We start from the raw sequence: 144179 nt of genomic DNA on the forward strand, positions 1-144179 counted from the left end.
AATTGTAAGGTTAGTTTTGAGTTTGCCAAAAGACATGTGGGAGACTCTCCAAATGTATGGAGGAAGGTGATGTGGTCAGAAGAGACCATCATTGAAATTTTTGGCCACCGAGGTAAACACTATGTCTGGCGCCAAACTAACACAGCTCATCATCCCAAGAACACCATCCCCACAGTGAAACATGGGGGTGGCAGCATCATCCCGCGGGGATGTTTTTCAGCAGCAGAGACAGGGAAAATGGTCCTAGTCGAGGTGAAGGTGGATGGTGCGAAACAGAGGGATATTCTTGAGCAACACCTGTTTGAGTTTGTCAGTTATTGTAGACTGGGACAGAGGTTCACCTTCCAATAAGACAATGACCAAAAGCATACTGCTAAAGCAACACTCGAGTGGCCTAAGGGGAAACATGTAAATGGTTTGGCGTGGCCTAGTCAAAGCCCGAACCTTAATACAATTGAGTGTCTGTGTCAGACTTGAAGATTGATGTTCACCAGAGGAAACCATCTAACTTGAAGGAACTGAAGCAGTTTGGCCTTGAGGAATGGGCAAAAATCCCAGTGGCAAGATGTGGAAAGCTCATAGAAACTTATCCAAAGCGACGCTGCTGTAATTGCCACACAAGGAGGCTCTACAAAGTACTGACTTTAGGGGTGTGAACAGTTATGCACACGAAGCTTTACAGTTTTGTCCTATTTGTAGTTTGCTTCACAATAAAAAATGTTCACAGTTCTAGGCATGTTCTTTACATGAACTGATGCAAAACCTACCCCCCCCTCCCGAAAACCTTGAAATTCCAGGTTGTGCGACAGCAAGGCATGATAAATGCCAAGAGGGAATTGGGGGGGGGGGGGGGGGGGGAGGTTGTGTGTGTGTATGAATGATTTTGCAAGCCTTTGTATAGATGCTGTTCTGTTTCCCTCAGGATAGGATAACAATTGAACACACTCAGACCTGGCTGAGCCCAATAATGTGAACGCCTTTCAATTTCTCTAGTCCACAGCTAAGTTTCTTACGACAGCTTGTCAGGGAAATTTCAGAACTATGAATGGACAGTGAGGTAATAAGGGGGCAAATACAATGATTACTAAATAGTTCATTTACTTACTTTACCCAATTGAGAATGTCCAGTTTGACTAACATAGTGGGGGAAATAAGTATTTGATCCCTTGCTGATTTTGTAAGGTTGCCCACTGATAAAGACATGAGCAGTCTATAGTTTTAAGGGTAGTTTAATTTTAACATTGAGAGATAGCATATCAAAAATAAAATCCAGAAAATCACATTGTATAAATTATATAAATTTATTTGCACTTTGCAGTGAGAAGTAATTATTTTAGGATAGATAAACTAAAAAGGGAGTGTTCCAAACAGCGCTCAAACAGTTAAAAGTATATATGTTCTAGCCTAATATATATACACATATAGAAGGTTCAAGGAAAAACATACAAGTAATGTTGCTCTTAGGACCCCAATATTAGGAGTACCTGTTAATGTTACTGGAGACACAAAAGTGGTTAATAAAGCGTGCCTCCTACAAACCGATTAAAATAGTGGCACTGATATTGCATATCAAAACAGGAGTCCGGAGTTTTGGAGTTAATATTTAGACCTGAATGGGAGCAGCGAAAAACAAAGACCCCAATTAGTTAAGGGCCCTCAAAGGGTATCAGCAGTAGTCAGAAGTAGTGATGAGCGAGTATACTTGTTGATCGGGTTTTCTCCGAGCACGCTCGGGTGGTCTCAGAGTATTTGTGACTGCTCGGAGATTTCGTTTTTGTTGACTCAGCTGCATGATTTACAGCTGCCAGCCAGCCTGAGTACATGTGGGGGTTGCCTGGTTGCTAGGGAATCCTCACATGTAATCAAGCTGTGTAGTAGCCGCAAATCATGCAGCTGCAAGGAAAACAATCTCAGAGCAGTCACAAATGCTCGGAGATCACCTGAGCGTGCTCGGGAAAACCCGAGCAACGAGTATACTCGCTCATCACTAGTCAGAAGTAGTTGAACATAGTAAACATATGGTACATAGACAAAGTTACCATTGTTGCTGAGGGGTCCGGGCTGCGGACCTGTTTGAGAAAAGTTGGGTAGTTCGATGATTCCCCCTAGTTCTTACAGCCCCGTAAGATCATCACCTCCTGTACAAGTACATGTCCATTCATTCTTACTATGAGGCACAGATAAGCATGCCGACTTATTTGTTAGAAAAATATTTAGAATTGAGAGTCCTCAGTGGTTGATACCTTTTATTGGTTAACTGAAAAGATGGTAACAAATTGCAAGCTTTCTAAAGTACTCAGGTCCCTTCATCAGGCATAGACTTATTTGTTTTAACACTATCCAGCAGCCGGAGCTCAGCAGAGAGCTCAGTCAGCCACGCTGTCCAGGCTGTCAGCCCCGTAAGATCATTACCTCCTGACACATCTCTTCCTGCAGCTGCATTTAACTCAACGCCTCGGAATCATCGGAACTGCCCAGCTTTTCTCAAACATGTCCGATTCATCACCGATACTATATCATGCAAAAAAGGTATTGTGATATATAGAAAAATTACAGTAAACTCTTGAGCCACAGACTTAACTTCATGGTATTAAAAAGATGGTAATGATGAGGACCTTCCTTAAGCCCCAGCGTGTCATGACAACCCATCAGCACTCTGTGATAGCATCAGTAAAGTCAATGGGCGCCCAACTAGGTCTACACATCGAAGACAAAGATTTACAGCATTTTAGATGATTAAACAGCAGCGATCAGAGGTAGCTCTTGCAATTGTTAGATGCAGATGAAGCATGTATCACACAGTATGCAACCGCTATGGATAGAGTGGGCTCAGTTTCTGTGTATGAAGGGTGTAACCGTTGTTCCATGAGAACTTGCAGAAGAATGTATGTGTCTACCTCTAGCGCCTTCACTCTCCTTAGTCTCCACTCTCCAACTCTTGTCTCAGCAATCTCATTCACTGAATACAGGTTTTTACCCTAAAGTATGCGATTTTACATTCGAAAGATCTGTCTAGAAGTAGATTTCTCTGTTGAGGCACATTACAAAAGTTGCTTTTTTTCCCAAGTATACCTCAATACCAACTATAATGCTTGTGTCCCCATTGGGCCGTTCTGGAATGACCTGATTTTGATACAGGTCTTCCCTGCCTGTGTGTTGGTGGCGAGATCAGTCATTTAACCCCTTAAGCCCCGAGGGTGGTTTGCACGTTAATGACCGGGCCAATTTTTACAATTCTGACCACTGTCCCTTTATGAGGCTATAACTCTGGAACGCTTTGACAGATCTTGGTGATTCTGACATTGTTTTCTCATGACATATTGTACTTCATGTTAGTGGTAAAATTTATTCGATATAACTTGCGTTTATTTGTGAAAAAAATGGAAATTTGGCGAAAATTTTGAAAATTTCGCAATTTTCCAACTTTGAATTTTTATGCCCTTAAATCACAGACATATGTCACGCAAAATACTTAATAAGTAACATTTCCCACATGTCTACTTTAGGCTACGTTCACATTTGCGGTCAGCGCCGCAGCGTCGGGCGCCGCAGCGGCGCCGCATGCGTCATGCGCCCCTATACTTAACATGGGGGCGCATGGACATGCGTTGTGCTGCGTTTTGCGCCGCATGGCCGCAAGCGTTGGACACAAGAAACGCTTCAAGTTGCATTTTTTTTGCGTCCAACTTGCGGGCAAAAACGACGCATGCGGCGCAAAACGCAGCGTTTTAGCGTGCGTTTTGCCGCGTTATTGTTTGCGTTGTGCGCTGCGGCGCCGACGCTGCGGCGCACAACGCAAATGTGAACGTAGCCTAAGGCTACGTTCACATTTGCGGCCAGCGCCGCAGCGTCGGGCGCCGCAGCGGCGCCGCATGCGTCATGCGCCCCTATATTTAACATGGGGGCGCATGGACATGCGGCGCACTTGCGTTTTGCGCCGCATGCGTCGCTGCGGCGCCCGCGTCGGGGCGCAGAGGACGCAGCAAGTTGCATTTTTGCTGCGTCCAAATTCAATGAAAAAAACGACGCATGCGGCGCAAAACGCAGCGTTGTGCATGCGTTTTGCTGCGTTTTTGTTTGCGTTGTGCGCTGCGGCGCCGACGCTGCGGCGCACAACGCAAATGTGAACGTAGCCTTACATCAGCACAATTTTGGAACCAAAATTTTTTTTTGTGACGGAGTTATAAGGGTTAAAAGTTGACCAGCAATTTCTCATTTTTACAACACCATTTTTTTTAGGGACCACATCTCATTTGAAGTCATTTTGAGGGGTCTATATGATAGAAAATACCGAAGTGTGACACCATTCTAAAAACTGCACCCCTCAAGGTGCTCAAAACCACATTCAAGAAGTTTATTAACCCTTCAGGTGTTTTACAGGATTTTTTTGGAATGTTTACATAAAAATGAACATTTAACTTTTTTTCACACAAAATTTATTTCAGCTCCAATTTGTTTTATTTTACCAAGGGTAACAGGAGAAAATGGACCCCAAAGTTGTTGTACAATTTGTCCTGAGTACGCTGATACCCCATATGTGGGGGTAAACCACTGTTTGGGCGCATGGCAGAGCTCGGAAGGAAAGGAGCGCCATTTGACTTTTCAATGCAAAATTGACTGGAATTGAGATGGGACGCCATGTTGCGTTTGGAGAGCCCCTGATGTGCCTAAACATTGAAACCCCCTACAAGTGACACCATTTTGGAAAGTAGACCCCCTAAGGAACTTATCTAGATGTGTGGTGAGCACTTTGACCCACCAAGTGCTTCACAGAAGTTTATAATGCAGAGTCGTAAAAATAAAAAATCATTTTTTCACAAAAATTATCTTTTCGCCCCCAATTTTTTATTTTCCCAAGGGTAAGAGAAGAAATTGGACCCCAAAAAATGTTGTGCAATTTGTCCTGAGTACGCTGATACCCCATATGTGGGTGTAAACCATTGTTTGGGCGCATAGCAGAGCTTGGAAGGGAAGGAGCGCCATTTGACTTTTCAATGCAATATTGACTGGAATTGAGATGAGACGCCATGTTGCGTTTGGAGAGCCCCTGATGTGCCTAAACATTGAAACCCCCCACAAGTGACACCATTTTGGAAAGTAGACCCCCTAAGGAACTTATCTAGATGTGTTTTGAGAGCTTTGAACCCCCAAGTGTTTCACTACACTTTATAACGCAAAGCCGTGAAAATAAAAATTCTTTTTTTGTTTTCACAAAAATGATTTTTTAGCCCCCAGTTTTGTATTTTCACAAGGGTAACAGGATAAATTAGACCCCAAAGGTTGTTGTCCAATTTGTCCTGAGTATGCTGATACCCCATATGTGGGGGGGAACCACTGTTTGGGCGCATGACAGAGCTCGGAAGGGAAGGAGCGCCATTTGGAATGCAGACTTAAATGGATTGGTCTGCAGGCGTCATGTTGCATTTGCAGAGCCCCTGATGTACCCAAACAGTACAAACCCCCCACAGGTGACCCCATATTGGAAACTAGACCTCCCAAGGAACTTATCTAGATGTGTTGTGAGAACTTTGAACCCCCAAGTGTTTCACTACACTTTATAACGCAAAGCCGTGAAAATAAAAATTCTTTTTTTTTTTTTTTCACAAAAATGATTTTTTAGCCCCCAGTTTTGTATTTTCACAAGGGTAACAGGATAAATTAGACCCCAAAAGTTGTTGTCCAATTTGTCCTGAGTACGCTGATACCCCAATATGTGGGGGGGGAACCACTGTTTGGGCGCATGACAGAGCTCAGAAGGGAAGGAGCGCCATTTGGAATGCAGACTTAAATGGATTGGTCAGCAGCCGTCACGTTGCATTTGCAGAGCCCCTGATGTACCCAAACAGTACAAACCCCCCACAAGTGACCCCATATTGGAAACTAGACCCCCCAAGGAACTTATCTAGATGTGTTGTGAGAACTTTGAACCCCCAAGTGTTTCACTACAGTTTATAACGCAGAGCCGTGAAAATAAAACATCTTTTTTTTTTCTCACAAAAACGATTTTTAGCCCCCCAAATTTTTAATTTTTTTTTCAAGGATAGCAAGAGAACTTGGACCCCAGAAGTTGTTGTTCAATTTGTCCCGAGTACGCCGATAACCCATATGTTGGGGTAAACCCCTTTTTGGGCGCACGGGAGAGCTCGGAAGGGAAGGAGCACTGTTTTACTTTTTCAACGCAGAATTGGCTGGAATTGAGATTGGACGCCATGTCGCGTTTGGAGAGCCCCTGATGTGCCTGGACAGTGGAAACTCCCCAATTCTACCTGAAACCCTAACCCAAACACACCCCTAACCCTAATCCCAACGGTAACCCTAACCACACCCCTAGCCCTGACACACCCATAATTCTAATCCCAACCCTAATCCAAACCGTAAATATGTAATTCAAACCCTAACTTTAGCCCCAACCCTAACCCTAACTTTAGCCCCAACCCTAACCCTAACTTTACCTCCAACCCTAGCCCTAACCCTAACCCTAGCCCTAACCCTAACTTTAGCCCCAACCCGAACCCTCGCCCTAACTCTAGACCTAATGGGAAAATGGAAATAAATACATTTTTTGAATTTTATTATTTTTCCCTAACTAAGGGGGTGATGAAGGAGGGTTTGATTTACTTTTATAGCGTTTTTTATATCGGATTTTTATGATTGGCAGCTGTCACACACTAAAAGACGCTTTTTATAGCAAAAAAGTTTTTGCGTCTCCACATTTTGAGACCTATAATTTTTCCACATTTTGCTCCACAGAGTCATGTTAGGTTTTGTTTTTTGCGGGACGAGTTGACGTTTTTATTGGTAACATTTTCGGACACGTGACTGTTTTTGATCACTTTTTATTCCGATTTTTGTGAGGCAGAATGACCAAAAACCTGCTAATCATGAATTTCTTTTGGGAGAGGCGTTTATACCGTTCCGTGTTTGGTAAAATTGATAAAGCAGTTTTATTCGACGGGTCAGTACGATTACAGCGATATCTCATTTATATCATTTTTTTATGTTTTGGCGCTTTTATACGATAAAAACTATTTTATAGAAAAAATAATTATTTTAGTATCGCTTTATTCTCAGGAATATAACTTTTTTATTTTTTTGCTGATGATGCTGTATGGCGGCTTGTTTTTTGCGGGACAAGATGACGTTTTCAGCGGTACCATGATTATTTATATCAGTCTTTTTGATCGCGTGTTATTCCACTTTTTGTTCGGCGTTATGGTAATAAAGCGTTGTTTTTTGCCTCGTTTTTTTTTTTTTTTCTTACGGTGTTCACTGAAGGGGTTAACTAGTGGGGCAGTTTTATAGGTTGGGTCGTTACGGACGCGGCGATACTAAATATGTGCACTTTTATTGTTTTGTTTTTTTTATTTAGATAAAGAAATGTATTTATGGGAATAATATATATTTTTTTTATTATTTATTTAGGAATTTTTTTTTATTTTTTTTTTACACATGTGGAAAAAATTTTTTTTAACTTTTTTACTTTGTCCCAGGGGGGGGACATCACAGATCGATGATCTGATAGTGTGCACAGCACTCTGTCAGATCACCGATCTCACTTACATCGGTGCAGGCTTACCAGCGTCTGCTCTGAGCAGGCGCTCGGTAAGCCACCTTTCTCCCTGCAGGACCCGGATGCCGCGGCCATCTTGGATCCGGGACCTGCAGGGAGGAAGGAGGTAGGAGACCCTCGGAGCAACGCGATCACATCGCGTTGCTCCGGGGGTCTCAGGGAAGCCCGCAGGGAGCCCCCTCCCTGCGCGATGCTTCCCTATACCGCCGGTACACTGCGATCATGTTTGATCGCGGTGTGCCGGGGGTTAATGTGCCGGGGGCGGTCCGTGACCGCTCCTGGCACATAGTGCCGGATGTCAGCTGCGATAGGCAGCTGACACGCGGCCGATAGCATATGACGTACTATCCCGTCACCCGGAATTAAGTCCCAGGTCACCTTGACGGGATAGTACGTCATACGGGATTAAGGGGTTAATACTCTAGTAGCACCACTTATTCGAAAAAATGAAAAATGGCAGTGGGTCATTCGATGCCAGCTTTAACATTTGTCCATCCAGTTCAGCCTATATTATTCCGTCAGAATAAATCTCCAGTTCCACATACTTCCAAAGAACCTAATAACTGTAAGATACAATATTGTTACGCTCCAGGAAGACATCCAGGCCTTTCTTGAACCCCTTGACTGAGTTCGCCATCACCACCTCCTCAGGCAAGGAATTCCAGATTCTCACTGCCCTAACAGTAAAGAATCCTCTTCTATGTTGGTGGAAAAACCTTCTCTCCTCCAGATGCAGACAATGCCCCCTTGTGACTGTCACATTCCTTGGTATAAACAGATCCTCGGAGAGATTTGTACTGTCTCCTTATATACTTATACATGGTTACTAGATCGCCCCTCAGTCGTCTTTTTTTCTAGGTTAAATAATCCTAATTTTGTTACTCTCTCTGGGTATTGTAGTTCCCCCATCCCCTTTATTAATTTTGTTGCCCTCCTTTGAACTCGCTCTAGTTCCATTATATCCTTCCTGAGCACTGGTGCCCAAAACTGTACACAGTACTCCATGTGCAGTCTAACCAGGGATTTCTACAGAGGCAGTATAATGTTCTCATCATGTGTATCCTGACCTCTTTTAATGCACCCCATGATCCTGTTTGCCTTGGCAGCCGCTGCCTGGCACTGGCTGCTCCAGGTAAGTTTATCATTAACTAGGATCTTCAAGTCCTTCTCCATGTCAGATTTACCCAGTGGTTTCCCGTTCAGTATGTAATGGTGATATTGATTCCTTCTTCCCATGTGTATAAACTTACATTTACCATTGTTAAACCGCATCTGCCACCTTTCAGCCCAAGTTTCCAACTTATCCAGAGCCATCTGTAGCAGAGTACTATCTTCTCTTGTATTGGCTGCATTACATAGTTTTGTATCATCTGCAAATATTGATGATATTTTACTGTGTAAACCTTCTGCCAGATCATTAATATGTTGAAAAGTGGTTGTTTCATCGGTATTTTTTGCACCTGTGTTGTTGCCATCATTAATCAGGTCCGATGCGCCCTGCTGGTGCATTTGTTTGGAGGCTTCAGCAGGTAACAATCTCTGCTTTTTTCTCTGTGATTTTTTTTGTCAATTTTCTGGAGGATTTTTAAGTCCTCTTTGTGCGTCTGTGAGCTTTTACTCAATGTTTAGCGTTAGGACCAGCAAAAATGTAAGGACCCTTGACGTGGGTTGCCGGCTTACGTATTGAGGCCCCAATATAAACTAATACCTTACATACATTGATATGTGGTTTTTTTTTGCACTTTATCTTGCAGGGTGCAGTCGGACCAAGATGGCTCTGTAAACTGGAATATGAGCCATGCATACAGGAGGGGGGTCATTATACAGTATGGAGCATCATGTGTGGCCATTATACAGTATTGAGCATCATGTGGGATCATTTTACAGTATGGAGAACTGTGTGTGGCCATTATACAGTATTGAGCATCATGTGGGATCATTATACAGTATTGAGCATCATGTGTGACCATTACACAGTATTCAGCATCATGTGTGGCCATTATTCAGTATTGAGCATCATGTGTGGCCATTATACGGTATGGAGCATCATGTGGGGCCATTATACAGTATGGAGCACTGTGTGGCCATATTTTTTTTTGTTTATAATTATTGTATATGAAACAGCGTGATCAGCAGTGCTAAATGGCTGTGGTTGGGACGTGGATATGGGTGTGACTAGTTGTGAAATGGGTGTGGTCAGAGGCGTGGCCTAAAATTTTATACCTCCTTCCCTTCATCAAAAGTTGGGGGGTATGGTACCGCATTTGCCAGATCACGGCAAGTGCCGCAAATCCCATAGGGAATAAATGAGGCCGAATGCAGTGTTGCCGTAAGTGATCCGTTACGTGGCAGATGCAGAAAAACTGCCCGATCTGCTGCAAAAGGCTACTTTCACATCAGCGATTCTTGCCAAAGTCACTGCCGATACGGTCATACTCACCAAAGGGGGAGGCAGCACTAAAAGTGCCTAGGGCAGCAGAATCTCTAAATACGGCCCTGCTCGTGGGTGTATACCATCTGGACCAGGAGATTTATCTATTGTAATCTTATTTAGCCGGTTTCGCACCTCTTCTTAGGTTAGATTGGTGACCTTTAATATAAGGTTTTCATTGTCTCCTGGCATTTCACCTAGCATTTCATTTTCCACCGTGAATACCGTGGAGAAGAAGGTGTTTAATATATTAGCTTTTTCCTCGTCATCTACAACCATTCTTTCCTCACAACTTTTTAAGGGGCCTACAATTTCACTTATGATTCTTTTACTATTGATATAGCTGAAGAACAGTTTGGGATTAGTTTTAGGGTATGTGCACACGATGCAGATTTGGTGCAGAATTTTCTGCACAAAATCTGCATCTTCTGGCAGAAAACGCAGCTGACAATTCCTGCGTTTTTTTGTGTGCGTTTTTTGCAGTGCAGTTTTGGTGCAGTTTTTTAGTGCGTTTTTAGTGCTTTTTTTATACTGATTTGTCAGCTTTTTTTTTTAAAGCTAAAGAAAGAGATAAAGTTTAAATAAATATATATATATTTACGTGATTAAGGGGACGTCACCTTGACATTGTATGGCTACGTTCACATTTGCGTTGTTGGGCACAGTGTCGGCAACGCAACGCAACCAACAACACATGTACACAACGCAGCGTTTTGCGACGCAGGCGTTGTCATAAGATCCTACAGATCGGGAATTTTGGCGCAGGGAAAACGCTACAAGTAGCGTCCCCTGCGCCCTGTCCTGTGCGTCTATATGACGCATGCGTCGTAAAACGTAGTACAACGCATACCGATGCATGTCCATGCGCCCCCAATGTTAAAGATAGGGGCGCATGACGCATGCGTCGGTATGCGTCACCGACGCTGCGCCCAACAACGCAAATGTGAACGTAGCCTAAGGTGACGTTAACCCCAGTTAATAATGGAGAGGCTATAACAACCTCAAAATGAAGTATAATAACTCACAAGCTCATAAAAATGAAATAATTTCTTAAACACTTAAAACATACAAACAAAATCCATATACGAATAATATTATTATACTGCAGAGTTCTTTAAATATTGGGTAAAGGTGCACCAAAGAAACACACTAAATGTCGCATAATGAAGAAGTAGGAGGGCATAGTCACATACAAACTGAATCCCAGTAGTCACTAATTTTAGCTCATCTGACTACCCATATTGTTGCAGGGATCCACTACTGCACTATACTACCAAACAAACAATTCAACGGTCCAGTGACCCAAAGTTTCGCACGTGCAGTAAGGACTATTGGTCCCATGGTAAAATCTTACCTCTCTCCTTCTCCATAGTGCCAACACACGCCCCCATAATAGGAAGTATCTCAGGGTACTATCCCAATTGGTTCTGGGTAATCCTGGCAGGACCAATTTGTGATTATGGTTTCTGGACCTGAGTTGTTGTTTCTAATAATGGAGAGGCGTCTATAAAGACGCCTCTCCATTATTAACCCCTCAAAGAAAATTGGCGTAGGCTCCCGCCCAATTTTCATGTCCAGAAAGGGAAAGCCAGCGACTGCAGGCTGCTAATTTGTAGCCAGGGAAGGGGTTAATCTTCCCAGGCTATGAATATCGGCCCACAGCTGTCTGCGCGGCCTTACTGGCTATTAAAATAGGAGGACCCCAGAAAAAAAATGACATGGGGTCCCCCTATATTTTATAGCCAGAAAAGGCTACGCAGCTGCGGGCTGATATTCATAGCCTAGAGAGGGGCCATGGATATTGGCCCCCCTGGCTACAACTACCAGCCCACTGTAAGATGCGCCAAATCTGGCGCTTAGCCTCTCTCTTCCCACTCCCGTGTAGCGGTGGGATATGGGGTAATAAGGGGTTAACGTCACCTTGACATTGTAAGGTGACGTTAACCCCAGTTAATAATGGAGAGGCGTCTATAAGACGCCTCTCCATTATTAACCCCAAATTACTGAACACAAAAAAAAAAGACACAGGAAAAAGTATTTTAATATTCTAAATTTTACCATACTTACAAATCCCTTGGTGATCTGTAGTCTTTTCCGACGTAGTCCATTAATATCGAGTGTCCCACGACGATCTGCCATGGAGATCAGCCACACCAGGAGATGTGACTGCTCTCCACGGCTGCCAAAACACACTGACAGGAGCAAAAGCTCCTGCAGTGTGTCTGCGCATGCGCGCGAGTTTACCGGCGTTCAATGAACTCCGGGACTCTCGCTTTACGACACTGCTGCGTGAGAGATTTCACGGCAGGTCAATTGCCGTAAAGTGAGCTCCCGGAGTTCATTTAGCTCCAGGAAACGAACGGGCAGCTCCGATACACTGCAGGAGCGATTAACTCCTGCAGCGTATCACCGGAGGACGTCGTGGGACAACCTATACTATGGATTACGACGGAAAAGATTTTTTTTTTTTTATTTTGGGACAAGGATGATCGTGGATGGTGGCCTTCGGGGACGTATGTGGTGAGTATGTACTACATGTTATATGTGTGTTTGTGTTTTTAACCCATTGTAGTCAGTCGCCTGACGATGGGACAGCTCTCCCATCATCACATTTCGATGGGAGAAGTAGTCCCACCCGACGAATGACTACAATGAGTCACTACTGACAGACACACACACACACTATACATACCATTTCTACCATACGCCTCACATCGATCCCCATCCGACGGTACGACTCCATTTTTGCTACACTCCGCCCACACACTTCCTCCACATCACTGACGTCACTTCCTTCTGCTGCGGTTTTGACACCCAAATCCGCATAAAATCTGCAGATGGTTTTTACATCTGCAGTTTTTATGCGGATTTGACCCACAAAATGGGAGTCAATGGGTGCAGAAACGCTGCAGTTCTGCACTAAAGTGACATGCGCTTCTTTGAAATCTGCAGCGTTTCTGCACAGCTTTTTTTTCACATTGATTTACATTGTTATGTAAATCACAGTGCAGTTCTGCAGCAGAAAAAACCGCTGCAGAACTGCACTAAATCTGCATCGTGTGCACATAGCCTTACTCTCCTTAGCAATGTGCTTCTCGGTTTCCTTTTTGGCAGCTTTAATTAGTTTTTAGATAAAGCATTTTTCTCCCTATAGTTTGTTAGAGTTTCAATGGTGCCATCCTGCTTTAGTGGTTGAAGCATCAACCACTAAAACTGTGTAAAACTGAAGCTTTTGTAATGAAAGTTATGTTATTATCCTTACTTCTATGATAGGAGTTAAATATTCAATAAAACTCATTCTTGTCAAAGTGATGGATGCTCAGTGAGATAAAATCTTACCTTACATGTGGGTGTACTCATTTACGCAGAGCACTGACATATATATATATATATATATATATATATATATATATATATACCACCATTAGCTCAGCGATATTCTATTATATTTTTATTGTGATACTTTGCTTGTTACTAACTTGTAAAAATCCCAATAAAATATTGTAGATAAGAAAAGCCCCTCCAGCGCCGCCAGTATACGGTGTCTCCGGCCTCCCACGTCTGGGAGCCGAGGTGAGCGGCCTGCGACCCCGGCACTGCGCTTACCGCACGGTCTAGGGCCTACAGCTCTCTGAGATCACGACCACCTTCCTCTAGCGCGGTGCATTCTGGTTCTCCAGCTGTCCACTGTCAGACTGGAGGAGATCTAAAAGCTAGTATGTAAAGAACGCCGTTTGTCAATAAAGCTGATGCAATGTCCTTGCCGATGCATGCTGGGAAGTGTAGTCCTGGATGATTCTGGTGTTATGTGCTGGGACTAGGCATGCACTACAATGCCCGGCATGCTTTGCAGGGAAACCTCTAGGTTTCCGCTTCGAAGCCGGCAACGTGTGTGAGTGAGAGAAGGGTTGCAGCCTGCAAGTGTGAGCGGCCTGGGCTGTGCACAGCTGCCACCATGACGGTCAGTACCGGGGGACCCCCGCATAGCAGGCTTATTAGGAGGTATATGGGTGTCCATTGTATACAGCTGTGTTGTGGAGGAGGAAGTCACAGGACAGAAGGCAGAACAGTGCACTGCATGTTTGGCAGTGAGAACAGTTCATTATAATGTATAATTATATAATGTAATGTATATATAAATGTAATGTATTATAATGTAACTGAACCCCTAATGATACTTTTTGAGAATCCCCTAAATGACAGCTGTCACTGGTGTCAGATTAGTAATACCCACTGGTGACAGGCAGGTGCGCAGGGTATGGAAGCCCAATATGAGAGCTGTCAGTGGTGTCAGATCAGTAATACCCACTGGTGACAGGCAGGTGCGCAGGGTATGGACGCCCAATATGAGAGCTGTCAGTGGTGGCAGATCAGTAATACCTACTGGTGACAGGCAGGTGGCAGGGTATGGACCCCCAATACGACAGCTGTCACTGGTGGCAGATCAGTAATACCCACTGGTGACAGGCAGGTGGCAGGGTATGGACCCCCAATACGACAGCTGTCACTGGTGGCAGATCAGTAATACCTACTGGTGACAGGCAGGTGGCAGGGTATGGACCCCCAATACGACAGCTGTCAGTGGTGTCAGATCAGTAATACCTACTGGTGACAGGCAGGTGGCAGGGTATGGACCCCCAATATGAGAGCTGTCAGTGGTGGCAGATCAGTAATACCCACTGGTGACAGGCAGGTGCGCAGGGTATGGAAGCCCAATATGAGAGCTGTCACTGGTGGCAGATCAGTAATACCCACTGGTGACAGGCAGGTGCGCAGGGTATGGAAGCCCAATATGAGAGCTGTCACTGGTGGCAGATCAGTAATACCCACTGGTGACAGGCAGGAGCGCAGGGTATGGACCCCCAATATGAGAGCTGTCAGTGGTATCAGATCAGTAATACCCACTGGTGACAGGCAGGTGCGCAGGGTATGGAAGCCCAATATGAGAGCTGTCACTGGTGGCAGATCAGTAATACCCACTGGTGACAGGCAGGTGCGCAGGGTATGGACCCCCAATATGAGAGCTGTCACTGGTGGCAGATCAGTAATACCCACTGGTGACAGGCAGGTGCGCAGGGTATGGACCCCCAATATGACAGCTGTCACTGGTGGCAGATCAGTAATACCCACTGGTGACAGGCAGGTGTGCAAGGTATGGACCCCCAATACGACAGCTGTCAGTGGTGTCAGATCAGTAATACCCACTGGTGACAGGCAGGTGGCAGGGTATGGACCCCCAATATGAGAGCTGTCAGTGGTGTCAGATCAGTAATACCCACTGGTGACAGGCAGGTGGCAGGGTATGGACGCCCAATATGAGAGCTGTCACTGGTGGCAGATCAGTAATACCCACTGGTGACAGGCAGGTGGCAGGGTATGGACCCCCAATACGACAGCTGTCACTGGTGGCAGATCAGTAATACCTACTGGTGACAGGCAGGTGGCATGGTATGGACCCCCAATATGAGAGCTGTCAGTGGTGGCAGATCAGTAATACCCACTGGTGACAGGCAGGTGGCAGGGTATGGACCCCCAATATGACAGCTGTCACTGGTGTCAGATCAGTAATACCCACTGGTGACAGGCAGGTGGCAGGATATGGACGCCCAATATGAGAGCTGTCACTGGTGGCAGATCAGTAATACCCACTGGTGACAGGCAGGTGCGCAGGGTATGGACCCCCAATATGACAGCTGTCACTGGTGGCAGATCAATAATACCCACTGGTGACAGGCAGGTGGCAGGGTATGGACCCCCAATACGACAGCTGTCACTGGTGGCAGATCAGTAATACCTACTGGTGACAGGCAGGAGGCAGGGTATGGACCCCCAATATGAGAGCTGTCAGTGGTGGCAGATCAGTAATACCCACTGGTGACAGGCAGGTGGCAGGGTATGGACCCCCAATATGACTGCTGTCACTTGTGTCAGATCAGTAATACCCACTGGTGACAGGCAGGTGGCAGGATATGGACGCCCAATATGAGAGCTGTCACTGGTGGCAGATCAGTAATACCCACTGGTGACAGGCAGGTGCGCAGGGTGTGGACCCCCAATATGACAGCTGTCACTGGTGGCAGATCAATAATACCCACTGGTGACAGGCAGGTGGCAGGGTATGGACGCCCAATATGAGAGCTGTCACTGGTGGCAGATCAGTAATACCCACTGGTGACAGGCAGGTGGCAGGGTATGGACCCCCAATACGACAGCTGTCACTGGTGGCAGATCAGTAATACCTACTGGTGACAGGCAGGTGGCAGGGTATGGACCCCCAATATGAGAGCTGTCAGTGGTGGCAGATCAGTAATACCCACTGGTGACAGGCAGGTGGCAGGGTATGGACCCCCAATATGACAGCTGTCACTGGTGTCAGATCAGTAATACCCACTGGTGACAGGCAGGTGCGCAGGGTATGGACCCCCAATATGACAGCTGTCACTGGTGGCAGATCAATAATACCCACTGGTGACAGGCAGGTGGCAGGGTATGGACCCCCAATACGACAGCTGTCACTGGTGGCAGATCAGTAATACCTACTGGTGACAGGCAGGTGGCAGGGTATGGACCCCCAATATGAGAGCTGTCAGTGGTGGCAGATCAGTAATACCCACTGGTGACAGGCAGGTGGCAGGGTATGGACCCCCAATATGACAGCTGTCAGTGGTGTCAGATCAGTAATACCCACTGGTGACAGGCAGGTGGCAGGGTATGGACGCCCAATATGAGAGCTGTCACTGGTGGCAGATCAGTAATACCCACTGGTGACAGGCAGGTGCGCAGGGTATGGACCCCCAATATGACAGCTGTCACTGGTGGCAGATCAATAATACCCACTGGTGACAGGCAGGTGGCAGGGTATGGACCCCCAATACGACAGCTGTCACTGGTGGCAGATCAGTAATACCCACTGGTGGCAGTGACAGGCAGCAGCAGTTTCTTGTCAGCGCTGCACTGACCCTGGCCAGAATTATGAGATCACAGTGCTCTGCAGCGATCCTGGTCAGATTCCAGGCAGCTTTTACATGCTCAATAGATAAGAGCTTGTAAGCACTCCATATGTTCTGCCACTGCTATAAGACAGCAGTGTTGGTCGATCTCCTAGACAACATGCTGTAAAGCAAAGAAACCAATGAAAAGTGTTCTCCTCTCTAGAACGGCTGTAAATGTTAATAAAGAGTACAGTATATTGCAGTTGTATTAAGCGATTTCTGACAATGTCCATCTATTCATCCTGAAAATAAACCTTTAGTGGAGGTGGAAAAAAAATTATACTCACCTCTCAGCTGCCATGGCAACCCATCCACCACACTCAAATTTGTCTCTAGAATTGTGGGGGCTGGTGGCCGGTGTGGATTGTCATAATGGGAGGGGGCCACTTGATCATTCACACTCTACTTTTTTGCCTTGCATTTTTGGAGCCACTGAGTGCTTGTTTTTTGTTTTTTAAATCTGCAGCATTTTAATTCTTTCAGCATTTTAGCAGTATTTTTTACCTATGAAAATGAGTGACAAAAATGCACAAAAAAACACATCAAAACGTGCGTAATTTACGTAGCCTTTTTCCTGGCAACATTCTGGGTTTTGGTGCAGAAAATTCTGCAGTAAAAATGCTGCATGTGAAAATTCTCCTGGAGCAGGGGTGGGAAATTAATTTTCCTAGGGTGCCACATGATAGACCGTGACTGTTATGGAGTGCCGAACAATAGTTTGAAATTAATTCTGTTCGTTATTATTGACACTAGATGGTGGCCCGATTCTAATGCATCGGGTATTCTAGAATATGTATGTATGTATATAGCAGCCACGTAGTATATAGGAACTATGTAGTATATAGCAGACAAATACTATGTGGCCTGTGCTATATACTATGTGGCCTGTGCTATATACTATGTGGCTGCTATATACATACATACATAATGTAGTATTGTAGAATACCTGCTGCATTAATACAGGCCACGCAGTATATAACACAGCCCATGCAGTATATAGCAGCCAACGCAGTATATAACACGGCCCACGCAGTATACAGTTCTATGAAAAAGTTTGGGCACCCCTATTAATCTTAAGCTTAATGTTTTATAAAAATTGTTTTTTTTGCAACAGCTATTTCAGTTTCATATATCTAATAACTGTTGGACACAGTAATGTTTCTGCCTTGAAATGAGGTTTATTGTACTAACAGAAAATGTGCAATCTGCATTCAAACAAAATTTGACAGGTGCATAAGTATGGGCACTCTTATCATTTTCTGGTTTTAAATACTCCTACCTGCTAGACAGACAGAAAGACAGACAGAAGGACAGACAGACGGAAGTGACCCTTAGACAATTATATAGTAGATATTAATTACAACTGTATTATTTTATATTTTATTTTATCAGTTAATATTGAACAGAATTAAGTATGCAGACATCCCCCCTATATACAGCATGAGCCTCACACAACCTCGTTATATACAGCATGAGCCCCACACAGCCTCCCTATATACAGAATGTGCCCCACACAGCCTCCCTATATACAGCATGAGCCCCACACAGCCTCCCTATATACAGAATGTGCCCCACACAGCCTCCCTATATACAGCATGAGCCCCACACAGCCTCCCTATATACAGCATAAGCCCCACACAGCCTCCCTATATACAACATGAGCCCCGCACAGCCTCCCTATATACAGCATGAGCCCCACACAGCCTCCCTATATACAACATGAGCCCCGCACAGCCTCCCTATGTAGAGCATGAGCCTCACACAGCCTCCCTATATACAGCATGAGCCCCACACAGCCTTCCTATATAAAGCACAAGCCCCCACACAGCCTCCGTATATATAGCATGAGCCCCGACACAGCCTCCATATATACACTGAGCCTCACACAGCCTCCATATATACAGCATGTGCCCCACACAGCCTCCATATATACACTGAGTCTCACACAGCCTCCATATATACAGCATGTGCCCCACACAGGCTCCATATATACACTGAGCCTCACACAGCCTCCATATATACAGCATGTGCCCCACACAGCCTCCATATATACACTGAGCCTCACACAGCCTCCATATATACAGCATGAGCCCCACACAGCCTCCCTATATACACTGAGCCCCACACAGCCTCCATATATACTGCACTAGATGGTAGCCCGATTGTAACTTATCGGGTATTCTAGAATATGTATGTAGTTTATTTATGAAGATTTCAGAATAATGCAATTTATACACAGGATTCGGCCGGCCGCGACCAATTAGCGAAGCGTGGTTCAAAGCCGGACTGCGCCTGTCACTGATTGTTCACGGCCGGCCACGTAGTGTATATAACAGCCCACGTAGTATATAGCACAGCCCACGTAGTATATAGCACAGCCCACGTAGTATATAGCACAGCCCACGTAGTATATAGCACAGCCCACGGAGTATATAGCACAGCCCATGGAGTATATAGCACAGCCCACGTAGTATATAACAGCCCACGCAGTATATAGCACAGCCATGTAGTATATAACACAGCCCACGTAGTATATAGCACAGCCCACGGAGTGTATAACAGCCCACATAGCATATAACACAGCCACTTAGTTTATAACAGCCCATGTAGCATATAACACAGCTCACGTAGTATATAACAGCCCACGCACACAGTATATAACACAGCCCATGTAGTGTATAACACAGCCCACGTAGCCCCACACAGCCTCCCTATATACAGCATAAGCCCCACACAGCCTCCCTATATACAGCATAAGCCCCACACAGCCTCCCTATATACAGCATGAGCCCCACACAGCCTCCCTATATACAGCATGAGCCCCACACAGCCTCCCTATATACAGCATGAGCCCCACACAGCCTCCCTATATACAGCATAAGCCCCACACAGCCTCCCTATATACAGCATGAGCCCCACACAGCCTCCCTATATACAGCATGAGCCCCACACAGCCTCCCTATATACAGCATAAGCCCCACACAGCCTCCCTATATACAGCATGAGCCCCACACAGCCTTCCTATATACAGCATGAGCCCCACACAGCCTCCCTATATACAGCATGAGCCCCACACAGCCTCCCTATATACAGCATGAGCCCCACACAGCCTCCCTATATACAGCATGAGCCCCACACAGCCTCCCTATATACAGCATAAGCCCCACACAGCCTCCCTATATACAGCATGAGCCCCACACAGCCTCCCTATATACAGCATGAGCCCCACACAGCCTCCCTATATACAGCATAAGCCCCACACAGCCTCCCTATATACAGCATGAGCCCCACACAGCCTTCCTATATACAGCATGAGCCCCACACAGCCTCCCTATATACAGCATGAGCCCCACACAGCCTCCCTATATACAGCATGAGCCCCACACAGCCTCCCTATATACAGCAAGAGCCCCACACAGCCTCCATATACACAGCATGTGCCCCACACAGCCTCCTTATATACACTGAGCCTCACACAGCCTCCATATATACAGCATGAGCCCCACACAGCCTCCCTATATACAGCATGAGCCCCCACACAGCCTCCATATATACATCATAAGCCCCACACAGCCTCCTTATATAGAGCATGAGCCTCACACAGCCTCCCTATATACACTGCATGAGCCCCACACAGCCTCCCCATATACTGATGAGACCCGACACAGCCTCCCTATATATACAGCATGAGCCCCGACACAGCCTCCATATATATACAGCATAAGCCCTGACACAGCTTCCCCATATATACAGCATGAGCCCCGACACAGCCTCCCTATATACAGCATGAGCCCCACACAGCCTCCCTATATACAGCATGAGCCCCACACAGCCTCCCTATATACAGCATGAGCCCCACACATCCTCCCTATATACACTGCATGAGCCCCACACAGCCTCCCTATATACAGCATGAGCCCCACACAGCCTCCCTATATACATCATGAGCCCCACACAGCCTCCCTATATACAGCATAAGCCCCACACAGCCTCCCTATATACAGCATGAGCCCCACACAGCCTCCCTATATACAGCATGAGCCCCCACACAGCCTCCCTATATACAGCATGAGCCCCACACAGCCTCCCTATATACAGCATGAGCCCCACACAGCCTCCCTATATACAGCAAGAGCCCCACACAGCCTCCATATACACAGCATGTGCCCCACACAGCCTCCTTATATACACTGAGCCTCACACAGCCTCCATATATACAGCATGAGCCCCACACAGCCTCCCTATATACAGCATGAGCCCCCACACAGCCTCCCTATATAGAGCATGAGCCTCACACAGCCTCCCTATATACACTGCATGAGCCCCACACAGCCTCCCCATATACTGATGAGCCCCACACAGCCTCCCTGTATACAGCATGAGACCCGACACAGCCTCCCTATATATACAGCATGAGCCCCGACACAGCCTCTATATATATACAGCATAAGCCCTGACACAGCTTCCCCATATATACAGCATGAGCCCCGACACAGCCTCCTTATATACTACATGATGCCCCACATCCTCCCCTGAGATAATTACTTTTGGGTTTTCATTGGCTGTAAGCCATAATCATCAACATTAACATAAATAAACACCTGAAATGGATCACTCTGTAATTACTCTATATAATGATTTTCACTTTTTGTATTGAAGAACTGAAATAAATTAACTTTTTGATGATATAATGTTGTGAGAAGCATTTGTACAGCATGATCCCCACATACCCTGTATACACTGTGTTCCAAATAATTATGCACAAAGAGTTTAGGAGTGATAAGGTTCGAATTTTTTTAAAACTCATTGATGGTGATGTGTGTCAGGGCTCTTTATATCACTGAAAGCAATTGCAGATACCTGTGCACATTAGTTTGGCAGGTGTGTCCAAATAAAGGCAAGACTACAGGCTGTTCCACATTATTAAGCAGCCTACATTTTTGGCCAAAATGGGAAAGAAAAAAGATGTGTCGGCTGCTGAGAAGCAACAAATTGTGGAGTATTTAGGTCAAGGCATGACTACAATCAACATTGCCAAGACACTTCATCGTGATCATCGCACAATCAAGAAGTATGTAGCTGATTCCCAGCACACACGTGTGCGTGCTGATAAGGAAAAATTAAGGACTCTTTCCAACAGGCAATTGCGTAAGGTTAAAAGAGCAGCTGCAAAAATGCCTTGTCATAGCTGCAGACAAGTTTTTGAAGCTGCTGGTGCCTCCAACGTCCCCAGAACAACAAGATGCAGGGTCCTTCAGAGGTTTGCAGCTGTGTGTAAGCCATCCTGTCGACCACCTCTATCCACTGCACACAAGCAGAAAGGCTCCGGTGGGCCAAACGATACATGAAGACTGACTTCCAAACTATTTTGTTCACCGACGAGTGCCGTGCAACGCTCGATGGTCCAGATGGATGGAGTGGAGGATGGCTGGTTGATGGACACCCCATGAAAACACGGCTAAGGCTACGTTCACATTTGCGTTGTGCGCCGCAGCGTCGGCGCCGCAACGCACAACGCAAACAAAAACGCAGCAAAACGCATGCACAACGCTGCGTTTTGCGCCGCATGCGTCCTTTTTTTCATTGATTTTGGACGCAGCAAAAATGCAACTTGCTGCGTCCTCTGCGCCTGGACGCGTGCGCCGCAGGGACGCATGCGGCGCAAAACGCAAGTGTGACGCATGTCCATGCGCCCCCATGTTAAATATAGGGGCGCATGACGCATGCGGCGATGCTGCGGCGCCCGACGCTGCGGCGCCGACCGCAAATGTGAACGTAGCCTTAGGCGCCAACAAGGAGGAGGTGGAGTAATGTTTTGGGCTGGAATCATGGGGAGAGAGATTGTCGGCCCCTTTATGTTCCCTGAAGGGGTAAAGATGAACTCCATAATCTATGTGGAGTTTCTAAAACAACACTTCCTGCCATGGTTCAAGAGGAAAAACCGTGCTTTCCGCAGCAACATCATTTTCAGGCATGATAATGCACCGTCTCATGCTGCAAAAAACACATCTGCATCTCTGGCTGCTATGGGCATAAAAGAGGACAAACTTATGGTGTGGCCACCATCTTCCCCTGACCTCAACCCCATTGAGAACCTCTGGAGCATCATCAAAAGGAGTGTCTATGATGGCGGGAGGCAGTTCCCATCTAAGCAACAGCTCTGGGAGGGTATTCTGTCCACATGCAAAACAATTGAAGCAGAAACCATCCAAAAACTGACAAATTCAATGGGCGAGAGAGTTCAGAAGCTTCTTTCGAACAAGGGGTCCTAGGTGCAAATGTAACATCACCTAGAATAAAGTTTTCACTTGAAAACTGTTTGATTTCATTTTGTAATAAGCTGATAATGCTTATAACTTCACAATTGACCATTTTTTTGTTCAAAATAAAAAAAAAAAAAGGTTGAAAACTCTGCTGTGCATAATAATTTGGAACATGCATTTTGAGTGTTTATTTTTTTTAAAAAGATACTGTTTTCATAGGCAGTTTGTTCCAAAACACTGCAATTATACTAGAATAGTAGATGACTGGAAAATAACAATGACTGCAATTCAGATAGGTAATTTAGAGAAAATATGAGGAAATATTATTTGCATAATAATTTGGAACAACGTGTATATATACAGCGTGATCCACCACAGTCTGTCATACAGTATGAGCCCCCAAGTAGCCTCCTGTATACAGTATGAGCCCCCAAGTAGTCTCCAATATGCAGAATGAGCCCCCACATAGCCCCTTATATTCAGTATGAGCCTCCTATATACAGTGTGAGCCTCCATTATATACAGCGTAAGCCCTCACATAGCCTCCTATGTACATGTGAACAAGAAAGAAGAGAAAAAATCACATACTCGCCTCACACCTGTTTCCCTGGCATTCTGCTCTTATCTCCTGTGCAATGAGTCTCAGCAGCGTGATGAAGTGATGTCATTGCCTCTGCTGTCTTCCAAGCTGATTAATAAAAGATGGAAGTAGCTGGTGGCTCCGTCCTCCACCAGTGTATTCACTGCTATGCGCATCTCGAAGATGTGGATAGCGGTGACAGCAGACGACGGTGTCCAGGCACAGAGGGCATGGTGTGTGGCCTGTGTACTACTGGTTTCAGCCTCTCGGCTGTCTTGGACCATGGGCTCGATTGGAAGGAGCTAGAGGGCCAGATGTGATGCACGTGCTGCACTTTGTCCAAGTCTGCCTTAGAGTCATTTTTGGCACTGTAACTCAACCAGCACTTGCTGTATATCATGCAGGCTCAGCTCTTGTGCCCGCTCATACACCAGCACTCTCCCTAGGATGTATTTACTATGACGTGGAGAAGTCATGGATTATTAGTAGTGATGAGCGAGCGTGCTTTGGTAAGGTGTTATCCTAGCATGCTCAGGTGCTAATAGAGCTTCTTCGGCGTGATCAACGTTCAGTTCAATAGTATTGGCCACTGCGGTCACGTCTCCTGCCGGGAACAGCTGCATCCACCATCACTAAAATGGCGCTGCTGCTTTTATTTTCTACGGGTCCCTCCATTGAGTGGACAACTCCATTAAGTTTCCTAACTTTTGGAAGGCTTTGATGTTGATCACACTTTATTAAGTTGTTATATTTACGTTATGATCATGCTTCTTAGATTTCTAGATTCTAGTACGCAGACTTCCTTAGAAGACCTTTCTCATGTTGCCCGTTGTATACACAGTGCCATTTGCAGATTTGCAGTGACCTTTACCGTTAATGCTCAGCATTAAGGTTTCTACATTGCGGCAATTAGGACTAGTGTATAAATGCAGTGTTATCGCAGTACTGTGTCCTGAATCTCATTCAGTGGGCTTGTACTCATCCAAGATCGCCCGGCACCACGTAATGGCGCCTATACTTGTCCCATCTCACTCCTCATGGGTGAGTGTAGCTTGTGCAGCATTTGGGTCATTGGTGCTATTGCTCTTTCATGTGAGATTCTGCTCTATTGTTGTAACGTTTTGTGATTTCTAATGCCCTCCCACTTTTATCTGTTGCTTTAAAAGGAACGAAAGGGAACGGCGAAGGTTGACTTCCTTAAGAAAATTGAAAAGGATATTCAGGTACAATGGGAGAGTCAGAAGGTTTTTGAAGTCAATGCTTCTGACAATCAGAACAGGTAAGTTCCATCTAGTGTATTAGTGGAAAGGGCACCTCTTGTATCTTCCTAATGACAACTCGTGCGGCACAAAGGATTGATTTTGTTAATAGAAAATACAGGTAGCTACAATGGTAACAGGTAACCATGGGTGTATGCTGCTGTTGGTAGGAAGCTGACACTGGGCAAAAAAAAGAGTTAGCTCCTCCTCAGCAGCGTACACCCACCGACCGGCACAAAATTAGTCAGTTTTAGCTTAGTGTCAGTCGGAGGCAGACATGGTCGGATTCCAGATCTCTTCTTTTTTTCCTTATGTCTCCTTGATGTGTTTTTGTTAATCCTATCCCTTTGTTTTTCAGATTCTTCTCTTCAGGGTAAGAGGGTGTAACGCCTCGCCCTCTTTTCCCAAAATAAGCGATTGAAAGAACAGTGTGGTGCTGTCCACATTGTACCCTCTCTGGTCGGCAGGGAAGAACCTTACTCCCTGACACTTCGCCGTGTCTTAGGTTGCCATTTCCCCAGCCCAGCCCTCTCTTCAGAGCTGTGCCGGTAGGTTGACAGTGGTCAATCCTCAGTGGTCTTCCCCCTCCTCAGGGTCGACACCGTCTTCTGCACCGCCTGGGACTACGACGGTATGAAAAAGAGGACGCCTTTTCCAGTGACCCCTTTCTCACCTTGGGGCTCCTTATGCCGTCCTGTGGATTGGGAAGAAGGAAGAATGAATCTGGACTTAAACAGGACAAGTAGTGTTCCTCCCTTTCTCCACAGTTCCTCTTCGAGGCAGAGGGGTATCACTAAGAAAAGTGGAAGGCTCAGCTCCCATCTCCTTTCCAGCAAGCGTTTTTTTCCCTACGTGTAGAGCAAAATTTACTTCCTGGCCTTCTAAAGCCTCCACTTCCTCTGTACACGCCTCTCCTTGTGCACGCCAGCCAATCGGTGGTCGAGGGCTCACACTTGCGCTTTCCCTCCTGTAGGAGCACTTGTTTTTCTCCTCACAGTGAGCCTGGTCTAAGCCCCTTTCTTCTTCTTCTTCACTCTTCCTCCGGCGGTATTGCAGCTCCAGCAGTGACTCCACAGCGACGTTCTTGCAGGACCTGCTTTCTTCCCAACAAGCGCACAGACCTGCTCAGATGGAGATTGTGCATCCAGGATCGGGTAGGCTCTAACCAGGGTGTTTTTTCCTCCTAAGCACAGCCCTCAGCCTCAGGTCTCTACATATACACAGACCCAGGGAGTCTCGCTCCCATCCCTACTCTACTATCATTCATTGTGCCCTGTGCAAAAAAAAGTTACCCACAAGTTGTGCCTCAGCTATCTGCCTAAATTGCAGCCCTTTCACCATGCAAGCCTCACAGGAGCTTGCTGCCTACCGGGATGAGAGCACACCCCCTCCTCCAGAGAGGGCTGTTGCTATTTTTCGGTAACTGACCTAAGCAAGGTGTCTCAATCCCTGGTACAGGTCCTAGAGCATTTACCTAACCTTTCAGCCACCACAAGTGCTTTGATAGTTTTTCAGGACGAATCGCAGGCACCCACACACCACCCTCAACATGGCAGATCAAAGATAAGTTCCAAGAAATGGGCACATTCTTGCTCTTTGTCTTCCCTTCTACTTCCACATACTCCAGGATGCCCTTGGTATCCCACTCCTCCTTTCCTGAGGTGGCCCCTGGGTCTGATCTTGCTTCTGAGTCAGTATCAGATCCTGACATGGACCAAACTTCTAAACTCCAGGATATGGTCGACAGCTTCATCTCTGACGTCAACCAGACCCTCAATATTAAAGGGACTCTGTCACCTGAATTTGGAGGGAACAATTTTCAGCCATAGGGGTGGGGTTTTCGGGTGTTTGATTCACCCTTTCCTTACCCGCTGGCTGCATGCTGGCTGCAATATTGGATTGAAGTTCATTCTCTGTCCTCCATAGTACACGCCTGCGTAAGGCAAGATTGCCTTGTGCAGGCATGTACTACGGAGGACAGAGAATGAACTTCAATCCAATATTGCAGCCAGCATGCAGCCAGCGGGTAAGGAAAGGGTGAATCAAACACCCGAAAACCCCGCCCCTATGGCTGAAAATTGTTCCCTCCAAATTCAGGTGACAGAGTCCCTTTAAGGACGAGAAATATCCTTTTCCTGATCACTCCGTCTCATTCAAAAAGTCGAAGCACCCAACCCCGGGTGTTTTCCAACCACAAGACATTTGAGGGAATCTTTACCAAACAGTGGGAGCACCTGGAAAAGAGCTTCCCAGGTGGAAAAAGGAGGGTATCTTAAACCTTTTCTGGCCTGATCGTCTCAGCAAATGGGCAGTATTCCCGGCCTTGGATCCGCCAGTCTCACGCCTGTCCGCCAACACCTTGATGTCACTCCCTGATGGTTCCTCTCTCAAGGATTCCATTGACAGACAGATCGAAGTCCTAGCCAGTTCCGCCTTTGAGGCTGCTAATGCCTCTCTCTCTCCCACCTTTTGCTTCCACATGGGTACAAAAGTCGTTTTTTGGCCGGGCAAAATTACTTTGGCAGTGCATCTTATCAGCGGCCTTACCGGAAGAGCTGGCTAATCGTGTGGACCAGATTGCCCATGCAGGAAAATATTTTCTTGCCGTGTCTCTTGACACTGACAGCTGTTCTCCCGTGTAACTAGCAATATTGTATCCATACGCTAGATACTCTGGCTCAAGGCCTAGAATATGGACCCACCATCCCAAAAGTCCCTTAACAATCTTCCCTTCAAGGAAATAAGACTCTTGGGATCTAAGCTGGATCAGCTCATCTCGGACACCATCAGTGGTAAGAGTACCTCTCTTCCCCAGCCTAAGCCTCCTACGCAGTGACTTCCCTGCGCAGAAGCAGGATGAATACACTGCCTATAGACGGAAGGCTAAGGTACCCAGAACAGCTTGAGTGCAGGGCGCAGGCATGGGATTACGGTACCACAACTGCATGTCACTGGATAGTGTGATGTTCATGGGAGGGGGGTGGTTTTATAATGAAGTCAGGAGGCAGGGATTTCAACCAGACACTTCACGTCCCGGAGCCTGGAAGAAATCATTAACATAAAATATTAAAACTCTATTTGTCCACTACTACATTTCAACTAGACCGCAACTATTAAGCATTCTATTACCTGTATGCCCATAGTAATAGCTTAAGAGCGTCCAGGGGGTGACAGATTCCCTTTAACTCTGAGCATCTTTCAGGGACCTCCCTTTGAACCCATCCAGGACATTGCATCCTCACATCTCTCTCCTCGTGCCACTTGCCTTTTCTCGTGCTCTACCAAAACATGGCGGTCCTACAACTGGTTCCCTCATTTCTTCCCAAGGTTGTTTCCCCATTCCATATCAGTGAGGACATTGTCCGTCCTTCCTTCTGCCCATCTCCTGTCCATCCTCTTCAAGGGTCTCTATACATTCTGGACCTAGTTAGAGCCTTAATTCTCTGTCAAGAACAGCATCTTTTAGACTTTCCGATGCCTTGTTTGTCATTTCCGAGGGTCATCGTAAGGGACTCCCTGCCTTCAAGTCTACTATCGATCACTGGATCCGCTTGGGTCTGTTGGAGGCTTATTGAGTTAAGGATAGATCACCCACTCCAGAATTGAGGATTCACACAACCCTGGATGGTGTGAGCCTCCTGGGCCGTTCGCCACCAGGCTTCTGCAACCCAGATGTGCAAGGCCATCTGATCTTCCCTTCATACATTCACAAGATTCTATAGGGTGCATACCTACGCCTCAGCTGATGCCGGCCTAGGTAAAAAGGTGTTGCAAGTGACGGTTGTCGTCGTCCAACCTTATTTGAGCATGTTCTTTCTGTTCCCTCCCTTGAGACTGCTTTAGGACGTCCCATGGTTACCTGTGTCCCAATGAAGTGATAAGGAAAGATTTCTTTCTTGGAACCTTCATTGGGGACACAGCACCCACTCTTGTTTTGTGCCTCTGTTGGGCCCGAGTTCTTCAGTTGGGCCTTTTAAATAGTTATTTGTTGTTGCTTCTCCTACTGATTTTTTTACTAACTGACGAGCTTTGTGCCAGTCGTTGGATATACCCTGCTGAGGAGGAACGAACTCTATTTTTGCCTAGTGTCCGCCTCCTAATGACAGCAGCATACATCCATCCTTACCTGTGTCCAACAATGAAGGCTCCAAAAAAGATTTTATGGTGAGTACCAAAAATGTTTTTTTTTTTATCTTTTGTTAATGGCGCATCCAGCTGTACGAGGGTCTATTTATATACAGTATAGTTGGCCTAGCCTTAAAAAAAACCTGTTTTTGAAGTAATACTATTTTATTCAGCATAATCTCCTTTACAGTCTGTATATTAAATGAAATAATCAAAAAGTTATCCTGTTCTACAAACCACAACTGCATAGCATCAATCACTGTTGTTTTCCTCTTCATGTTTGCAGAATTCCAAAATTTTGTTTCTAGAGATACGTCAAGTAACTTGCAAAAATTATGCCAAATTTGTCCCAGAAAATGGAGTCAAGAACTTCTCCATATGATGAGAATCAGAATGTTTCTACTCCTTAGATCTTCCTCCCTCCTCTCATCCGTAACCTCTTCTCTTCCATGTTTAAAATCAGCACCCCAGTTTTTAATGGTTGAAGAGGATGGACATTGATCTCCCAATGTTGTTGACATGTCCTCAAACATTTCTTTACCAGATGCTCCTTTCACAAGCAGATCATTGATCCATAGCTATGGGATTTATCTGATTTTATCTGCTAGAAACATTCAAGAGTAACTACTTATCAAAATTTGCCAAAATATGGGGCTCACAATCTAAATTTCCTACCAGTATGTGTTTGGAGTGTAGGAGAACCTGGAGGAAACCCACGCAAATACGGGGAGAACATACAAACTCCTTGCAGATGTTGTCCTTGGTGGGAATTGAATGCCGTTCTGTACGGCCCCCGCCACCAGGGCACGGACATGTATGTGAAAGGACAGCCTCAGCTTTCTGACGTGTAGAATGAGCTTCTCCTTCATTCTAATGATTATGTTCCTTCTATCACAGCAAAGACAAGTACCTGGTGACCTTTCCTTATCCTTACATGAATGGACGTCTTCACCTGGGCCACACCTTCTCCCTGTCTAAGTGCGAGGTGAGATATTTAGGAGCTACCTCGTTATGTTTGTCTTCCCGTATGTGGCTTTCTCGTGTTGCTCGCCCATATTGCCACCAATTTTTTGTGTACTCACTTTAACGCTTCCAGTCCATAGTTATCAAATTAATCAAGAAGCGGACTTATATTACTTTAGCCGCAACTAAGAGAACCATGTAACAATCAATTTATTATATAATAAATCTTTATTAATTTTTTAAAAAAATCACAAAAAGCAACCATATCAAAAGAACAGAGTGTTCCGAGAGGGACAGTTGATAATGACTCCGCATAAAACCACAGATTGTTTACGGTCAAATAGAGCAGTGTAGTCCATCAAGAAATATAAAGCCACTGACTAGAAGTATGTATTCAACAGTGTATACAGTAAAAACTACCCAATGATATAATATCTAAATAGATGGCAGATGTTCAGTAACGCAGCTCATGAAAGAGCTTGCCTGCATCATACAAACACCATTGACAATCAAACACCAGCCACCAGCATAAATATCCAAGCATGGAAAGTCCAGTATATACCTGTAAGGACTATCTCACCGCCGACCGAGTGTCGCTGCATCCTAGCAACTGCAAGGATATGACGTCAATAGGGGGTGGGTACTTGCTGTGTTAATCGGATCTAATGGCGCATGCTGCTTCTGTCTCGCTCCCACATGAAAAGTTGCTACTGAGCAAGCGCTCGCTGGAACGCAGGTGGATAACATGCAGCGATGCCGGTTACGCGGCAATATCCATCTCCCCCACTTACGTAACTTCTTCCCACTGGCTATTAGCCATATAAGAGGCCATCCTCTCCTCAATTGAACACGCCCCTGGAAGAAGCTCTGGGCGAAACGCGCGTCGGGGCGCACGAGGGAGGACGCGTTGATCTTTACTCTGCACCACTCGGTCGGCGGTGAGATAGTCCTTACAGGTATATACTGGACTTTCCATGCTTTGGATATTTATGCTGGTGGCTGGTGTTTGATTGTCAATGGTGTTTGTATGATGCAGGCAAGCTCTTTCATGAGCTGCGTTACTGAACATCTGCCATCTATTTAGATATTATATCATTGGGTAGTTTTTACTGCATACACTATTGAATACATACTTCTAGTCAGTGGCTTTATATTTCTTGATGGACTACACTGCTCTATTTGACCGTAAACAATCTGTGGTTTTATGCGGAGTCATTATCAACTGTCCCTCTGGGAACACTCTGTTCTTTTGATATGGTTGCTTTTTGTGATTTTTTTTAAAAATTAATAAAGATTTATTATATAATAAATTGATTGTTACATGGTTCTCTTTGTTGCGGCTAAAGTAATATAAGTCCACTTCTTGATTAATCTAATTGTTGAAGTGCCACGGTAGTTTATACTGAGACTTTTGGTGGTTATATCATAGTTATCAAATGTTGCACCACAATGATAAATTAAGCCCAAATTATTCTATCGTGGTAGGTCAACTGTCTCATGTTTAATGTCAAATTTTGCTCAAGTTGCAACTTTTTCTGCATATTAAAAATGGATTTTCCCCCATAATTTTTAAGACAACTATGACTTGTCTAGAAAGTACAACTTTTTTGCAATTTACATAGAAACGCAATGATAAAGAGAATCTGCCATCAAGTTTATGCTGCAGATTGAGAGCCACATGAAATAGGGGCGGAGATTCCGATTCCAGCAATGTGTCACTTATTGGGCTGCTTGCTGTTTTTGTGCTGCAACTCTGCCAGTCCTCTCAGTGATGTGATATTTGTGACATCTGGGTATCACCACCGCCCACCATAGACTAGCAGCTTTCGATTTAACGGGGGTATTTCCATCTTCAAGATCCTATCCCATTATGTATTAGGTGTAATAATAATAGTACTAGCAATTAGCTCCAATTAGAAATTTAGTATAGTTTTTTTGATGCGCTATGTCTCTTTCCTCATCTGCAGGCATTGCAGGACTTTAAGGTATCCATGGTTATGACCACTGATATAGTGACAGTTACTTAGCTAGTTGCTAGTGCTTGTAACCATGGATACCTAAGGTCCTGCATGTGAGGAAAGAGACGTAGTGAATCAGAAGAACTACACTACATTTTTAATTTGAGGTATTTGCTAATATTATTATTATTATTATTATTATTACACCTACTACATATTGGTATAGGATCTTGGAGATGAAAATACCCCTTTAAGCACAGTGTTGGCAATCAATGACCCAGGCATGGCAGGATTGAGCTAATCATTGAGAATACTGGCAAATAAAACATTGTTAATATCAAATCTACCTACATTAAGCAGCCCAGTAAGTGACACATTGCTGGAATCATGGTCTCAGTCCCTATTGTATACTGCCCTCATTCTGGGAAGCAGGAACCTGGTGACAGATGCCCTTTAAGGGAAGTTTCCACATAACTTGTTAACTGCAGAACTCCCATTGTAAACCTGAAAGAAAAGGACTGGAATATAAGTTGGTGTGCAGGTAAGGTGTAGGCGCATGTTCACACTGGCCACTAAACCGACAAAAAGATAAAAGCACACTGAGCAAATATCCTGCAGCCAGTAAATAATTGTCAGTAGTGCATGGAAATAACATAGGGCACTTAATTAACATTGTTTTGATAAAAAAAACATGAAAGCCATCCCACCACTAGTCCCTAGTGTTTAAAATAATTGGCTTTTTACAAATTTCATCTAATTTTTGAATAACCTCTTTAAAATGAAAAAGAAGAGAGAAAATGTTATTAAAACCATTTACATTATTAATACATATTACAATAATCCGGGTTTTCCATCTGTCACATGACACATACTGAGCCTTCAGATCATTATTATTTCTTCCTGTATGTTTAGTTTTCTTTAGGCTTCCAAAGGCTGAAGGGGAAGACCTGTCTGTTCCCATTCGGGCTCCATTGTACCGGCATGCCCATCAAGGTGAGTATCGGTCAGAATGGGGAGACACAGTGAATTATTGCTCTCGCTATGGCCATGTACCATGGTTTCTTCTGGCAGGCATGTGCAGATAAGCTGAAGAGAGAAATGGAGTTGTATGGCTGCCCACCACAGTTTCCTGAGGAGGAGGAAGACGACGAAGAACCGTCATCTAAGAAGGAGGATGAAGTTGTTATTAAGGACAAAGCTAAGGGCAAAAAGGTAAAGAATGAGTGAAGAGGGTTGTCTGTTCGTTAGGCTATCTCTGCATGTGTAATAGGTGTCGATCAGCTGCCAGACATGCAGGCGAACATATATTTTGGGCACAGCGAAGGCACTCGGTTAGCACCTGAGCATGCTCAGATAACACCTATTCGGAGCACGTTCGCTCATCGCTATATGTGTGCCATATCCGTTCTAAAAATGAATCTTTGCCAATTTGCAGAGTAAAGCCGCAGCAAAGAGTGGTTCATCCAAATACCAGTGGGGAATAATGAAGTCTCTCGGGCTGTCCGATGAAGAGATCGTGAGCTTTTCTGAGGCTGAACATTGGCTCGGATATTTCCCCCCTTTGACAATAGAAGACCTGAAGAGTATGGGGTTAAAGGTAAGCTTATGGTCAATGCCGTAAATGTGTGCCATATAAAATTACAAGTAAAGAAAGTTTGCACATAGACTCCAGGATTGCCTAGATTGGAGCTTCTGAACTTTTTTGACTTGGGCTCATGAACCAGAATGCTATAATATCTTATCTCCTCAGCCTGGCATATGATTAAAGAGTAATTAAACTTTCACGTGAGGCAATGGAACAAATAGAGGAGAAAATCCAGCTTCCAAAAATATCAAAATTTATTAAAGATAAAATCCAAGATCCAAAAACATGGTTCACAGGAGAAGAAGTGGCAGCATGCTACATGTTTCGAACAATAAGTTTTTTTCAAAGCGGCTTTGAAAAAGAACTTATTGTTCGAAACATGTAGCATGCTGCCACTTCTTCTCCTGTGAACCATGTTTTTGGATCTTGGATTTTATCTTTAATAAATTTTGATATTTTTGGAAGCTGGATTTTCTCCTCTATTTGTTCTATTGCCTCACGTGAAGACTGCACGTTATCCAGGCTTCCCCACAACAAATGCCTAGTAGGTGAGCTGGTTTTGTCACATTTTTTTTTTTTTCTTTAATTAAACTTTCAGCCTGTGCTTTCTATTCTGTCCATACTCTGTGGACACGCTCATTCAGGAGCTGCATACTTCTTGGGCACTTTTGATAGATTGTTTGGGGATCCCCCCCATTCTGCAGGTAATTAAAGTGCCTGTAACATATATAAAAAGCTGCTAAAGATTTAGTTACTGTTTAGTTTGAGCAGAACAAGCAAACAAAGGTAAACCCGAGATACCTGCGGCTGGGGTGCACCGGTTCTGATTTATCATTTTTTATGATCAATTTTATATATATATATATATATATATATATATATATATATATATATATATATATATATATATATATATATATATATATATATATATATATATATATATATATATATATATATATGTATATATAAAAAAACCATGAACTGGTGGGCATTTCACAGTGGCCTAATCAGAGAGTGCTTGAAGTAGTATCTTTACCCCTTGCTGCCACGGTTATTTTTTACTTTCTTTGCTTTTGTTTTTATCTCCCGGACTCCTAGTTTTTGTTTTTAAACTTGGAAGTTACATTTTTAACTACTGACCATATCGGGCCTTTTTTTGCAGGATGAGTTATAGTTTTGAATACCACAATTTATGTCACCATATAATATACTGAAAAAAATAGGGGGAATAAAAATTCCAATTCGACCTCTGTTTCTCAGGTTTTGTTATTATGGAGTTCAATGTGTGGTCAAAAACTAGCTGGTAACTTTATTCTGTTGATCAGTAAAATGGCAGTGGTGGGAAACTTTATATAAATTTATATTTACTGGTTTGTAAAACTGAAAAATCAGTTAAAACAAAAACAAAAAATGGTCACCATATTCCGAGATGCGTAACCTTTCTTTTTCTGTTAAGCTGCGTGGACCTTTTTTCTTGTGACAATCTGTAGTTTTGTTTGTACCAATATGGGCTCCATACGATTTTGAACACTTTTTTTAAAACGGAGACACGGACCAAATGCTGATGACACACCGATCCAAAACACTGAGGTGTTTAACCCCTTTCTTGACCTATGAGGTACGTTGCAGTGCAGCTACAGGTAGGTGCCAACTGTATAACACAGCTGGCACCTTCATGTATTAAGCAAGCTCAGCTTCTGCACATGCACAAGCATCCATGTTTGCAAGAGGTTAAATTTTTTTTACTATAAATCTACACGGCCATATTTTGATTCATTTTTCTCTATTTAAAAAATGAATGCAGCCCGGATTATGTGAGCTATCCTGGTTGTCCACTGGTCAAGTCCCTGGAGAATGCCTCGCACCTGTCTACTCTGCTGTTGGCGTTACTTACAGAAGACCTTCATTTATATGATTCCATGGTTTACCCCCGAAAGTGTCATTTTATGGGACATATGTTCTCTGTCCCAACAGATGTTCTCGAATGTCCACTGTCCTTTCTCTGCTGCACAATGTCATGTATTGTGTTAACCATTAATGGTGGACCCGCACCTGTTTAGAAATTTGCCAGTTGACGTTCTGCATATTGTTCCTTCATTTCTAGGTTGACTGGCGTCGTTCCTTCATTACCACTGATGTCAACCCATATTACGATTCATTTGTAAAATGGCAATTCCTGACTTTGAGAGAGAGGAACAAGATCAAATTTGGCAAACGGTAATACTTATTATCTGCAACCCGAATTCCTGCAATTCAGTAGTACACACATCACATTGTGTAGTGCTCCCTTGTAAACCAAAGTGGGTCTATGTATATGTAGGAAATGAAAAGCTCCAGTTCTGTTTAGATTTGTTAGCAAAATCTCTGAGACTGAGAATCTGTTTCATCTAAATCAGGGGGGAGGGACCTTTTTTTTCTGCCTGGGGCCATTTGCATATTTATACCATCATTCGTGGGCCATACAAAATTATTAACTTGAAAACTACCCTGCTATACTTGGTCAAACATTTAATTAACCCTAATCTTATGGCTGGAACGGATTCTGTTTGTTACCATGATAAAGATGGTATTGATGTTGCTATTCGCTAGTGCTTTTCCAGATTTGCTTCTGTCTGGAGCAGAGTCAACTCTTTGCAATACATTTTGAAAAGAACTTGTAGCAGTAAATCACATAGGAGACACAATGACTGCTGTATATACTTCCCAAAGAAGACACACAGACTGCTGTATATACAATACATAGGAGACACTGAGACTGCTTTAAAGGGAACCTGTCACCCCGTTTTTTCCATATGAGATAAAAATACCGTTAAATAGGGCCTGAGCTGTGCATTACAATAGTGTATTTTGTGGACCCCCGATTCCCCACCTATGCTGCCAAAATACGTTACCAAAGTAGCCGTTTTCGCCTGTCAATCAGGCTGGTCTGGTCAGATGGGCATGGTGTCTTCCCCCAGATCTTGCTTAGTTTTCCGTTGGTGGCGTAGTGGTTTGCACATGCCCAAGTCCAGAATCCACTGCACAGGGGAGGGGAAAGAGCGCGATCTGCGCTATTCCCCTGGTGATCGGTAGGGGCGGCCATCTTCCTGTGGCCGCGCGTGCGCAGATCGAGCGCTCTGCTGCCCGGGGCTTCAGGAAAATGGCCGCGGGATGCCACGCGTGCGCAGATGGAGATCGCGGCAGCCATTTTCCTGAAGCAGAGTTCGCCCTGATTGACAGGCGAAAACGGCTACTTTGGTAACGTATTTCGGCAGCATAGGTGGGGAATCGGGGGTCCACAAAATACACTATTGTAATGCACAGCTCAGGCCCTATTTAACAGTATTTTTATCTCATACGGAAAAAACGGGGTGACAGGTTCCCTTTAAATACATCACATAGGAGACACTTGCACTTGAGCATATACATTACAAAGGAGATGCTGGGACTGGAGCATATATGTCACATGGGATATTTTGGGGCTGGAGCATATGTGTCACATGAGACACTGGGGCTGGTTCATATATAATATATATATACATACATACATACACACATATATACTAGATTGTGGCCCGATTCTAACGCATCGGGTATTCTAGAATATGCATGTCCCCGTAGTATATGGACAATGATGATTCCAGAATTCGCGGCAGACTGTGCCCGTCGCTGATTGGTCGAGGCAACCTTTATGACATCATCGTCACCATGCTGTGCCCGTCGCTGATTGGTCAAGGCCTGGCGGCCTCGACCAATCAGAGACGCGGGATTTCCAGGACAGACAGACAGACAGACAGAAAAACCCTTAGACAATTATATATATACTAGACTGTGGCCCAATTCTAACGCATCGGGTATTCTAGAATATGCATGTCCCCGTAGTATATGGACAATGATTATCCCAGAATTCGCGGCAGACTGTGCCCATCGCTGATTGGTCGAGGCAACCTTTATGACATCATCGTCGCCATGGAAACCATTATGACATCTACGTCGATACTGTGCCCGTTTCTGATTGGTCGAGGCGAATTCGCGGCAGACTGTGCCCGTCGCTGATTGGTCGAGGCAACCTTTATGACATCATCGTCGCCATGCTGTGCCCGTCGCTGATTGGTCGAGGCCTGGCGGCCTCGACCAATCAGAGACGCGGGATTTCCAGGACAGACAGACAGACAGACAGAAAAACCCTTAGACAATTATATATATAGATAGATACATCTACAGACATTGGGGCATATAAATCACAAGAGGGACTTGGGGCATATCCATCACAAGAGGGGCTGGGGGCATAAACATCACACTAGGAGCCGGGGACATATACATTACAGGAGACTCTGGGGAACATAGAGTCATGGCCGAAAGTGTTGGAACACTTGAAATTGTTCCAGAAAATGTTTGCCATTACACATCTTGTATTATACACATTATTATTTCTTTTGTGTGTATTGGAACAAAAAAAAATGGAAAAAAAGGTAAATTGGACATCATTTCACACACAACCCCAGAAATGGGCAGGACAAAATTGTTGGCACTATTCCAAAAACGTGGGCAAACAACCTTGTTTCAAGCATGTGATGCTCGTTCAAACTCACCTGTGGCAAGTAACAGATGACCCATGTAGCTGTGTGTCCATCATATGACCAGGACAGATTTTCAGCCATTGTGTGTCTTTCAATTCATCAATATATGAATCCAAGGCATAGACTTGGTGCTTTTTATGTCCTTACTGATTTTGGGTTATTTTTATGCAATGTTTCCCTAAACTTCTGCACAGTTACTGGTCATCCACTCTCTTTCAGTGGGAAGTTCTCTATCCTGAGCAGTTTACCAGGAATATATAATGTAATTTTGTCCCTTACAGCAGTGTCGGTTGGGATGACAGCCCTAAACTGAAAGCCCTCCTCTCTGTAGTCGTGTGTGAGCTGTCATAGAGGAGAGATGAAGCTAACAAGCAGCAGCACAGTGAGAGCCAGAGAGGAGGAGGCAACAGCACGCTGACAGGCAGCAGCACAGTGAGAGCCAGAGAGGAGGAGGAGGCGACAGCATGCTGACAGGCAGCAGCACAGTGAGAGCCAGAGAGGAGGAGGAGGCGACAGCATGCTGACAGGCAGCAGCACAGTGAGAGCCAGAGAGGAGGAGGAGGTGACAGCACGCTGACAGGCAGCAGCACAGTGAGAGCCAGAGAGGAGGAGGAGGTGACAGCACGCTGACAGGCAGCAGCACAGTGAGAGCCAGAGAGGAGGAGGAGGCGACAGCACGCTGACAGGCAGCAGCACAGTGAGAGCCAGAGAGGAGGAGGCGACAGCATGCTGACAGGCAGCAGCACAGTGAGAGCCAGAGAGGAGGAGGAGGCGACAGCACGCTGACAGGCAGCAGCACAGTGAGAGCCAGAGAGGAGGAGGAGGCGACAGCATGCTGACAGGCAGCAGCACAGTGAGAGCCAGAGAGGAGGAGGAGGCGACAGCACGCTGACAGGCAGCAGCACAGTGAGAGCCAGAGAGGAGGAGGAGGCGACAGCATGCTGACAGGCAGCAGCACAGTGAGAGCCAGAGAGGAGGAGGAGGTGACAGCACGCTGACAGGCAGCAGCACAGTGAGAGCCAGAGAGGAGGAGGAGGTGACAGCACGCTGACAGGCAGCAGCACAGTGAGAGCCAGAGAGGAGGAGGAGGTGACAGCACGCTGACAGGCAGCAGCACAGTGAGAGCCAGAGAGGAGGAGGCGACAGCATGCTGACAGGCAGCAGCACAGTGAGAGCCAGAGAGGAGGAGGAGGCGACAGCACGCTGACAGGCAGCAGCACAGTGAGAGCCAGAGAGGAGGAGGAGGCGACAGCATGCTGACAGGCAGCAGCACAGTGAGAGCCAGAGAGGAGGAGGAGGTGACAGCACGCTGACAGGCAGCAGCACAGTGAGAGCCAGAGAGGAGGAGGAGGTGACAGCACGCTGACAGGCAGCAGCACAGTGAGAGCCAGAGAGGAGGAGGAGGCGACAGCACGCTGACAGGCAGCAGCACAGTGAGAGCCAGAGAGGAGGAGGAGGTGACAGCACGCTGACAGGCAGCAGCACAGTGAGAGCCAGAGAGGAGGAGGCAACAGCACGCTGACAGGCAGCAGCACAGTGAGAGCCAGAGAGGAGGAGGAGGAGGAGGCGACAGCACGCTGACAGGCAGCAGCACAGTGAGAGCCAGAGAGTAGGAGGAGGCGACAGCACGCTGACAGGCAGCAGCACAGTGAGAGCCAGAGAGGAGGAGGAGGTGACAGCACGCTGACAGGCAGCAGCACAGTGAGAGCCAGAGAGGAGGAGGAGGCGACAGCACGCTGACAGGCAGCAGCACAGTGAGAGCCAGAGAGGAGGAGGCGACAGCACGCTGACAGGCAGCAGCACAGTGAGAGCCAGAGAGTAGGAGGAGGCGACAGCACGCTGACAGGCAGCAGCACAGTTAGAGCCAGAGAGGAGGAGGAGGTGACCGCACGCCGACAGGCAGCAGCACAGTGAGAGCCAGAGAGGAGGAGGAGGCGACAGCACGCTGACAGGCAGCAGCACAGTGAGAGACAGAGAGGAGGAGGAGGCGACAGCACGCTGACAGGCAGCAGCACAGTGAGAGACAGAGAGGAGGAGGAGGCGACAGCACGCTGACAGGCAGCAGCACAGTGAGAGCCAGAGAGGAGGAGGAGGTGACAGCACACTGACAGGCAGCAGCACAGTGAGAGCCAGAGAGGAGGAGGAGGCGACAGCACGCTGACAGGCAGCAGCACAGTGAGAGCCAGAGAGGAGGAGGAGGCGACAGCACGCTGACAGGCAGCAGCACAGTGAGAGCCAGAGAGGAGGAGGAGGCGACAGCACGCTGACAGGCAGCAGCACAGTGAGAGCCAGAGAGGAGGAGGAGGCGACAGCACGCTGACAGGCAGCAGCACAGTGAGAGCCAGAGAGGAGGAGGAGGCGACAGCACGCTGACAGGCAGCAGCACAGTAAGAGCCAGAGAGGAGGAGGAGGCGACAGCACGCTGACAGGCAGCAGCACAGTGAGAGCCAGAGAGGAGGAGGAGGCGACAGCACGCTGACAGGCAGCTGCACAGTGAGAGCCAGAGAGGAGGAGGAGGTGACAGCACGCTGACAGGCAGCAGCACAGTGAGAGCCAGAGAGGAGGAGGAGGAGGCGACAGCACGCTGAGAGGCAGCAGCACAGTGAGAGCCAGAGAGGAGGAGGAGGCGACAGCACGCTGACAGGCATAGCACAGTGAGAGCCAGAGAGGAGGAGGAGGCGACAGCACGCTGACAGGCAGCAGCACAGTGAGAGCCAGAGAGGAGGAGGAGGCAACAGCACACTGACAGGCAGCAGCACAGTGAGAGCCACAGAGGAGGAGGAGGTGACAGCACGCTGACAGGCAGCAGCACAGTGAGAGCCAGAGAGGAGGAGGAGGCGACAGCACGCTGACAGGCAGCAGCACAGTGAGAGCCAGAGAGGAGGAGGAGGAGGCGACAGCACGCTGACAGGCAGCAGCACAGTGAGAGCCAGAGAGGAGGAGGAGGAGGAGGCGACAGCACGCTGACAGGCAGCAACACAGTGAGAGCCAGAGAGGAGGAGGAGGCGACAGCACACTGACAGGCAGCAGCACAGTGAGAGCCAGAGAGGAGGAGGAGGTGACAGCATGCTGACAGGCAGCAGCACAGTGAGAGCCAGAGAGGAGGAGGAGGTGACAGCACGCTGACAGGCAGCAGCACAGTGAGAGCCAGAGAGGAGGAGGAGGCGACAGCACGCTGACAAGCAGCAGCACAGTGAGAGCCAGAGAGGAGGAGGAGGTGACAGCACGCTGACAGGCAGCAGCACAGTGAGAGCCAGAGAGGAGGAGGAGGCGACAGCACGCTGACAGGCAGCAGCACAGTGAGAGCCAGAGAGGAGGAGGAGGCGACAGCACGCTGACAGGCAGCAGCACAGTGAGAGCCAGAGAGGAGTAGGAGGCGACAGCACGCTGACAGGCAGCAGCACAGTGAGAGCCAGAGAGGAGGAGGAGGCGACAGCACGCTGACAGGCAGCAGCACAGTGAGAGCCAGAGAGGAGGAGGTGACAGCACGCTGACAGGCAGCAGCACAGTGAGAGCCAGAGAGGAGGAGGAGGCGACAGCACGCTGACAGGCAGCAGCACAGTGAGAGCCAGAGAGGAAGAGGAGGCGACAGCACGCTGACAGGCAGCAGCACAGTGAGAGCCAGAGAGGAGGAGGAGGTGACAGCACGCTGACAGGCAGCAGCACAGTGAGAGCCAGAGAGGAGGAGGAGGCGACAGCACGCTGACAGGCAGCAGCACAGTGAGAGCCAGAGAGGAGGAGGAGGCGACAGCACGCTGACATGCAGCAGCACAGTGAGAGCCAGAGAGGAGGAGGAGGTGACAGCACGCTGACAGGCATAGCACAGTGAGAGCCAGAGAGGAGGAGGAGGCGACAGCACGCTGACAGGCAGCAGCACAGTGAGAGCCAGAGAGGAGGAGGAGGCGACAGCACGCTGACAGGCAGCAGCACAGTGAGAGCCAGAGAGGAGGAGGAGGCGACAGCACGCTGACAGGCAGCAGCACAGTGAGAGCCAGAGAGGAGGAGGAGGCGACAGCACGCTGACAGGCAGCAGCACAGTGAGAGCCAGAGAGGAGGAGGAGGTGACAGCACGCTGACAGGCAGCAGCACAGTGAGAGCCAGAGAGGAGGAGGAGGAGGTGACAGCACGCTGACAGGCAGCAGCACAGTGAGAGCCAGAGAGGAGGAGGAGGTGACAGCACGCTGACAGGCAGCAGCACAGTGAGAGCCAGAGAGGAGGAGGAGGCGACAGCACGCTGACAGGCAGCAGCACAGTGAGAGCCAGAGAGGAGGAGGAGGCGACAGCACGCTGACTGTTATGACCCCAATGGCGAGGGTCTCAGAGGAACGTGGAAGTCTGCAGAATACAAAAATCCAGCTCATAGGGCAGTGGTAGCTGGGTTGACCATATATCTACTCCTAACGCCAACACTAGAAGTAGCCGGGGATCATTCCTACGTTGATTCTAGATGACACGCTCCAGCCGGAGAATCTAGCTACCCCTAGTAGAGGAAAACAAAAGACCTTTCTTGCCTCCAGAGAAGGGGACCCCAAAGCTGGATAGAAGCCCCCCACAAATAATAACGGTGAGGTAAGAGGAAATGACAAACACAGAAATGAACCAGGTTTAGCACAGAGAGGCCCGCTAACTGATAGCAGAATAAAGAAAGGTAACTTATATGGTCAACAAAAACCCTATCAAAATCCACACTGGAAATTCAAGAACCCCCGAACCGTCTAACGGTCCGGGGGGAGAACACCAGCCCCCTAGAGCTTCCAGCAAAGGTCAGGATATATATTTGGAACAAGCTGGACAAAAATACAAAACCAAAACAAAAATAGCAAAAAGCAAAAAGCGGACTTAGCTGATATAACTGGAACCAGGATCAGTAGACAAGAGCACAGCAGACTAGCTCTGATAACTACGTTGCCAGGCAATGAACTGAAGGTCCAGGGAGCTTAAATAGCAACACCCTTAACTAACGACCCAGGTGCGGATAAAAGGAATGACAGAAAAACCAGAGTCAAAAAACTAGTAACCACTAGAGGGAGCAAAAAGTAAATTCACAACAGTACCCCCCCCTTAGTGAGGGGTCACCGAACCCTCACCACGACCACCAGGGCGATCAGGATGAGCGGCATGAAAGGCACGAACTAAATCGGCCGCATGAACATCAGAGGCGACCACCCAGGAATTATCCTCCTGACCATAGCCCTTCCACTTGACCAGGTACTGAAGCATCCGCCTGGAGAGGCGAGAATCCAAGATCTTCTCCACCACGTACTCCAACTCGCCCTCAACCAACACCGGAGCAGGAGGCTCAGCAGAAGGAACTATAGGCACAATGTACCGCCGCAACAAGGACCTATGAAATACATTGTGAATAGCAAACGACACAGGAAGATCCAGACGAAAAGATACAGGATTAAGGATTTCCAATATCTTGTAAGGCCCAATAAAACGAGGTTTAAATTTGGGAGAGGAGACCTTCATAGGAACAAAGCGGGAAGAAAGCCATACCAAATCCCCAACGCGTAGTCGGGGACCCACACCGCGGCGGCGGTTGGCAAAGCGCTGAGCCCTCTCCTGTGACAACTTCAAGTTGTCCACCACATGATTCCAGATCCGCTGCAACCTATCCACCACAGAATCCACCCCAGGACAGTCAGAAGGCTCCACATGACCCGAAGAAAAGCGAGGATGGAAACCAGAGTTGCAGAAAAAAGGCGAAACCAAGGTGGCGGAACTAGCCCGATTATTAAGGGCAAACTCAGCCAACGGCAAGAATGTCACCCAATCGTCCTGATCAGCAGAGACAAAACACCTCAAATAAGCCTCCAAAGTCTGATTGGTTCGCTCCGTCTGTCCATTAGTCTGAGGATGGAAAGCAGACGAAAACGACAAATCAATGCCCATCCTACTACAAAAGGATCGCCAGAATCTGGAAACGAACTGGGATCCTCTGTCTGACACAATATTCTCAGGGATGCCGTGCAAACGAACCACGTTCTGGAAAAACACAGGAACCAGATCGGAAGAGGAAGGCAGCTTAGGCAAAGGAACCAAATGGACCATCTTAGAGAAGCGATCACATATCACCCAGATAACGGACATGCCCTGGGATAGCGGAAGATCAGAAATGAAATCCATGGAGATATGTGTCCAAGGTCTCTTCGGGACAGGCAAGGGCAAGAGCAAACCGCTGGCACGAGAACAGCAAGGCTTAGCTCGAGCACAAGTCCCACAGGACTGCACAAATGACCGCACATCCCTTGACAAGGAAGGCCACCAAAAGGACCTGGCCACCAGATCTCTGGTGCCAAAAATTCCCGGGTGACCTGCCAACACCGAGGAATGAACCTCGGAAATGACTCTGCTGGTCCACTTATCCGGGACAAACAGTCTGTCAGGTGGACAAGACTCAGGCCTATCAGCCTGAAATCTCTGCAACACACGTCGCAGATCCGGAGAAATAGCTGACAAGATAACTCCATCTTTAAGAATACCAACAGGATCAGCGACTCCAGGAGCATCAGGCACAAAGCTCCTAGAAAGAGCATCGGCCTTCACATTCTTTGAACCTGGTAAATACGAGACAACAAAATCAAAGCGGGAGAAAAACAATGACCAGCGGGCCTGTCTCGGATTAAGGCGTTTAGCAGACTCGAGATACATCAGATTTTTGTGATCAGTCAAGACCACCACACGATGCTTAGCACCCTCGAGCCAATGACGCCACTCCTCAAATGCCCATTTCATGGCCAACAACTCCCGATTGCCCACATCATAATTTCGCTCGGCAGGCGAAAACTTCCTAGAGAAAAAGGCACAAGGTTTCATAACAGAGCAACCAGGGCCTCTCTGCGACAAAACGGCCCCTGCTCCAATCTCTGAAGCATCCACCTCAACCTGAAAGGGAAGTGAGACATCGGGCTGGCACAAAACAGGCGCCGAAGTAAACCGGCGTTTCAACTCCTGGAAAGCCTCCACGGCAGCAGGAGCCCAGTTAGCTACATCGGAGCCCTTCTTGGTCATATCCGTCAAAGGTTTCACAATGCTAGAAAAATTAGCGATAAAACGACGGTAGAAGTTAGCGAAACCCAAGAACTTCTGTAGACTCTTAACTGACGAGGGCTGAGTCCAATCAAGAATAGCTCGGACCTTGACTGGGTCCATCTCCACAGCAGAAGGGGAAAAAATGAACCCCAAAAAGGGAACCTTCTGTACACCAAAGAGACACTTTGAGCCCTTGACAAACAAAGAATTTTCACGCAAAATTTTAAAGACCAACCTGACCTGCTCCACATGCGAATCCCAATTATCAGAAAAAACCAAAATATCATCCAGATAAACAATCAAAAATTTATCCAGATACTTCCGGAAAATGTCATGCATAAAGGACTGAAAAACTGAAGGCGCATTGGAGAGCCCAAAAGGCATCACCAAGTACTCAAAATGACCTTCGGGCGTATTGAATGCGGTTTTCCATTCATCACCTTGCTTAATGCGCACAAGGTTGTACGCACCACGAAGATCTATCTTGGTGAACCACTTGGCACCTTTAATCCGGGCAAACAAGTCAGACAACAGCGGTAAAGGATACTGAAATTTGACAGTGATCTTATTTAAAAGCCGATAATCAATACAAGGTCTCAAAGATCCGTCCTTTTTTGCCACAAAAAAGAATCCCGCACCAAGAGGGGAAGAAGACGGACGAATATGTCCTTTCTCTAGAGACTCCTTGATATATGAACGCATAGCGGTATGTTCAGGTACCGACAGATTAAACAGTCTTCCCTTAGGAAATTTACTGCCTGGGATCAAATCTATAGCACAGTCACAGTCCCTATGAGGAGGCAGTGCACTGGACTCAGACTCACTGAAGACATCCTGATAATCAGACAAATACTCCGGAACTTCCGAAGGCGTAGAAGAAGCAATAGACACAGGCAGGGAATCCCCATGAATACCACGACAGCCCCAACTCGAGACTGACATAGCCTTCCAGTCCAGGACTGGATTATGGGTCTGTAACCATGGCAGCCCTAAAACAACCAAATCATGCATTTTATGTAAAACCAGGAAACGTATCACCTCGCGGTGTTCAGGAGTCATGCACATGGTAACCTGTGTCCAATACTGCGGTTTATTTGCTGCCAATGGCGTAGCATCAATACCCCTAAGAGGAATAGGATTTTCTAATGGTTCAAGAGTAAAACCACAGTGCTTAGCAAATGACAGATCCATAAGACTCAGGGCAGCACCTGAATCTACAAACGCCATGACAGGAAAAGACGACAGTGAGCAAATCAAAGTTACAGACAGAATAAATTTAGGTTGCAAATTACCAACGGTGACAGGACTAACAACCTTAGCTATACGTTTAGAGCATGCTGAGATAATATGTGTAGAATCACCACAGTAGTAGCACAAGCCATTCCGGCGTCTATGAATTTTCCGCTCATTTCTAGTCAGGATTCTATCACATTGCATTAAATCAGGTGTCTGTTCAGACAACACCATGAGGGAATTTGCGATTTTTCTATCACATTGCACCGAATTAGGTGTCTGTTCAGACAACACCATGAGGGAATTTGCGGTTTTGCGCTCCCGCAACCGCCGGTCAATTTGAATAGCCAGTGCCATAGTATCATTCAGACCTGTGGGAATGGGAAAACCCACCATAACATTCTTAATGGCTTCAGAAAGGCCATTTCTAAAATTAGCGGCCAGTGCACACTCGTTCCAATGTGTCAGCACGGACCATTTCCGAAATTTTTGGCAGTACACTTCAGCCTCGTCCTGCCCCTGAGACATAGCCAGCAAGGCCTTTTCTGCCTGAATCTCAAGATTGGGTTCCTCATAAAGTAAACCGAGCGCCAGAAAAAACGCATTAATATCAGCCAATGCCGGATCTCCTGGCGCCAGCGAAAAAGCCCAATCCTGAGGGTCGCCCCGTAAGAACGAAATAACTATTTTTACTTGCTGAGCAGAGTCTCCAGATGAACAGGGTCTCAGGGACAAAAACAATTTACAATTATTCACAAAATTCCTAAACTTAAACCTGTCTCCGGAAAACAGTTCAGGAATCGGTATTTTAGGTTCTGACCTAGGATTACTGATAACATAGTCTTGTATGCCCTGCACACGAGTAGCCAGCTGGTCCACACTTGTAATCAAGGTCTGGACATTCATGTCTGCAGCAAGCATAGCCACTCTGAGGTAAAGGGGAAGAAGAAAAAAAAAAAAAAAACTCAGAATCTTCTTTCTTATAATCCCTCTTCTGCAATGCATTAAACATTTAATACTGGCCTGGCAAACTGTTATGACCCCAATGGCGAGGGTCTCAGAGGAACGTGGAAGTCTGCAGAATACAAAAATCCAGCTCATAGGGCAGTGGTAGCTGGGTTGACCATATATCTACTCCTAACGCCAACACTAGAAGTAGCCGGGGATCATTCCTACGTTGATTCTAGATGACACGCTCCAGCCGGAGAATCTAGCTACCCCTAGTAGCAAGACCTTTCTTGCCTCCAGAGAAGGGGACCCCAAAGCTGGATAGAAGCCCCCCACAAATAATAACGGTGAGGTAAGAGGAAATGACAAACACAGAAATGAACCAGGTTTAGCACAGAGAGGCCCGCTAACTGATAGCAGAATAAAGAAAGGTAACTTATATGGTCAACAAAAACCCTATCAAAATCCACACTGGAAATTCAAGAACCCCCGAACCGTCTAACGGTCCGGGGGGAGAACACCAGCCCCCTAGAGCTTCCAGCAAAGGTCAGGATATATATTTGGAACAAGCTGGACAAAAATACAAAACCAAAACAAAAATAGCAAAAAGCAAAAAGCGGACTTAGCTGATATAACTGGAACCAGGATCAGTAGACAAGAGCACAGCAGACTAGCTCTGATAACTACGTTGCCAGGCAATGAACTGAAGGTCCAGGGAGCTTAAATAGCAACACCCTTAACTAACGACCCAGGTGCGGATAAAAGGAATGACAGAAAAACCAGAGTCAAAAAACTAGTAACCACTAGAGGGAGCAAAAAGTAAATTCACAACAGCTGACATGCAGCAGCACAGTGAGAGCCAGAGAGGAGGAGGAGGCGACAGCACGCTGACAGGCAGCAGCACAGTGAGAGCCAGAGAGGAGGAGGAGGTGACAGCACGCTGACAGGCAGCAGCACAGTGAGAGCCAGAGAGGAGGAGGAGGCGACAGCACGCTGACAGGCAGCAGCACAGTGAGAGCCAGAGAGGAGGAGGAGGCGACAGCACGCTGACAGGCAGCAGCACAGTGAGAGCCAGAGAGGAGGAGGAGGCGACAGCACGCTGACAGGCAGCAGCACAGTGAGAGCCAGAGAGGAGGAGGAGGCGACAGCACGCTGACATGCAGCAGCACAGTGAGAGCCAGAGAGGAGGAGGAGGCGACAGCACGCTGACAGGCAGCAGCACAGTGAGAGCCAGAGAGGAGGAGGAGGCGACAGCACGCTGACAGGCAGCAGCACAGTGAGAGCCAGAGAGGAGGAGGAGGCGACAGCACGCTGACAGGCAGCAGCACAGTGAGAGCCAGAGAGGAGGAGGAGGCGACAGCACGCTGACAGGCAGCAGCACAGTGAGAGCCAGAGAGGAGGAGGAGGCGACAGCACGCTGACAGGCAGCAGCACAGTGAGAGCCAGAGAGGAGGAGGAGGCGACAGCACGCTGACAGGCAGCAGCACAGTGAGAGCCAGAGAGGAGGAGGAGGCGACAGCACGCTGACAGGCAGCAGCACAGTGAGAGCCAGAGAGGAGGAGGAGGTGACAGCACGCTGACAGGCAGCAGCACAGTGAGAGCCAGAGAGGAGGAGGAGGCGACAGCACGCTGACAGGCAGCAGCACAGTGAGAGCCAGAGAGGAGGAGGAGGCGACAGCACGCTGACATGCAGCAGCACAGTGAGAGCCAGAGAGGAGGAGGAGGCGACAGCACGCTGACAGGCAGCAGCACAGTGAGAGCCAGAGAGGAGGAGGAGGCGACAGCACGCTGACAGGCAGCAGCACAGTGAGAGCCAAAGAGGAGGAGGAGGCGACAGCACGCTGACAGGCAGCAGCACAGTGAGAGCCAGAGAGGAGGAGGAGGCGACAGCACGCTGACAGGCAGCAGCACAGTGAGAGCCAGAGAGGAGGAGGAGGCGACAGCACGCTGACAGGCAGCAGCACAGTGAGAGCCAGAGAGGAGGAGGAGGCGACAGCACGCTGACAGGCAGCAGCACAGTGAGAGCCAGAGAGGAGGAGGAGGCGACAGCACGCTGACAGGCAGCAGCACAGTGAGAGCCAGAGAGGAGGAGGAGGCGACAGCACGCTGACAGGCAGCAGCACAGTGAGAGCCAGAGAGGAGGAGGAGGTGACAGCACGCTGACAGGCAGCAGCACAGTGAGAGCCAGAGAGGAGGAGGAGGTGACAGCACGCTGACAGGCAGCAGCACAGTGAGAGCCAGAGAGGAGGAGGAGGCGACTGCACGCTGACAGGCAGCAGCACAGTGAGAGCCAGAGAGGAGGAGGAGGCGACAGCACGCTGACAGGCAGCAGCACAGTGAGAGCCAGAGAGGAGGAGGAGGCGACAGCACGCTGACAGGCAGCAGCACAGTGAGAGCCAGAGAGGAGGAGGAGGCGACAGCACGCTGACAGGCAGCAGCACAGTGAGAGCCAGAGAGGAGGAGGAGGCGACAGCACGCTGACAGGCAGCAGCACAGTGAGAGCCAGAGAGGAGGAGGAGGCGACAGCACGCTGACAGGCAGCAGCACAGTGAGAGCCAGAGAGGAGGAGGAGGCGACAGCACGCTGACAGGCAGCAGCACAGTGAGAGCCAGAGAGGAGGAGGAGGCGACAGCACGCTGACAGGCAGCAGCACAGTGAGAGCCAGAGAGGAGGAGGAGGCGACAGCACGCTGACAGGCAGCAGCACAGTGAGAGCCAGAGAGGAGGAGGAGGCGACAGCACGCTGACAGGCAGCAGCACAGTGAGAGCCAGAGAGGAGGAGGAGGCGACAGCACGCTGACAGGCAGCAGCACAGTGAGAGCCAGAGAGGAGGAGGAGGCGACAGCACGCTGACAGGCAGCAGCACAGTGAGAGCCAGAGAGGAGGAGGAGGCGACAGCACGCTGACAGGCAGCAGCACAGTGAGAGCCAGAGAGGAGGAGGAGGCGACAGCACGCTGACAGGCAGCAGCACAGTGAGAGCCAGAGAGGAGGAGGAGGCGACAGCACGCTGACATGCAGCAGCACAGTGAGAGCCAGAGAGGAGGAGGAGGCGACAGCACGCTGACAGGCAGCAGCACAGTGAGAGCCAGAGAGGAGGAGGAGGCGACAGCACGCTGACAGGCAGCAGCACAGTGAGAGCCAGAGAGGAGGAGGAGGCGACAGCACGCTGACAGGCAGCAGCACAGTGAGAGCCAGAGAGGAGGAGGAGGCGACAGCACGCTGACAGGCAGCAGCACAGTGAGAGCCAGAGAGGAGGAGGAGGCGACAGCACGCTGACAGGCAGCAGCACAGTGAGAGCCAGAGAGGAGGAGGAGGCGACAGCACGCTGACAGGCAGCAGCACAGTGAGAGCCAGAGAGGAGGAGGAGGCGACAGCACGCTGACAGGCAGCAGCACAGTGAGAGCCAGAGAGGAGGAGGAGGCGACAGCACGCTGACAGGCAGCAGCACAGTGAGAGCCAGAGAGGAGGAGGAGGCGACAGCACGCTGACAGGCAGCAGCACAGTGAGAGCCAGAGAGGAGGAGGAGGCGACAGCACGCTGACAGGCAGCAGCACAGTGAGAGCCAGAGAGGAGGAGGAGGCGACAGCACGCTGACAGGCAGCAGCACAGTGAGAGCCAGAGAGGAGGAGGAGGCGACAGCACGCTGACAGGCAGCAGCACAGTGAGAGCCAGAGAGGAGGAGGAGGCGACAGCACGCTGACAGGCAGCAGCACAGTGAGAGCCAGAGAGGAGGAGGAGGCGACAGCACGCTGACAGGCAGCAGCACAGTGAGAGCCAGAGAGGAGGAGGAGGCGACAGCACGCTGACAGGCAGCAGCACAGTGAGAGCCAGAGAGGAGGAGGAGGCGACAGCACGCTGACATGCAGCAGCACAGTGAGAGCCAGAGAGGAGGAGGAGGCGACAGCACGCTGACAGGCAGCAGCACAGTGAGAGCCAGAGAGGAGGAGGAGGCGACAGCACGCTGACAGGCAGCAGCACAGTGAGAGCCAGAGAGGAGGAGGAGGCGACAGCACGCTGACAGGCAGCAGCACAGTGAGAGCCAGAGAGGAGGAGGAGGCGACAGCACGCTGACAGGCAGCAGCACAGTGAGAGCCAGAGAGGAGGAGGAGGCGACAGCACGCTGACAGGCAGCAGCACAGTGAGAGCCAGAGAGGAGGAGGAGGCGACAGCACGCTGACAGGCAGCAGCACAGTGAGAGCCAGAGAGGAGGAGGAGGTGACAGCACGCTGACAGGCAGCAGCACAGTGAGAGCCAGAGAGGAGGAGGAGGCGACAGCACGCTGACAGGCAGCAGCACAGTGAGAGCCAGAGAGGAGGAGGAGGCGACAGCACGCTGACATGCAGCAGCACAGTGAGAGCCAGAGAGGAGGAGGAGGCGACAGCACGCTGACAGGCAGCAGCACAGTGAGAGCCAGAGAGGAGGAGGAGGCGACAGCATGCTGACAGGCAGCAGCACAGTGAGAGCCAAAGAGGAGGAGGAGGCGACAGCACGCTGACAGGCAGCAGCACAGTGAGAGCCAGAGAGGAGGAGGAGGCGACAGCACGCTGACAGGCAGCAGCACAGTGAGAGCCAGAGAGGAGGAGGAGGCGACAGCACGCTGACAGGCAGCAGCACAGTGAGAGCCAGAGAGGAGGAGGAGGCGACAGCACGCTGACAGGCAGCAGCACAGTGAGAGCCAGAGAGGAGGAGGAGGCGACAGCACGCTGACAGGCAGCAGCACAGTGAGAGCCAGAGAGGAGGAGGAGGCGACAGCACGCTGACAGGCAGCAGCACAGTGAGAGCCAGAGAGGAGGAGGAGGTGACAGCACGCTGACAGGCAGCAGCACAGTGAGAGCCAGAGAGGAGGAGGAGGTGACAGCACGCTGACAGGCAGCAGCACAGTGAGAGCCAGAGAGGAGGAGGAGGCGACTGCACGCTGACAGGCAGCAGCACAGTGAGAGCCAGAGAGGAGGAGGAGGCGACAGCACGCTGACATGCAGCAGCACAGTGAGAGCCAGAGAGGAGGAGGAGGCGACAGCACGCTGACAGGCAGCAGCACAGTGAGAGCCAGAGAGGAGGAGGAGGCGACAGCACGCTGACAGGCAGCAGCACAGTGAGAGCCAGAGAGGAGGAGGAGGCGACAGCACGCTGACAGGCAGCAGCACAGTGAGAGCCAGAGAGGAGGAGGAGGCGACAGCACGCTGACAGGCAGCAGCACAGTGAGAGCCAGAGAGGAGGAGGAGGCGACAGCACGCTGACAGGCAGCAGCACAGTGAGAGCCAGAGAGGAGGAGGAGGCGACAGCACGCTGACAGGCAGCAGCACAGTGAGAGCCAGAGAGGAGGAGGAGGCGACAGCACGCTGACAGGCAGCAGCACAGTGAGAGCCAGAGAGGAGGAGGAGGCGACAGCACGCTGACAGGCAGCAGCACAGTGAGAGCCAGAGAGGAGGAGGAGGCGACAGCACGCTGACAGGCAGCAGCACAGTGAGAGCCAGAGAGGAGGAGGAGGCGACAGCACGCTGACAGGCAGCAGCACAGTGAGAGCCAGAGAGGAGGAGGAGGCGACAGCACGCTGACAGGCAGCAGCACAGTGAGAGCCAGAGAGGAGGAGGAGGCGACAGCACGCTGACAGGCAGCAGCACAGTGAGAGCCAGAGAGGAGGAGGAGGCGACAGCACGCTGACAGGCAGCAGCACAGTGAGAGCCAGAGAGGAGGAGGAGGCGACAGCACGCTGACAGGCAGCAGCACAGAGCCAGAGAGGAGGAGGAGGCGACAGCATGCTGACAGGCAGCAGCACAGTGAGAGCCAGAGAGGAGGAGGAGGCGACAGCACGCTGACAGGCAGCAGCACAGTGAGAGCCAGAGAGGAGGAGGAGGCGACAGCACGCTGACAGGCAGCAGCACAGTGAGAGCCAGAGAGGAGGAGGAGGTGACAGCACGCTGACAGGCAGCAGCACAGTGAGAGCCAGAGAGGAGGAGGAGGCGACAGCACGCTGACAGGCAGCAGCACTGTGAGAGCCAGAGAGGAGGAGGAGGTGACAGCACGCTGACAGGCAGCAGCACAGAGAGAGCCAGAGAGGAGGAGGAGGCGACAGCACGCTGACAGGCAGCAGCATGAATAGTTGTGGTTCAGTTACAGTCTCATATGTGTAGCTATGTCCTTCTGTGTGTTCTATCAGACTGAGCTTTTACAGGCGGTGAAATCTTCTGTGAGCTACTGTGAATATTAGCTGACAGCTGCATGTAGAAATAAGTAAAATTGATGTTTGTTGATGATGAGATGATCCATCTACACATGTGATGGAACTGTGAAGGTTGCAAACCATCAGTGGCCGCTGCAGCCTTCAAGTGACATAAGCAATGTCCCAATATTGTCAAGGGACGTGGTGTGGTGTGGGACAGATGCCTGAGACCCTGATTCCAGCGATGTGTCACTTGCTAGTCTGCATGCTGCAGTTATGATGCATATCCCATCTCACCACTGACTGGCAGCTTTCTGTGTGCAGCAGTCAGTGGTGGGGCGGGATTACACAGAGCAGTTGACTAGGAGGCACAAGACAACTAGTCCTGTAGTGAAACACTGATCTTATTGAATCAGTAGCACGTACTTACTCTCAGTCCCTACATCATGCTGCTCTCAGATTACATGGAAATAAACTTGCTGACAGATTCTCTTTAAAACTGGGCAAATTGTTTAACTATCACACAGATGAGAGGCCTGCTTCTTATAAGAACATTATTGAATTCTGTTTGCAAGCAGTACATTTATTTCTTAAATTAAAATGTCTCCAGAGGTAGACCTCCCCTGGGCTTGTGTTAATAACCTTAATGTGTCTCTCTCAGGTACACCATTTATTCCCCACGAGATGGTCAGCCATGCATGGACCATGACAGACAGACTGGAGAGGTTAGCAGTTGTTTTTTTTCATATATGGTTTAATATTTTTATGACCCTATGTAATATTTCTTAGTGACCAAACAATATCCTGCTTTTGTTTGTAGTATACGTATTTTAGACGTCAGTGTTGTGTTTCGGTTTAGGGTGTGGGACCACAAGAATACACACTTATCAAAATGAAGGTCCTGGAACCGTATCCAGCTAAACTGAGGTATGAAGTGAAGCAGTATAGGCCACTAGTCCTAGTTAAAGGGACTAACTATGTTGTGTGAACAGCTCCCGTGCAAACCTATGTGTCTCCATGGTTACAACAACCCCATCTTATCACCCATTATACTTTTCTCTCCTTCCTCTGGCCCCTGATTCTCTCTAGCTAAAGGGGCAGGAGAATTACCGCCATAGTATGTAAGGAAACTAGATATACTATCTGACAAAGGGTGTCACACACACATGTGGCAGTGGTGTTCTGTACATTTCTCCCCTTGCACCTGTTAATCTTTTTATTAATAAAATGTGATCTTTTTGTATACTACGACCTGGTATCATCTTTTCTCTGTGTATATGGATAAGGTTCATTGATGATTGGTCACTTTAGTCCTGACATATATGCACATGGTGGTTTACTCTTAAAATGGAGCTGCAGGGCCCATGCTCGCCTGTTACTGCATTCCCCATGGGGCTGCCGAACATTGCACTCTGGTTTTTGCGGATTCCCTATCAGCAATTAATGAAGTGGCGGTCGGGGGTCTGACTCCACGAGCCTTTTTAAAATGGGGATAAAAGTTCCCCGAACTGCCGATTGGTGTGAGTCCAGAACCACCGATCATCAAGTTCTCGCCGATCCTATGAATTGGTGAGAACTTGTCAACCACTTTCAATTCTCGTTAAGGATCAGATTCAATTACCTCTATGAGGTTCAATAGGGCATATGCTAAGGGGATGCCCAAAGTCGGCCCTCTTTCCAATTCTTCATTTATTTGTTCTGGAAATAATCCACAGGTTTGTGCCTTCCTGTGTAATATAAACATACTAGTTTGCTAATGCGCTTTTCTTACTGTTCATATTAACTTCTAGTGGGCTGAAAGGAAGGCATGTGTTCCTAGTAGCGGCCACTCTGCGCCCAGAAACCATGTTTGGACAGACCAACTGCTGGCTGCGCCCTGACATGCCGTACATCGCGTTTGAGATGGCGAATGGTGATGTATTTGTCTGCACCCAAAGAGCAGCCAGGAACATGTCCTACCAAGGGTTCACGAAGGACAATGGTGTCGTGCCAGTGGTCAAGGAGCTCATGGGAGAGGTTAGCATTATAGATCCTAAACCGCCATTAGTATCAAATGGCTTTTATTAGGTGACATTTAAATGCCGCTTTCAATCACAAACAGGGCTGTCATGGCAGTCAATGCCAAGGCCTCCATGGCTGGCTGCCATGTTTGTCTTCTTGTGAGACCCAGCCTGCAGGTGCGGTTCATAGGAGAACCTCCTTTATCTGTATACTGCAGTGTATAGAACGAGCAGTGATCACAGATTCAAGTCCCCTAAGAAGACTAAGAAACAAAGTAATAACAAATATGAAAAAAATCTAAATCACCCCATCACCTTTCCCCCTCTAATAATAGCAAAATGAAAAAAATGTAAAATATAACCATATTTTATATTACTACACCGTAAGCGTTTGATGTATCAAAATTTCAAATTAATTTGGAATTGTTTTCCAGTTCTTTGAATAGTAAAATAAACGGAGCATGCAATTTTGCAATGTATTGCCTATTGAATTTGCATCCATTCTTGAGTGCTTAACAAATTTGTTTTGTTTACAGCTCGTTGCCTGGGAAACCGACCACTAATGCTTAACAGCGGAACATATTCAGCACTTGCAAGCTCTTTTTTTTGTTGTTGTGTGTGTGACCTGTAAGCACTGTTTTGAAGGCAGCAAGGATTGTTAAAGCGCGCTGTTATCTAACAATGGCTTCCAGATTCAGCAGAATGCTTTCACACAGGACTGCAGAAGTGGTCGGTCTCCAATCCAACAAGCTGTAAACAAGGAAAAAGAAAAGTGTTAATATCTCAAAAACGGCTGAAAATTTTAATAAGCAGTAAATTGCAAAAGTGCTTGTTTTTACTGGCACTATGGCAATATCCATATATGAAAATGAGAATAACTGTACAAAGAAGACATATGTGTATGTATGTGTGTATATATATATATATATATATATATATATATATATATATATATATATATATATATATATATATATATATATGTGTGTGTGTATATATTAAGGTTTACAAATTCTGCCGCCAAACTAAGCTCACTGATGGATTCACTGGTAGCTCATTCTGCAATCTATGTACTGTGACACATCAAGGCTTCAGAATCAAATGGTCCAAAATATATGCAATCAGGGAAGAAAAAAATCCCAAAGTGTCCATAAACTTGTAGCTTACTGTTTTTTGTTTATAAAATTGTGGAAATGCTTTCTCGTGTAATAAATGTTACTCCTTGTCATTTTAGGACCTTCTCGGAGCAGCCTTGTCTGCACCACTGACCTCCTATAAAGTGATATATGCACTCCCTATGCTTACCATTAAGGAAGAAAAAGGTAAGGGTGAACAATTGTCCCTGCTGCACTTTTCTTTTTTTTAAATTGATCAAAATGCAAGTTTTTTCAACATAATTCCTGTTTTACGTCATAGGCACAGGGGTGGTTACCAGTGTCCCTTCCGATGCTCCGGATGACATTGCAGCTTTACGAGATTTGAAGAAAAAACAGGTTTGCACATATTATGATTGAGTAGCCTATTTTAGGGTATCCATCACCAGGTTTTTACCAAGTAATCTGACCTCAGCATGAAATGGTGGAAGAGGTTCTGATGACAGTGTTGTGTCACTTACTGGATTGTGTTTTTCTATTTCAATATTATTATTGTTTTATTAGCAGGAGATTATCACTGCAGGACAACTGGCCTTGTACCTCCTAGTCCAATCACCCCGCCTGCACCACTGATTAGCAGCTCTCTGTCACTATGCATTTTTCAAAGAAAGCTGTTACGTGGGCGAGGTTATACACAGCTCAGCATTCTGAGCTCTGCTAGACCTGCAGCAGAGAAGGCTGACTCACAACTCCTGCACCCTGTAAAGTGATATATCCCTGGCATCGGGGTCTCTGCCCCCACTACATGCTGTTGTCAGATTACAGAGCAAAAACTTACTGACAGATTCCTTTTAATGTGCTCATTGTTGAGAAATGTCCACATCACCACCTCAATTAATATTGATTATCCTGTACAGAATTCTCCGCTGTACATGCATAAATGGCGATATAATCTGAAGATGTAGTTTTCCCTTTGTAATGCTCTGTGATTTCTTTTTTCCCTGTGCAGGCACTGAGACTGAAATATGGCATTAGCGATGACATGGTTTTGCCCTTTGAGCCTGTAAGTACGTACTTTATTGGTGTAAATGTTGCTGCACAATATATTGTACTGTAAATACTAATAAAGACGATCATATTTTCTGGGCGCAAAAAAACATGGCTGGAGGTTGTCATGTCAGATCTTTTCAACCCCTTCACGACCGCCAACTGTAAGAAAAAAACCTTGGCCCTTGCTGGGCTTTGTGCAGCGGCACCATTTCTCTACGGTTGGCCTGTCTTGCAGCACTTGGTACCCCCCCCCCCATCCCCCGCCCCCCCGGGGCGTCCTGCAAGCGATGTGTTTCCGGTGCCGAGCGATACCTTTGACCACCGACTACCTTATCAGCACCCTGAGATGTTAACCCTGTGTTATCTTCTAGATGCTGCGACCAATAGCGATCATGGCATTTAGAAGTTTGGGAGAGGGAGAGGACCCTGTCTCTTACTCCTACTGCACCCCACAATCCACCCGACATGATGACGGGGAATATCGGGTTATGATGAAAGCCAGAGGTCAAGTGATCCAGCAGTAGGGTCTATCAGGCGTCCTGACAGTGTAAAGCTGACAGGTCTCATGCACTGCAATACATATATATTGCAATGCATGAGACCAGCGATCAGAGAAATAAAAGATGAAGTCCCATACAAAGACTAAGTGAAATAATAAAAAAACAAAAATGAAAAAAATATCTAATATATAATTGCCTAGAATACTACTTCCTGCAATTTGTGCCAACTTCCGTGGCTTTGTCCGGAGCTAATGTCCGGAGCTAATGTCCGGAGCTAATGTCCGGAGATAAGTGACGTCACCAGTGTCCTACACCCAGGCAGAGCACAGTGGCCCCAGGCAGAGCACAGGGGCCCCAGGCAGAACATGGGGCCCCAGGCAGAGCACAGGGGCCCCAGGCAGCATATGGGGCCCCAGGCAGAGCACAGGGGCCCCAGGCAGCATATGGGGCCCCAGGCAGAGCACAGTGGCCCCAGGCAGAGCACACACCAAATCGAAGGCCGAGGGGCCCCGCCAACCAAATCGGAGGCCGAGGAGCCCCGCCCACCAAATCGAAGGCCGAGCGGCCCCGCCCACCAAAGCGGAGGCCGAGGGGCCCGGCCCCGCCCACCAAAGCAGAGGCCGAGGGGCCCCGACCACCACATCGGAGGCCGAGGGGCCCCGCCCACCAAATTGGAGGCCGAGGGTCCCCGCCCACCAAATTGGAGGCCGAGGGTCCCCGCCCACCAAATTGGAGGCCGAGGGTCCCCGCCCACCAAATTGGAGGCCGAGGGTCCCCGCCCACCAAATTGGAGGCCGAGGGGCCCCGCCTACCAAATCGGAGGCCGAGGGGCCCCGCCCACCAAATCGGAGGCCGAGGGGCCCCGCCCACCAAATCGGAGGCCGAGGGGCCCCGCCCACCAAATCGGAGGCCGGGGGTCCCCGCCCACCAAATCGGAGGCCGGGGGTCCCCGCCCACCAAATCGGAGGCCGGGGGTCCCCGCCCACCAAATCGGAGGCCGGGGGTCCCCGCCCACCAAATCGGAGGCCGAGGGGCCCCGCCCACCAAATCGGAGGCCGGGGGTCCCCGCCCACCAAATCGGAGGCCGAGGGGCCCCGCCCACCAAATCGGAGGCCGAGGGGCCCCGCCCACCAAATCGGAGGCCGAGGGGCCCCGCCCACCAAATCGGAGGCCGAGGGGCCCCGCCCACCAAATCGGAGGCCGAGGGGCCCCGCCCACCAAATCGGAGGCCGAGGGGCCCCGCCCACCAAATCGGAGGCCGAGGGGCCCCGCCCACCAAATCGGAGGCCGAGGGGCCCCGCCCACCAAATCGGAGGCCGAGGGGCCCCGCCCACCAAATCGGAGGCCGAGGGGCCCCGCCCACCAAATCGGAGGCCGAGGGGCCCCGCCCACCAAATCGGAGGCCGAGGGGCCCCGCCCACCAAATCGGAGGCCGAGGGGCCCCGCCCACCAAATCGGAGGCCGAGGGTCCTTGCCCACCAAATCGGAGGCCGGTCCCCGCCCACCAAATCGGAGGCCGAGGGTCCCCACCCACCAAAAGTAAGTGCGCCCCCGGGTGCAAAAGTAAGTGCGCCCCCGGGTGCAAAAGTAAGTGCGCCCCCGGGTGCAAAAGTAAGTGCGCCCCCGGGTGCAAAAGTAAGCGCGCCCCCGGCCCCGGGTGCAAAAGTAAGCGCGCCCCCCAGTCCCGTGTGTGAAAAGTGCTGCTGTAAAGCTGGTAGCGCTGTTCAAGCACCATGTATTTCCTTCAGGAAATGCCCATCTAATATATAATTGCCTAGAATACTACTTCCTGCAATGTGTACCAACTTCCGTGGCTTTGTCCGGAGCTAATGTCCGGAGCTAATGTCCGGAGCTAATGTCCGGAGATAAGTGACGTCACCAGTGTCCTACACCCAGGCAGAGCACAGGGGCCCCAGGCAGCATATGGGGCCCCAGGCAGAGCACAGTGGCCCCAGGCAGAGCACAGGGGCCCCAGGCAGCATATGGGGCCCCAGGCAGAGCACAGGGGCCCCAGGCAGCATATGGGGCCCCAGGCAGAGCACAGGGGCCCCAGGCAGCATATGGGGCCCCAGGCAGAGCACAGTGGTCCCAGGCAGAGCACAGGGGCCCCAGGCAGCCTATGGGGCCCCAGGCAGAGCACAGTGGCCCCAGGCAGAGCACAGGGGCCCCAGGCAGCATATGGGGCCCCAGGCAGAGCACAGGGGCCCCAGGCAGCATATGGGGCCCCAGGCAGAGCACAGTGGCCCCAGGCAGAGCACAGGGCCCCCAGGCAGAGCACAGGGGCCCCAGGCAGCATATGGGGCCCCAGGCAGAGCACAGGGGCCCCAGGCAGAGCACAGGGGCCCCAGGCAGCATATGGGGCCCCAGGCAGAGCACAGGGGCCCCAGGCAGCATATGGGGCCCCAGGCAGAGCACAGTGGCCCCAGGCAGAGCACAGGGGCCCCAGGCAGAACATGGGGCCCCAGGCAGAGCACAGGGGCCCCAGGCAGAGCACAGGGGCCCCAGGCAGAGCACAGGGGCCCCAGGCAGAGCACAGGGGCCCCAGGCAGAGCACAGGGGCCCCAGGCAGAGCACAGGGGCCCCAGGCAGTGCACAGGGGCCCCAGGCAGCATATGGGGCCCCAGGCAGAGCACAGGGGCCCCAGGCAGCATATGGGGCCCCAGGCAGAGCACAGTGGCCCCAGGCAGAGCACAGGGGCCCCAGGCAGCATATGGGGCCCCAGGCAAAGCACAGTGGTCCCAGGCAGAGCACAGGGGCCCCAGGCAGCTTATGGGGCCCCAGGCAGAGCACAGTGGCCCCAGGCAGAACATGGGGCCCCAGGCAGAGCACAGTGGCCCCAGGCAGAGCACAGGGGCCCCAGGCAGCATATGGGGCCCCAGGCAGAGCACAGGGGCCCCAGGCAGAGCACAGGGGCCCCAGGCAGCATATGGGACCCCAGGCAGAGCACAGGGGCCCCAGGCAGCATATGGGGCCCCAGGCAGAGCACAGCGATATTTTGGACCACTGTGCGGTGTTTCAGACCCCCTGTGTGATGTCTGGGGCCCTGTTCTTAAGTATATTAAAGATTAAAGTAACGTATATTAAAGTATATTATAGATCAAATTTGACACGTTTATGAGCACCATTGAGTGATATACTCAAGAATGACATAATTTTTCAACATTTTATGGTTTCAAACTGTAAACACTCAGAGTTTTTTTTACTTCAATCAGAAAACCTTAACGGTTCATAAATAATAATAATAATAATAATTTTATTTATATAGCGCCAACATATTCCGCAGCGCTTTACAACTTATAGAGGGGACTTATACAGACAACAGACATTACAGCATAACAGAAATCACAGTTCAAAACAGATACCAGGAGGAATGAGGGCCCTGCTGCTCGCAAGCTTACAATCTATGAGGAAAAGGGGAGACACAAGAGGTGGATGGTAACAATTGCTTTAGTTATTTGGACCAGCCATAGTGTAAGGCTCGGGTGTTCATGTAAAGCTGCATGAACCAGTTAACTGCCTAAGTATGTAACAGTACAGACACAGAGGCTATTAACTGCATAAAGTGTATGAGAACATGATGGAGGAACGTGATTATGTTGTTGTTTTTGGAATACAATATGGTACTGCTCCCCTTCTGAGCTTTTACAGTGTGCCTCAAAACATAAAAAACTTGACTGTTCAGGATATGATAAAAGTCATAGTATTCTGAATCTTTAACTTATAAAGATACCTTTACATGGGGTGATTATTGGTTCCAGAGAGGCTTTCGGCCGATAATCGTACACATGGCTGGTGACAGGACAATACAATATAAACGTTCAAAGGTAAACACTGAAAACATTAAAATCTAATATATAATTGCCTAGAATACTACTTCCGGCAATTTGTGCCAACTTCCGTGGCTTTGTCCGGAGATAATGTCCGGAGATAAGTGACGTCACCAGCGTCCTACACCCGCTCAGGGTGGACAAAGATATATGCCTTCGTGGTGCGCGGCACTTTTCTGATTGGTTGCCGCCTGCCGCGAGCGACCAATCAGAAATGTGCCGTACTGTCAAGAATTGTCAAGAGCTGGTGAGTGCAGCCATTTTTTGTTCTTTCTTACTATTATTTATTAATTGTATTATTCTTACATTTGAATAAATAAAGTATATATGGATTCTAGACTCCCGATTCTTTAGAATCGGGCTGCCATCTAGTTAAGTATATTTATGTAAAAAAAAAAAAAAAGTACACACGGTATCGCCACGTCTGGAACAACACGATCTATAAAACTATCAAACTAGTTAGCCCCTTCAGCGATCACCGTAAAAAAAAACCACATCAATAAAATTGTGTTAAAAAACAATGCTTTTTCATGAAACCACTGAACAAAATGTTGAATAAAACATAATTAAAAGGCAGATGTAAATAAAACTGGTATCACTGAAAACATAATCTTTTCTCACAAAAAAACAAGCTGCCATACCGCTCCGTCAGCGTAACAATAAAAAAGTTATAGCTCTCAGAATATAGCAATGCAAAAAAACATGTTTTTGCATTGCCATATTTTAAGAACTATAATTTTTCTATATTTTTGCTGACAGAGTAACATGAGGGCTTGTTTTATGCGGGATGAGTTGACATTTTTATTGGTACTATTTTCAGGCACATAATCTTTTTTTAGCACTATTCCAATTTTTAGAAGGTAGAATGAACAAAAAACGAGCAATTCACGAATTGTTTTTTTGGGGTTTCTTTTTATGTTGTTCTACCTGTGGAAAATTTATAAGGTTGCTTTATTCTTCTGGTCAGTACGATTACAGCGATATCACATTTATATCATTTCTCTATGTTTTGACGCTTTTACTCAAAAACTATTTTATATAAAAAAAACTATTGTTTTGTGTAAATCTGGTATCGCTGTAATAGCACCAACCCAAAGAATAAAGTAGTCTCACTTGTACTGCACGAGGAACAGTGTAAAAAATAAGCAAAACTAATTCTTCACCTTTGCTGATTTGTTCATTCTGCCTCCCAAAGATTGCAGTTTGGCTCACACTTATCCTGTGCTCTACGCTGAGCGCTTACATTGGGGTTTCTGTGTAAGTCTCTTAAATACGTGATTTAGACAGAACCCCAGCCAAAGATTCCCTATAATGAGGCAGGTGGAGGCACTGTGGACACCAGCTGATCTATCATACAGCGGTGTCCGTCTTTAAGTGTGCATTAAAATGCTGTCAGCCACAGTTTTGTGCACTTTTCTGAAAAGGACACCGCTGAACAGAGTCCAAAGTAACTCTGCTGCCTTATTATAGTGACTGTATCTTTTGGGGGTTTCATCTGAATGCACTTGGAGATTTAATGGAAACCCCGATGTAAGTGCTCAGCGTAGAGCACTGGATAACTGTGATCAGAAATGTTATATAAAATGTTCCCAATAAAATATCCAACTTAAAACACAGAAAAAGCAAGTCCCCACTGAGGTTCATGATCTGTCAATGGAAATATAGGGGGCTTCCATGTTACTGGTAGCACAAAGACTCTGGAAAAGCGCTATAGCTTCTCGCCCCCCATAAGAAATCCAGCCCTCCCAAATCCAAACACACCTCTCCCACAGTGTGCCTAAACCACATTTAGCATCCACATGTTTGGCATTTCTGTAGCGTTGAGAGCCCGCCTATTTTATGGGGTATGTGTCTCCAGAATTATGAGTACTGGGCAATACAATGGCTGATTTGAAATTTTCACTAAGCAACATTCATTGGGTCACTTAAGGGGGTTTCCGCTGTTCTGGGTCCTCAGGGGCTCTGCCAATTCCAGCAGATTTTGGAATACAATATGGTACTGCTCCCCTTCTGAGCTTTTACAGTGTGCCTCAAAACATGTTTTTGACCATTTATGCGGTATTGGTGAGAAATTGTGTAACAAATTGTACAGATGGTTTTCTCCAATTCATCTGTTTGAAAATTACAAGCTTGGGGGCCAAAGCAACATTTTAGTGAAAAAAAAATAGTAATATTTCATTTAGTCAGCCCAGTGTTAAACAATTCTGGGAATCGCCTGGGTGTTAAAAAATACTCCCTGCTCCTCTAGATGAATTCCTCGAGAGATGTAGTTTACAAAATGGGGTCATTTATGGAGTATTCTGCAGTTTTGGCTTATTAGGAGCTCTTCAAATGTAATATGGCATCCGCAATCTATTCCAGCCATAATGGTGTCCCTTTCCTTCTGAGCCCTTCCGTGTGCCCAAAATGGCGTCCCTTCCATTCTGAGCCCTGCTGTTCGCCCAAACAGTACTTTTCTACCTCATATGGGATATCGGCCTAGTTCTAGTTGCACATCAAATAGAGCTGTCCACTTTCTCCTTTTACCCTTGTGAAAATAAATTATTTGGGCTGAAGTAACATCTTTGTAAGAGAAATGTGATTTATTTATTTTTTTATTTTATGACAACGTTATAAAATTGTGTGAAGCACTTTTGGGTTCAAGGTGATCACCAGACTCCTTGATGACTTCACAGAGGGGTCTAGTTTCCAAAATGGGGTCACTTGTGGGAGGTTTCCACTATTTAGGCACATCAGGGGCTCTCCAAACGCTGCATGGAATCCGCTATCTATTCCAGACAATTTAGGGTTCCAAAAGTGGAATGGTTCTCCGTCCCTGCCGTGCGCCCAAACAGTGGTTTTCCATCACATATGGGGTATCGGCGTACTTAAGAGAAATTGCACAACAAATTGTATTGTCCATTTTCTCCTGTTACCCTTGTGAAAATAAAAAAATATGGGGCTAAAGTAACATTTTTGTGGGAAAAAGTAAGATTTTCATTTTTTCCTTTTGTATCCCTTTAATTCCTGTGAAGAACTTGAAGTGTTAATACACTTCTTAAATGTGGTTTTGAGCACTTTTAGGGGTACAGTTATTAACCCCTTTCTGACCTCGGACGGGATAGTATGTCCGAGATCAGAACCCCCGCTTTGATGCGGGCCCCGGCGGTGAGCCCGCATCAAAGCCGAGACATGTCAGCTGTTTTGAACAGCTGACATGTGCCCGCAATAGCGGCGGGTGAAATCGCGATTCACCCGCCGCTATTATCTAGTTAAATGCCGCTGTCAAATGCAGACAGCGGCATTTAACCGGCACTTCCGGCCCGGAAATGAGCGCATCGCCGACCCCCGTCACATGATCGGGGGTCAGCAATGCTTCTGAATAGTAACCATAGAGGTCCTTGAGACCTCTATGGTTACTGATCGCCGGTAGCTGTGAGCGCCACCCTGTGGACGGCGCTCATAGCACACCTGCATTTCTGCTGCATAGCAGCGATCTGATGATCGCTGCTATGTAACAGAGCCGATCGCGTTGGGTCAGCTTCTAGCCTCCCATGGAGGCGATTGAAGCATGGCAAAAGTGAAAAAAAAATGTTTTTAAAAATATAAAAAAATATAAAAGTTTAAATCACCTCCCTACACATATTTGGTATTGCCGCGTTCAGAATCGCCCGATCTATCAATAAAAAAAAAGCATTAGCCTGATCGCTAAACAGCGTAGCGAGAAAAAAATTAGAAACGCCAGAATTACGTTTTTTTGGTCGCTGCGACATTGCATTAAAATGCAATAACGGGTGATCAAAAGAACGTATCTGCACCGAAATGGTATCATTAAAAACGACAGCTAGGCACGCAAAAAATAAGCCCTCACCCGACCCCAGATCACGAAAAATGGAGACGCTACGAGTATCGGAAAATGGTGCAATTTTTTATTTATGTATTTTTTTTAGCAAAGTTTGGATTTTTTTTCACCACTTAGATAAAAAGGAACCTAGTCATGTTAGGTGTCTATGAACTCATAATGACCTGGAGAATCATAATGGCAGGTCAGTTTTAGCATTTAGTGAACCTGGCAAAAAAGCCAAACAAAAAACAAGTGTTGGACTGCACTTTTTTTGCAATTTCACCGCCCATGGAATTTTTTTCCCGTTTCCTAGTACTCGGCATGCTAAAACCAATGATGTCGTTCAAAAGTACAACTCGTCCCGCAAAAAATAAGCCCTCACATGGCCATATTGACAGAAAAATAAAAAAGTTATGGCTCTAGGAAGGAGGGGAGCGAAAAACGAACACGGAAAAACGGAAAATCCCAAGGTCATGAAGGGGTTAAATAAAGGAACTTGGGGTATTTTCTGTCATATAGGCCCCACAGAGTCACTTCAAATGTGATGTGGTGCCTAAAAAAAATCCTATATTTTGACATATAAATGCAAAAAATATCAACCTAAATCTACCACTAACATAAAGTATGATATGTCGTGAAAACAATAATCTCAGAATCAGTGGGTACGTTGAAATGTTCCAGAGTTATTACCTCATAAAGTGACACTTTTCAGAATTGTAAAAATTGGGCTGGTCCAGAAGGTGAAAACAGGCTCTGGCGTGAAAGGGTTAAGATCTAGTGATGAGTGAATGTGCTCGGACAAGGTGTTATCCGAGCATGCTCTGGTTCTAACTGAGTGAATTCGGCATGCTCGGAAATGAGTCCTCGCGGCTGCATGTCTCAGGGCTGTCCAACAGCCGCAACACATGCAGGGATTCACTAACAAACAGGCAATCCCCGCGTGTTGTGGCTGTCGAACGGCCGCGGTGACACATATTTTTCGAGCACCCCGAAGACACTCGGTTAGCACTGGCCACCTGAGCACGTTCACTCATCACTATTGATATAGTTTGTACTTCTCCTTTCGCTGCACACTAGGTTACTATATGTGCAAGTTGGATGCTTCCCTACAGATGTGCAGATTGCCTCTTCAGAGAGGAAGAGGACTTGGATAGTGACGAGCGAATCTACTCGTTACTCGTGATTTTCCGAGCACACTCGGGTGTCCTCCGAGTATATTCGCTCATCACTAGACTTGAACTCTATGTTGGAAGCAGCTACTGATGGTAATCTGTGTTTTTTCTTATCATTTTGCCTTTAGATACCCATCATTGACATCCCCGGCTATGGAAATCTGTCTGCTCCCTTGGTCTGCGATGAGCTGAAAATCCAGAGTCAAAATGACCGCGACAAACTAGCAGAAGCAAAGGAAAAAGTTTACCTAAAAGGATTCTATGAGGGAGTATGTATATGTTATTTTAAAGCATATTGATAGGGATTTTGCAGTACGCTGTATTGTCTGCTATATCACTAGATACAACTGATTGATAACCACTGTTTGGTGACTGTGGCATTCCCACCTTCCATTGTTACGGTATATGGCCAGCATACCGACCTCCGAGATCCCAACCGAGTGGCGCGGCGGAGATCCCCATAGTTTTTTACTTGCACAGAGGCCCTCCTGTCTGCTAGATTTGCAAGAAATCAGCCTGCAACTCTATGATGCCGTTCCTGTGCACAACATGTGAGCAGGACATGGCGAAGAAACAACCCGATTTCACAAATGTTTCTCGTCTGTAGTACCCTGCTACATGTGTCACTACCAATATTTGCTGCTGTATTCCTGATCTTCCTCATACAGTATATCCCAAATGTCACAGTAGCCATGAGCTGATCCTTAATACCTGTGCCCTGCTCATCTGATCTGTTCTCTTTTCTTTGCTCCCCAGGTAATGATAGTTCCAGGGTATGAAGGCAAGAAGGTGCAAGATGTCAAAAAGCCCATCCAGAAGATGATGATTGACAGCGTATGTTTATTACCATTTGTTCTTTCTTGGGTACATTGCAGGTTTTTTTTTCTAAAACCAGATTAGATTCTTGTTGGTTGAGTATTAATATTAAATGTACCTGTGTAGGGTGATTAAGAGGCACCCATCTAATACTTCTGTTGGTTTAGGAGGTTTAAGGCGCTGGTAGTTGTGGTCTAATTAAAGAAAATATACCGTTACTTTTAACCTTAAATTTATTTTAGTAATTGTTGCTGTTTATTTATTGAGACAAGTTCCTTGTTTCCTTTTACACACCCACTACATAATAAATTGGCAGCAGTTTACCCCTGGCTGTATAGTGAGTTGCACACCTTCCATCAAACTAATTAAAGGGATGTGAAAATGTTTTGCATGCCATAAGATGAGTTACTTGGTTATATACTATCTTGTAGCTGAGATTCCTCTGTTAGCCAGTTTCGCCCCTGCTTGGGGACATCCAATGCCTTTAATACCTGGTTCTTTCCATTGTGCCGATCCTTGATGTACATGACGTCACAGATCGCATGCCAGTTATCGCTACTCCTCCTTGGTGTACCTGTTTCCTACCTTTCCCACAGGCAATCCATGCATGTGTTGCCACTGTTAGACAGCCGCAGGGACTATAACATATTTTTCGAGCACTCTTAAGTCACTTGGTTAGCACCTGAGCATGCTCAGATAACACCTTATCCCAGCACATTCACTCATCACTAATCCCTACCTTTACACCCTGTTATAAAGGGGCATACAGACAGATCTCAATGTCTGTGAGATGGAAAAGGAGTCCTGGCAACAGTAATCCTTCATATTGCTAATTATACTATCAAAGCCTTTTCTGCAGTAAAACAAAGGTACATCACATTAACTACTTATGCCTACTATGCAGGTATATACACTACCTTTCTGTATTTTTTTAAACCTTGGAACACCCCTTTAATAAATGTGTAACTAATGAGCTTGTCCTAGTGGTGGAAGAAAGAATTATTCTTTTGAAAGTTTTTAAGGAATCACTCCTCCCATGAAAGTTTCTGTCCTCCTAATATATAGCAATCATATTATGTAGCGCTGTGTACTTACAATTGCTCATTTTTCCTTTCTTCCCAGATAATTCTTCTCTTTCCTCTGCTCTATGTAGAAACAGGAAGTCTCTTGTCCCTGCGTTTATCATCTCTCTCTTCATCTCCTGACCCAGCTGTTCCATCCCCTCCCCACACAGGGACTGCAGTGACTCACATGTTGTGCAGAGAAAATTGACCTCCTGTTTCTAAACAGAGCTTAGAAGGATTCAGCTAGTCCATGTTTAATCATATGATGTTATAGATCTAATGAAAAAGAGAAGAAATAGCTGGGTAGAAACACAAAATGAGCAATTGTAAGTACACAGATCTGTATAATATGATGATTGCAATATATAGAGAGGATAAAAGCTTTGATGGGAGGAGGAGAGCTTCTTTAAGATCCCTGCTTGCCGTCATAATGTAAGCATTACTTATTCTGTTCCTCGGGGCTGTGGTTGCACATGCTGTTTTTGCAGCATTAAAATCTTAATTGAGTCACTTTTTGAACTTTTTAGTTACGCAGCGTATATGATTAGATGTATAATAAGGAAGCCCGTACCAAAAGTTTGGTAAATTTTTAATAATTTTCTTTCTTTTTCTTGTAGAATGATGCGATGATTTACATGGAGCCAGAAAAGCAGGTCATTTCCCGCTCAGCTGATGAATGTGTGGTTGCGCTCTGTGACCAGTGGTAAGCTTTCTGGAACAAGCGCTAACAATAACCGATATTTCTGTTATCTTGTATACTGGTGGTTGCATTTACCAATAATTATATTTTAAGAAAAAACCTAGGTAATTATAGTATTAGTTATTTTGACTTTGTGGTGTAATTTGCTTAGGTACCTGGATTACGGTGAAGAGAGCTGGAAGAAACAGACTACAGAGTGCTTGAAGAACCTGGAAACGTGAGTTTGGTTTAATAGAACCACTTGGAGACCAGGCTTTAGTATTCACTTTTTAAGCTCATACAATAATAATTGAATGCAGAGTGAGTATTGCTCCTGTCTCTGGAAAGGCTGCAATTCAGGTAAGAAATAATTTTACTTCCATTGCTTCAAGGTTTTGCGAGGAGACCAGAAGAAACTTTGAAGCCACTCTGGGCTGGCTACAAGAACATGCCTGCTCCCGGACGTACGGCTTGGGTAAGTCTGATCCCTTGTATATCTAAAGCCAAATAGGCCCTCATTCACTCTCGACAGATCCAGTTTCTCAGTGTGATTTTCAGCAGATGATGATCCTGATGTATAACTAGAGTATCATCCATGGCTTCACTACACACAGATTGTCACTCTCTGTAGATACGAACCATTATCCGACTCTTATCTGGTTGTTGCCCTTCCCTGATTTGGCTGGTTTTAACCCCAAATGCAAGTCTTCTGAATCTGGAAGACATCGGCCTCCATCATGCAGTCAAGTGGACTGTTTAGTAGCCTAAGTTGTCAATCATTGACATGAGTAGGAGATGGTTACCTGTCTTGGAGCTCAACCCTTTAGGAGTATTTAAAGCAAAGCAAATCATGCAATAAGTGCATCTTCAGATCGTATAATCAATCCTTTATCATGAGCCACTGTGATTCAGCTCTAATGACTTGATAGATGTTTCGGGTCGTAGACTAGCCATCTCCGCTTTAGCCTACAGGGGCCTATGACTGATTTATTGTGGGCTTATGAAATGATTCTCTAGTGAGTACAAGACTTCTCGTTTTCATGGTTGCTTCATTCGGGGACGCAGGAACCATAGCAGCAATCTAACCTATGGTAGCTGTGTCCTTCAATGAAGACTACGAGTAAAGTAGATTTTTGGTACTCACCATAACATCTGTTTCTTGTGGTCTTCATTTCTGGAACCATGGCAGCAGTCTAACCTATGGTTGCTGTGTCCTTCAATGAAGACTACGAGTAAAGTAGATTTTTGGTACTCACCATAACATCTGTTTCTTGTAGTCTTCATTTCTGGACCCATGGCAGCAGTTTAACTCATGGCTGCGGTGTCCTTCAATGAAGACTATGAGAAAGTGATTTTACAGTAAATAACATAAATCTTAATTTCTCTGTCGCTTCATTGGGGGACACAGGAACTGTAAGTTAGTCTTCTGCCATGATTACTGTGTCTGCCGATGAAGAACATGAGAGAGATTTTACAGTGAGTACCAAAAATCCTCGTTTAGTCTAGGGTCAGCTTTGAATACTATAATAAAGTTGTCGTACAGATGTGTCCTTCCTTGCCTTTCCTCTTGACTTTATATAAGTTGACATGAGAAGTGTCAGATAAGTAGCCTTAAAACAAAACCTGATTTTGTGAAGCCTACGTGTGTCCACCTAGTGGTTGGGATGTGAGTTGCAACCTGGCTATAATTTTGCTGGCATGTCGCTATACTGTATTCAATTTGTATTTTGCTAAATTGGAGTCCCTAAAGTGAGCCTATCTTTTATTTTTTTTCTAAAATATAATAGCCACCCATACACAATGAGATCCAGACCTACGGTCATGCTTATGCAGGAGCTCGCTTTAGAGAAATGTTTGAACGACCAATTGTGGTTTTACCACCCAAACCTCCACCCGTCTGCAGGAGGTGTAATTATTAGGGGTAGAAGATATTTAACGCTAAATAAGTAAACATTAATGAAAATTGTTTTAAAATTCGAGTATACAAATCTGTCTATGACCATTTCTGTGTGTATCCAGGTCATGTCCGGTTTCTGCTGGCAGCTGGTAGAAGTGTGAATGTAGCTTTGATCTATATAGAACAGCCTGTGATTTAGGGTTTGTGGAGATAAAAAGCCATATATGTATAAACGTAACACAGTTACACGGTTTATAGGGAACCTGTCATATGCAATTATTCTGCAGATACAGGAGTAATCTAGATTAATAGCATTACAATGCAGCCCATCCTCATTACTGAAACTGCGGCTACCTAGAGAAAATTCACTTTATTCACTCCCTCTTAGTACGCAGTGAACGTCACAGATGTTCTGCAGTGGCGGGGTGTGCCTAGCCGCGCCACTCACTGTGTACTGAGCGGTGACTATGACCACTCCCGACATGGCTCTATGACTGAAACCAGTGGCTGCTGGGAGGAAAAATGTTCATTTTCTCCCAGTAGCCACGCTTCAGCATTGTAACACTATTAACCTGCAAATTAACCCTATAGCTGCAAGTTAACAGCTTTTGGAGATATTATCATTTAACTTTTAAATATGTATATTAAAGGGATTGTCCAGCTCAGTGCAAACTTTGGGCAATGATTGCTGGGAGGATTTGGCTCTGCTTGCCAGTTCCAGTGGTGATCGCTTGAGAGCCAGTATGTGATTTGCACACTTGCGTTCACACATTGACTAGCTTCTACTGAGAAGCAGATGTGTTCACGTGCCAGCTAGCTTCTCAAGTATGCAATTTGTATACCTGTGGTTACATGACAACCCCTAGAGTCGTATAGCACACACAGTTATGGTGCTTTCACACTCCGTCTCTGCATCGGTTCAGTGGCTACTTCAGAGTTTACGTCCAAATCCCCCGCAAAATGGGATTCGGATGTATGCTCCAATGGTTCCATAGACTATAATGGTGGTCAGGGCTGCGGAGTTGGTAAGCCAATCATCCGATTCCTAAATTTCCCTGACTCTTGACTCCTCAGCACTGGTCACTACTGAGCATGTGCATAAAGTGCAGCACAGATTCCTCTCCACTATGGCTCCTCAGCACTGGTCACTACTGAGCATGTGTATAACGTGCAGCACAGATTCATCTCCACTATGGCTCCTCAGCACTGGTCCCTACTGAGCATGTGCATAAAGTGCAGCACAGATTTATCTCCACTATGGCTCCTCAGCACTGGTCCCTACTGAGCATGTGCATAAAGTGCAGCACAGATTCATCTCCACTATGGCTCCTCAGCACTGGTCACTACTGAGCATGTGTATAACGTGCAGCACAGATTCATCTCCACTATGGCTCCTCAGCACTGGTCCCTACTGAGCATGTGCATAAAGTGCAGCACTGATTCATCTCCACTATGGCTCCTCAGCACTGGTCCCTACTGAGCATGTGCATAAAGTGCAGCACAGATTCATCTCCACTAAAAGCCCAGATCCTTAGATCAGGAACAGAACAGACATTTATAGGATATTTCATAACTTTCCCAAATTATTATGAAAACATTTACAGCTCATCCTACATTGTACTACTGTGCCCAATGTATTATATATTTTAGGAGTCGAAGTCGGTTCATTTTATACCAACTTCGGCACCGCACTGATGATGTCGGCAGAGTGAACGTGCGCTCTGCCGTGCTTCATGTTTGGGAGTGTACACCTACTGGAGACGGACACCCAGACACAGTATACTACTATTAAGATTTGGCACGCTGCTTAAATTTCCATGGTGTTCTTTACGAGATTGTTGCGTGTGCTTGGGTAATTCTTTGTCTGGCGTTTCTTATTTTAGGCTCTCGCTTGCCTTGGGATGAGCAATGGTTAATTGAGTCCCTATCTGACTCTACAATATACATGGCCTACTACACTGTTTGTCATCTGCTACAGGGGAATGATCTTGATGGTAAAGCGGACTCTCCTATAGGTATCAGGTAAAAGAATTTTGGTTTATTTTTCATAGGGGCCTCATTAATATTTTTTCTGGCTGTCACCTTGGCTCTGACTGTTTTCCCTACTATAAAGGCCAGAACAAATGACCAAGGAGGTCTGGGACTACATATTTTTCAAGAAGGCACAGTTTCCAAAAACAACCATCCCCAAGGAGAAACTGGACTTATTAAAGAAGGAGTTTGAGTTTTGGTATCCAGTTGATCTGAGAGTATCTGGGAAAGATCTGGTCCCTAATCACTTGTCCTATTACCTATACAACCACGTGGCTATGTGGCCTGAAGACAGGTGAGTTGGTGGCTTGATTAGTTCTTTAAAAAGAACATATGGAGCATAATGTACTGTGTAAACAATGGTCAGATATTGTTGGGAGCTACAACACAATGTGTTATCTTAGCACACTGTTATACGGTCCATACCGCCTCTGAATTGTACAGTGTCTTAGTATATCGCTTATACGTAGCATGCAAAGGCATAGCTAGAAGTTTGGCTCAGGGGGGCAACACTTCCGAGTTGGCCACTAACTATGTAACCCTGATTACAGCTACAGTGGCACACCCTAATAGTGGATGTAGGGGAACCTCAGCAGATGACCGCACTGTTACTAAAAAAAAAACTATGATAATACTGAAATATAGTGGTAGATATCATTGCTGCAGAACATGTGGGAGATGACAGTACAGTTACAGATATTGACTTACAGCTGACATTCTTTCTAATGGAGTCATTCACTTTTCCATCTGGCCCAGACTGACATGGCAATCTCTGACATGCCACATCTGACTTCTCACATTTCAGGCACCATCCCCATCTATCCCCATCCTGCCCAAACTCCTCATCCTGCTGATACCCCAATACTGAGCTGCTGCCGTATGTGTCCCTATTACTACATCTGCTGTGCGATACTTTGTACACTCTTAATTTTCCTTCTACTGGAGCCCTATATTCCTCTTTCATTGCACTTGTAAGGCATGATGTCAACAACAGCGCCCCCACAAACACTGTAAGATACCCCCACCGTGAAGTCCTTCACCGCACACTCCACACTCACATTATGATGACCTTATTGTACCCTACTCCTCAACTCCCCCCGGAAGAGTATGGTGACCCCAACACAGTATGATCCCCCAGCTGTGACCTCCACACCGTTCTCCATATATTATAGTGAGCCCACATATAGTATAATGACCCAACACTGTATAATGGCACCCACATAGCCCTCCATACAGTATGATAGACCCCACACAAACCTTCACACTGGATAATTGCTTGCATGCAGTATTAAGTCTACTAGCTCTCCAAATAGTATAATAGCCCCCATATAGTCTTCCATATGGTATAATGCTCCCAATATTCCTTCTTATTCCTTCACTCCCCATAGTCCTCCATATAGTATAATGCACTCCCCAAAGTCCTCCATATAGAATAACGCACGCCTCATAGTCCTCCTTATAGTATAATGCACTCCCTATAGTCCTTCATACAGTATTATGCACTCCTCCTCGCCCTCTTTATAGTATAATGCACTCTCCATAGCCCTCCATATAGAATAACGCACTTCCCATAGTCCTCCTTATAGTATAATGCACTCTCCATAGTCCTTCATACAGTATTATGCATTTCCCATCGTCCTCCATACAGTACTATGAGCTCCCTATAGTCCTCCATTTAGTTTAATGCATTCCTCATAGTCTTCCATACTATATGATGCACTCCCCATAGTCCTCCATACAGTATAATGTACCCGATAGTCCTCCATACAATGTTCTGACCACCACAATTCTCACTGATTTAAAAAAAAAAAAAAAATACAATACTCTATTCACCTCCTCGTTACCCAGCTGCTCCAGTCTCTGCAGCAAGTGTTCTGAGTGCCCGCACATCTCAGTGCAGAGGGCACAATGTAGTAATGTTATCACGCCCGCTGCGCTGAGATGTCTGACATCGAGGATGAATGATAGGGGAGGAAGCGTCAGCTGACGTGATCTCTTTTCATCATTGCTTCCAACTGTATACAGATACAGTTGAACTTGTAATAACGGGCGCACAAGGTTGCGGCGCTGGCACCGGGTCCCCCGGCTCACCAGACCCATAGCGGCTGTGTGACCGGGAATCGTGTCCCTCTGCTCTGCCGCAAAGTTTAACTGTATTGGCGCGCTTAGATCAATCAATGTGCAATCAACTCTTTAACCTTTTATTTTCCCTCTTTATTTTTCCTTTAGTGGGAAGTGGCCAGTGGCTGTTAGGGCAAATGGACACTTGCTGCTTAATTCAGAAAAGGTATAGTATGGCCATTCCTCTATTGTGAAGAGCTATTCAATTTTGCTTTAAAAAAGTTTGTCCTTAGCTGAAGTATTGATAAGCTAGCCCTGGGATAGGTTATCAATATGAAATCGGTGGGGAACCTGCTTTCCCACCAATCAGCCTAGAACTGCACAGGCAGGACTTGGAAATATACTATGTATGGGGTGGGAAACTGCAGCTTAGCAGCCACTGACAAGGACTGCAGTTCATCTCCCATTGAAGTGAATGTACTGCAGTACTGGCAGCAGCCACTAAGCAGTGTATGGCGCTGTTGTGTCCTGCCCATTTACTGCTTGGTTCCAGCGGCTTCTGATAAAGTTGCCAACTGATTGGTGGAGGTAGACCGCCAGTCTCATAACGATGACCTATCATAAGGATAGGTTTTAAAACTTCACCCCAGGACAACCCCTTTAAATTCCATGTCTTTTTCTTTTATGTCCAATGCCATTTTTCTGTTTCCTTAGATGTCCAAGTCAACTGGAAACTTCCTTACATTGAGTGACGCTGTCGACAAGTTCTCAGCAGATGGTTTGTGTGCTTTTTACCTTTTTTATAGCATAAGATAGTATTTATCTACGTACTGATAAGTGAAGGTGTGTGACAATCTAGACCCCTTTGGTCAATGCTGAAATGCAGTGCTAGAAATCTTTAGTTTACATGATCTGCCCATAACAGGACCATGGTAAATCCTGTATTAATCCCAAATGTCCGTGTATTTTATATCAGGCATGCGGCTTGCCCTGGCTGATGCTGGGGATACTGTGGAAGACGCTAACTTTGTGGAAGCCATGGCTGATGCCGGCATTCTACGTTTGTACACTTGGGTTGAATGGGTTAAAGAAATGCTCGCCAACTTTGACAGCCTGAGAAGCGGCACCGACCATACGTACAATGACCGGGTGTTTGAAAGGTAGGTTTTACGTTTCTTTTCCTATAAGACTTGGGGACATATCTATCAAAACTACCGAAAAGATAACGGTCTTTGTTGCCCGTAACAACCAATCACCTCACAGCTTTCATTTTACCTGATCTGTTTGAAAACAGAAAGCCGAGAGCTGATTGGTTGCGATGGGAACCAGTTTATCTTTTTAGATTCTTGATAAATCGGGGCCCTAATCTATTCTACAGAAAAACAATATTAGTCTGTACATACCTTATACTCTGCTGCTGATTAACTATTTGTATACATTTATGAAAAGGTAAAAATAGCCTGCTTATAGTCTATTACTTTTCTGGCAAAGTGCAAAATAGCGCCAGCACTTAGAGCCCTGCTGCTGGGAGGAAATTAGCTTTTGTTTCATTGGGGAACACAGGTAACCATTGCTGTATGCTGCCGTCGAGCTTTATTCCTCCTTGCAGCGCTCGGCATCCAGTCACCGCTCAGTGTACAGAGCTGTGTTTTATGTCTTTAGTGGCAGTGGATGGACCACTTAAATCTGACAGCAGGATATAACACTGGCCAGACGGAAGCACGTCAAAAATCCTGCCCATCGGTGCCCTTGTCATGGGTTGTGATAACAGCCGGGGCTACAGAAGACCCCTTTGCCTGTCATTGTGAATCTCCTGTGAATGCCGGCTCATGGCCGACGTTCATAGGAGATAGTGATTTTTGCTATACATAGCAGTGCTAAAGCTATGTGATGTATTGCGATCGGATGATCAATGCTGCAGGTCTCCTAAGGGGACTATTAAAGTAAAAAGTGAAGAAAGAAAAAGTTTGCTAAATATTAAAATAAAAAAAAACAACCTTTTTTTTACCCCAGTGAAAATAAAACTATGTAAAAACATACACCTATTTGGTATCGCTGCATTCAGAAATGTCCGATCGATCAAAATGTAGAGTACCGTAAATTAATGAGATCAGTAAACGGCGTAATGAGAAAAAAACATTGCATCAGAATTCCGTGGGTTTTTTGTACATGGTATCAATAAAAACATCAGATCGGCACGTAAAAAATAAGCCCTCACCTAACCCGAGAACACGAAAAATGGAGAAGCCACGGGTCTTGGAAAAGGCGACAAATCCAAAACCTTTTTTTTTTTCATACAAATTTTGGAATTTTTTTTCTCCATTTTAAATAAAAAATAAATTAGACATGTTTGGTATCTGCGTACTCCTACTGACCTAGGGAATCATATTACTTATTTCACCGCACTTGGAGAAAAAAAACAAAAAAAAAAACAGAAAATGGCCATGGCGTGAAAGGTTTTGCAGTCTTAGTACAGGCCATAGATATAAAGTTGACAGCTGTCAAATCAGTTGTTAAAAGGCTGCGAGCTTATAAGAGCGGCACGTCCCCTTCGTCGCTTACACTGCTTCTTTCAGCAGAGCTTTATGTTTGCAGTGTCGGTGTGTTGAGATCGCAGCTCAGTCCTATTCACGTGGATAGGATGAAGCTTTAATGTTGAGTACACAGTAAAAGTGCAGGGCTGTGCCTGGTAAACAGTGAAGAGGATGCCCTGCTCGCTCTACTACCGAGACCCCTGCAAGCAGCTGATTGTGGGTATGCCAAGAGTCAGACCCTCCACAATTTAAAGGAAACCCATCAGCAAATAAATGAAAATGTTATTTACCTTCAGGCATAGCGATGGTCTGTCGGTTAATACAATTATAGACAGAAGTAGCAGTGTAATGGGAAGCGTGGCTACAGGTAGAAAATGAAGTTGTATTCTCCATCCAGTCGCTCGCTTCCAGCCATCTTGGCAGGGCTAGGCTGTGATCAGTCGACACTCATTACACAGTGACGATTACCTTTAAAATTGGTGGTTGTTGCCATGAAAGGGCCATAAATCTGGACAACTACTTAACGATTTTCTTAAGCCCTCAAAGATAATGCTCCTTATTAGTGATGAGCGAGTATACTTGTTGCTCGGGTGGTCTCCGAGTATTTGTTAGTGTTCGGAGATTTATTTTTCGTCTCCTCAGCTGCATGATTTACGGCTGCTAGACAGCCTGAGTACATGTGGGGATTCCCTAGTAACCAGGCATTCTTTACATGTATTCAGGCTGTCTAGCAGCCGTAAATCATGCAGCTGAGGAGACGAAAGCTAAATCTCCCAGCACTAACAAATACAAAGAGACCCCCCCCCGAACGTGCTCGGGAAAACTCAAGCAACGAGTATACTCGCTCATCACTACTTCTTATGTGTGTTTGTTTTTGCAATCTAATATATAAAGCTGAATGTGTGTATGTATGTGTGTGTGTATGTATGTGTGTGTGTATGTATGTCCGGGATTGGCATCTGAACCGTCGTAGCTACAGCCACAAAATTTTGCACAGTCACACGTCTGGACCCCGAGAGCGTCATAGGCTATGTTGTGAGGTGAAATTTTAACCCCGCGCTTTCCAGTTCACCAAACAATTTTGCCCCTATCTACATAATGGGGAAAAAGTGAAAGGAAAAGTGTTGGAGGCGTCGCAGCTACAGGCACAAAATTTTGCACAGTCACACGTCTGGACCCCGAGAGTGTCAAAGCTATGTTGTGAGGTGAAATTTTAACCCCGTGCTTTCCAATTCACCAAACAATTTTGCCCCTATCTACATAATGGGGAAAAAATGAAAGGAAAAGTGTTGGAGGCAAATTAACAGCAGCCAGATGTGAACAAGGGGGACTTAAAGAATGAGAGCGATGGCGCCAAAAAGTATATACTGTACAGTTGCTAAGGTGGAGCCCCGACATGGGATAATCACCACACCACCACGGGGATATGAACACACACACAAAATGCGCCACACACTACCACGTGCTCGAACACATATACCACCCTCAGCGCACATTTCACCACACATACACCAACCTCGCCACATAAAAGTTGAAACACAAAAGTCGCCGCTCAAAACTCGCCACGCGCAAAACTCTCCACATGCAAAACCCGCCACACGTGCAAAACTCACCTCATGGAAAACTCGCCACGCGGAAAAATTGCCACATGCACAAAAGTTGCAACACATGCAAAAGTTGCCTCACACAAAACTTGCACATACTCAAAAGGCACCACACATAAAACTCGCCACGCGCAAAACTCGCCATGCGCAAAACTTGCTGCACACAACTTGCTACACTAACCTGTCACATGCAACTCGAGACACAAAAAATTGCTACACGCATGTCGCCACACAAAACTCATCTCACAAAAGTCGCTACATGCATGTCGCCACACGCAACTCAACACACACAACTTGACACACGAAACTCGCCCTAAAACACACACAAGTCTGGTATTATCCTTCAAAAATAAAAATCTGATTAATAAGCTGACAAACTACAAGAGCAACAAATGTACCATATAGGAATCCGGCAGCTGTCAGTCACATGACCAGTCTGTTATGTGTATGTGTGAGCTAATATATACTGCCAGGGGGTGGGCTTACTGTTGGCTGGGGATTTATCAGGCTGCCAATTTAGCTTACAAATACTGAGGTAAAAATACTGACCAAATAACGTGTGAACGAGGTCTAATACAGGAGGAGATGACATACAGATATATACTATATACAGGAGGAGATGACACACAGGTATATACTATTTACAGGGGAGATGACACACAGGTATATACTATATGCAGGAGGAGATGACACACAGATATATACTATATACAGGAGAGATGACACACAGGTATATACTATATAGAGGAGGAGATGACATACAGGTACATACTACATACAGCAGGAGATGACATACAGGTATATACTATATACAGAAGGAGATGACACACAGGTATATACTATATACAGGAGCAGATTACCTACAGATATATAGTATATACAGGAGGAGATGACATACAGGTATATGCTATGTATAGGAGGAGATGACATACAGGTATATACTATATACAGGAGGAGATGACACACAGATATATTCTATATATAGGTGAGATGACACACAGGTATACACTATATACAGGAGGAGATTACATACAGGTATATACTATATATAGGAGGAGATGACATACAGGTATATACTATATATAGGAGGAGATGGCACACAGCAGGTATATACTATATACAGGGGAGATGACATACAGGTATATACTATATACAGGAGATGACATACAGGTGTATACTATATATAAGGGAGATAACAAACATGTATATACTGAGGTGAAAATGAGAGGTGTGAGGTGAAAATGAAAAGGTGTGAGTGCAAAATGAGAGGAGTGAGGGAACATAGTGGAGTGATCGGAAAATGACAGATGTGAGGTCGAAATGACAAGTGTTAGGGGGGAATGAGAGGAGTGAGGGGGAAAATAAGAGGTGTGAGGGAGAAAATGAGAGATGTGAGGGGGAAAATGAAAGATGTGATGGGAAAAATGAGAGGCGTGATGGGAAAATAAGAGAAGTGAGGTGCTATAACTAACCACAGATATTTACTATGCCCAGGCAACGCCGGGCTCTTCAGCTAGCTTAGATTTACAATCTCCATGCTTTTCTCATGGTCAACTTTATGTGGCCTGTTCAAGAGTTGGAACAGCCAAAAATCTGTTTGTCTTTGCACCTGAAGGAAAAACTAAGAATGTCGTTTATCAAAAGGCTCTCGAATAAGTAGTAGAAGATTACTTCACATTACTTGGCCAATTTAGTTAAATCTGTGTGGAATATCTCTGGTGTTGAAATATATGTTGTAAAATGCTTCTATTAGCTTAGTTTTTGCCTTTTAATAATTACATTTCTATCTATTTGTTTTGTGGTTTTTTTGTGCAGAATAAATTTTTGTTAACACATTCTATTTTGCTAACAGCAGTTATTACCCCGGGCGAAGCCGGGTAGTACAGCTAGTTATTAAATATATTAATACTAAAAAAAAGTTGAGATCACTGAACATATCAGTTAGTTTTTTTTTTGTTTTTTTTTAAATTATACGATATTATCCTTTTGTCATTCTAACTGTAACCCTGACCTCTTCTCTTCAGTGAGATGAATGCTGGAATTCTGAAAACTGAGCAGAACTATGAAAAAATGATGTTTAAAGAAGCATTAAAAACCGGGTTCTTTGAGTTTCAGGTGAGAATTGTAGTTTCCTTACATGTGAGGCAGACTTGGATTCTTTTCCAGTGCTGTAGGTCTCCTCGTGCCCTTTTGCTGATGTTGTGCATGCAGCGATCATCCATACCAATTGTTCCCATCTCGTCACCAAAACTGCTCTGAGCCATAGAGGCATGGACTCTTGTAGACCAGAAGGCGCCCTGTGGTGTCTGGCACTTAGGTCGTGCTTGCTCTTTATGTAAGTTGTGTGAAGCGGCCTCCATGGATCGGTGGTCTTTTTCTAGACCACCATGTTTGATCAGATTGAGATCTGGGAAAATTTAGAGGGGCCTGAGCAAAACTGTCAGTCTCGTAGTTGCTCACAATGTGCTTGTTCTGGTTAATGAAATAAAGCCATTTCTGTAGCATCCAGACATGTAGCTGAAAGTACAGACATTTGTTCAGCCCATGCTTGAAAGATGTAGGGTTTTCTTTCTCGCTTCATTGGGGGACACAGGAGACCATTGGTGTTTGCTGCTGTCGCTAGGAGGCTGACACTATGCAAATAAAAAAGGATGACTCCTCCCCGGCAGTATACACCCTCCGACAGGCACCAGGCAACTCAGTTTTTGCTTAGTGTCTGGTGTCTAACACCAGATCCGCTTTATTTTTCCTTACAGGGTTTTGGTGTGTGTTATTAATCATTTCCCCTTTCTTTTTCAGATGTTTTCTTAACCCTGCTGTTCTGTTCGCATTTACTATACACTAGTTCTGTTCGGGTCACTATGACCCGGCTTATTAAACCTTGATTTTAGACACTCTAACTCATTTTTTTTTATAACTTTTTGCTTACTAGACTGTTTGTGAACATGTTTGGTAGTAAAAAAAAGAAAAATGAAACAGAAATTTTTTTGGGGGGGGTTTATTCAGAAAAAAACAGATCAATGAGACGAAAATAGAAAACTACACATATTTTGTAAAAAAAAAAAAAAAAATCAAATCAAACATTTTGTGATAAAAAATTAAAGATAATAAACATTACAATGTGAATATACTTACATATGATCAGATAAATTTACGATTTCTTGCATGCAAGACAACACACATGTTGTTTGCATATAAATGCTTTACAGCTATAACATGTTATACTTGTCTTGTTGTCACAAGATGAAGGGCAATAGCTGCATCTTTTTCTTTTGATGCCAGAAGAGGCCATGGGGGTAGAAGAGCTTGTGGAGGTCATGGCTTCACTGTCCTGGGCATGTTGACGGACGCTTTGTACCAGGGCTGCCGCTGCTTCTGTTCTTGGTGTAACATTTCTGTTCTCAATATAAGGTTGAACCAGTGACTTCCCAAGTTCTTCGATAAATAATCTTCTTTTATGGAGTTTGTTGGCGTTCCAATTGGGATTTATTTCCCTCCACAAGACAAAAGAATTATAGGCTGACAAATCCAGGATATTGAAAAAGAGAATCATTGGCCACCGATTTGATTTTCTATTGCATGAATATGTTCCAACGAGTTGGTCTAACGTGTCTACACCACTTTAGTTGCACTGTAGTCCAAGATCATATTTGGTTTTCTATCTTCCCGTGTCAGAGAAGATAAGAACCCACCCTTCTGTACACAAGCAGATAAGCCAGGAAGACAGACTTACTTAGCAAAAAAAAATATTTGCAACACTTTACAGTTCAGCTTTACAAAACAAAACATGTTAGACAGCGTGTTCTGAGCAGTCCGTTCTGCGCATAATATACACGTGTAGCGCACACCTAGTGATCTCTCCAGATGCACTCTACATTTTAGAATAGACTGTGCACCAAAAATAATCAATATAAAGCCATTTTTATGGTGCGCAGATCTCAATGCATACCCCCGGTAAAGCGCGTGTACGACCCCATTGAAATAATTTAGGAAATAAATCAATTGATATACAATAGTAGATGCAATAAATAGACCCAACTGAGGTTATAACTCCTTTATTTCACTGAAAATATGGCCTCACAGCTGTAAAAAATGATGCCGGGTCACTATGACCCGAACAGAACTAGTGTAACTTTTTTCGTGTAACAAAAAGTAAACGAAAAAAAAAATATATATATATACTCATATGTAGGTCCCCCCAAATGAGGAAAAGTCAAGGAGTCTCAAGTTTTAGAGACTTACAGAAAAAAATCTACAGGGCCGCAAAAAGTCTGTTCGGGTCACTATGACCCGAACAGAACAGCAGGGTTAAGGGTAACAGGGTGCAGTTTACTCACCCTGCTTTCCCTACATTAAGCGACCGAGAGAGCAGTGTGGTATCACCCACATCGCACCCTCTCGGGACGGCTGGGCAGGACTTTGTCCCCTGTCACCATTATGGGTGCTTCAGGGTGACTATCTTGGTGGCCAGTCCTTGCCCTGTCCCCTCCTCATCCCTCTCCTCGGAGAGGGCTGAGAGGAAGACGGTGGTCACCTTTGGTGACCTCCCCCTTTTGTATAAGAGGTTGACGCCGTCTCCAGGACCCTTCTTACTATCCAGGGATCCTGACGTTATCCTCGTCTACAATGGATTCAGGTAGAGGATCTTCAATACGTCTGTCCGTCCGTCAACCCCCCCCTCCCCCTCTCTCAGTCCCTGCATCATTGCTTCCTCAGTCTACATGCAGAGGCACTTAGCTTTATTATCCTCAGCGCTCCTTCCTGCAGCACTCGCTGCTGCACGGGCGCTCCATTACTGGGTACAGCACTAGGGGATTCCTAGACCATCGGGCGCTCTTTTATTTAAATCTCGCGCCGTTTTTCTCAGCGCGCGTTTTTTTCTACCTCTCCCTTTTCGGCAGTATCTGCCCCGGAAGGCCGCGCCCCTTCCTCTTCCTATCTTGCAGCCCAGCGCTGGTATTAGCCGCGCTCCGGCGGGCCACGCCCCCCTTTTTCTCTGCCGGCCTATCAGGCGCTTGGTTTCCGTTCGGCCGGCCACGCCCCTCTTGTTGGCGCGTTCTCTGCACGAGCAGGCATTCGCAGCCCGCGCTCTCCCGGCCAGCTACCTCCATTGCGTACCCAGGAAGACCCTTCCATAGGTGGGGGACACAGTGTAACTGCGCTGTCTGCCAGGTCTGTATAATTTTGCTATTCTCCATTCCCAGCGGGTATCTTCCTAGGCACATCGCCTGCTGGCATATTTCTTCAGTTGTCTTTTTCACTCTACCTATGCCCAACCCCGCAGGGGCCCCCGGCTATATTCCTACGGTGATTCATTACGCTTGTGCCCGCTGTAAGAAAAAGTGGGCTTCAGGCCAGCCGTCACCTCTCTGTACGTCCTGCAGTCCTTCCATTATGTCCGTCCCTCAGGAAGCCCCTGATGTTTGGGATGAGTGCACCCCCCCTCCCCCTGAGTGGGCTGTTGGGATGACTCAGTCAGTCACTGACCTGACTAAAGTATCTCAGTCCCTGGTTCAGGTACTAGAACGTATTCCACTGCTGACTAGTGCCACGAACGCTTCCCACAGCGATTCGCTCGCACCTGTCCAAGGCCCTTATAGAGGCAGACTGGAGAAAAGAACCAGAAAACGTTTTCTGTCTAGTTCTTCATCCACTTCTCCGGATCCAACTGCGTCAGCCGGAATACCGCTCTCTAACTGTTCCCCCTCCTCGCAGGCGGACGTCGGGTCAGATATATCCTCTCATTCGGATTCTGACTCAGATGCAGATCAGACTTCCGCAACGCAGGATATGGTTGACAGCCTTATCTCGGCCATTATTCAAACGCTTGAGCTTAAGGAGGAGGAGGCAGCTTCTCAGGAAATCTCTTTGTCTTTCAAACGGATTAGGGTATGTGCACACGTCAGGATTTCTTGCAGAAATTTTCTGCAAGAAATCCGCATATTTTTTTTTGTTTTTTTCCCATTTTTTTTGCGTTTTTTTTAGCATTTTGCAAGCGTAATTAGCTTGCAGAATGCTAAAGTTTTCCAAGCGATCTGTAGCATCGCTTGGAAAACTGATTGGCAGGTTGGTCACACTTGTCAAACATAGTGTTTGACAAGTGTGACCAACTTTTTACTATAGATGCTGCCTATGCAGCATCAATAGTAAAAGATAGAATGTTTAAAAATAATAATAAAAAAAAAAAAATGGTTATACTCACCTTCTGCAGACAGCCGATCTCCTCAGCGGCGTCCGTTCCTATAGATGGTGTGTGTGTGTAGGACCTTCGATGACGTCGCGGTCACGTGACCGCGACGTCATCGCAGGTCCTTCACACACACCAGCTATAGGAACGGAGGCGGCAGCATGCACCGCTGAGAGGCGGGAAGACTCCGGGGGCGATCGAAGGTGAGTATATGACTATTTTTTATTTTAATTCTTTTTTTTTTTACCAATTATATGGTGCCCAGTCCGTGGAGGAGAGTCTCCTCTCCTCCACCCTGGGTACCAACCGCACATGATCTGCTTACTTCCCGCATGGTGGGCACAGCCACATGCGGAAAGTAAGCAGATCAATGCTTTCCTAGGTCTTTCTCCACCTCACGGCCCACGGTCGCTGGACTGCTCAAGAGGCACGTCTCCCGATCAATCTCTTGGAGATCAGGGCTATCTTCCTAGCCCTCCTCCGCTGTCAGTCCCTCCTCTCGGGAAATCCGGTCCGCATTCAATCGGACAATGCCACGGCTGTGGTTTACATAAACCACCAGGGAGGGACTTGCAGCAAGCAGAACATGAGGGAGGTGGCAAAGATTCTATTGTGGGCGGAGAACCACGTTTCCTCCATATCAGTTGTCCACATCCCAGGGGTGGACAATTGGGAAGCCGACTTCCTCAGCCGTCAGGGGCTCATGTCAGGCGAGTGGTCTCTCCTTCCCTCAATTTTCAACCAGATTTGCCAAAGGTGGGGCGTTCCGGACGTCGACCTAATGGCCTCCCGAACAAACCACAAGGTTCCCCAGTACGTGTTCAGATCTCGGGACCCGCTCGTTGGATTCGTTTGGCGGTTCTGGAGGCATACCGTGTTCAAAACAAACAGCCTCTACCCGGGCCGTGGGAGCTTCCTGGGCAGTTCGTCACCAAGCTTCGGCCTCCCAGGTTTGCAAGGCCGCAACGTGGTCCTCCATTCACACCTTTGTGAAGTTCTACAAGGTGCACACTCAGGCTTCTGCGGATGCAGGCCTGGGTAGGAAGATACTGCAGGCGGTTTCCCACCAGCTGACCTAAGTCCTCCTTTCTCAGTTTATCCCTCCCTTGGGACTGCTTTTGGACATCCCATGGTTACCTGTGTCCCTCAATGAAGCGAGAAAGAAAGTGGGATTTTTGGTTCTTATCGTAAAATCTCTTTCTTGGAGTCTTCATTGGGGGACACATCACCCTCCCTTTATATTGTACCGTATTGGCCAACGTGCCATTGTTGAGGGTTGGTACATAGGTTGAGTTTGTTCCTACTACTGCTTTTGCACCAACTGAGTTGCCTGGTGCCTGTCTGAGGGTGTATACTGCCGTGGAGGAGTTATCCTTTTTTATTTGCATAGTGTCAACCTCCTAGCGACAGCAGCATACACCCATGGTTACTGTGTCCCCCAATGAAGGCTCCAAGAAAGAGATTTTATGGTAAGAACCAAAAATCCCTCTTTTTCTCCATTTGTAGTTATTTCCCACTATGTCCTCAATCTATGTCCTTATTAACAGCAGGATATGCAATAAACCATATCACACCTCTCTACTTACCATTGTCTTGCAGGCTGCAAAGGATAAATACAGAGAACTCGCCATTGAAGGCATGCACCAAGCCTTAGTCTTCCGCTTTATTGAAATCCAGACGTTGCTGCTGGCTCCCATCTGTCCTCACTTGTGTGAATATGTGTGGTCACTACTCGGGAAGGTATGTCATACTGCTAGCCTCTAAAATGTTATCCTGTAGCTCTGATTGCATAGAAGTGTGTATATTAACCTCTACCCGACAAATTACATATGTCTGGTCCCTAACTTCCAAGCCAAGCCCTCGTCTTTCCCGGCAGATGATGGGTGAATTATTCAGCAATCATCTGCCTCTAATAGCCATGGGTGCAGCGTAGCTCTGCCTGCGGTTGTTAGAGATTAACAGCAGCATTTAACACATGCCTTCAGGGGGTCGCATCATTCCAGGTGATCACAGGGTGCCAGTGGTGTGCAATTGAAGCCAGTGGTCTCCTGAAGACTTTTGTGCTTGTCATGACATGTCTCCTGTGAAAGCAATAGAAGTGCTTGGCACTCAAAAAGTTGCAGTGAATGAAAACAAGATTAATTGGCAATCCTCATACTTAACGTTTCGTTCCTACTTATGGACCTTCATCAGAGCTGGACAAAAGATATAATAATAAATGATAGGTGATGGGTGATAATGGAAAAAAAATGATAAACATATATACACACACACACAAAAATTGAAGGCAGCACGCCATTAAGTAGAAATTCACGTACAGGTTATTGGCCTTGAAAAAGGTCCACGTTTGGGATCAATACGTTGCACATGAGCCAGTAAACTGCACGTGAATTTCTACTTACTGGTGTGCTGCCTTCAATTTTTTGGATTTATTTACAAGGTTTGGTATATGCCTGCAAGGCTTTTGCACCCAACAATATTTTTTTGTGCTGCTTTTTGTTTTTATGTTTATTTATATATCATTTTGGAGTAGATACAATGTTTTGATGCAATTTTTTTTTCTCATTTCGCCGTTTACTGATCTGATTAATTTATTTTATATTTTGATATATTGGACATTTCTGAATGCAGCGATACCAAATATGTGTATGTTATTATATTGTTTTTACAAGTGATCAGACAATCGCAGCTGCAATTCCCCTAAGGAAACTAACAAATTCAGTAAAAAGTGAAAAAAAAAGTTTTTAAGAATATGGGAAAAAAATATAAAAGTTCAAATCCCCCCCTTTAAAAGTAAAAAAAAAATTTTAATAACGACAACAAAACAATACATATATTTGGTATCGCTGCATTCTCATAAGTCCGGTCTATCAAAATATGAAATAATCAGATTAGTAAACCGTGTAACAAGAAAAAAAATAAACTTAAATGCCTGAATTACAAAACTGCAGTAAAATGCAATAATCAAAATATTGTATCTAACCCAAAATGGTATCAATAAAAATGTCAGATCAGGGCGCAAAAAATAAGCCGTCACCCTGCCCCATATAAAATGGAATATGGCGACATAAGTAACATTGTTCTTACAAATTTCCGATTTTTTTTCACCTCTTAAATGAATAAAATCTTCCAGTGCATCACATAATAAAATGAATGGTGTCATTCAAAAGTACAACTCATGTCGCAAAAAAAAACAAGCCATCATATGGGTATGTGGATGGAAAAAAAAGGTTAGGGTTCTCGGGAGAAAGGGAGGAAAAACAAAAAAGGAAACTAGCCTGGTCATGAAGGGGTTAAAGGGTCCTACGCACAGTTGCCCTGTCATGCTGATGATGATTATATGGTTATGCTAAGTGGGTACGGCATGTTACGCGGATAGTCTGATGAATACATCTACAGCAATTTTTTTTCCATTTTTCTATTGAGAAAGATTTCTGTGCTGAGAACCACTTTCCTCTATATAAAAAGCGTTTTCCTCTCTCCAGCTCCAGCACTTCATGCTTCGTTCATTGGGAGTGTTAATAGGGACCCGTGCGTCTATAGAAATGTCTGCCCACCGGCATTTTAAGATGCTGTAAATTGTAGCAAATATCTACAATTTGAGTCTCTAAAGGAAATGGTACTTTTCTCTTTGACTTGCATCTGTTGACGCCATGGCGCTAAAGTACCTCTTATTTTTGGCACAGAATCAATGTCCTCAGATTTTTGATTGCAAATTGCCTCTTCAGAGAGGATTAAGACTTGAACTCTATAGCGCCACCTGTTGGAAGTAGCGATCCTACAAGTCTCAATCAACCCTTTATCGAGTCTTGCATTATGACTTGGGATAAAAGCCAAATCAGTATCTCAATTTGCAGACACGGTGTTTCGGGCTGTTGGCCCTCGTCAGTGCGAAGCATGAGAACTGATTTGGCTAGGTGAGAGGCTCTGGACTGGGGTCTAAGGGGTAAGGTTTCTCCTTGTGGAGAGTGACATACCAGCTCTGGCTTGCTAAGGTAAGGAGGCTTATTCGCCGTGCAATGCTTATCAGGGAAATTGCACACAGAGAGACAGCCTATTTGACTAAATATATGTGTACCTGCATTCTTGTAGCATTTTCATATTTTCAGTATCATTAATCCCTATCATTAGTTTTTGGGTAATATTATGGATTTTACTGCGAAATTAAAGTTTACTAAAAATAAGGTAAATTCTCGAGTGCCTATATCCTCCAATAAGAAAAATAGTAAAAACTTGGTAGTTTGATACATCTTTATTACAACAAATTTTTAGGTTTCCAATATTAGAATTAGAATTAGAAAAGAAGACCTGATTTTTTTTTTTTTTCTGGAACTGCACCCCTCTTGTCTACAGGCAGTGTGTAGTATTGCAGCTCAGCCATATTCACTTAATAATAATAATCTTTATTTTTATATAGCGCTAACATATTCCGCAACGCTTTACAATTTGCACTCATTATCATCGCTGTCCCCGATGGGGATCACAATCTAAATTCCCTATCAGTATGTGTTTGGAGTGTGGGAGGAAACCGGAGAACCTGGAGGAAACCCACACAAATACGGGGAGAACATACAAGCTCCTTGCAGATGTTGTCCTTGGTGGATTTGAACCCAGGACTCCAGCGCTGCAAGGCTGCTGTGCTAACCACTGAGCCACCGTGCTGCCACTTCAACGCAGTCACAATTAAATATAACGGTATGTGCACAAACTATCCTTTTCAGGGGGTACCCTCTGTAACCCACCTGAAAAGGCACTAAATAAATGCTTAAAAGAATGAACACATGCACGGAAATATAACAATCACTTGTTCATTTATTCAGTCTTTTGAGCTTCTTTTAACCTCTTCAGGTCTCCAAAGACGCAAAGAAATTAAAAGTAGTGACCTTTCCGTTCTGCCACGCTGCCCACTTTTTTTTTCAATACAAGTTAAAATAAAACGTCGTTGGCCAAAAGACAGAGGTTCATGATGCCGGCAGGTCGTCTGCTGAAGAACTCAATGTATCCGCACATGTTTAAAAGTTATTGTGTACACTTGTCCCTAACGCCAAGAAAGCAGCTGCGTATTAGTAACCTTTTTCCATATTCCCTACTGAGGCATGTGGCGGTTATAGAGTTGGGACCCCACTCTGAAAGCCACTTTGAAGACATGTCCTGTTGTAGCAGATTTGGTACATTTCTGTATTAAGTGGGCATCCACACAACGTAATGCTACATTAAGGGCAGTGTTTGCCAGTTATAACAGCTGATTATAGCAGGTCACTCTCCACAAGAAGAAACCTTACCCCTTAGACCCCAGTCCAGAGCCTCTCACCTAGCCAAATCAGTTCTCATGCTTCGCACTGACGAGGGCCAACAGCCCAAAACACCGTGTCTGCGAATTGAGATACTGATTTGGCTTTTATCCTAAGTCATATTGCACGACTCGTTAGAGGGTTGATTGTGACTTGTAGGATCGCTGCTTCCAACAGGTGGCGCTATAGAGTTAAGTCCTCTTTTTCTCTGAAGAGGCAATTTGCATATAGCAGGTAACAGCAGCCAAATCTGAGGAGGCTTCATTCTCCATTTCATCTCTGCCTGTAAGTGATACCAACCTATATTAAGGGAATTAGATCTTATCATATGATCATATCGCTTTCTGTGCCATTCTTACAGCCCCAAAGCATTATTTCCAATGCATACAGGCCATATAGAGGCCAGAAGAAAACGTTCTGTCCTATGTTGGAATAATGTGAGATTATGAGTAGAGTATAAATTTGATTTATGTGTTGACAGATCTTTGGAAACACTATATTTTTTTTTAAATGAGTATCCCCTTTTGTGCTCTAAGTAGTGACCAGGATCTGGTTTCCTCCTCACTTGCTTGTATAGAGTCTAGCTAATATGTCATACTGGGTTTTCTACAGCCGGCTTCTCTTATGCATGCGTCCTGGCCAGTCGCTGGCCCAGCAGATGAAGTCCTGATCCGCTCCTCGCAATACTTAACAGAAACTGCTCACGACCTCCGGCTCCGACTCAAGAACTACATGGCTCCGGCTAAGGGGAAGGTAAGGGTGCATGTGTGCTAAGCATTAGCCGCTATATACCGTCCTGCCTCACAAGGTTTGTTCATCACGTTCTACTTTTTCAGAAAGGGGACAAAGCGCCACCTCTGAAGCCATCGCATTGCACCATCTACGTGGCCAAGACATATCCACCATGGCAACACATTACGTTATCCACCCTCCGCAGACATTATGAGGTGAGCTGCCTGGCAGAGGGTGATTTGGCAGAACTGGATTGTGGTTCAGAATGAGCGAAGAATGTACCGGTATGAATATTGGATTCAACTGCAGTGTCGCCAAATATTGCACAGATAAAGCCTGTACACACAGCGCTTCTTTCCCGAGCTTGATGTTTGCACACAGTATGCGGCTCTCATAAGGAGGTTCAAACTACCAACGGACTGACCTATTTAGGATGTGACAAAGAGGCTAATATTGCTGGCTGGATAGTTTGTGTCTCCTAAGACTTTAGAAGGTTAATGGTGTGCTGTAGGTTTAGTCTCTTGTGGAGGTGACGGGCAGTGAAGCATATCAGTTATTAGGAATTGTATCTATGTACATAGTTCTATACAGAGATTATGAGCCCTCTCTATCCCCATTAGGACTTTCTAAATTGACCCACATACTTTTATTTTTTGTGTGTGCTGCTATTCAACAGGGCTAACCACTGAACCACCATGCTTAAAGTGCTAATCACTGAACCATACTTCAATGATATGCAAATCCCTGAGTTACCATGCTCCAATAATGTGATAACCACTGAACTATACATCAGTGATATGCTAATCCTGGAGTTACCATGTTTAAATAATGTGCGAACTGCTGAACCACCATTCTTCAATAATGTGCTAACTACTGAACCACCATGCTTCAATAATGTGCTAACTACTGAACCACCATGCTTCAATAATGTGCTAACTACTGAACCACAATGCTTCAGTAATGTGCCAACTACTGAACCACCATTTTTCAATAATCTAACCACTGAACCATATTTCAATAGTGTGATAACCACTTAACCACCATATTTCAATAAATTTTCAATTACTGAACCATCATTCTTTACCACCCTGCTTCAATGATGTGCTAACCACTAAACCAGTAGGCTTCAACAATGTGCTAACTATTGACTCACTATGCTTCAATAATGTGCTAACCACTGAACCACCATTCTCCAGTAATGTGAAAACCACTGAATCACCATCGTTCAATAATATGCTAACCACTGAACCACCATACTTCAATAATATGCTAACCACTGAACCACTATGCTTCAACAATGTGCTAACCACTGAGCCACCATTCTCCAGTAATGCGAGGACGACTGAATCATCACCCTTCAATAATATGCTAACCACTGATCCACCATACTTCAATAATGTGATAACCACTGAACCACTATGCTTCAACAATGTGCTAATTACTGAATCACTATGCTTAATAATGTGCTAACCAGTGAACCACCATTCTCCAGTAATGCGCTAATGACTGAATCATCACCCTTCAATAATATGCTAACCACTGAACCACCATGCTTCAGTAGTGTGCTAATCACTGACCCACCAAGATGCCCTTCAATAATGTTCTTTTGGAGTGTTCAGGGAGGTTGCAGGAACCCTGCGTTGGTTTGTGACACGTCACTTTCTTATGTAACAAGCTGATCGTACATAGCCATCTTCCAGCTACTGTACTTCATCTAATTGCCCCATTTTATTGCATTTTCTGTGTTTTCATTAGGCAAATGGTGGCCACCTGCCAGATAATAAAATCATATCGACAGACCTGAATGGCTTACCTGAGCTGAAGAAATACATGAAGCGAGTCATGCCGTTTGTGGCTATGATCAAGGTAAGGAAACACTTGTCATTTATGTTATCTTTGTTCGTTTTTGTCAACTGTCAATATTCTTTTAGGAGGAAAATCTGGGACTATTGTATAATGTTCCTTGTTGAGGGTTTATTTATTTATCTTGACATGGCGATAAGCTAGACCTTACATATATTAGTGTAAACTTTTACTGCGCTTAACCTGGGGGCTATGTTATGACTTTCCCATGACCCAGGTTATGCGGCCAAAGCTAGCCATGTGCCTCTATTAAATACATGGTGAATGGGATCATATTGTGACACCTAGGAAACTGTGACAAGCAATTTGCAGAAAGTTAGAGCCAGTTGTATTTTTTGTCACTTGCTTGTTGCAGTACCCAAGAGTCACAACGAGACCCCATTTTGGTGTGTTATGCTCCTGCCAAAGTCAACGTGTAGCCCCCAGCCTAAGTCTTCCCTGACTTGTGCTGACTTATAGGAAAAATGTCAGATCCCTACTACATTGCAGGATTTTGGAAGAAGTAGTCACATTTTTATCTATTTTTAGTTTCTTCTAAGTTTTGGTGCCACCAGTATTTTCACCTGTTGATTTCTTTAATTTTTCTTATAGGAAAACTTAGAAAAGAAAGGACCTCGTATTCTGGACCTTGAGCTGGAATTTGATGAGCGGACTGTTCTTCTGGAAAACCTAGTGTATCTGACCAACTCCCTGGAGGTTAGTGCTCCTCCTCTTCTCCCTTCTTCTGTTTGCCCTGGCACTTAGTCGCTCCTGTGCCATCTGGCATTCATTCCAGTCCGGGATAAAGCGGCGCTCTACTGAAGTCGGCATTACCAAACATTGAGGTGTTGACAGAGCCGGTTGTAAATGGCCTCTACTAACGGTGAAAGGATTAGAGGTTAATTATGGATTATTTTTCCAAAGGCTGGCAGTGAATTTTAATTGTGAGTATATCTCCCATCACGGCGCGCCATGTTCCCTTTTATTATCTTTCACAAGGTTAATGTTTACAGACCTCTTAGTTGTCCCACGGACGCCTGACTCGCCTCGTTATTTTTCGACCACATCTCGGCTTGTGTCAATCACTCTGTCTAAGAAGCCGATAACGGCTTACATTTAATTAGCTGCCAGTGATGCGCTGAAACAATACCAGATACGAAGCCGCAGCACAATCTCAAGAGGAGGGATGTTTTTCCGAGAGCATGTCTTAAGATGAAATAAAGGAAGGATTGTGCTGTCGTTTCCTACCAATTCTGTAAAAGTGGTGAAAATCATCTAAGTCCAACCCGTCCCTACAACTGTATTATTGCATGCGGTATAGAAATAACAGCAGTCCTGCCATGTATTATTACCGTCATTTCCTAAGAGTGGTTGATGTAATGTGCGTCTCTTATTCTGCCAGATGGATCAGATCGACGTCAAATTTGCCTCGGATGCAGATGAGAAAATTAAGGAAGACTGTTGCCCTGGGAAACCGTTTTCTGTCTTTAGAACAGAGGTAAGGAATATGGCGATCTAGAGCAGCGTTTCTCCTTTTCAGGTAGTGTAAGGGTGCCTGATTATCAGGAACAGGCGTTGTTACGAACCCTAACTTCCCAATAATCCTAAAAATTGCCTAAAAATAATCGCCCTCGGCAGCACATTGCACAGGACACGTGCTGCCGAGAACAGTGACAGTCTGTGTAAACCGAGTGTAGATGAAACCGCTCTGTTTGTTAAACGAGTTCTATGTGTTGTGAACAGAAAGCTCTGCGAGTAATGTCCAGAAAGCAGCACATTACCAATGTATGCAGCGCAGTGATATATGACGCTTTTAACCCTTTCTTGAGGTGAATGGGAGGTTAAGAGTTAGTCAATGTAGTGTTTATAAAGGGAAGCTAGATTTTTTATTTCTATTACTTCTATAGTGCTGTTATATTTATAGATCTCATCACTGTCCCCATTAGGGCTCACAATCTAAATTCCCCATCAGTTATTTCTGTGTAGTTTTAGAAATCCGTTGCCTGTACAGACACAAATGGGCGTAAAAGTAGGAGCAGCCATCACCGCCATGTACTGTCAAATCCGGTTAGTAAGAGTTAGTCCAATGTTTAGGTGGTTCTGTAACCCATACAGTTATTGTATCAAAATCTTCAACTATCACAAGGGGGTATCCTGTATCTGCAGGAAAGAGAGCGTCATCGTCATTATCACAGAGAGGGATTCTTTACGGTAAAAGCGGTGACGCAATGATAATCTCTGCCACGTAATGTTGATGGCTGATTCACTACAAAAGTTCATGTTCCCGGATACCTTTCTAGTAAAATATAAATGTTCTTGGTACTGGATTTCTAGAGATTTATTCTGGTTCCCATACCTTATTGCCATCCTCTGGATCTTCACTATAGCATTAGATTAAACTTGAGGGACTTTTATCTTTTTTTTTTTTCATCCTCTATGTTAGTGAACCATAAGCCCGGACCTGTATAAAAGAATCGAGTGTCCTTCGTTTAATTTGACACCCAATAAACCAGCATGGCGATCTGATATTCCACCACTTTTTTATAGACCAATACATCATCGTAATGTAAGATGTCACATACCTGAAGCAGAATAGCTGTAAAATGAAATTGTAAAATGCCTTTGCTTAGAAACCAGAAATAGGTTATATGTTTTGCACTTTTGTCAGTTATTGCATTTTTTTTTACTTTTTGTCAAATAAACTGACGTTTTATATGCTGGATTAAAAGGAAAGTTCCAGTATTCACCTCTATAGCAATCATAAATATATAGAGAGCCACATTTAATACTAATTTATCATCTTCCTGGAGAGTGGAGAGAAAATCTGATAATTAAACTGGAGACGTCTTCCATCTTCTGCCAGCCGTTCATGTGTATTATGACGTTCTCGTGTATGATGGCTATTGTTCTGTTCGTGAAATATAATTAATGCTAATATTATACGTCCCTTATTTTCCATAGCCTGGAGTGCCGGTGTTCCTGGTGAACCCACAGCCGTCAAATGGCCACTTCTCCACAAAGATTGAGATTCGACAAGGAGACAGCAGAGATTCCGTAATAAGACGCATAATGAAGACTGATCGGGGGATCAAAGGTAACGTGCAGGCAGGAAGAAGGGCTGGGATGAGTGCGCTTCACTAGTCTTCGAGGATCTGAGCAAATGACTGCCAGCGAGGACCGTTTTAATGAGCAATTATTACCGTCTGAGTGAAATACAGTCTCTCTGATCAGTATTGCGGAGGCGGAAGAAGACGTCTTTCAGGAACCATCTTGTTACTATGCATGATGACCAAGCACCCAGGAGGGCTCCGCAGAGCTCCGTGCAGTGGGAAATACGAGCCCTGTAATTTGCAAAGATCATACAGAATGTGTTCAATATTCAGCAGCAGAGTATAATTCCTCTTTAGAAAGGCTGCCTCTCAGTTACACGGTTCCCCTCCTCCTATCAAGGGAGGCTTTTGTCATGATTAAATGGTGTAGCTCTGTATCGGTTTGCTGGACTCTGTCGGTGAAATGCTGATCAGACACCGCAAGTTGTATTAAATAGCCAGGAAAGGAGCAGGGCTGTGGTCTTTGAGTCGGAGTCCATTTTGGTGGAGTCGGTGTCATGGAAATTGAGGAGTCTGAGTCGGAGGTTTGGCTTACCAACTCCACAGCCCTGGAAAAGAGGCTCAGTATTGTATATTATTGACTGCAGCACATGGGGATATCTGCTCTCCTGTGCCTCTGCACGATACATCAGCATCGGCAGAGCCTAGATCGAGATGCTTTCATTAGCCTCCATGAAAAAACATCCTGGGCAGGGGTTCACAAATGTGGAAGAGGCTCAGAAGGTAGATGTCGGCATCTGTCTCTAACAGCTGTGGCTGTTAACCATTTACATGCTGGTGTCTATTTCTGACATCTCTCAATCTGTGATAGTAGCATTTAAATGGAGCTGTCCCTTGGGCCTGCATGCACCGCCACCCCAGATACATGATTGCACGGCGCGATGGGCTACCATGGCAAATGTGGACCTGCTGAAGTCTCCCAACTTGCTACTCCTGTGAGGCTCAGCCCCAGGCCAGACTCCATAGGAGACCATTACTTTTCCTTTATACTGTAGCATTATATAGTACAAACGATCGCAGGTTCAAGACCTCTAAGGAAACTGAAAACGTAACGCTGAATAAAAATGAAAAAATAAAAAAATTCCAATCAATCTCCCCCTATGTCCTAGGTTAAATACAAAGGATAAAACTAAACATATTTGGTATCGCTGTATTTGTAAAAGTCTAATCTACCAAATTATAAACTTAAACAACCATAAAATACCATAAGGAGCAAAAACAAAAAGTAGAAATGCTAGAATTGCATTTTTTTTTTTTGCCCTCATACAGCCATGTTGACTGAAAAATGATAAAAAAAAGATATGACACCTGAAAAATACAAGGAAAAGACAAAAGCACAAAAAAAACCATTCCCTGGCCATGTAAATAGTTATGGTTTCCCTCACCCTGTGTTAATTTTCTAGTATTTTCTGCATGATCCTGAAAAACTTGGTCTTTAAAGTGCTTTTTCCATTTCTTAAAACCTTTCTGCATATGCTCAGGTTGTCGTAAAATAATAAACTGTAATTGACTTACCCTCCCCAGGTCCAGTGCTGGCTCTCTGCCGCTGCCCAAGTTTGTGGTGTTCGGCTGCAGAGGTGACATCATGTCGACGGCACTGCAGCCAATCCCTGAGATTATCGGTTTGTGATATCTACATCAGCAGAGCCACTGAGCTCAGTGATTGGCTGCAGCGCTCTCAATCTGACGTCACCTACAGAGAGTTATGGCGTTTTTCTAGGATTTGCATTGATTGCCGATATGTGGAGGGTCCTTGATGCAGTTAATAAGTGTATAAAGACATACTGATAGGGAATTTAGATTGTGAGCCCCAGCGGGGACAGCGATGATAATGTGTGCAACCTGTAAAGCGCTGCGGAATATGTTAGCGCTATATAAAAATAAAGATTATTATTATAAAGCCCAGCGGACTCTCGGGCACTTTTCCATGCACAGCAGCATAGTACATATATTGTATTGTCTCCTCCGCATGGCACCTACTCAGGAGCAGCACTTTTCTTTGCAGCAGAAGTTACACTGTGTTCCAAATTATTATGCACAAAGCGTTTAGGAGTGATAAGGTTAGAATTTTTTTGTTTGTCACTTAAACTCATTGATGGTGATGTGTGTCAGGGCTCTTTATATCACTGAAAGCAATTGCAGATACCTGTGCACATTAGTTTGGCAGGTGTGTCCAAATAAAGGCAAGACTACTTAAGAAGGCTGTTCCACATTATTAAGCAGCCTACAGTTTTTGTCAAAATGGGAAAGAAAAAGGATGTGTCGGCTGCTGAGAAGCAACAAATTGTGGAGTATTTAGGTCAAGGCATGACTACAATCAACATTGCCAAGACACTTCATCGTGATCATCGCACAATCAAGAAGTATGTAGCTGATTCCCAGCACACACGTGTGCGTGCTGATAAAGAAAAATTGAGGACTCTTTCCAACAGGCAATTGCGTAAGGTTAAAAGAGCAGCTGCAAAAATGCCTTGTCATAGCAGCAGACAAGTTTTTGAAGCTGCTGGTGCCTCCAACGTCCCCAGAACAACAAGATGCAGGGTCCTTCAGAGGTGCGTAAGCCATCCTGTCGACCACCTCTATCCACTGCACACAAGCAGAAACGGCTCCAGTGGGCCAAACGATACATGAAGACTGACTTCCAAACTGTTTTGTTCACCGATGAGTGCCGTGCAACGCTCGATGGTCCAGATGGATGGAGTGGAGGATGGACACCCCATGAAAACACGGCTAAGGCGCCAACAAGGAGGAGGTGGAGTAATGTTTTGGGCTGGAATCATGGGGAGAGAGATTGTCGGCCCCTTTATGATCCCTGAAGGGGTAAAGATGAACTCCATAATCTATGTGGAGTTTCTAAAACAACACTTCCTGCCATGGTTCAAGAGGAAGAACCGTGCTTTCCGCAGCAAGATCATTTTCATGCATGATAATGCACCGTCTCGTGCTGCAAAAAACACATCTGCATCTCTGGCTGCTATGGGCATAAAAGAGGACAAACTTATGGTGCGGCCACCATCTTCCCCTGGCCTCAACCCCATTGAGAACCTCTGGAGCATCATCAAAAGGAGTGTCTATGATGGCGGGAGGCAGTTCACATCTAAGCAACAGCTCTGGGAGGGTATTCTGTCCACATGCAAAACAATTGAAGCAGAAACCATCCAAAAACTGACAAATTCAATGGACGAGAGAGTTCAGAAGCTTCTTTCGAACAAGGGGTCCTATGTGCAAATGTAACATCACCTAGAATAAAGTTTTCACTTGAAAACTGTTTGATTTCATTTTGTAATAAGCTGATAATGCTTATAACTTCACAATTGACCATTTTTTTGTTCAAAATTAAAAAAAAAGGTTGAAAACTCTGCTGTGCATAATAATTTGGAACATGCATTTTGAGTGTTTATTTTTTTTAAAAAGATACTGTTTTCATAGGCAGTTTGTTCCAAAACACTGCAATTATACTAGGATAGTAGATGACTGGAAAATAACAATGACTGCAATTCAGATAGGTAATTTAGAGAAAATGTGAGGAAATATTATTTGCATAATAATTTGGAACACAGTGTAGTAGGGGTACTGGGAATGTATTGCAGATTACATAGTCTTTTAGGTTTTAGCTAACTTCCATAGGGATTTGCTGCCATGTTTCACCCCTATTTCCTATACAACCTGCATATATTCTTAAAAAGATATCATAAACTGGGTGATACTGGTGTACTTACATTGAAAATACATCTAAAAATGGCTGTTTGGTTCTTTGTGAAATTTCCTGTGCCTAATATCCGACATCTAGTAGGACTCCTCAAATGCTTATTTTAGTATCAGGACTAAACAGCCAATGTTTTGTGGGATTTTTACAGTAAACACATCAGCCAAGGCAAAGTTGTGGAAACATACAGGGTCACCAACATAATGATTTACCCAAAATAGGGTCTACTCATACATATAACATATGGGACCAAAAGATTAGGACCATAGTGGACCAACTGCAATACAATAACCCAAAACAGCTGAAGAAAAAAGCGGCAAATAGTCCAAATATATAAATATACAAAAAAACTTTATTGATAGTAAAACCAGATACAGACATGACAGAAGGAAACAATCCCCGTGCCACCCTCAGCATGCACCTAATATGGGCAGGGGACAGGTGCCTGCAAATTACAAAAGTCCACTTACTAATCAAAAAGTTGCAACAGACTACCCAATGTAACTACACATAATAAATAGAAGTGCAAAAAGATAACTAGAGAAGCCTGACACAGTAATAGTGTATGATAAAAAGAACCTGAAGACCCACCTCTTCCGACAAGCCTACAACCTGCAGTAACCACCGATCGACCAAACCGCTGCATGACCAGCTCTATCCTCACCTACTGTATCCTCACCCATCCCTTGTAGATTGTGAGCCTTCACGGGCAGGGTCCTCTCTCCTACTGTACCAGTTATGACTTGTATTGTTCAAGATTATTGTACTTGTTTTTATTATGTATACCCCTCCTCACTTGTAAAGCGCCATGGAATAAATGGCGCTATAACAATAAATAATAATAATAATAATAATAATAATAATAAACATACCGGTTAGTGTGGAAATATGCCAAATGTGGACTGGCACCTCACCCCTGTCCCCCCCTTTTTGATTAGTAAGTGGACTTTTGTAATTTGCAGGCATCTGTCCCCTCAATAAAGTTTTTTTGTATATTTATATATTTGGACTATTTGCTGCTTTTTTCTTCAGCTGTTTTGGGTAAACACATCAGCCCCATAAAGCGTAAGAGATCTGTTCAATAATGTGTGCAGTTTGTATTGTGAATCTGGTGACCGATCCGTTTTTTTTTTGTTTTTTTCTCTATATGTAAAAATGTTCTCCAGTACATAATCATCCATTTAGTAATGGGGAGCATGATGTACGGATGTGGCATTTTCTAACCTCACATACGTTTTTTCTTAACAGATGTTACAAAGGTGAAGCTTATGAGATACGATGACCCAGTTCTGGGGCCCCGACGAGTGCCTGTTCTCGGAAAAGAAGATTCTGGTAAAGTGGTGATCTCTCAGCAAGCTGCCTTCCATATTGACCTTAGTGAGAAGAAAGTCCACATCGCCGACAATGGCTTGAAAGTAGATATCGGCGACACCTTGGTGTATATGGTGGACTAAACAGCACCAAGAACCCGTGAGCCCAACTATCGGAAGTCGAGGCCCTGTAGACTCCCGCTCCTATGCATTTGTTCCTCACACATCATGATGTACAGGGCTGTACCGTTGGTTGTGCAGGATTTAGGAGCACTACTTGTCTGGCTGAGGTTACACGGGTAAGTCTGCAGGATGAGGCTCAGCACCACATAGTCCATGTCCTCGGTCACAGCGGACTGTACGCTACTGTATTCTCATGAGCACGGTGCGGCCCGGTGTAGCTTCAGCCTTACAGTTTGGTTCCATCAGTCAGACCGCTCACTACAGTTGTTACTGGATATTTTGTAGTAATTTTCAGGTCTTTTTCCCTGCCTTACGTATTGGACCGTATGTATTTACAATAAAACCGGCTCTTATATTAAACTAGTTTGTGTCCCAGATCCATTCTAATATTTGGGGTCACCGACTACATTCCTACTTTAGTCGCACCACATTTCCTTTGACAGTCCATACTCTTTGTGCACTGACATCTTCTTTGAAAAATCTACATCTGCATAAAAACAATTTTAATTAAATTTTGGGTGGTCGTCTTCGGAGATTTCATAAAACCTTGCGTTCTGGACAGAATTACAGGGGCGATGTTACTCATTTTATACCTGCACTCTTATGGATCCTTTAGTATTTTGCCTTTGGAAACCCAAATCCTCTGTCCATGTGTCTTTTTAGTTCAGCACTTTATCCATAAACGCACAACGCAGGACACATAAGGGGCATGTTAAAAAAAAAAAAAAAAAAAATTAGGTGTTAAAAAATATTAATAAAGCATCAACAAATGGTTGGTCCCAAGACCAGTGATCTCTCGCGTATTGCCTCCATAGGAGATTTGGGAATTGCCAGCCTTGGGGCACCCATAATCTCCACAAGTAAGGTGAAGCCATATGTCTTCCATGCAGAATTTGAAGCCCTTTTTATGCTAGTAACTAGTAATCTATGTACTTTTCCGCTGCTGCAATTAAGGAAAGGGCACGAGTTAAAGAAAAAAGTAATGAAGAGTCATGAAGTTAACCATTTAAGACAACAGCTCGCAATACACACCTGCCAATCAGCCCATGTAAAGCTTGGAAGACATAGTGTTGTTCATTCATGATCTCCATTACTGCGCCATTAACACATTTAGGATGGTTACATGAATATTTCTAAATGACCAGCAGGTGTCAGGCTTTCTCCCATCAAAGTACATAATGGAGGGTAAGTAGAGAGGAATGAATACATTTGCAGGACCCTAGGCCAGGTCAGAATTCCGTGTCCTAAGATTGAAGCCCTGCAAACCTTCCACGACATGCCAGCATCCGCAGTGCCTCCTTTGATTATCCAGCCTGCCACAATGTCATACTATACCAACGATGCACCATGCCAGCTAATCGAAAGAGGAGCCGGAGATGACGGCAGGTAAGAGGAGCGTCGTTGGTCTACTATCCAGATTACTGACCGGGCCGCTGGATCGGGGACCTTCAAATCCTTTTGCTCATCTCTAATAGTAAGTTTTCAGCATAATTGACCCTGCAAATGATAAGGTCAGCTAGTCCATTGCAAAAGTGCAAAAATAAATTTATTTTAATAAAAAAAACTGTTCCCAATGATGTCAGTATCTTTGTAAAGGAAATCTGTCAGCAGGTTTGTGCTGTGGTATCTGAGAGTACTATGATGTAGGAGCGGATACCTTGATTCCAGTGATCTGACACTTGCTGGGCTGCTTGTTGACGTTTTAATAAAATCAGTGTTTTATCAGCTGGAGATTATTCAGTAGAGGACTAGTTGTCTTCTGCCATGTAGTCCTCCTGCTCTGTGTAACCGAACCCCCACCACTGATTGGTAGCTTTCTGTCAATGCACACATAAAGCTACCAATCCGTGTTGTGGGTGGGGTCACACAGAGCTCTGCATTCAGAAAACTGCCAGATCTGCAGCAGAGAAAACAGTGATTTTATCAAAATAACAACAAGCAGTCCAGTAAGTGGTATGTAGAAGGAATGGGGGTCTGTGCCACTACATCATGCTAATCTCAGACTACATAGCAAAAATAAACTGGAAATTGTAAAGTATGCTATTCCATTTTTGTTTTTTGGGTTTTGTTTTTTGTTGCATTCATAGTCCAGTAAAATGATATGGAAATGTGTATAATATAATTAATATAATTATAGTGACAAAGCCATCATCTGGGAAAGGCTCTACTCCTGATCCCTCTCCATTCATCCTCTGCCAAAAAGCGCCATACATGGTTGTTAAGGGGTTAAGTCCATAGATAGTTATAGGATTATGACGTTTTATGGTTTTTAGACACTAATAAGCCATTATCAGTCAATACATGTGTTACACTGCAGGAATAGGTTCATTTTTGTACTAAGCCTCATTCACATATGGATGAAACGCATACCTTTTTATAGTCTGTGTGGCTGCATTTTGGCAGGCATATCAATTTTCCCCTTCCCCATGACAGCACCGTACATGAGAGATGGCATCCGCCCCCAGGAACAGGAAACCTGCAGCAGAGATAAGAGAAGGAGGCGGCACCTCTCAGTTTGGTTTCCTGTTCCTGCAGGTGGATGCTTGTGGCAGGCTGCATACCTCCAGGAGGATCCCCCTCTGATGATGCCCGATCCGGAGACAGAGGTCTGCGGTGTGGGGGCAGCTGGGCGCGGTGGCGCACGCAAGTCATCCTGGGGCCTGCCATGTACCGCACCTCATCCCCCCGCTGGACTCCCGGGCTGCTGCTCCTGTCAGGAGGCTGGGCCGGGAAGGGATGTGTCCATCACGACGCTGGCACAGAGTGAATGGGATGGCTTCCGGTCGCGCAGGAAGTGTCACGCTGGGGGAGACAGTGTGCTGGACACTTCTGGGAGGGAGTTGCTCTAGAGGCGCGCAAACTGCTCCTACCAGTGAAAGAAAGGCAATGGATGCGGCAGCAGCTTTTCATGAAAGAATGGCGGACCCCGCAACGGAACCGCGCATACCGGATGAAGACGTGAACCCACAGGCTACCGGGGTGAGTGCCTTTGTAAGGCAAAACATGTGGGTAATGACGGCCTCGGTGTCATGTTTTCTCTAGGGGAAAAAGGCCACATCAAAGCAGAAAACAGGGCATGTGCACTATGTAAAGAACCCCTCCCTAGAAGATATGACAAGCAAATCTGTCATTCGTGTATTAATAAAACAGTGGCCGAGGAGTCTCCGTCCCTACTCCAGAGCATAAAATCAATTATTCAAGAGGAAGTAAAGACAACAGTAAAGGAACAGTTAGGGTATGTGCACACGTCCAGATTTCTTGCAGAAATTTCCTGAAGAAAACCGGAAATTTTCTGCAAGAAATCCGCATTTTTTTTTTCCGTTTTTTTCGCGTTTTTTTTAGCATTCTGCAAGCGTAATTAGCTTGCAGAATGCTAAAGTTTTCCAAGCGATCTGTAGCATCGCTTGGAAAACTGACTGACAGGTTGGTCACACTTGTCAAACATAGTGTTTGACAAGTGTGACCAACTTTTTACTATAGATGCTGCTTATGCAGCATCAATAGTAAAAGATAGAATGTTTAAAAATAATTAAAAAAAATAAAGAAAAAGGTTATACTCACCTGCAGACAGCCGATCTCCTCGGCGGCGTCCGTTCCTATAGATGGTTTGTGTGAAGGACCTTCGATGACGTCGCGGCTTGTGATTGGTCGCGTGAGCGGTCACGCGACCAATCACAAGACCGCGACGTCATCGCAGGTCCTTCACACAGACCATCTAAAGGAACGGAAGCGGCAGCATGCACCGGAGAGGCGGGAACACTCTGGGGGCCATCAGAGGGTGAGTATATGACTATTTTTTATTTTAATTCTTTTTTTTTTTTACCAATTATATGGTGCCCAGTCCGTGGAGGAGAGTCTCCTCTCCTCCACCCTGGGTACCAACCGCACATAATCTGCTTACTTCCCGCATGGTGTGCACAGCCCCGTGCGGGAAGTAAGCAGATCAATGTACTCCTAGGTGTGCGGAATCCCCGCAATTCCGCATTTTTAATGAACATGTTGCTTTTTTTTCCGCAATGCGATTTTTTTGCGGAAAAAAATGCAACATTTGCACAAAAAATGCGGAATACCCTGTAAATAATAGGAGGCATATGTTAGCGTTTATTTCACGTTTTTATAGCGAAAAAAAAAAACACTGAACGTGTGCACATGGCCTCAAAGCAGCGTACTGCACTCTTTTCTGGAAATCCCACCCCTCCCCCTCCTTCTACAAATATCCAAAGTCCTGATGTTGATTCGGAGGAAGAGCCGGGAGAATTAGCCCCCTCTGATGACTCAGACCTGTATTACTCGGATGAGGAATATGGCCGCCCTTATTTTTAATCCGTGTATATCGGGAAATTACTCAAGCTTGTTAGGTCTACTATGGACATGGAGATGCCTAGGGAACAACAAACAATTCAGGATTCCATGTTTAGTAACCTAGAGGGGAAAAAACACAGAGTTTTTCCCTTTCATGATAATCTCCTGAATTTGATTAAAAGGGAGTGGAAAAAAACAAACAAAAAGATGTCCTCCTGCAGACACTGAAGCGCAAATACCCATTTGATGAGGAGGCACTGTGAAAAATGGGAAAAGCCTCCTAGACTGGATGCTCCACACCCAACAAAAGTTGCTTTTTCTCAAGTCACCCTCCAAGACAGCACCACAGGAGGTTACTCCCTGCCCTAATAGGGACAGGAAACAAAAAAGTAACACAGCCCACTCCACTTCCACTTTCCATTGTGTTTCAGGTTCCTATGAGGCATAAGGTCATCCTGCAATGCTCTGTGACCAGCAACAAGCATTGTCCTAAATACTTTTGGGCTGGGCAGCTCAGGGCTATAGCTTCGGCCTTCCCCACTGGTAGCTGTTCTCGTCTCCTCTGGATCACAGGACCTTGCTGCTCTTTCTGCAGCTTTGGGTAAAGCAGAGCGGTTGCAAGCTGGAGACCTCTCTGAACTCCCTGGCTCTCCTCCCTTCTGCATCCAGTATGCAAATACTCGGTGACATTAGACGCGGTCACATGTCCTTCGGCTTCACTTCTCGGGCTCTGCAGTGGAACGCACCACTGAATTGAGCACATACGTGGATATTTGGGGTTATGGCAGTCCTATTACCTCTTTGCAAGGAGTTCTCCCTTTCCTTGAGCCTATTAGATCACAGGGAGAGGAGGATTATCCAATCGGATGCTGCACTGGATTCCCGGTGTCTGGTTAAAAGGAGACCAGACTGAAGACGCCATATGGTAGTATCTGGGGTTAGAACCCAGCACTAACCCCAACCCAGTAAGTCACTGGCATGGGTAGCTCTCTTTATCTTTGGAGCAGAATTTTTTAATATATTTGGTGGCTCAATTCTCTCCTCTTTTTCAGTGAGACAAGGATCCTGCTCCAAAAAGTAAAGACAAGATGTCTGCCACCAAGTGTGCGATCTGTGTCAAAAAGTTGCCATTTCCCATAAAAAAATGTCTGTCAAAGCGGCACAGATAAAATTGTAAAAGAGTAACAATCCCTCCTTGATAGAAGAGCTAAGAGTGATAGACCATCAAAAGGTTGTCATTCTCCCAGTCCTAGACACATTCTTCCAGTCCTTTTCAGTGACTCCATCTGGAGCAAAAGAGAGGAAAATTTGTATGGAGGAGCAGTCTGGTTCAGACTTTCAGGAAGGTCAGAGATCCTTCACTGGCGAGTGATGGGAGGAAGGCGAGTTAGCTGCAGGCACAGACCCAACCCAGGGAAATAAGAAATATTATTTCTTGTCGAAATACATGGCGGAACTCCTAAATGCAGTGAGAACTACTATGGATGTGGAGGAAAACTACCCAGACAGTCCAAGATGAGATGTTTGGGGGTATTAAGATGAAAAAGAGAATGGTATTCTCAATACACAAAAATATCCAGAGTTTAATATTAGATGAGTAGGAGCTTCCAGTGAAGCGCATAGGGATACCCACAGAGCTAAAAGATAGATATTTCTTCCTCCAGTGGAAATCTGTTTGTCATAAATACCAAAAGTAGATATCCAGGTCGATAAAGTGGCAAAAGAGACGACATTGGCTTTCGAAGATTCCTTGCAACTGAGGAACCAAGTGGATCGTAAAATGGACAGCCTGCAAAAGAAATGCTGGGAGACTTCATAAGCCTTGTTGAACACAAACGTGGTGTCTAGCAAAATCCATGTTCTGGTGCCTGAACCAGCTAAAAGAACCTCTAGAAAAGAGCTATAAGAATCTCTACCTCTTCTTCAGCAGGCCACAGGATTCTTAGCTGACGCCTGTGAAGAGTTGGTAACAACCAGTGGGAAGGTCTTTAGTCTTGCCAAATATAACTAGACATGCACTATGGCTAAAGTTGTAGAGCGGTGACATAGCCTCCAAGATGAAGCTCTGCTCTATTCCCTTCAGAGGAGAACATATGTTTTGGTCAGCACTGGATGAGTTACTGTAAAAAGCATCTGATAAAAAGAAAACTTTGCCAGAACCCAAGGTAATCAGGAAGCGGCCCTTTCGTCCATGTCAGCTCCCTTCATATAGGGGAAAAGGGAAAAAGTTACAACATTCTTTAACATCAGAACTTCAGTAATTACTAGTTACAGGGGTAATCACCCCAGAAACAGAATACAGAAGGGGGCATTATTCTCGTATGTTCCTTAAGAAAGCCAAATGCAACTTACAGGATACTAATAAATTTATAACCTCTGAATGTGCACATACACTACAAAGGATTCAAAATAGAATCACTAAAATCTACCATTCCTCTAATAGCGGAAGGTTTTGTTATGGTGACCATCGACCTACAAGGACGCCTTATACATCACATCAAGTTCCCATTCACCCGGCCTACTGCGAATACCTGTGATTTGCAGTTACCCAAGGGCGTCAAGTACTCTACTTTTAGTTCATCGTCCTCCCAGTAGGCATTTCATCAGTGTATTGAGTATTTTTGAAGAACATGCCGAAAGTAGTAGTGTCCATCAGAAACTGGAACATCTGCATCATTTCCTACCTCGACAACTTTCTAATGATAGCCTTGTTGGTTCAAATACTGGTAGAACGCATACAACAGACCGTTCAGATCCTGGGATGGATCTCCCGGATCCATTATTTTGGTGGTGGACAGGTTCAGCAAGATGTCTCATTTCATTTCGCTATCCACTTTACCAAATGCCAAAACCATGGCACAACTTTTCATTAACAAAATTGTGAAATTACATGGAATTCCTACCAATATTGTTTGTGACTGGGAGGTGCAAATTATTTTCAAATTTTGGAAAGTATTCTGCGCTCGTTTGGGGATCCATTTGATGTTTCTTCAGCCTTTCATCCATAGTCAAATGAGCAAACTGAACATGTTAACAAGAATCTTGAGACTTATCTTAGGTGTTTTGTGTCTGAAAATCAGGAGGATTGGGTTACTTACCTCCAGCTGAATTTGCTGTGAATTTTGCGGTTGTCATGAGTCTATTGGTAAATCCCTGTTCTTCAGGGCCTACGGGTTTCGCCCTCAGTTTAGCCCTTTTAATAGGAATTATTCTTCAGGAATACCTGAAGAAAAACGATTTTCAACATCTACTTCTGTGCGGCAAAGGGTTCTTAATAATTAGAACAAGATGGGGTCCAAATGCAAGAGTGTGGCTGACTGGAGATGTTTAGTGGGTCTGGACCGGTGTGTTTGTGGTTTGGTGTGGTTGTCCTCAAGGAACGTTATGTTGAAGGTCGCTTCTTTGAAACTGGGTCCCAGGTTCATTGGTCCTTATCTGATTGTGGGCATTGTCAATCCTGTAGCATTCCGCCTTGAATTGCCACCTACTTTTAGGATTCATAATGTGTTTCACCTGTCTCTACTGAAAAAATACATTGCGTCCTCTGAGCCATCACCACCACATCTAGCTCCGGTCAATGTAAATGGAAATTTGGAATTTCAGATTGCTAAGATCATTGATTTTCGCTTGGTTCGTTGGTCTCTTTTCAGTATCTTGTACACTTGAAGGGTTATGGTCCTGAAGAGAGAATGTGCGTACCAGCATCTGATATTCATGTTTTCATGTTGAATAGGTCCTTTCACTTGTCACACCTTGATAGACCCAGTCCTGAGGTTCCAGAGGTCCCTCATAGAAGAAGGGAGATACGTTCATTGGTTTACCGCGACAGAGAGGAGCCAGAAGTCTGGAATGTCAGATTTCCTGCATTGATTAGAAGCACCTCACTATCATATTAAACGGTGCAGGTTCCTGTTAACAGTGCAGGGGTTAAACTTCAGTTGAGAGCTTCTACTGCTTTTCTGTGTTAATGGTCTCTACTGTTCAGTGTTGGACACTTCCCTCTCCTATATATAGTCGCATCAGGGATGTCAGTGTTAGTTTCCTGCTGCTTGGCTGTGGAGCTGGAGGAGTTGGTTGTTTTATGGTGGCGTTTGGAATAGTTATCTAAAGACTGTTGCTTGGTTATTCGGTTGTGTGCAAACCCTTATCCTCTCCCATCTGTTTTTCTTTTTTCTTCTGGTGTTTCGCTCTGTTGTGAGTGCATATATGTGTTACTGGTATTTTCCTTTAACCAAGTACTTATTCCATTGTTTAGTAAATCTGTCCAGAGTCACATTGCAAATACAGCAACACTCCTAATATTTGTCAGGATAGACATTCAACACGGACATAGTGGAATGTTCAATACTCAGAACAGCATAAATCATATAAGAAAAAAGTGTACAAAAAAACTGCATTTATAAACAATAGTATAACATTTTTATATTTTTATTGACAAATAGAAAAATCACAGAACTAATTTAAAAAAAAAAACACGTAAAAGAAGTGGGAGCCACTAGGTGGCATCACAACCCCACATACAGGAATCATTTAAGAAGTAGATATAAACATATACATAATCAATTGAAATGCCTAATTACAGCTTCTAATGACAAAAAATGCCATTCATAGATTTAATCACATGAGGAAATACAGATACATGAAAAAAAAAAAAGAGTAACATGAAACCAGATCCAGGAAAAAAACCTAATCGCATGAGGAAATACAGATACATCAAGGTTTTTTCCTGGGTCTGGCACCACAGCCTTGCACAGGTATCGTATTACTCTATCCTTTTTTTAATGTATCTGTATTTCCTCGTGTCACGTGTGACTAAATCTATGAATGGCATTTTTTTGCCATTAGAAGTTGTACTTAAGCATTTCAATTGATAGTATGTTTATATCTACTTGCTAATGATTCCTGTATGTGGAGTTGTGGTGCCAACTCCTGTTTACCCTTGATTATCTGGATTGTGTATTCTTATGCGCTATTACTCCCCATTTCCCTGGGTGGGGGAGGGAACAGATTAAGGGTGGATTCAGGAGCTCAGCAAGGTATGTGGCCCAGGCGTCTTTACCATTAGAAGTAATCGGGGGACCAGGGACAGCAAGGATGCCCCTAGTGCTAGGAAGGAGCAGTTTCAACAGTGACAACACTTTCAGCCATGACGGTATGCCACCCATCCTGATATTTGTTCCCTATCTAGGTATATATGCCCTCTATCCAATACGCACTCGGTCACAATTGTACCCTCTGTGACCATGATCGAGGATGCACATCCAGCTCAGGTAGACATTGGCACCAGTGGGCCCCCCTCCAGCACCCCCTGCGACCACCAGCGTTATGTACCTGGTAGCTGAACAAATAAAAGGAAAAATCAGCATATACAGCTCTGGCAAAAATTGAGATCACTGCAAAATTTTCAGTTTGTCTAATTTTGTGTCGTGGCTGTGTGACAGTCACAACGCAAAGGCTCTCAATGCATGTGTTGTGATTGTCACACAGCCGCGACACATGCAGCTGCAGCACCGAACAGCTGATTATTGGGAGCGCTCCAGGTATCTGGGTTCCCGCTGCAGCTTCTTCGGTAGGCGCTATCGCTTGCTGAATAAGGAGGGAGCCGACAGTATTCACTCATGTCTAGTGGCCACCACTGGTCATACACCATCCTGCAGCAAGGCCTAGCTATCTGTCCCTTCAATTGTGTGGGGACTTATTACTTAGGAAATGTCAGGGCCCAATTCTCCTTTGTGAGGGGGTTCGCTGCATGTGCATCTCTGTGCCCGAATAATATTAGTCTGGTGTTACTGTATTACTGCTGTTCCAAGCACGTTGTTCTCTTAAAGAGACAGCACCCTTATTTAAATGCACTTAGACTGGAATTGTAAAGGCCTCTGTTCTGGAACAGGACTCTGGTTGTGTACGATGATGGTGGCTTGTGTGGTTTTCACGTACGTGTCTATGTGTAGTCACAGTCAGGAAAGAATTTCAGTAGAGGCCTAATAACTACAAGAACCGATGGAGGTGCTGGACAAATGTAAGCAAGTGGCTGCAGAACAGTTGGTAACTGGCTGCCAGTTAATAAAAATGGGCCATTCTGTGAGAATAGTGGCCATTGATGAGTGAGGCCTCTCCTGGTCGTGTCCTGGGGCCCCCCTGGCTACTTGATGAACATCTTTACCCTGATTATTACTGCTATATAAGACCCTGTGTTTTCTGTATTCTGCGGCTCTGTGTCCCGGTCTTCAGTCTTCTTTCTGTAGTATGTTGTCAGACATACTGTATACAATGTTAGTGCCCCAATCACAGACTGACTCCCACAACAATTGTAATGTATTTTGGGACCGGAGTTATATTATGAGATCTGTTCTCTGTGTATGGAGCCCCCTAAACGTCTGGTTCTAGTTGTGGAATATTCAGGGCAGTAGTGATCACTCCCATAATTGTTACTGTGTATGGAGTAAAAACCACACAACACTATATATATGTACAATTTTTTTATTGGAATAGCAATAAGCAACATTATAAAGAAAATATTAATGGCCCTTGAGGAAATTAAACTATGGTCACAGTGACTCTTAGTCTGGCTTCTGTGGAGACCGCAGAAGAGCTGCTGTCATTGGGGACAACCTGGGAGCCACTGGGACCCAAAGATCCAGAGGAAGGCGAAGAAACCCCCGGGAAAGTTCTGCTTCAGGGGGGGGAAAAATTAATTCCTGACCCCATTGCTGGCGATTGGATATTTCCTTGGATCTCGTGTCCTGCTGCATATTGCTGTATATAAGGCTTATGTCATGTGAACAATGGCCAAATGCCTGTTGGCTGAGCACTCGTCCTATATGATACAATCTGCGAGGGAGGCTCCTGATAGGGCTTCCAACGAAGAGGTAAAATTAGCCAAATGTGTATAAGGCTACTTTCACACATCAGGTTTTTGCCGTCAGGCACAATCCGGCGAATTTTGAAAAAAACGGATCCGTCGCAAATTGTGAAAAACTGATGCGACAGATCTGGGATTTTTTTTGCTGGATCTGTTTTTTTTTTAATTAGCCAGGGATAGAGCTTGGATTTCCTGTTCGAGAGAGAGAGAGAATAATTTGAATGGAAAAATGCATGCAGAAACCTGACTCGGTGGCCAGAATCATCATTTCACCTCACGTTTCATCAGTCTTTCGCCGGATCAGTCGCTGGGCGGTTTTTTTTTTCGCCGGACAGAAAAAACGTTCCTATGAACGTTTTCTTCGGCCGCCGGAAAACTTATCGAAACGTGAGGCCATCCGTCACAATCCGGCGCTAATACACTGTGTGCAGAATTATTAAGCAAGTTGTATTTTAGAGGATTATTTTTATTATTGATCTACAACTATGTTCTCAATCAACCCAAAAGACTCATAAATATCAAAGCTTAGTATTTTTGGAAGTTGGAGTATTTCTTTTTTAGATTTGGCTATCTTAGGAGGATATTTGTTTGTGTAACTATTACTGTGCAGAATTATTAGGCAACTTAATAAAAACCAAATATATTCCCATCTCACTTGTTTATTTTCACCAGGTAAACCAATATAACTGCACAAAATTTAGAAATAAACATTCCTGACATGCAAAAATAAACCCCCCAAAAATTAGTGACCAATATAGCCACCTTTCTTTATGATGACACTCAACAGCCTTCCATCCATAGATTCTGTCAGTTGCTTGATCTGTTTCGAATCAACATTGCGTGCAGCAGCCACCACAGCATCCCAGACACTGTTCCCAGAGGTGTACTGTTTTCCCTCCCTGTAGATCTCACATTTTATGAGGGAAACACAAGTTCTCTATGGGGTTCAGATCAGGAGAACAAGGGGGCCATGTCATTATTTTTTCTTCTTTGAGACCTTTACTAGCCAGCCACGCTGTGGAGTAGCTAGAGACATGTGATGAAGCATTATCCTGCATGAAAATCATGTTTTTCTTGAACGATACTGACTTCTTCCTGTACCACTGCTTGAAGAAGTTGTCTTCCAGAAACTGGCAGTAGGTCTGGGAGTTGAGCTTCACTCCATCCTCAACCCGAAAAGGTCCAGCCTGATGACCTCATGGAACTGCCAATGGTGATGCCCACCCTTATGACCTCATGGACCAACCCACCATGATGACCTCATGGATCCACCCATGGACTAGCTAATTGCCCAACCCACTAATCAATGGAATACATCTGATCACTCCCATTTTAGAGCTAACCGAGCCCCCTTACAGGGGTTATATAAACCTATGTTAGGATTAAATAAAGGTCTTGGAGCTGAGCCATAGATTGATCAAAAAGAGCTTACATCCGACTGTGTGTTGTCTGATGTTATTTACTTAGTGTGCACCTGATCAATATCCATTAGGCCAGGAGTAGGCAACTAGAGTGAACATTTCTTATTGTTCAACCTAACATTTTGGCCTCCCAAAATGGGGCCAGCAGAGGTTGAAGCCCTAAAACCTGAGGACCGGTGAGTGGAATGGCAGGATGCGCTGAATGCCCCGAACCAGGAGACTGATCACCTCCTTATCAGAAAACTGTGTCTGCTGATTTTTGTCATCTGTAGTCTTTACCTGTGTCCTTGGGGGTATTCTGTGCCGCTTGCCTAACTGTGTCCGGTTTTTGCAGTATCTGTAAGATAACAAAAGGGTGTCTCCGCTGCTGGCCATTTAATTGCAAGAACCATCACGTGTTTTAGTTGCCTACTGCCTGTTATGTGTTGTGAAGAAGGGAGATGACTGGTAGTTAGGAGAGCAAGTGGGTTTTTCAGCAGTGTTTAAAAAAAAAAAAAGATCTGGTCTGTGGTACAGTACACGGTTGTTTCCTGTGATATGATTTTCAGTTCTGGATAGGAGAAACTAGGCCTGGAGTGAGTTGACTCGGACTAGTAGGGGCACATGACTTGGAGTGAGTTGACTCAGAGCAGAGCCCAATAAATTTAGTTTTGGCATGTGACTTGAAGTGGGTTGACTCAGTGTGGAGCCTAATAAATTGAGTTTTGCACGAGACTTGGAGTGGGGTGACTCAGTGCGGAGCCTAATAAATTGAGCTTTGGCAGGTGACCTGGAGTGAGTTGACTCAGTGCGGAGCCTAATAAATTGAGTTTTGGCTGGTGACTAAATCTGGCAATCTTTCATGCAGAATGATCATACACGCTGTGACCCTTACTTTTGACCTTATTCATCCAGTTGTTAGTGCTCAACAAGTTTTCGCAGCAATAATTTGCATTTTAGAGTATGCAAATATTAGTGAGCAGATTGAGACCTTGACCATTCCCGCTATTGGTGCTGGCATTTTCAGTTTCCCATTTATGCATGTGCAAGAGAAATTGTTGGAAATATAATGAACAAGTGCAGCCCCCAAGCATTTGCTGCCTCTCCAAAATCAGGTAAATTAGTAATGAGGACAGGACTGTTAAAGCTTTTAAGACTGCCTGCGTCAACTGGACTCCACCCTATGATATTGAAGCTGCCCAAATAGAGCTTCTCATTCCAGGACTGTTACCTCTTCCTGCTCCTCATACACAAGTGATTACATCTGTACTCCCGGTACCACCTCTACTCCCGCCTCAGGTGCCTTCACCAACAGTGCCAATGCTCATGTCTGAGGAGCCCACCCTCTGCATCAAATTTACACCCCAGCAAGCTGCTACTCTGTTGAACCAACTTCCAGATCCAGAAAAAAAACAGCCAATGCATTTCTACAGAAGCATGCGTCAAATCCAAAGGAATTAATCAGCCACATGGCAAGATCTTATTTCCCTGGCAAATCTTAAAGCAGACGATGCATATTGGCCTGTTACGGAAATCCCATTCAATGATGCCTCACTTGCCAGTAACACCACATGGGACTCTGGTGTTGAGTTCTGCCAGAAACTTAAGATATGGGCCTCGGATAAGTTGGCTGACTTATCACATATTGTCGCCAATGGATTCTAGATGCCTCCAAGCTGATGCAGTCATTGTACGATGACCTCAAGACATCAGTGTTTCCACTATTTCCCAAATCTGAGGAAGCTTTCTATGCTCTTAAACAGGCCATACAGTCTACACCAGCTCTTGGAATCCCAAATTCCGATATCATCTTAGGACATCTGGTTCTCTTAATGGCTCCACATGACATAAAAGCTATTCTTACAACCTAAACATCTGTCATCGCAGAGTCATATAAGACTCCAATGTTCCCTCTTGGTTCTGGATAATGTCACTCTTGTACGCTGCACCATCCTCAACCCGTCCACGCTGATTCCTCTTTCCAGGGGGATGTGGATGATGATACTGATGCTCTCAGTGAAGATGCCTTTACACATTCAGAGGATCATGACTGTCTCAAACAAATGCAGGAAGAAGCAGCCTCCAAGAAAAACGTGTCTGAAGACCCATTCCCACATGCTCACCTGATGTTCTTCACTGGTTCCAGATCTGCAGATGAAACAGGAAGGTTCCATATGGAATATACCATGGTTACACATGACCAGGTCATCTCAGCCGTATCCCTACCACCGCACATGTCTGCACAAGAAGCGGGGAATATAAGGTTTTGACACTGGCTTGTCAGGAAGTGATGGAGAAGGTGGTCAACATGGACACGGATTCAAGATATGCTTTCGAAGTGGCTCATGACTTCGGCAGTATCTGGGCAGCCAGAGGATACCTAACGTCTAGTGGAACTCCTGTAAAACATGCTGCTACCATACAAGAACTTGTGGCAGCTCTAGATCTGCCTTCGGAGGTTGCAGTTATCAAGCTCAAAGTTCATGGGAGATTGGATTCTCCAGAAGCAAGGGGGAACTTCTTTGCTGACAAAACAGCAAAAACTTATGCTGCGGATCCGTTTGGGAAAGAGAAAGCAGCAGTGTATGTGTCACAAGACACTGAAGAAGGGCCTCAAAGCTCTCTCATGAGGTTTATCCATCTACATCAAGACAAAACACCAGATGATGAAAAGAAGTCATGGCAAGAAGGAGCTAAAAAGGATGAAGATGGAGTCTGGAGGATGAACAAAAAGGTCTGTCTACCCTGCAATCGGTACCCCTCAGTGACAGAATGGGCACATGGTATCACCCACAGAGGCAAGAATCAGATGAATTACTTGATTTGGAGACTTACATGGTACCTGGGATCTCAACTGTCACCCAAAAATATTGCACGTCCTGCCTTGTGTGTGCAACATGCAATCCAGCAATGCCTCAGAAAGTTACTCAGAAACATTTGGCTAAACCACTCTATCCCTTTCAGAGAATTCAAATCGATCATATTCAAATGTCAAAAGTAGGGAAGTACTAATATGTACTGGTAGTGACTGACATGTTCTCAGGATGGCCCGAAGCCTATCATCACTGGAAGAGTGACTATTAAGAGACAGATGACTGAAGTATGCAGATATGGGGTCCCAGAGGTAATTGAGAGTGACCAAGGACCCGCATTCCTTGCAGCACTGACTAAAGAACTATGGACATTGGTAGGAGCTGATTTGGGTTTACGTACTCCATATTATTCTCAGGGCAGTGGAAAAGTAGAAAGACTGTATGGCACCTTGAAAAATAAAATACTGAAAGCCAGTCAGGAGCAGGGCCGTTTTTGCCACTAGGCACTTGAGGGCACGTGCCTAGGGTGGGACAATGCAGGGGGCAGCACTTGAGCAAGGTTTTTTTTTTCCTTTAAGTCCTGGGTAACCTCCCGACCAACCGCCCCCCGGCCGCCCGCCCGCCCGCCTGCCTGCCTCCCACCCACCCTTCTTGAAGACGATACTCACCCTGCTCCAGCGATGCCTGGTCTCAGCATCTGAAGCTCATCCTGAATGAGCGGTCACGTGGTACCGCTCATTAAGGTCATGAATATGCGCATATTCATGACCTTAATGAGTGGTATCACATGACCGCTCACGCAGGAAGAAGGTGCTGTGCCGGGAGTCGGGACAAAGCCAGAGGGATGTCGGCGCGGTGTGGGAAAGGTGAGTATGAGGGACGGGGGGATGAAGGAGGACGGTAAGCCATGGTGCCATGCAAGATGGGAGCAGGAGGGGTGGAGAGATGAGCTATGCATACAGGGGGGAATATGAGCCATGCATACAGGGGGGGAATATGAGCCATGCATACAGGGGGGAATATGAGCCATGCATACAGGAGGGGGAATATGAGCCATGAATACAGGGGGGAATATGAGCCATGCATACAGGAGGGGGAATATGAGCCATGCATACAGGAGGGGGAATATGAGCCATGCATACAGGGGGGGACATGAGCCATGCATACGGGATAGGAGGGAGATGAGCCATGCATACAGGAGGGGGTCATTATACAGTATGGAGCATCATGTGTGGCCATTATACAGTATTGAGCATCATGTGGGATCATTATACAGTATGGAGAACTGTGTGTGGCTATTATACAGTATTGAGCATCATGTGTGGCCATTATACAGTATGGAGCACTGTGTGGCCATTATACAGTATGGAGCATCATGTGTGGCCATTATACAGTATGGAGCATCATGTGTGGCAATTATACAGTATTGAGCATCATGTGGGATCATTATACAGTATGGAGAACTGTGTGTGGCCATTATACAGTTTTGAGCATCATGTGTGGCCATTATACAGTTTTGAGCATCATGTGTGGCCATTATACAGTATGGAGCATCATGTGTGGCCGTTATACAGTATGGAGCATCATGCGTGGCCGTTATACAGTATGGAGCACTGTGTGGCCATTATACAGTATGGAGCATCATGTGTGGCCATTATACAGTCCGGAACATCATGTGTGGCCATTATACAGTATTGAGCATCATGTGGGATAATTATATTGTATGGAGAACTCTGTGTGGCCGTTATACAGTATGGAACACTATGTGTGGCCATTATACAGTATGGAGCACTGTGTGGCCATTATACAGTATGGAGCACTGTGTGGCCATTATACATTATGGAGCATCATGTGTGGCCATTATACACTATGGAGCATCATGTGTGGCCACTATACAGCATTGAGCATCATGTGTGGCCATTATACAGTATGGAGAACTGTGTGTGGCCATTATACAGTATGGAGCATCATGTGTGGTGGCCGTTATACAGTATTGAGCATTATGTGTTTCCATTATAGAGTATGGAGCATCATGTGTGGCCATTATACAGTATGGAGCACTGTGTGGTCATATTTTTTTTTGTTTATAATTATTGTATATAAAACCGTGTGATCAGCAGTGCCAAATGGCTGTGGTTGGGATGTGGATATGGGTGTGACTAGTTGTGAAATGGGTGTGGTCAGAGGCGTGGCCTAAAATTTGCCGCGGCGCACTACGCGCGCCGCAAACTTTATGCCTCCTTCCCTTCAAAAGTTGGGAGGTATGGTACCGCATTTGCCAGATCATGGCAAAGTGCCGCAAATCCCATAGGGAATGAATGAGGCCAAACGCAGTGTTGCCGTAAGTGATCTGTTACGTGGCACATGCAGAAAAACTGCCGGATCTGCTGCAAAAGGCGACTTTCACATCAGCGATTGTTGCCAAAGTCACTGCCGATAGTGTCATACTCACCAAAGGGGGAGGCAGCACTAAAAGTGCCTAGGGCAGCAGAAACTCTAAATACAGCCTGGTCAGGAGGTCAGACTTCCTTGGATATTTTCCACAACAGCTAGCCTTAGGAAGTGATACTCTTGTAAGTTATCTCATTGCCCTTACTAAAGAACTGTCAGTAACACATGTACAAGTTTTATCATCCATTCCCGAACCAGATTCCAGTGAAGGAATACCATACTTTCCAACCTGGTGACTATGTGCTGATAAAGAAGTTCATCAGAAAGACATCCCTGGAGTTGAGATTTGAGGGTCCCTACCAAGTCCTGTTGACCACTCCTACTTCGGCCATGATTGCTGTTTACACTGTAAACTTGTTAGACAGGTAGGGACAGATCAGGATCTGACTTGTTTCTCAAAGTCCAGCTACAAAGGGAGGTTTTCCACATGGGAAAACTTGTCTCAAACTGGTGAAATCTCCAATCCCCCTCTCCTGTGCGAGACAGTCAGAACTAGGATGTAAACATCAGGGTTATTCACGTGTATTCTTTGTAACCATGGTGATGGGAGATTGGAGAGTAATAGACCCAGCAGGTAGGAAAGTCCTGAGAATGCGGGTAGCGCGCTCAATTATACCTCCTGTTATACCCATAATTGGTCACACATTCTCTGGTGTCTATAGCATCCGTATTGTCATGAAGCCTCTGATGTCATAGTGACACTTAACAATGATGGGATAGGGAACCAGAGTAGGATCAAGGAAACAAAAGGTTAATAAAGTAGGAGGGACTGTTGAAGAGAGCCATAAGATCAAATACTTAATTAACCTCAAGACATAAGAGATTGAGAGAAATGACCCATAAGGTGTATTATTTCACCTTACATAAGCTCTTCAGGGTGGTGCAAACACACAGAGTGTTCTTATATTACACAGACGAGAAGAAAAGAAATGGAGCACTCACCCAGTCCTTAATAATCAATTTCTTTAATCCATATTACAATGATATCCACATTTCAATAAGGTGCAATGTGCGGTGTGCAGGTGGCAGGGGAGTAAGCAGGTGAACAAGCCTGACGAACTACTGCCATTTCGCGCTGCTCATGTGCTTCTACGGGTCCACGTCATGCACTTCTACTTGTCCCCTCCCAAAAATATTTTAATGAAACAAAAAAAAGGAAAAAAATTGGTATCACTGTGTCCGGAACAACCCATAAAACTGTCCCACCAGTTAACCCCTTCAGTGAACAACGTAAAAAATGCAAAAGGCTAGTCAAAAAAGGGATTTTTTTTCATCATATCGCTGAACAAGAAGTGGAATAAAACACTATAAGAAGACAAATGTAAATAAAATTGATATCTCTGAAAACGTCATCTTGTCCTGAAAAAAGCAAGCTGCCATACTGTTCATTCAGCATAAAAATAAAAAAAGTTATAGTGCTCAGAATAAAGCAATGTAAAAATAATTATTTTTTCTATATTATTATTGCATAAAAGCATCAAAACACACAAAAAAATAAATAGTTATCTAATCACTTATACAGTACAAGGAACAGCTTCGAAAAAAAGAAAAACAATTCTTCACCTACTGTTGATTTGTACATTCTACCTCCCAAAGATCTTAGTAAGGCTTGGTGCATATTTATCTTGTGCTGTACGCTGACTGCTTACAGCAGGGTTAATATAAATCTCTGAAACACATGATTAAGACAGAACTCTCGAAGGAAGATTCCCTATAATGAGGCAGATGGAATCACTGTGGACATTGTCTGGTCTATGATCTGGTGGTGTCTGTCTTTTTAGGCATGCATAAAAGTGCAGTAGGTCACAGTTTTGTGCACCTCTGAAAAGGACAATGCTGAACAGAGGCCAGACGGAATCCAGAGCTTCCTCCTTGTAGTGAATTGATCCCTCAAAAGTTTCATCTGAATTTTGTCACTCAGATTTAGATAGAAACTCCAATGTAAGTGCTCAACATAGGGCCCTGGATAAATGTGATCTCAAATGTTTTGTAAAATGTTCCTAGCAAAAGCTTCATATCAATCCATAAAAAAGCAAGTCCCCACTCAGGTACATCATCTGTCATACTTGTATATGGAAATATAGAGGGCTTCCATGTTACTGGTACTACAAAGGCTCTAGATAAGCAAAATTGCTCTTCCCCCAAAAAGAAATCCAGTGAATTCTTCACTCCCAAGTCCATGTGCCCCCTTACCTTGTTAGCCCCACAGTGTGCCTAAACCACATTTACCCTCGACATATTTGGCATTTCTGTAGCGATGAAAGCCCACCTAATGTATGGGTGCATGTCTCCAGAAGCATGAGCTGTGTACAATCTACTGGTTACTAAAACGTACTGGTCACTACAATGTACTGCTCACTACAATGGCAGTATGAAATTTTCACTCAGCAATATCCAATACTGCTTGTTTCTGTAAAACATCCATGGAGTCAAAATTGTCTGTACACCTGTAGATAAATTCTCAAAGGGGTATAATTTGCAAAATTGGGTAATTTGAAGGGGGAATCTTCTCTCCTAGCATTTAGGGGCTATGTATATAGAGTCCACAAACTAGTCTAGGAAAATCTGTGCTCCAGGAGTCGAATAGCGCTCCAACCCTCCCGAGTGTCACTGTATGGCTAAGTAGCAGTGTCCAGCTGCGTATGGGGTATTTCTACATTCTACAGAAATTGTGGGACAAATTTTGGTGCCAATTCTGTCCTTTTCCCTTTGGGAAAATGTAAAATCTTAGGGCTAAAAAAATTTTGGTGGTAAAAATGTAATTAGCTTTTCTCTCCTGCCCAATAGTATAAAAATTCTGTGACACTCCTGTGGTGTCAATATGATCACTGATTAATCATAAATTGCCCAAGGCAAAGAAATCCTAACTAAAGACCATGAAATTTAATTTTTAATGATACTATTAAAGGGAATTTCTTAAAGGGAATCTGTCACCCCACAAATCGAGCTATATGAGCTAAGGCCACCGGCATCTGGGGCTTATCTACAGCATTCCGTAATGTCAGTGGCCTTAGCTCATATACGAATTTTGGGGTGACAGACTCCCTTTAAAATCCACTTTAGTCAGTGTATATCTCTCTGTGGACACCAACATACTATTCATTAGACTAAGGGTACCGTCACACAGTACCATTTTAATCGCTACGACGGCACGATCCGTGACGTCGCAGCGATCGTATGATTATCGCTCCAGCGTCGTAGACTGCGGTCACACGTTGCAATCATGGCGCTGGAGCGATGCCGAAGTCCCCGGGTAACCAGGGTAAACATCGGGTTACTAAGCGCAGGGCCGCGCTTAGTAACCCGATGTTTACCCTGGTTACCAGCGTAAACGTAAAAAAACAAACCGTACATACTTACATTCCGGTGTCTGTCCCCCGGCGTTCTGCTTCTCTCCACTGTGTAAGCGCCATAGCCGGAAAGCAGAGCGGTGACGTCACCGATGTGCTCGCTTTCCGGCTGGCCGGCGCTCACAGTGCAGAGAAGCTGAGACGCCGGGGGACAGACACCGGAATGTGAGTATGTACGGTTTGTTTTTTTACGTTTACGCTGGTAACCAGGGTAAACATCGGGTTACTAAGCGCGGCCCTGCGCTTAGTTACCCGATGTTTACCCTGGTTACAAGCGAACACATCGCTGGATCGCTGTCACACACAACGATCCAGCGATGTCAGCGGGTGATCAAGCGACGAAAGAAAGTTCCAAACGATCTGCTACGACGTACGATTCTCAGCAGGCTCCCTGATCGCTGCTGCGTGTCAGACACTGCGATATCGTAACGATATCGCTAGAACGTCACGAATCGTACCGTCGTAGCGATCAAAATGGTACTGTGTGACAGTACCCTAACATCCTAATTGTGCTCACTGTCCTCGTAAACCATATCTCTTTTTAAAGGGTTAGGATAACATAGTGAGGCCGCTACCTATACCCTATTAATGGATACACCCCATACATGCACTGACTAGTGCTTTTAAAACTTTCTCCTATGCCTCCCAATATATTTCACCAGATGGACTGGCGTCAGGGGATTGAGGCTTTATAGCAAAAAAAATTTTAAAAATGGGTCTAAAGTAGAATTTTAGTGAAAAAAAGGTAAATTTTCATTTTTTCCTTTTACATTCCAAAAATTTCTGTGAAGCGCCTAAAGGATTAGAAAACTTCTTGAGTGTGGTTTTGAGCACCTTGCAGGATGCAATTTTTAGAAAGGTGTCAATATTGCATATTTTCTACCATATAGGCCCCTCAACTTCACTTCAAATGTAATGTGATTCCTAAAAAAATGGTTTTGTAAATTTTGTTGAAAAAAGAGAAATAGCTGGTCAAATTTTAACCATTATAACTTTCTAACAAAAAATGTTTCAAAAATTGTGCTGATGTAAAGTAGACATGTGGAAAATGTTATTTATTAACTATTTTGTGTGAAAAATTGTGTGATTTAAGGGCAAAAAAATAAAACATTTCAAAATTGTAAATGTTTTTTGCCAACTTTCCTTTTTTTTATCTTTTTTTTCCCAAATAAACGCAAGTCTTATCCAAGAAACTTTACCACTATCGTGAAGTACAATATGTCATAAAAAAAAGTCTCTGAATCACTGAGATCTATTGAAGCCTTTTGAAGGTATATGCACACATTGCGGATTCCATTGCGGATTTTTCCACACGGATTCTGAAAAATCCACAGGTAAAACGCCCTGCATTTTACCTGTGCATTTACCACAGATTTACTGCCGATTTCACCTGCATTTTTACACCTGCGGATTCCAATTATGGAACAGGTGTAAAACGCTGCGAAATCCGCACAAAGAATTGACATACTGCGGAAAGTAAACCACAGCGTTTCCGCGCAGAATTTTCCACAGCATAGGCACTGCAGATTTTGTTTTCCATAGGTTAACATGGTACTGTACACCGCATGGAAAGCTGCTGCGAATCCGCAGCCAAATCTGCAACGAGTGCACGTACCCTTAGTTATAAAGTGACACTGGGCAGAATTGCAAAATTTGACCTGGTTATGAAGGAGCAAACAGGCTTGGAGGTGAAGGGGTTACATAAAAAATAAACTATGCATGATTGGAATCTGTGTATTTGTACTGACCTGAGTAATCATATTACCAGGACAGTTTTATCATATAGTGGACATGGTAAATAAAAACCCAAAAAACATTCGTGGAATTTCACTTTTTTGAAATTTCACTGCACTTGGAATTTTTGTCCAATTTTCCAGTACGCTATATGGTAAAATAAATGAAGTCATTCAAAACTACAACTTGTCCCACAAAGAACAAGCCTTCATACAGCAATATTGATGGGAAATAAAAAAATTATGGCTCTTCGAAGAAGGGGATGAAAAAAGTCAAAGTTAAATGTCAGTGTCTGACAACAGCATTAACAACTCGCCAGGTAAAAAGTCAGCTCGCCATGCGAAAAACAAGTCCCAACACAACTTCATTGACTGAAAAATAAAATTTACAAAAGGAAATTTTTGACCAAAGTTCACTACCTGATATAACTAGTTTAAACACAGGAAGTATGCCTGCTACTTAGCAAATTAAACCTTGACAAATCCCTCAGCCCAGATGGCATTCATCCATGGATACTGAGGGAATTGAGGTCAGTAATTCACAGGCCAGCAGATCTCATATTCTTAGACTGTCTTGTAACAGGGTCGGTACAACGGAATTGGAGGATGGCTCACGTGGCATCACGAATTCTTAAGGGATTCGTGGCAGTTCTGGGTTTTCTGGAATTTAAATGTTTTTTCTTTCTTTGGTCAAGCAAGAGTTAATGTCAGTGTCTTGCTGGCAGTTTCTTTTAGGCTGGTCAGCTGATGTTGGTTGGTAACCACTCCCACCTCCCTTTAAACAGTCACATGACCCATCAGCTGATCATCGATTATAGAGTTTTCTTCTATGAAGACCAGCTAGGTGCGTGGATCTCGCCTGTGACTGTGGTATTGCCGCTGTTGGAGTTCTATTATCCTGGTGTCCATGTGTGGTACCCATATTTAACAAAACATAAGAAGGTGGATCCAGACCACTCTCGTCTGGTAAGTCTGACATCAGTAGGGTGCAAAGTTTTTAAGGCCATTAGAAGAGATGACCTGCATAAAATAATATGATAAATGACAACCAGAATGGATTCACATGTTGGGTTTCTATGAGGAGGTAAGTGCAAATCTGGATGTTGGTAATGCAGCTGATGTGATTTATCTGGACTTTGCAAAGGGATTTGATATTGTACCACACAACAGTGATATACTTAAAGGGAACCTGTCACCCGTTTTTTTCAATATGAGCTAAAAATAGATTTAAATAGGGCCTGAGCTGTGCTTTATAACTGTGTCTTTATTGTCCTCTGATTCCCCAATTTCCCCATCCAGAACTTCTTGCGTAAGTTTTGTAGATAAGCAACTTACGCAAAAAGTTCTGGATGGGGAAATTTTACCGGCATCCAGGACAACACCATTTGCATAGCCAGTTTTCCGGGTCACACAGGTTACAGAGAAGAGCCGCGTATGCGCAGAGACGAGCTGTATGCTATGCACACAGTTGGGCAAAGCATAATGCGCAGGCGTGACATTAGACTTAACTGCCCAGGCGCGAAGCACTACGCAAACGCCGGGAAGAAATTACTTAGGGAAAAGCAAGAGGTGGGGGAGAAACATGGAAATCACAACGCCCATTTGACCAGACCGCCGTGATTGAGAGGTGAAAACGGCGACTTTACTAAGGTATTTTGGCAGCAAAGGTGGGGAATCAGGGGACAATAAAGGCACAGTTATAAAGCACAGCTCAGGCCCTATTTAAAGCTATTTTTAGCTCATATTGAAAAAACGGGGTGACAGGTTCCCTTTAAGCTCCATACTCAGGGACTGGGGAAAACTATATGCAAATGGGTAAGGAATTGGCTAAATGACAGGAAACAAAGAGTTGTCATAAATGGAATGGTCTCTAGATGGGATATAGTCAGCAGTGGGGTACCGCAGGGATCTGTGCTAGTACTGATTCTTTTTCACCTCTTTATTAACCCCCAGAGCTTTTTTCGGTTTTGAGTTTTTGTTTTTCACTCCCCTCCTTCCCAGAGCCATAACATTTTTATTTTTCCATCAATGTGGCCATGTGAGGGCTTATTTTCTGCGGGATGAGTTGTACTTTTGAACAACACCATTGGTTTTACCATGTCGTGTACTAAAAAGTAGGAAACAAAATTCCAAGTGCGGTGAAATTGCAAATAAAGTGCAATCCCACACTTGTTTTTTGTTTGGCTTTTTTGCTAGGTTTACTAAATGCTAAAGCTATCCTGCCATTATGATTCTCCAGATCATTATGAGTTCATAGACACCAAACATGTCTAGGTTCTCTTTCATCTAAGTGGTGAAAAAAAATTCCACACTTTGCTAAAAAAACTTTTAAAAAAAACTGCGCAATTTTACGATACCCATAGCGTCTCCATTTTTCATGATCTGCATTTAGGTGAAGGCTTATTTTTTGTGTGCCGAGCTGACGTTTTTAATTATACCACTTTTGTGCAGATACATTCTTTTGATCGCCTGTTATTGCATTTTAATGCAATGTCACGAAGACCAAAAAAAGTTATTCTGACGTTTTGACTTTTTTATATCGCTACACCATTTAGAGATCAGGTTAATTCTTTTTTATTGCTATTTCGGTCGATTCTGAATGCGGCGATGGCAAATATTTGTAGTTTGATTTTTTTTTATTGTTTTATTTTGAATGGGGTGAAAGGGGGGTGATTTGAACTTTTATATTTTTTTTATTTTTTTCATTTTTTTAAAAACTTTTTTTTTTTACTTTTGGCATGCTTCAGTAGCTTCCATGGGAGGCTAGAAGCTGCCACAACTTGATTGGCTCTGCTACACAGAGGCGATGCTCAGATCGCCTCTATGTAGCAGAATTACAGACTTTCTATGACCTGTTGTGAATTAGACTTTTTTGGCTCCCTCTTGTGGTCAGTAGTGATATGACTCTGGGATTGTCTTTTCTCAGTTTGGCACCCACCTGGGTCGTTAGTCCAGGGGTGTTGCTATATAAACTTCCTGGATTCTCAGTCCAGTGCCTGGCATCGTTGTAATCAGTCCTTTCTGTTTGCTCCTGTCTGCTGGTCCTGGTTCTTGCAAAATTAAGCTAAGTCCTGCTTCCTTGTTTTTTGGTTATTTGTATTGCTCATATTTTCTGTCCAGCTTGTACTAAATGTGATTCCTGATTTAGCTGGAAGCTCTAGGGGGCTGGTATTCTCCCCCCGGGCCGTTAGACGGTTCGGGGGTTCTTGAATATCCAGTGTGGAAATTTTGATAGGGTTTTTGCTGACCGTATAAGTCATCTTACTATATTCTGCTATTAGTCAGTGGGCCTCTCTTTGCTAAATACCTAGTTCATTTCTTACGTTTGTCTTTTCTTCTTACCTCACCGTTATTATTTGTTGGGGGCTTGTATCCAACTTTTGGGGTCTTTTCTCTGGAGGCAAGAAAGGTCTATCTTTTCCCTTCTAGGGTTAGTTAGTTCTCCGGCTGGCGCGAGACGTCTAGAACCAACGTAGGCACGTTCCCCGGCTGCTGCTATTTGTGGTGCTAGGATTAGATATACGGTTAGCCCAGTTACCACTGCCCTATGAGCTGGTTTTTTGTGTTTGCAGACTTGGTATTTATTTCTGAGATCCTCTGCCATTGAGGTCATAACAGTATGCCAGGCCTACATTGAATGTTTAATGCATTGCAGAAGTGGGATAATAAGAAAGGAAATTCTGAGTTTTTTTTTTTTCCTCTCTTTGTTCCTCCCCTTTACCTCTGAGTGGCTTGTGCTTGCTGCAGACATGAATGTCCAGACCTTGATTACAAGTGTGGACCAGCTTGCTGCTCGTGTGCAGGGCATACAAGATTTTGTTACCAGTAGTCCTATGTCTGAACCTAAAATACCTATTCCTGAACTGTTCTCTGGAGATCGATTTAAGTTTAGGAATTTCAGGAATAATTGTAAATTGTTTCTATCTCTGAGACCCCGTTCATCTGGAGACTCAGCTCAGCAAGTTAAAATTGTTATCTCTTTTTTACGGGGCGACCCTCAGGATTGGGCCTTCTCGCTAGCGCCAGAAGATCCGGCATTGGCAAATATTGATGCATTTTTTCTGGCGCTCGTATTGCTTTACGAGGAACCCAATCTTGAAGTTCAGGCAGAAAAAGCCTTGCTGGCTATTTCTCAGGGCCAGGATGAAGCTGAAGTGTATTGCCAAAAATTTCGGAAATGGTCCGTGCTTACTCAGTGGAATGAGTGTGCTCTGGCCGCAAATTTCAGAAATGGCCTTTCTGAGGCCATTAAGAATGTAATGGTGGGTTTCTCCATTCCTACAAGTCTGAATGATTCCATGGCGCTGGCTATTCAAATTGACCGGCGTTTGCGGGAGCGCAAAGCCGCTAATCCTCTGGTGGTGTTGTCTGAACAAATACCTGATTTAATGCAATGTGGTAGAATTCAGACTAGAAATGAACGGAAAAATCATAGACGTCAGAATGGGTTGTGTTTTTACTGTGGTGATTCTACACATGTTATATCAGCATGCTCTAAACGCCTAACAAGGGTTGTTAGTCCTGTCGCCATTGGTAATTTGCAACCTAAATTTATTTTGTCTGTGATTTTAATTTGCTCATTGTCTTCCTACCCTGTTATGGCGTTTGTGGATTCAGGTGCTGCCCTGAGTCTTATGGATCTGTCATTTGCCAAGCGCTGTGGTTTTGTTCTTGAACCGTTGGTAAATCCTATCCCTCTTAGAGGTATTGATGCCACTCCACTGCAGAAGGGGAAAAAATAAAACCCAAAAAGCTCCTGTGACAACTTTAAGTTGTCCCAATCATCAGAGAAAACCAGAATATCATCCAGATAAATGGGGTCTCAGAGATAGAAACAATTTACAATTATTCCTGAAATTCCTAAACTTAAATCGATCTCCAGAGAACAGTTCAGGAATAGGTATTTTAGGTTCAGACATAGGACTACTGGTAACAAAATCTTGTATGCCCTGCACACGAGCAGCAAGCTGGTCCACACTTGTAATCAAGGTCTGGACATTCATGTCTGCAGCAAGCACAAGCCACTCAGAGGTAAAGGGGAGGAACAAAGAGAGGATTCCAGTGTCGTTTGCCATTCACAACGTGTTCCATAGGTCTTTGTTGCGGCGGTACGTTGTACCTGTGGTTCCTTCAGTTGAGCCTCCTGCTCCGGTGTTGGTTGAGGGCGAGTTGGAGTACGTGGTGGAGAAGATCTTGGATTCTCGTCTCTCCAGGCGGAGGCTTCAGTATCTGGTCAAGTGGAAGGGCTATGGTCAGGAGGATAATTCCTGGGTGGTTGCCTCTGATGTGCATGCGGCCGATTTAGTTCGTGCCTTTCACGCTGCTCATCCTGATCGCCCTTGTGGTCTTGGTGAGGGTTCGGTGACCCCTCCTTAAGGGGGGGGTACTGTTGTGAATTAGACTTTTTTGGCTCCCTCTTGTGGTCACTAGTGATATGACTCTGGGATTGTCTTTTCTCAGTTTGGCACCCACCTGGGTCGTTAGTCCAGGGGTGTTGCTATATAAACTTCCTGGATTCTCAGTCCAGTGCCTGGCATCGTTGTAATCAGTCCTTTCTGTTTGCTCCTGTCTGCTGGTCCTGGTTCTTGCAAAATTAAGCTAAGTCCTGCTTCCTTGCTTTTTGGTTATTTGTATTGCTCATATTTTCTGTCCAGCTTGTACTAAATGTGATTCCTGATTTAGCTGGAAGCTCTAGGGGGCTGGTATTCTCCCCCCGGGCCGTTAGACGGTTCGGGGGTTCTTGAATATCCAGTGTGGAAATTTTGATAGGGTTTTTGCTGACCGTATAAGTCATCTTACTATATTCTGCTATTAGTCAGTGGGCCTCTCTTTGCTAAATACCTAGTTCATTTCTTACGTTTGTCTTTTCTTCTTACCTCACCGTTATTATTTGTTGGGGGCTTGTATCCAACTTTTGGGGTCTTTTCTCTGGAGGCAAGAAAGGTCTATCTTTTCCCTTCTAGGGTTAGTTAGTTCTCCGGCTGGCGCGAGACGTCTAGAACCAACGTAGGCACGTTCCCCGGCTGCTGCTATTTGTGGTGCTAGGATTAGATATACGGTTAGCCCAGTTACCACTGCCCTATGAGCTGTTTTTTTGTGTTTGCAGACTTGGTATTTATTTCTGAGACCCTCTGCCATTGGGGTCATAACAATGACCACAGGGTGGCGCTCACAGCAATCCAGTATCAATAACCATGGAGGTCTCAAGGAGACCTCTGGTTGTCATGCCGACACACCGATGACCCCCGATCATGTGACGGGGTCACCGGTGTGCGCATTTCCAGCCGGATGGCCGGAAGCACTTGTTAAATGCCGCTGTCAGAGTTTGACAGCAGCATTTAACTAGTTAACAGGCGCGGCTGAATCGCGATTCCACCCGCGCCTATTGCGGGCAAATGTCAGCTGTTCAAAACAGCTGACATGTCCCGGCTTTGATGCGGCTCACTGCTGGAGCCCACATCAAAGCGAGGGATACTGCCATGGGACGTACTATCCCGTCCGAGGTCAGAAAGGGGTTAATATTAATGACCTTGTGGATGGGATTGAGAGTAAAGTGTCAGTCTTTGCTGATTTACACCAAACTATGTAGGATAAAGCAAATAAGATTTTAGCATGTATAAAAATAGAATAAATCCCGTGATCCCAATGTATTGTTCCCACTTTATAAATCACTGGTGAGGCCACATCTAGAATATACGATCTAGTTTTGGGCTCCACATTTTAAAAAGGAAATTCAGAAGTTAGGATCAGTTCAAAGTCGGGAAACTAGATTATTACACGGGATGGAAGGCCTCTCATATGATGAGATGTTGGAAAAGTTGGGCTTGTGTAGCTTACCGTATAAGGACACAAAGTGATTCCAGCAACGGTATAAAAAAACAAAATTTATTAATATCTAATTAACCCCTTAGTGACAGAGCCAATTTGGTACTTAATGACCGAGCCAATTTTTACAATTCTGACCAGTGTCACTTTATGAGGTTATAACTCTGGAACGCTTTATCGGATCCCGCTGATTCTGAGATTGTTTTTTCGTGACATGTTGTACTTCAAGTTAGTGGTAACATTTCTTCGATATTACTTGCGATTATTTATGAAAAAAATGGAAATATGGCGAAAATTTTTAAAATTTTGCAATTTTCAAACTTTGTATTTTTATGCCCTTAAATCAGAGAGATATGTCACAAAAAATAGTTAATAAATAACATTTCTCACATGTCTACTTTACATCAGCACAATTTTGGAAACAATTTTTTTTTTTGTTAGGGAGTTATAAGGGTTAAAAGTTGACCAGCAATTTCTCATTTTTACAACACCATGTTTTTTTTAGGGACCACATCACCTTTGAAGTGATTTTGAGGGGTCTATATGATAGAAAATAACCAAGTGTGACACCATTCTAAAAACTGCACCCCTCAAGCTGCTCAAAACCACATTCAAGAAGTTTATTAACCCTTTACGTACTTCACAGGAACTAAAACAATGTGGAAGAAAAAAATTAACATTTTACTTTTTTTTGCAAACATTTTACTTCAGAACCATTTTTTTTAATTTTCACAAGTGTAAAAACAGAAATTTAACCACAAATTTTGTTGTGCAATTTTTCCTGAGTACGCCGATACCCCATATGTGGAGGTAAACCACTGTTTGGGCGCACCGCAGAGCTTGGAAGTGAAGGAGCACCGTTAGACTGTTTCAATGCAGAATTGGCTGGAATTGAGATCGGACGCCATGTCGCGTTTGGAGAGCCCCTAATGTGCCTAAACAGTGGAAACCCCCCACAAGTGACACCATTTTGGAAACTAGACCCCCCAAGGAACTTATCTAGATGTGTGGTGAGCACTTTGAACCCCCAAGTGCTTCACAGAAGTTTATAACGTAGAGCCGTGAAAATAAAAAATCGCATTTGTTTTCACAAAAATGATTTTTTCGCCCACAAATTCTTATTTTCACAAGGGTAACAGGAGAAATTAGACCACAAAAGTTGTTGTGCAATTTCTCCTGAGTACGTCGATACCCCATATGTGGAGGTAAACCACTGTTTGGGCGCACCGCAGAGCTTGGAAGTGAAGGAGCACCGTTTGACTTTTTCAATGCAGAATTGGCTGGAATTGAGATCGGATGCCATGTCGCGTTTGGAGAGTCCCTGATGTGCCTAAACAGTGGAAACCCCCCACAAGTGACACCATTTTGGAAACTAGACCCCCCAAGGAACTTATCTAGATGTGTGGTGAGCACTTTGAACCCCCAAGTGCTTCACAGAAGTTTATAACGTAGAGCCGTGAAAATAAAAAATCTCATTTTTTCTACAAAAATGATCTTTTTGCCCCAAAATTTTTATTTTCACAAAGGTAACAGGAGAAATTAGACCACAAAAGTTGTTGTGCAATTTCTCCTGAGTACGTCGATACCCCATATGTGGAGGTAAACCACTGTTTGGGCGCACCGCAGAGCTTGGAAGTGAAGGAGCACCGTTTGACTTTTTCAATGCAGAATTGGCTGGAATTGAGATCGGATGCCATGTCGCGTTTGGAGAGTCCCTGATGTGCCTAAACAGTGGAAACCCCCCACAAGTGATACCATTTTGGAAACTAGACCCCCCAAGGAACTTATCTAGATGTGTGGTGAGCACTTTGAACCCCCAAGTGCTTCACAGAAGTTTATAACGTAGAGCCGTGAAAATAAAAAATCTCATTTTTTCTACAAAAATGATCTTTTTGCCCCCAAATTTTTATTTTCACAAGGGTAACAGGAGAAATTAGACCACAAAAGTTGTTGTGCAATTTCTCCTGAGTACGTCGATACCCCATATATGGGGGTAAACCACTGTTTGGGCGCACCGCAGAGCTTGGAAGAGAAGGAGTGTCGTTTTACTTTTTCAATGTAGAATTGGCTGGAATTGAGATCGGACGCCATGTCACGTTTGGAGAGCCGCTGATGTGCCTAAACAGTAGAGACCCCCCACATATGACACCATTTTGTAAACTAGACCCCTTAAGGAACTTATCTAGATGTGTGGTGAGCACTTTAAACCCCCAGGTGCTTCACAGAAGTTTATAACGTAGAGCCGTGAAAATAAAAAAATCGCATTTTTTCTACAAAAATGATCTTTTTGCCTCCAAATTTTTATTTTACCAAGGGTAACAGGAGAAAATGGACCCCAGAAGCTGTTGTACAATTTGTCTTGAGTACGCCGACACCCCATATGTGGGGGTAAACCACTGTTTGGGCGCATGGCTGAGCTCGGAAGCAAAGGAGCGCCATTTGACTTTTCAATGCAAAATTGACTGGAATTGAGATCGGACGCCATGTCGCGTTTGGAGAGCCCCTGATGTGCCTAAACAGCAGAAACCCCCCAAAAGTGACCCCATTTTGGAAACTAGACCCCCCATGGAACTTATCTAGATGTGTAGTGAGAACTTTGAATGCCCAAGTGCATCACAGAAGTTTATAATGCAGAGTCGTGAAAATAAAAAATATATATTTTTTAACAATAAAGATTTTTTAGCCCCCAAGTTTTTATTTTCACAAGGGTAACAAGAGAAATTGGACCCCAAAAGTTGTTGTCCAATTTGTCCTGAGTATGCTGGTACCCCATATGTGGGGGTAAACCACTGTTTGGGCGCATGGCAGAGCTCGGAAGGGAAGGAGTGCCATTTTGGAATGCAGACTTTGATAGAATTGTCTGCGGGCGTTATGTTGCCTTTGCAGACCCCTAATGTACCTAAACAGTAGAAACCCCCAACAAGTGACCCCATTTTGGAAAATAGACCCCCCAAGGAACTTATCTAGATATGTGGTGAGAACTTTGAATGCCCAAGTGCTTCACAGAAGTTTATAATGCAGAGTAGTGAAAATAAAAAATATTTTTTTTCCCACAAAAAAGATTTTTTTAGCCCCCAAATTTTTATTTTCACAAGGGTAACAAGAGAAATTGGACCCCAAAAGTTGTTGTCCAATTTGTCCTGAGTATGCTGGTACCCCATATGTGGGGGTAAACCACTGTTTGGGCGCACGGCAGAGCTCGGAAGGGAAGGAGCGCCATTTTGCAATGCAGACTTTGATAGAATTGTCTGCGGGCGTTATGTTGCGTTTGCAGACCCCTAATGTACCTAAACAGTAGAAACCCCCACAAGTGACCAAATTTTGGAAACTAGACCCCCTAAGGAACTTATCTAGATATGTGGTGAGAACTTTGAAAGCTCAAGTGCTTCACAGAAATTTATAATGCAGAGTAGTGAAAATAAAAAAATATATTTTTTTCCAACAAAAAAGATTTTTAGCCCCCAAGTTTTTATTTTCACAAGGGTAACAGGAGAAATTGGACCCCAAAAGTTGTTGTCCAATTTATCCCGAGTACGCTGATGCCCCATATGTGGGGGTAAACCACTGTTTGGGCGCACGGCAGAGCTCAGAAGGGAGGGAGTACCATTTGACTTTTTTAGCGCAAAATTGGCTGTCGTGTTTGGAGACCCCCTGATGTACCTAAACAATGGAAACCCCCCAATTCTAACTCCAACCCTAACCCCAACACAGCCCTAACCCTAATCTCAACCCGATCCATAATCCTAATCACAACCCTAACGATAATCACAACCCTAACCCCAAAACAGCCCTAATCTCAACCCTAACCATAACCCTAATCAAAACCCTAAATCCAACACACCCCTAACCCTAATCCTAACCCTAATCCCAACCCTAATCCCAAACGTAACACTAATCCCAACCCTAATCCAAACCCTAACCCTAATCCCAACTCTAACCCTAACTTTAGCCCCAACCCTAACTTTAGCCCCAACCCTAACCATAACTTTAGCCCCCGTCGTCACAAAAAAAGTTCAATGTAACCTTTTTTTTGTACGTCGCGTCCGCCATTTCCGCGGATGCGTGGCCGTAACTCTGCCCCCTCCTCCCCAGGACATAGACTGGGTAGTGGATGCGTTGAAAAACTGCATCCGCTGCCCACGTTGTGCACAATTTTCACAACGTGCGTCGGTACATCGGGCCGACGCATTGCGACCGCCCCGTACCGACGCAAGTGTGAAAGAAGCCTTAGGCTACTTTCAGACATAGCGCATTTTTGAGCGCTATTTTGCGGGCGCTTTTCAAAAATGCGCAATGTCATTTTCGTCTGCCGGCAAAGTGAATGAGAAATTCACTTTGCCGTTCAGACACACCGCAAAAAAACGCGGCGCTTTTGTCTGCAAACACGCCGGCGTAAAAAGAATTGACATGTCAATTCTTTACGCAGCGGCGTGTCTGCGTATCCCCCTAGGGCCCCATATTACCTTCCACACACAGCGCCTTTGTCCTGGGTGTCGGCGTCTTTGTACGGAGGGGTTGACACCCAGGACCGGACGTGACGTCGGACAGGAAGAGGGAAGCCCCCGCCCCCCAGTGAAGCAGCATGGAGTCCTTCTGTGTGTGTGTGTGTGCGTGTGTGTGCGTGTGTGTGTCCCCATGCGACGCTAGTGCCACCATTGTGCTAAGTCGCCGTATGGGACTACTACTCCCATCCGGTATTAGGATGGGAGAGTTGTCCCTGTGTCCGGCGACTTAGCACAATTGTAAAGTTACACAAAACACCTACACACAATACACATACATGACACACAGTACATACAACATATAACACAGAGTATATACTCACCAACAGCACACTTGTAGGCGAAGCCCTCGATCCTCCAGGAAAAAATCCAAAAATAATAAACCAAATTCATACTCCCTGTCCGCAGAATCCATAAAACGAGTGTCCCACGCCGATCGGCTGCTCTCCGGCGATACACTGCCAGGAGCGAAGCTCCTAGCAGTGTATCGCGTACTGTTCCGGAGTTCAATGACTCCGGCGTCTCGGTTAACAGCAGTACAGCTGCGTTGAACTTTCCCACGCAGCACTGCCGTTAAGCGAGAGTGCCGGGGTCAATGACCGCCGGTAAACTCGCTCGCGCATGCGCAGTGACACACCGACAGGAACTATGGCTCCTGTCAGTGTGTTGCTGCAGCCGTGGAGAGCAGACATATCTCTGGATGTGTCTGTTCTCCATGGAAAATCTTGATACGTGGCACTTAAATATGTGGCAATTAAATACGTGACACGTGGCACTTATACGTGATACGTGTCACTTAAATACGTGGCACTGAAATACGTGGCACGTGGCACTTTGATACGTGGCACGTGGCACTTTGATACGTGGCACGTGGCACGTGGCACTTTGATACGTGGCACTGAAATATGTGGCACGTGGCACTTTGATACGTGGCACGTGTCACTTAAATACGTGGCACGTGGCACTGAAAGATGTGGCACGTGGCACTTTGATATGTGGCACGTGGCACTTTGATACGTGGCACGTGGCACTGAAATATGTGGCACGTGGCACTTTGATACGTGGCACGTGGCACTTTGATACGTGGCACGTGGCACTTTGATACGTGGCACGTGGCACTTTGATACGTGGCACGTGGCACTTTGATACGTGGCACTGAAATATGTGGCACGTGGCACTTTGATACGTGGCACGTGTCACTTAAATACGTGGCACGTGGCACTGAAATATGTGGGACACGTCGCACAAAAAAGTTACATGTAGTTTTTTTTGTGTCGACGGTCCGCCGAAGCACGACGCATCCGTCGCACGACGGATGCGACATGTGGCAATCCGTCGCAATGCGTCGCTAATGCAAGCCAATGGAGAAAAAACGCATCCTGCAAGCACTTTTGCAGGATGCGTTTTTTCTCCAACGACGCATTGCGACGGAAGCCAAAAAACGCTAGTGTGAAAGTAGCCTAACCCTAACCCTAGCCCTAACCCTAAATTTAGCCCCAACCCTAACCCTAACCCTAACTCTAACCCTAACCCTAACCCTAACCCTAATTTTAGCCCCAACTTGTCTTCTCCTGCCGGCCGGCAGATGGCAGCAGATGGCGGGCGCACTGCGCATGCGCCCGCCATAAGGAAAAAGCCGGCTGGCAGGAGAAGACAGAAGAGGACCCAGGGACCCCGGGTGAGTATGTTAGGGTCCCCGAATCCCCCTATTTCTCTGTCCTCTGATGTGCGATCACATCAGAGGACAGAGAAATAACTGATCGCTTTTTTTTTTTTTTTTTTTTGCGGTCGCCGGTAAACTGTTAATTACCGGCGATCGCAAAGCAGGGGTCGGTGCAAATCGACCCCGATCATGTTCTTTGGGGTCTCGGCTACCCCCGGCAGCCGAGACCCCAAAGAACATCCGGGTGCCGGGCGGCGGGCGCACTGCGCGTGCGCCCGCCATTTTTTCCCGGAAAAAAGATGGCGGCGCCCATGGGGAGACACGAGGAGCACCGGGGGAGGTAGGTAAGTATTGGGGGGCTATCGGGGGCCATCGGGGACCCCATTTCTCTGTCCTCCGATGTGCGATCACATCGGAGGACAGAGAAATTAAACGGCAAATCGCGTTTTTTTTTTTTTTGTTGCGACCGCCGGTAAACGGTTAATTACCGGCGATCGCAACTCGGGGGTCGGTAAAAACCCCCCGAATCATGTTCTCTGGGGTCTCGGCTACCCTCGGCAACCAAGACCCCAGAGAAAATCCGACTCTGGGGGGCGCTATTCACTTTTTCCACAGCGCCGTTAATTAACGGCGCTGTGGATTAAGTACCCTTAGCGGCCGCCGTTAAAAGGCGTATCGGCGGTCGTTAAGGGGTTAAAAACATGAAAAGAGAAAAGACACAAGATTAAAAAAAACAGGATGGAAATGAACCTCCAAGGGGGGGATGTGCGCAAAACGGGATAGGGCTTGGCCAACGATACAGTTCGGGATCTTGGTGACATAGGAATGTAATTCATATAAAAATTATATGGATCTTTTAAGAACTGAACGAAAAAAACTAAATCGCCTGGCTGGGAAAGGTTATTCATTTAATAAAAGATAGTATTGCGGTAATTAATTAGACACTGATAAAATTATAAATTAAACTAGATGGCAGCCCGATTCTAAAGAATCGGGAGTCTAGAATCCATATATACTTTATTTATTCAAATGTAAGAATAATACAATTAATAAATAATAGTAAGAAAGAACAAAAAATGGCTGCACTCACCAGCTCTTGACAATTCTTGACAGTACGGCACATTTCTGATTGGTCGCTCGCGGCAGGCGGCAACCAATCAGAAAAGTGCCACGCACCACGAAGGCATATATCTTTGTCCACCCTGAGCGGGTGTAGGACGCTGGTGACGTCACTTATCTCCGGACATTATCTCCGGACAAAGCCACGGAAGTTGGCACAAATTGCCGGAAGTAGTATTCTAGGCAATTATATATTAGATTTTAATGTTATCAGTGTTTACCTTTGAACGTTTATATTGTATTGTCCTGTCACCAGCCATGTGTACGATTATCGGCCGAAAGCCTCTCTGGAACCAATAATCACCCCATGTAAAGGTATCTTTATAAGTTAAAGATTCAGAATACTATGACTTTTATCATATCCTGAACAGTCAAGTTTTTTATGAACCGTTAAGGTTTTTTGGTTGAAGTAAAAAAAACTCTGAGTGTTTACAGTTTGAAACCATAAAATGTTGAAAAATTATGTCATTCTTGAGTATATCACGCAATGGTGCTCATAAACGTGTCAAATTTGATCTATAATATACTTTAATATACGTTACTTTAATCTTTAATATACTTAAGAACAGGGCCCCAGACATCACACAGGGGGTCTGAAACACCGCACAGTGGTCCAAAATATCGCTGTGCTCTGCCTGGGGCCCCATATGCTGCCTGGGGCCCCTGTGCTCTGCCTGGGGCCCCTGTGCTCTGCCTGGGGCCCCATGTTCTGCCTGGGGCCCCTGTGCTCTGCCTGGGGCCACTGTGCTCTGCCTGGGGCCCCATATGCTGCCTGGGGCCCCTGTGCTCTGCCTGGGGCCCCATATGCTGCCTGGGGCCCCTGTGCTCTGCCTGGGGCCCCATAGGCTGCCTGGGGCCCCTGTGCTCTACCTGGGACCACTGTGCTCTGCCTGGGGCCCCATATGCTGCCTGGGGCCCCTGTGCTCTGCCTGGGGCCCCTGTGCTCTGCCTGGGGCCCCATGTTCTGCCTGGGGCCACTGTGCTCTGCCTGGGGCCCCATAGGCTGCCTGGGGCCCCTGTGCTCTGCCTGGGACCACTGTGCTCTGCCTGGGGCCCCATATGCTGCCTGGGGCCCCTGTGCTCTGCCTGGGGCCCCATATGCTGCCTGGGGCTCCTGTGCTCTGCCTGGGACCTCTGTGCTCTGCCTGGGGCCCCATATGCTGCCTGGGGCCCCTGTGCTCTGCCTGGGGCCCCATATGCTGCCTGGGGCCCCTGTGCTCTGCCTGGGGCCCCTGTGCTCTGCCTGGGGCCCCATGTTCTGCCTGGGGCCCCTGTGCTCTGCCTGGGGCCACTGTGCTCTGCCTGGGGCCCCATGTTCTGCCTGGGGCCACTGTGCTCTGCCTGGGGCCCCATAAGCTGCCTGGGGCCCCTGTGCTCTGCCTGGGACCACTGTGCTCTGCCTGGGGCCCCATATGCTGCCTGGGGCCCCTGTGCTCTGCCTGGGGCCACTGTGCTCTGCCTGGGGCCCCATATGCTGCCTGGGGCCACTGTGCTCTGCCTGGGGCCCCATATGCTGCCTGGGGCCCCTGTGCTCTGCCTGGGGCCCCATATGCTGCCTGGGGCCCCTGTGCTCTGCCTGGGGCCCCTGTGCTCTGCCTGGGGCCCCATGTTCTGCCTGGGGCCCCTGTGCTCTGCCTGGGGCCACTGTGCTCTACCTGGGGCCCCATATGCTGCCTGGGGCCCCTGTGCTCTGCCTGGGGCCCCATATGCTGCCTGGGGCCCCTGTGCTCTGCCTGGGGCCCCTGTGCTCTGCCTGGGGCCCCATGTTCTGCCTGGGGCCCCTGTGCTCTGCCTGGGGCCACTGTGCTCTGCCTGGGGCCCCATATGCTGCCTGGGGCCCCTGTGCTCTGCCTGGGGCCCCATATGCTGCCTGGGGCCCCTGTGCTCTGCCTGGGGCCACTGTGCTCTGCCTGGGGCCCCATAGGCTGCCTGGGGCCCCTGTGCTCTGCCTGGGACCACTGTGCTCTGCCTGGGGCCCCATATGCTGCCTGGGGACCCTGTGCTCTGCCTGGGGCCACTGTGCTCTGCCTGGGGCCCCATATGCTGCCTGGGGCCCCTGTGCTCTGCCTGGGTGTAGGACACTGGTGACGTCACTTATCTCCGGACATTAGCTCCGGACATTAGCTCCGGACATTAGCTCCGGACAAAGCCACGGAAGTTGGCACAAATTGCAGGAAGTAGTATTCTAGGCAATTATATATTAGATGGGCATTTCCTGAAGGAAATACATGGTGCTTGAACAGCGCTACCAGCTTTACAGCAGCACTTTTCACACACGGGACTGGGGGGCGCGCTTACTTTTGCACCCGGGGCCGGGGGCGCGCTTACTTTTGCACCCGGGGGCGCACTTACTTTTGCACCCGGAGGCGCACTTACTTTTGCACCCGGGGGCGCACTTACTTTTGCACCCGGGGGCACACTTAATTTTGCACCCGGGGGCGCACTTACTTTTGCACCCGGGGGCGCACTTACTTTTGCACCCGGGGGCGCACTTACTTTTGGGGCCGCACTTACTTTTGGTGGGTGGGGCTCCTCAGCCTCCGATTTGGTTGGTGGGGCCCCTCGTCCTCCGATTTGGTGGGTGGGGACCCTCGGCCTCCGATTTGGTGGGCGGGGACCGGCCTCCGATTTGGTGGGCGGGGACCCTCGGCCTCCAATTTGGTGGGCGGGGACCCTCGGCCTCCGATTTGGTGGGCGGGGACCCTCGGCCTCCGATTTGGTGGGCGGGGACCCTCGGCCTCCGATTTGGTGGGTGGGGACCCTCGGCCTCTGATTTGGTGGACGGGGCCCCTCGGCCTCCGATGTGGTGGGCGGGGCCGGGCCACTCGGCCTCCGCTTTGGTGGGCGGGGCCGCTCGGCCTTCGATTTGATGGGCGGGGCTCCTCGGCCTCCGATTTGGTTGGCGGGGCCCCTCGGCCTCCGATTTGGTTGGCGGGGCCCCTCGGCCTCCGATTTGGTGGGTGGGGACTCTCGGCCTCCGATTTGGTGGGCGGGGACCCTCGGCCTCCGATTTGGTGGGCGGGGACCCTCGGCCTCCGATTTGGTGGGCAGGGACCCTCGGCCTCCGATTTGGTGGTCGGGGACCCTCGGCCTCCGCTTTGGTGGGCGGGGCCCCTCGGCCTCCGATTTGGTGGGCGGGGACCCTCGGCCTCCGATTTGGTGGGCGGGGACCCTCGGCCGATTTGGTGGGCAGGGACCCTCGGCCTCCGATTTGGTGGTCGGGGACCCTCGGCCTCCACTTTGGTGGGCGGGGCCCCTCGGCCTCCGATTTGGTGGGCGGGGACCCTCGGCCTCCGCTTTGGTGGGCGGGGTCCCTCTGCCTCCGATTTGGTGTGCGGGGACCCTCGGCCTCCGCTTTGGTGGGCGGGGCCCCTCGGCCTTCGATTTGGTGGGCGGGGCCCCTCGGCCTCCGATTTGGTTGGTGTGGACCCTCGGCCTCCGATTTGGTGGGCGGGGACCCTCGGCCTCCGATTTGGTGGGCGGGGACCCTCGGCCTCCGATTTGGTGGGCGGGGACCCTCGGCCTCCAATTTGGTGGGCGGGGACCCTCGGCCTCCTATTTTGTGGGCGGGGCCCCTCGGCCTCCGATTTGGTGGGCGGGGCCCCTCGGCCTCCGATGTGGTGGTCGGGGCCCCTCGGCCTCCGCTTTGGTGGGCGGGGCCGCTCGGCCTTCGATTTGTTGGGCGGGGCTCCTCGGCCTCCGATTTGGTTGGCGGGGCCCCTCGGCCTCCGATTTGGTTGGCGGGGCCCCTTATCCTCCGATTTGGTGGGCGGGGACTCTCGGCCTCCGATTTGGTGGGCGGGGACCCTCGGCCTCCGATTTGGTGGGCGGGGCCCCTCGGCCTCCAATTTGGTTGGCGGGGCCCCTCGGCCTCCGATTTGGTGGGCGAGGACCCTCGGCCTCCGATTTGGTGGGCGGGGCCCCTCGGCCTCCGATTTGGTTGGTGGGGCCCCTCGGCCTCCGATTTGGTGGGCGGGGACCCTCGGCCTCCAATTTGGTGGGCGGGGACCCTCGGCCTCCGATTTGGTGGGCGGGGACCCTCGGCCTCCGCTTTGGTGGGTGGGGCCCGTCGGCCTCCGATTTGGTGGACGGGGCCCCTCGGCCTCCGATTTGGATGGTGTGGACCCTCGGCCTCCGATTTGGTGGGCGGGGACCCTCGGCCTCCGATTTGTTGGGCGGGGACCCTCGGCCTCCGATTTGGTGGGCGGGGCCCCTCGGCCTCCGATGTGGTGGTCGGGGCCCCTCGGCCTCCGCTTTGGTGGGCGGGGCCGGGCCCCTCGGCCTCCGCTTTGGTGGGCGGAGCCGCTCGGCCTTCGATTTGGTGGGCGGGGCTCCTCGGCCTCCGATTTGGTTGGCGGGGCCCCTCGGCCTCCGATTTGGTGTGTGCTCTGCCTGGGGCCACTGTGCTCTGCCTGGGGCCCCATATGCTGCCTGGGGCCCCTGTGCTCTGCCTGGGGCCCCATATGTTGCCTGGGGCCCCTGTGCTCTGCCTGGGGCCCCTGTGCTCTGCCTGGGGCCCCATGTTCTGCCTGGGGCCCCTGTGCTCTGCCTGGGGCCACTGTGCTCTGCCTGGGTGTAGGACACTGGTGACGTCACTTATCTCCGGACATTAGCTCCGGACATTAGCTACGGACATTAGCTCCGGACATTAGCTCCGGACATTATCTCTGGACAATAGCTCCGGACAAAGCCACGGAAGTTGGCACAAATTGCAGGAAGTAGTATTCTAGGCAATTATATATTAGATTATATTGAAATAAAAATGATATAAAATCTGGCTGCATGCAATATAATACTTATTTCATGCTGGAAAAAACTGCACATTGAGGAATCAATAGTTCGAGATTTGTCTGACCCAAGTTTCTTTTGGCAACCAACAGGACTTTGAATACAGCTCTGTAATGTAATACAGGGAGTGGCATAGAATTGCATGAGGATTAACATAATTGTATTATAAAAAATAATTCAAGGGGTTGTCCCCT

The 144179-nt window shown here is 46.0% G+C and overlaps 1 protein-coding gene across 1 annotated transcript; it reads left to right on the plus strand.

The window, feature by feature from the left end:
- The first annotated feature begins 13821 nt into the window (after positions 1-13821).
- LARS1 (leucyl-tRNA synthetase 1) lies at positions 13822-102551 on the plus strand. Its single transcript, XM_077265832.1, has 32 exons — positions 13822-13962; positions 25003-25115; positions 30118-30205; positions 33054-33134; positions 33213-33353; positions 33577-33738; positions 35834-35946; positions 54326-54389; positions 54524-54591; positions 55455-55680; positions 56899-56986; positions 57081-57157; positions 57768-57821; positions 67259-67399; positions 67887-67964; positions 69628-69713; positions 69862-69927; positions 70082-70164; positions 73470-73608; positions 73700-73912; positions 75847-75904; positions 76393-76456; positions 76655-76838; positions 81841-81931; positions 87603-87743; positions 91907-92047; positions 92131-92241; positions 93782-93892; positions 94481-94585; positions 95271-95366; positions 96830-96962; positions 101933-102551. The coding sequence occupies exons 1-32, from the start codon at positions 13957-13959 to the stop codon at positions 102136-102138; spliced, it is 3528 nt and encodes a 1175-aa protein (XP_077121947.1). The 5' UTR covers positions 13822-13956; the 3' UTR covers positions 102139-102551.
- The last annotated feature ends 41628 nt before the right edge of the window (positions 102552-144179 follow it).

This window comes from Ranitomeya variabilis, chromosome 5 (assembly GCF_051348905.1).
Source record: "Ranitomeya variabilis isolate aRanVar5 chromosome 5, aRanVar5.hap1, whole genome shotgun sequence".
Taxonomy (NCBI): Eukaryota; Metazoa; Chordata; class Amphibia; order Anura; family Dendrobatidae; genus Ranitomeya; species Ranitomeya variabilis.

Bases quoted from the DNA above. Each gene is read 5' to 3' on its own strand.
- LARS1 (XM_077265832.1), top strand. The intron at 69,714-69,861 runs GTAAGCTTTCTG...TAATTTGCTTAG, and splicing joins GTTGCGCTCTGTGACCAGTG to GTACCTGGATTACGGTGAAG. The intron at 73,913-75,846 runs GTGAGTTGGTGG...TTTTTCCTTTAG, and splicing joins GCTATGTGGCCTGAAGACAG to TGGGAAGTGGCCAGTGGCTG.